Raw genomic sequence first — 131,912 nt, forward strand, 5'->3', positions numbered from 1 at the left:
TACAGCTATATACACAATTATATATATATATATATATATATACAAAAAAAAAAAAAAAAAACTCAGTTAAGAAAATCCATATTTTTAATACTTCTCCTCAAATTGGTGAATAGATATTATCCATTCTTAGCTTACTTATCATTGCTTGAAATATTATACTTGCTAGACCCTTAGTTAAAACATCAACAAGTTTTCTTTGTAATGACACAAATAGAATGCAAATCAAACTACTTTCTAACTTTTCCTTTAAGAAGTGTTTATCAACCTCAACATACTTTATTCGATCATGTTGTACCAAATTATGAGCAATGTTTATGGGAATAAATATTATCCATTCTCAGCTTGATTATCATTGCTTGAAATATTGTGCTCGTTTGACCCTTAGTTAAAACATCTGCAAGTTTTCTTTCCATTGACACAAATAGAATGCAAATCAATCCGCTTTCTAATTAATTTTTCTCTACGAAGTGTCTATCCACCTCAACATGCTTTATTCGATCATATTGTAGCAAATTATGAGCAATGTTTATGGTTGACTTATTACTATAGTACAATCTCATTGGTCCTTCCTATTTAATTCATAGGCCCTTAAGAATAATTTAAAGTCATAATAGCTTATGAATTCTTGTCCCTAGCTCGAAACTCCGCCTCCACACTAGACCTTACAACAACTTATTGTGTTTTACTCCTCTAGGTCACTAAGTTTCCTCCAAGAAAAGTGTAGTAATTTTATGTTGATCTCCTATCTACCACTGATCCAATATAGTCACCATTCATGTAAGCTTTAAGGAACAAATTTGTCTATTTTCTGAAGAGAATTCCCATTCTTGAGCTTTCTATAAAATATTGTAAAATTCAAGGGATAATTTGTAAGCGGACCTCCTTTAGATTGTGTGTAACAACCCAAAATTAACTATAAGGGTAAAATAGTAAATTATAAAGTAATTAATTAATTAAACTTATTAAATGTAAAAAAAAAAGTCCTTTTACAATTGATAATCTTATGTATAAATTATATTTTCCTGTTGCCTTCTTTATTTAGAAAACCCTATTAACCAAATTAAATAATTGGAGATCGTAGGGCAGAAGGTTTAAAGGTTCAGAGTTTGAAGTTTAATTTTTTCCAGGTAAGATTCTAACATTAAATTAATATATTATATTTTTTAGTTAGTTCTAAACATGCTAGATATTCTTTGAAAGTTTTTAAATTTAGATTAGGATTAGTTTATTTTTAATTTTTTTTTTAAGATCAAAATATTGGAAACTTAAGATCATGGGTTGATTTATTGTTGGAAATTGGGAAATTCTGGAAATTAGGAAATGTGAAAATTTTAAGTTTTTAGATAAAAAAAAAAAAACAAAAAAGAATCGTGACTTTTATATGCTGGAAATATGTTATAATTTATATGCATATAAAGTTTTGATGCATTCTAGATTGTGGCAATTTTGGAGAAAAAAAAAAGATGTGTGTGCAATGGAGGAAGGCATTGGAAAATATATATATCTACATAATATGTAGGTATGACGTTGAGCATGTGGGGAAGAATGAGTATATGGGAACAAATAATTATAATAAATATAATAGTAATATTAAAAATAATATTAATAATAAATAAAGATATGTACGGAGTGTGTATTTGGTGGTTAATGTATATATAATTATATTAACAATGATGGAGAGGAGTTGTGTATAATATATAAAATAAAAGGCATTGGTGGTTATGTTTGGTGAAAAAAAAATGAAAGTGAGATAATATAATATATAAATAAAAGGGAGTGAAGTAAAGTTTTTGGTATTATAATTATATTAATGATGGATATAAGTTAATATATAGTATAGAATTTAATTAGTGAAATAAAATGTAATTTAATTAAAATATGTTGTGTCCCAAGAAATAAATTGAAAATAAAATATAAGTTTTATATGAATTAAAAATTTATTAAATTTTCTAAAATAGGAATAGATTAAATTATCTTTCATAATTAAAAATATTAATTTGAATACCTAAAATTTTTAGGATTGTTAAACCTATCATTTTAGATAAATAATAATAGTTATTTTTCTTATGTTATGTTAGGTGAAGAGTAGACTTTTCATAATTACTTTTCTCCAAAGATTTTGAAAACTTTATTTGAGATAAGGGAAATTAATACAGATTTTGCAAAAGGAAATAATTTTTTATATATGTTATTTGAAATGTGTAATTGATATTTTTGTTTTTAAGCATGAATCAAATATATTTTTCTATGGAAAAATGTGTTACAACATTTATTTTGTTTATAACGAAACACTTAGAGATATTATGCTTTTGTAAATTGGAATAAATAAAATAAAGAATTCGACTCTAGTTTGTTTAGCCCTTGTTAACGGGATATAATAGTTGACTTTTCGGCCATTGTCAACGGGATATAATAGTTGACTTTTACATTTCATGGTAGGAAATGTAATTGATTTGGACCCTAGGTTCTAGGGGTTTGGTTAGAGTTTACTAGTACTAGTAGTGTTTGGTTTCGTCCACCTTAAAAGGAATAATGGAGATTAATCACCTATTTGTAAAGTCTCACTTAAATAGACACTATTTGTTATTTGATAACCATAGTTGAAATAATTGAAATGTATTTTATTTGAAATGGATATGAAATGATTTTGATATATATGAAAATGTTTGGTTCAACAATTCAAATGTATTATCATATTTAACTCAAAAGTTTTATAAATAGAGTATGTGTTATATCTTTTATTTGTAAGTATAATTGAAAATATTTGTTCCATAAAACTGTGTTAATGTTCCTTATTGGGCTTTGACCTCATCTTTCTTTGTTAATAATTTTTCTAGGTACCCTCAGTTCGGGCAAAGAGTAACGGTTAGAAAGGGAATTTGGCTTGTTAGGACTTTTGTCAAAACTCTCTTTATTTTGGATATTGTTTAGTTGCTAAAATTTATTTCCCATTTGAATTATTTGAGTTTGGAGTTATTTGAACAATAGCACCTGATTTGATGTGTTAGTTTAAAAATTGTTATATGAAGATTTTAGAATTTATTTATTTTACTACTCTGAATAGCAATTTGGTAATTGGAAAATTCCAATTACAAGATTAAAATTTATTTATTTTACTTCAGGCTCGAGGTGTAAAATGATCATTATGCCCTTGGAGTAAGTTTTGGGCCGTGACATTGTGCATAAACTAGCTCACTATACTCACAAAATAGGCAATATTCGGTCTTGTGTGCAACAAGTAATCAATCATCTCACTAATCTTTAATACATACCTTGATCATCTCATCGATCCACTCCTTTGTCTTCCAATGTTTCGTCAAGCTTATGATAGTCTCTACAAATTTATATCCAAGCTTTCCTATCTCCTTGAGCAAGTCAAGAACATGTTTGTGTTGTTATACAAAAATGCCCTATTTTGATTGTACCACTTTCATTCCTTAAAAAGTACTTTAATATGTTTGAATCCTTTATTTTCACTCTTTTGGAAGACATTATTAAGGTAATTTTTTTTTTCTTTTCTTTTGGATCATTCTTGATTACAATTATGTCATCAATATACACCAATAATGTTGTAACTCCCACTAAATCAAAATGTTTAATAAATAAAATGTGATTTCCATAACTTTGTCTAAATTTTATATCTAACAGAACCTTTATAAATCTTTTATGACACCCCAAGCCAAATTTAAGGAATAAAACCATAATTTTTTTAAAATTAAATTAAATTAATTTAATAAGGATAAACATGTCTTTTCATATTTAAAATCTCTAAGTATAAAGTAGATTTTTCTCACCTTCTTTATTCAAAAAAACTCTTTTATACGGAGATTAGAGAACGTAGGGAGTAGGACTAAAGAATTGGAGATTTAGAGTTTGAAAATCAATTTTCCAAATAAGATTTTAATCCTTAAATTAGTATTTTATATTTGTTAATTAGCTTTAAATACTTTAAAGACCTCAACCTAGATTAGGGTTTGTTTATTTAACTTTTAAATCAAAAAGTTTGGAAATTTACGAATATAGGTTGATTTATTGATAAAGATAGGAATTTTGAAATTTTCAATTGAATATAAAATGAATAAACAAATCAATCATTTTGTAGGCATTAAAAAAAAAAAATCAATTTGCTTTCCGTGTGAGGCTATAGGGTTGTTTGCAAGTTAGAGGGTGAAAATAATAATAACAATAGTAAAAATTGCATGATATCTAGATGCTTGTAAAGAAAATATACATATGCGTGTAAGGGTTTGAGTGACGTACAATAAGGATGTTAGGGTGTTGCTGGTATTGAAAGCAAACTAATAATAATAATAATAATAATAATAATAATAATAATAATACATTAATAGAATATTGGGAATAGATTTTGAAAATAAGTCAACTTTTATAAGAATTTAGAAACTCATGTATTAAATTGTTATTGATTAGCAAGTTGAAAATAATATAGGTAAGATAACATAGAAAATTATTAGGTATTCTCATGACTATAAATTTTAGATAAATGGTTAATGGTAATAGTTTTTTTTTTGTTAGTTTGAAATAGGTTCTTTGGGGTGAAATTCTTCAAGGTTTTTAAGTGCTTTTTTGAGATAAGGGAAATTAATACAAATTTTGTGAAAAAAAAATATTTCTTTTTATATGTTATTTTCAATTATAAATTTTTATTTATTTATATGCATAGATCAAATATATATTTTGTATGAAAAATACACTTGAGCTTCTTTTTTTTTTTTGTTTATAAAAAAATGAAAATTATGGAGATATGATATTTTGTTTTGTAAGTTTGAATTAATGAAGTAAAGTGTTTGACTTTGGTTTATATTGTCCTAATCAACGGGTTATAATTGTTGATATTTTTTGTCTTAGTCAACGAGTTATAATTATTGACATTTTTTTGCTCTAATCAATAAGTTATAATAGTTGACTTTATGATAGGTTATAATTGTTGACCTTTGGTTTTGTCTATCTTAAAAGAAACAAATTTGAGGTTAGCTACTCATTTGTGAAGTCCCACTTAACTGGACTTCATTTGTTATTCGATAACTAGAGTAAATATATTTTGAATGTATTTGATTTGGTTTTGATATGAAATTGTTTTACATAAATATGAAAATGTTTGGTTGAAAAGTTTTGGATGTATTAGTATGTTGAACTCAAAAGTTTTTATGAAAAATAATTATTCGTTATATCTTATGTTTCTAATTGTAATTGAAAATGTTTAATCCATAAAACTATATTGATATTCTTTATTGGCCTTTGAGTTGATTCTTTTTTATTGATAATTTTTTCAGGTACTCCCAGTTTGGGCAAGAAGTGTTGGCTAGGCTAGGGATTTATTATTATTATTATTATTAGGATTTTGGTTTAAACTTTATTTTGGACATTGTTTAGATGTTAGAATTTATTTCCTGTTTAAATTATTTAAGTTTTGAGTTATATGGACAATAACACTTTGGTTGGTGTGTTAGTTTTAAAGTTGAGAATTGAGAATTATAAAATTTATTTATTTTATTACTCTAAACAAGAATTTGGTAATTGAAAACCATTCAGTTACAAAATGAATGTTTGTGTCGTTTCTACTTTGAGGCTTCAAGCTTGAAATGTGAAATGATCGTCATGCCCTTTGAGTGGGTTTTGGGTCATGACACATGCTCTAAGAAATTGTTTCAATTTATGTAACACCTTTTTTTATCCTACACATCTTATTATTGACTAAACTTACTCTAAAACCATAAGAAACTTTCGTCTAGATTTCTTCGTCAATTTCAACATGGAGAAAAGCATTCTTTAAATCAATTTGTTTTATTCATCTTTACTACCCATGCAAAAGTTTCTTAATAGTCAACTCCATATATTTGTATGTATCCCCTTGAGATCAACCTTGCTTTATATTATTCAAGGAATTCATTAGCCTTGTAGTTAGTTGTAAATACCACTACTTTCCTAAATTTTGTAACTTAATAATTTCCCAACTTTCATTCTTCTATAATGCTTTCATCTCGACTTTCATAGCTTGTTTTCATTTCTTATTGCCAAGTGCCTCAATTAAGGTTTGTGGAATGGATATAGAATTTATTTGGCTAAGAAAAGTTTTATGAGATGATGAGAATTTTTCAAATGGCACAAAATTGGACATGGGTATTATATGCATTTACATGTACCTTTCCTACTGGCAATGAGAAGTTTAATATTTTTAACATTGTCATGTAAGTCAAGAGGAGCAATAGAATTGTAAACCTCATTTTCTAGAGTTGGTTAAGATGTTTGGACTTGCACGAGTCTAGGTTCAATCACTCACCTTCTTAATTAAACTTGTAGTGGCTATATAGCAATAGGTTCCAACTCTTTTTCTTTTGTTCTAACATCTAAGATAGTGCAAGTTTTAGCTATTTATGAGACTGTTATAGCCACTTGAGGTGTGCAAGAACTATCTGAACCTTTTTCATGACTTTCAGACCCTTTTTGGGTTCCATTTTGTAATGACCAAAATTTAACTAAGAGTTAATTTAAGTTTACTTAATCTCTTAATAAAGATTAATGACTTGGTTAGTGAATTGATTGGTTATAAATTTAAAAAAGTTGGTTAGTTTGATAGTAAGCTTGTTAATCTAATTGAAAGATAATTAAGAGGAACTAGTATGTCTCTACAAATTTTTCTTGTGGATAGAAAATTGGTAGCTTAGTAGCTGCTTGATTGAGTGAATGGCTAAAAGTTCAACAAATTTTATTAATTTACTTGGTTCTAGTTGAAGGCATTTGATATCTTAAAATTGAATTCAAAAAGGGGTAAAACTAGTGTGAAAAATCGGTCAATTACGAGATAGTTAGAGTGTTTCAAAATTGAACATCTAATAACAACTTTTAAGGATAATTGGCTATTAGTTTTAATCTCTTTATTTTTAGAGAAAAAAATGAAACATATATACCAAAGATTATTTTGAGAAAAATAAAGACTCAATTGTAGGGAAACTAAGGGAAAAAACTAAAAGTTAAAGATAGTCAAGTTGTTATAATAAGTAGGGAAGTTTTATTTGAAAACTTGTTTTAATTCTTTATACACAGCTTGAGTAAACCTATTTGTTATACATAATGTTTAAAATAAATTGATGTGTGAAGTTATGGGAATTATGGTTATGTATGACACTTGAATATGATAAATTCTTATTAGGACTTGTTGCTTATGATTGAGATATCCTATCTTATAATGATATATACTTTGTTTTGTTAGGACTAACTTGTTGATGGAACATGAGAAACATGGAGAGTAATGAAAGGACTAGTAAATCTAATTGTAAGGTACCAAGATGGGTGGCCTAAAAGATAGGTAAAAGGCACTACAAGAGAAAGACGCTTGGGTAAGAGTCCCTAAAGAAATAATGGTAAATTACCCTAAGGTAAAAGACCTTAAACATTTTTTAGAAGATCCATGTTTGGATTAATAAGGAGCATGGATGCATGTCCTTAAGTGAGAACCTCATAATACTTTATGTATTGTTATAACTGTTATAGGTTGTGGAAACAAGTTCGAGAAAGGTATATGATGTGATATCTATTGTTGGATTGGATAAAATTGTGCATATGAAGTGAAAATCTATGATTTATATGAATTATTGTTATAAGTTCTGCAAAATATGTTTTGAGTTGTAGCTCACCCCTTATATGTAAAATTATTTTTTACAAACCAAACTAAAGAGGAACAAGAAGGAAAAATGAATTGAGTTATGCTATTACAACTAAAGCATTTAGGATACTATGTTTTTGTAATATAGGTGTTTTGGTGTTAGAAATTTTGTAATAATATTAAAAAGAGAGAACTATAGTGTATGTAATAGTTATATAGGTATATAAGTAACTTCAATAACAGGTAAATGACCTTAATGGAATAAATAAAATATATATTAAATATTATGAATTGAGATGGTTTTCTATTGTTTAAGTTTGTTTATCAATTGATTATTGTTTGATGATTTTTACCGTAGAGACTTTCTAAGGTGTTTAAGGTCCTTCAATTGATGGAAAAGATAACCTATAAAACTTGGTTAAGTTTAGGAAAATATAAAATTAAAAATAGAAGAAGAAAAATTGCACATGTGGCCTATGGTGCTAGTGCACAAATCTAATATAAAAGAGAAAAGACACAATTGGGGGTATGTAAAGTGTTTAAATTGGAGAGGTGCATAGTTGTGGCGTACGAGTTAAGTTAAAAGAGAAAATGTTGGGATTGAGCCTCTAAAAGTAAGACATGATTATAGACCCCAAAATTTATCATAATTTTATTTTTACATTAATTTTGAGCTCAACTTTATCAATAAATTTCAAACCCGATTACATTTGATTTTATTAGCCCACTTATACATTTTAAATCTTAATTCTTATTATTATTATTATTATTTTATTTTATTTTATTTTTCATTTTTCCCAATTTTCTTCATATTCTCCACTTTCTATCTCTTCTCTCCTCCACCTACCCTCACCTACCCCCTCCCCATTCCCCCACGTCGAAGACCATACCCCTCCATCCCCTCTCATTTCCCCTTTCCCCTCCCTTTTCCTTCCCCATTTTCTTCATTTTTTTCCCACTCACCACACCCACAGAGACACCAGCCAGGCAGATTTTTTTCCTTCTCTTTCCCCATTTTTCTCCCATTTTCCTCTCATTTCTCCATTTAATTTTTCTTTTCTTTTCCCAAAAAAACCCATCCATCCTCACCACCGCTGACAGGACCACCAACCTCATTCCCATCTCCCACTTTTCTCTCATTTTCTTTCTTTCCCACAACACTCAAACCGGCTCCAAAACATGAGTTAAAATTTTTATTTTATTTTATTATTATTATTATTATTATTATTATTATTATTATTATTATTATTGTTGTTGTTGTTGTTGTTGCATTATATTTATTATTGTTTGATTTATGCAGTAGTGGTTTGGATATTTTGAGTTTTCTTAATTTATTTAGTTATTTAGTTATTAAATTATGTTTGATTTTAGTTGTAAATTGGGATTAGCACAAATCAGACTTTATTTTGGTTGTGGATTTAAGTTTGCATATTAAATTAAGTTGGAATTATGGGATATTAAGTTTAGGCCTAATGAAATTTATTTTAATTTATCATGTTTTGGGTTTGATTAATTAAGCTTATATTTTGGTTATTAATTTAAAATTTTTGGATTTAGGCCTATGGCATGTGAGATGTTTTGTTGGATTATATTTGCTAATTTGAGCCCATTTTGATTGACGAAATTTGTTGAACTAATTTGAAGTTTGGATATCTACTGTGAACTTTATACATTTTTAAATATTTACATTTGAACTATTTTTGTTTTTACATAAACCCATTCTATAATTTTGTTGGTTAAGTATGAATTTATGGCACATTGAGTATGGAATTTCATGGGAGAAAGTGAGACTCAAAAAGTTATAAATTGAGCATTGAACTTGTTGTAAGCTTGTTTGTGTACATATTTGATTTTCTACTTTTATTTTATTTTATTTCTATTAGTTCTTATAAATATTCGTTTGTATATATTATTGAATGTGTAAAAAATTGAATGTTGAACAAACCAAAAAAAAAAATTTAAATAAGAGAAACAATTCAATAAATATGTTTTAATAAAATAATAGTTTTAAAATATTCTTCTTAATAAAAGAATTTTTTTATTAATAAAAATTTAGAAAAATCCAAAAAAAATTGTTTTTGATAAAATTAAAAAAAGAAATTGTTTTTAATAATAATTGTCCAAAAATTGTTTTGTAAATGAAGTTGTCCCAAAAATTAATTTTTAATAAAATTGTCCAATTTTTTTTAATAAATTATTTTTCCTTAATTAAAATGGGATTCAAAGTAATTTTTAGAAATAGAGGATTTAATTTTTTTTCTTTTTAATTAAAAATTCTTTTGCAAATAAAGTCATATTGTTTTTTAATAATTTGTATAAGTCATTTTTTTAAATGAAAATAAATCAAAATACTTTTTTTAAAATAAAATTGTAAAAATTCATTCATTTTTAGTAAAAGTATGTAAAAATAATTTTGTGGCCAAATTAAAATTTTCTAATAAATTCTTTTAATACAATAAGTGTAAATAATTTTTTTGAAAATGGAATACAAATGAAATAAAATAAAATCATTTCTTGAAAATAAATTGAAATCTTTTTTGTAAATAAATAAATTGAAATCATTAATTCAAAATTGTTTTTAATAAAATTCTTTGAAATTTCTTGAAAACTAATTCTTTTAAAATATATATTTAGTTCAATAAATCATTTAGCATAATTTTCTTGTCACTTATCTTGCATATTCTTATAATTTGATTTCATCCGTATTTTTGTGTCTATTGATTTGTGACATTCTTTTGCTTGATATCCATGACTAATTAATTGCCACAATTCCTTTAATTTGTTTAGTAGAGACTATATGTATATGGGCTTAGAGGGATGTTACGACTTACCATCGTACCTTTCTAATAGGTAACCTGACTCTCAAATTCAAACTTGGTTTTTGTAGACATGTCTTTTCCAAATAAGGACTCACACAAGGTTTTCTTTCTTATTTTGTTTTCCTTTTAAAAAAAAACTAAAATAAGTGGCGACTCAAAGTCTTTTTCAAAAAATCAAATTTCACTAAATAAAAAGCGAGTCTCGCCATCAAGTAGGAATGCATGTGAAAAACGTGAGTCATTAATGACGTAACAAAGTCAAACTTGATTATCCCCTTGTTATCCTTTTTATGCATTGAAATCAATTTGATCATTCAACCTATATCTCCTACATTGTACATGATTGAGTGCATTAGGAGTTGTACAAAGGATACAAGTCATGAATTCCTTGTAAGTAGATAAGTTGTCTATAGTCAGTTTGTGGATCTAGGTAATTCAATAGAGACTGTAGTATACTACCTTCTAATTGGAAAGATGACTTGTTTTGGCCATTGGGATGAGTTTACCATAGTGAGTGCACTAGTATATGTGATACACACTAGACAGGACCTATGGTGAATCATGACATAAGGCTATTAATTGTCATAATTCATCAAACTACCACATTGCATAGATTTTCAACCTTGAGAGGATATCGAGTCTGTGCTAAAATCAATAGGAAACTTTGACCTATGGGTGAGACCCTAAAATGGTCATATATCCTTATGGATTGAATCATTGTTGATGGAGGCTGGTGGCAACAAGTATTCTCAAAAGAGACATCATAATATCTCCTAGGATTAAGACAGTAAGTTCTCTTAGGTGATCCAAAAGACATGTGATCATGAAATATGTGGTCACAATAATTCCTTTAGTGAAATTTAACATATTTTCCTTGGAGCTAAAGTATGTCAGTTGATCACATAATAAGTTAGATTTGTACTAAAGGGTTTAAGAGGTAATCTTGATAGGTGATGACACTGCCTTGTTAGATTATGGACACCGATTCATGAGAAGTTTGCATGTACTGGATTAGATCACAGACCAGAGCTTCGTCTCGTTGTTATTTACATAAGGTATTAGAGTGTAGTTGATTCTTCATAGTGAAATGTTAAATCAACTTTAGAATTGGATTATGAGCGAGATAACACTCTTATGGGTCCCAATGGTCCCTGTACTAAGCTCATATATCATGATGGCACAATTTATATATGAGGGTTGAATTGGTTTTAGGTTCATTATTGTGTATAAAGGTGTTTTAGTAATTACGCAAGGTTGCACAAGGTATAATGAACAAGGTCTCTGGTTTAGATTAATTGATTAATTAGATAACCCTATGTGGTTAATTAATTAATTATAACCTGTTTTGGGTTAGATTAAGTGACTCAAACCTTGATAAGCTTAAGTGACTTAAGCCAATAGGCAACCTTATAAATACCCTTTTGTGGGTTAGGGTTTCCTAATGATTTTTGGCAAGAGTTGTCTTCCACTTCTAGAGAAAGAAAGAGAGAGAAAGAGGGTATCATAGCTTTCTTATTTCCAAAGCCCATACTTTAGATTGTCAAGATCGTGGTTTGAGTCATCAGGTGGAAGATCTTAAGTGTATGAGACTTCATTGGATGAAGGGTGTTAGCCCAAGGGTTCTCCTAATCAGGTTTTGATGATAACAAACCATGGTTAGGTTACTAATTGGTTTAAATTATAAAAATTTCAGGTATTCATTTGGAAATTCATCAAATGACCTAATAGATGCAAGATCAAGACCTTTGGAAGACCTTTAATCATAGGAAACAAATCTAAGATAAATGCATGAGTGCACTTAGGTTTTACATATTGCTTCATGCATCTTTCAAAAACTCGGTTTATTCGTTAAAGTAACAGTTTCATTTAAACCCGAGTTTTTATCAAATGTACCTTAGACAAAACATTTCAAAATTGGCATATAACTTTACTTAAAGACCTTGCCTAAGTGTTAGAAGAGAAAATACTAGAAAAAGATAGGTTTTCTGGCCAAAAATAGTGAATCGATTAAGGCATTGGCCAACCGGCTCAACCAGCTACGATACCGGTCGACCGGTTTCCTCTTCCTGGTCAAGGTTTGGTCGAGGAGTGGAAAAAACACTCTCTCTCTTCCAGTAGCCTTTCCTTCCCGATTGACTTCCGATCGAGGTCTGGTCAAAGCAACGGTAACCTGCTAAAGCATTAAATACTCAAACGGCTAGTGAACTAGTCGACCCCAAACTTGACCGGTTGAGACTGCTTTTTGATTTTCTTGGCTCCCGAGGTTAGAAGCCTATAAATAGAGAGCTCCACTTCATTTATGAGCAAGAGAAAATATGCATTTATTTGTTTACCCACTTATTCTTACCTTAAAAGCTCTCATTTATTTCTTGGTGCATTAAATCTTCACTTGCATATCTTTTAGTGCACCTTTGTGATTCATCCTAGTTTTGAGTTGTATTTGAGCTATTATTGAGCTAGGTTGAGAAAAGTTCATTCTTGTTAATTGAGTCTTAAAGCCTTCAACTGAGTTAAATCTTGAAGAGATTGTGTAAGAGCCCATTGGAGCCGAAATCCAAGTGTAAAGAAGATTAGAAACTTGGTTGAAGCTTCAAGTTAGTGGAACCCTCACTCGGTTAGGAGTTTGAGGAAAGTGGACATAGGCAAGGAAGTGTTGAACCACTATAAAATATGAGTTTGATTTCTCTAACTCTATCTTTTTTTTTTTTATTTGCTTCTCTTGTGCTTGAATTTGTTGTGTTTAAAAAGAATTTTTTTTAAAAAAAAAAACCCAATTCACCCCCCTCTTGGGTGTTTTTCTCATTTAATATTAGCTTTTATAATCTCAAAGGGTTACAACACTTGGACGTTCACAGGCCGCATGCACGAGAAGCACATGAGACGCGCATAAGCGACGTGCACAGGAATTGCATGGGACGCGCACGTGGGCAACAACATGAGGTTAGAAAGACTATCTAGTTTTTCCAAGCATGTTATTCATCAAATGGATCTTGATTTAGAATATCCAGATCATAGGTATGTGTTTCAAATCTCTAGATCTATAGTTATTAATGGTTTTTAAAATCATATATTTCCATTGCATTAAATCTAAAGATCCCTAAGGATAGATATGTGCATCCTACGAGATCCAAGGCATGGGAATAAAATAGTCCAAAGTTCCCAACAACTAGTATCAAAACCCTAGGGTAGGTTATAACATGTTAGATCCCTTACAGGGTGTGCTAACTTTGTTTTTCAAGGTATTTTTATTTATCTCACGACCTAAAGGATGAAGAATGAAATGGTTTTATTGATTCAATTAAATGGATAAATATATTTGGATTGATTATTGATCATTGTTCTCTAGATTGGGTTGTACACCTCATAAAGGGGTATAAGATTTTTATTTGATTGTAAAAAAAATTTCTTTTCAATAGATGGATTGTAAGCTCCATATAGGAGCATAGGAATTTTTTATTATTGTAAAAATTTGAGTTTTTTTATATCTATTTATGGCGACCCAAGAGAAAAGAAGGAATCTTGAAGTTTTTTTGTAAGATTCTATGGTGACCTAAGAGAACAAGAAGAAATTTTGAAGTTTCTTGGAAGTTCTTGTTTTGAGATCTATGGCAGCACAATGATGTCCACTTTAACTCAAAATCTAGACTATCTCCTAGATGTTTCTTGGGGAAAACTACATATGGTTTTTAAGCTTAGGAAGTTAAGAATCCAATTCTTCAAACGGATCGTAATTTGGAATTGAAGTGAGGGAGATATGGCTATTTCAAACAAGGTTGTGCAAAATGCATAATTGCATAGTGACGTCAAATTTGAGTTAAAACCAAGACCACTTTAAGTGAGTTTCTTAGGGAAATCACATACAATTTTAAGCGTAGAAATTCAAGAATCCAACGCTTCAAACAAATCATAATTTGGAGTTGAAACAATGGAAATATGACCAATTGAAGCAATGTTGTGCAAATAGCATGCTAATATGGGATTGTACATGGGTTCAATCCCTTTTGTCATATTCTTCGATGTTTTGGCTTGCTTTTTAGGCTATCTTTGACTCTAAAAGAGATTTCTTCAATATTTCAGCTTTTTAGCTCGAATCGTTAGCTTTCCGCAATATTTTAAACTATCTTTGATTCTAGGGATATTTGTTTTAATACTTTAATTTTTCAATTTTAATATTTTAGCTTTCTTGACTTGAACATTGCTTGCTACTTTTTAGGTTATTTTTGCTTCTCTGGAAATTTAAAATAAATTAAGACTATGTCTCATTATTAGAAAGCTTGGAGGAAAAACATGAAGAAAAAAATATAAAGAAGAAAAATAAAAATAAATAAAATAAAAATGAATTGAGGTTATATGTGATTATCGAAAAGTATTTAAAAAAATTAAAAGAATTGATTTTCTTATGTAGTTATTGATGGACAAAAATAAATCTAAACATGCTATAACAATCCTTTAAATAGCAATTAGATCATAAGCGGAATTGAAAACAGATTGAAAACGTACCTCCCGCCATTGTCATTCTTATAGGTTAAAAATGTGTTTTTCAATTTTCAGGTTTCAGGTGCTTCTAAACCTTTCTCAACCTCCACTTAGATGGTGTTTTTTGAGATTGAAAGAGATTGAAGGCTTAGGGAACCCTACCCTTTAATGCTCTGTCCCTTTTTAAAGACTCTCTCCATCAGCGAGTTTGCTTCGAGCGTGCACAGAACATGGGGTAGGGATGTGAACGTGGTACTGAACGTTAATCCTCGTTCCTAAATTGATGGAATAAATGTGGACCACATTCTGAATCAAGTTTTTGGTTTATTATCGAAGATCCAAGAGAAATAAAATCCCAACATTCTCCCACTTGGTCCATATATTCCATCATTCACCATAGCAAGAAACAAAACACATGAATCATGGCAATAAGTCCTCTAAAATCGAGTATTATCTTCCATGTATCACAATGCATCATGTCTCTTAAACGCTAGCCCATATAACTTAATGAATAAACCCTATGTTTATTCTAGGTCCAGACATTAATGATATTTCTCAATAAATGAATAAAAGTGTACACAAAGAAAATCAAATATGAGAAAACATCACAAATAGAGTTTCATTGAAAATAGCATTCGTTCTTACAATGAAAATCACACAAAGGAACCATGTCCCGATCTATCTACATAATCCTTAAATTTCAACAGTGCATGTCGTTAGTCAAAAGATCAACAATCATCAATTCAGTGCTAACATGTTCAATAACCATTGTTTTCTCTTTAACACGTTCTCTTATAGCTAAATACTTGATGTTGATGTGCTTGTTTCGACTGCTACTTTTGTTGTTTTTAGCCATAAAAACTGTAGTTGAATTGTCACAATATATTTTCAATGGCCTAGAAATTGAATCAACAACTCTAAGTCCATAAATGAAACCCTTTAACCATACACCATGCGATGTAGCCTCAAAACAAGACGCAAACTCAGCCTCCATAGTGGAAGTTGTAGTCAAAGTCTGTTTTGCGCTTCTCCAAGAAACAGCTCCACCGGCTAGCATAAAGACATATCCTAAAGTTGATTTTCGTAAATCAATACAGCCAGCATAGTTTGAATCAGAGTAGCCAATCACTTCCAAATTATCAGTCCGTCTATACATAAGCACGTAGTTTTTGGTCCCCTGAAGGTACCTCATCACCTTCTTTGCAGCTTTTCAGTGGTCTATACCTGGATTACTTTGATATCTTCCTAACATCCCAACAACAAATGTAATGTCAGGTCTTGTACAAACCTAAGCATACATCAAGCTTCCAACAGCAGAAGCGTAATGAATGTTCTTCATTTGTTCCTACTCACGATCATTCTTCGGGCACTGGTCCAAATTGAACCTATCACCCTTTACAATGAGAGCTATACTTGGTGAACAATCCTTCATCTGAAATCTCTCTAAAACCTTGTTGATATAGGTATCTTGAAATAGACCCACAAGGCCTCGAAATTCGTCTCTATGTATCTTAATGCCAATGAGATAAGTCGCATCACCCATATCTTTTATGTCAAAGTTTTTAGAGATGAATATTTTCACCTCATGAAGTAAGATGCCATCCACGTATAAAACAAGAAAACAGACTTTACTCTCACTGACCTTAAGGTATATGCATTGATCCATAACATTTTCTACAAAACCAAATGAAGAAATTACGTTATGGAATTTTAAATACCATTGGCGAGATGCTTGTTTTAAACCGTATATGGATTTCTTAAGCTTGCAAACCAATTGTTCACTATCACTAGAGGGGAATCCTTCAGGTTGTTTCATGTAAACCTCATTCTCTAGCTCTCTATTAGGAAATGCAGTTTTCACATCCATTTGTTGCAACTCCAAATCAAAGTGGGCAACTAATGCCAATATAATGCATAAGGAATCTTTCTTAGATACAGGAGAGAAGGTCTCCGTGTAATCGATTCCTTCTTTCTAAGTGAACCCCTTTGCAACAAGTCTAGCCTTGTAGCTCTCAATGTTGCCTAGTGAGTCTTTTTCTGTCTTAAAGACCCATTTACAACCAATAGCTTTTGTACTATTGGGCAACTCAACAAGGCTCCAAACATCGTTGCGCTTCATGGGACTCATCTCATCCTTCATGGCATTGTACCACAATTATCATTCTTTGTAACTCATGGCTTGTGAAAAAAATTTGAGATCATTTTTTGCTCCAATGTCATAGTCCGATTCTTGCAGATACACAACATAATCACTAGGTATTGTTATTTTTCTTGCTCTGGTAGATCTTCTTAATGTTGTATCAACATTTTCCTGAGGATTACATTGTTCAATTGGTTGTTCATCAATTTCTAGCGAATCTTGAACAACTTGATCTATTAGATTGTCATTAGCAATTTGTGGAACTTCAATGATTGGTTGTCTATCACCCGTTTGAACTTGAGGAGCATAGTGAATGACAATCAGTCTATCACTTGAAGTGGATGGTTAAGCATCAATATGATTTTTTTCAGAAACAATGTCCTGAAATCGATCGCTCCCACTAATCAAGTCATTCTCAAGAAAGTTAGCATTTCTTAACTCCACAATCTTAGTGTTGTGAGATGGACAGTAGAATCTATACCCTTTAGACCTTTCAACATATCCAATGAAATACCCACTAATGGTCCTTAGGTTCAATTTTTTCTCTTGTGGGTTGTAAACTCTTACTTCAGATAGGCATCCTCAAATGCATATATGTCGCAAACTCAATTTCTAACTTTTCCATAATTTAAATGGCATCTTAGGGACAACCTTTGTTGGAACTCAGTTCAATATATACACTGCTGTTTTAAGAGCTTCAGTCCACAAGGATTCAAGAAACTTGGAGTTGCTACACATACTCCTAACCATGTCCATTAATGTTTAGTTTCTTCTTTCAACCACACCATTCTGGTCTGGGGAACCGAGCATGGTGTATTAAGCAACCATCCTATGCTCTTGAAGAAACTTCGCAAAGGAACCAGGTGTTTGTCCATCCTCGGTGTATCTACCATAATATTCTCCACCTCTATCTGTTCTCACAATCTTTATTTGTTTTCCACATTGTTTCTCTACTTCAACCTTAAAAACTTTAAAGGCACCCAATGTTTCATTATTGTTATGAAGCAAGTAGATATACATGTATCGTGAGTAATCATCTATGAAGGAGATGAATTATTTTAAACCATACGCGTCCATGTCTATGCTTCTTTTGGCACCCTTCTTAGACTTGTTGGTCTGCTTTCTCTTAATGCAGTCCACATAAGTGTGAAAATCAATAAAATCTAAAGTACTAAGTACTCCATCATTTAATAATCTCTTAATTCTCTGTATGGAGATATGTCCCAATCTCCAGTGCCACAACATAGAGGAATCTTCATTCATAACACATTGTTTTGTACCAGTATGAACATGCATAGTGTTATTAGTGGTATCTGTGGACCCCGCATTTTTAATGATGCGTTCCCACTTGATCGGCGAGACTCCCTTTTCGTTTATTTGGGTGAAAAATATGATTTTTAGAAAAGACTTGGAGTCGCCACTTACTTTTATTTATTTTTAAAGGGGAAAACAAGTAAGAATAAAACCCCTAAATGGACTCCTGATTTTTTTGGAAAAGCTGTCTGCGAAAAACCAGAGTCTGGGTTCGGGGATCAGGTTACTTATTGGGAAGGTACGGTAAAGACCGTAGCACCCCTCTAAGCCCCTAAAAAAATGGGTCTCTACTAAATAAGGTGAACCAGACATGGCAATTAACTAGAAGATTAATAGATACCAAAATGATCATAATTCAAAAATAAATCATGATGAGAAAATGATAAACGAAGTGGGAGTGAGAGTGTACCTTAGTAGTAGGTAATAAAGCGCTGTCATGAAAATAAGATTAGTGTACAATGACAAGTGTAAAAAAAATCTCATACAAAACCAAATCAAAATCAAACAAAATGGAGAGCACAACTTACTTGAATTATTTTCGAAAAAAATGTTATGAATGTCGGGCCCCCACCAAAGCCCAATTAATTTTTGCTATGAATTAATTCTCATAAATTCCATCATTTTGGAATTATGAAAGCTTATTCACTTTTATATAAAAAAAAAAAAATTGAAAAGAGGAATTTTGAAAATTAAATTTGAAATTTCGGAAGTGTGGAATTTTATTTTTAAAAAAATGAGTTTGAAAATTTTGGAAATCTCTTAGAGAATGGTATTTCAAAATAAATAAATAAATAAATCATTTAAAATAAAATTAAATAATAAAAATAAATAAATAAATAAATAAATTTTGAATTTTGGAAAATGGGAATTTTGAGAATGAAATTTTGAAAAATTAAATTAAAAAATTGAAAATTTGGAAGGATTATTTTTGAAAAATGAAATTTCGGAAAATTAAATTTTAAAAATTGTAAATTTGGAAAATTGGGACTTCGAGAATGGAATTTCAGAAAATTAAACTAAAAAAAATGAAAATTTGGAAAATTATTTCGAAAATATAAATTTTTGGAAAATTGGAATTTTTGAAAATCGAAACGTGAAGATCAAAGTTTTGAAAATTATATTTTTTGATGTATGAGAATAAAAATAAAAATAATAAATAAACAGATGGTATGTAGTCGGTGGGAATGGGGGCCAATCTTCACTATTTTCCGATAGCCTTCGAAAATTGAATTTGACAAAGGATGACCAAAGTGATAAACCGAAACCTTAGATCTTACAAGCACTGAAACTTTAACAACATTTAATCTTAAGATAAACTTAGTCAAACATTAAATATTACGTGACCTTTAAAATAGTACAAACGATACGTATCAACTAATATTGACGATTTGGAGTCATAAATTTAATCGACTAACTAAACAAATGAATAATAAATAAATAAAAAACAAACACATAAAATAAATAAAAATTAATCAAAAACTAAAATGAACTATTTTTTAAGCACAAAATGACAACATGGGGATAGATTAAACTAATAGCCTACAATTTGAAAGCATAGAATTAATAGAAAAATGGAATTAAAAAATCTTAACATAAACTAAACAATATGAAACCAATCGAATTAATTAAAACTCTAAAGAATATCAACAAAAGCAGGATCAATCAAAACTAAAATAATTCTTTTTCTTTATTTATTTTAAAACATGAATATATCAACGCGAAATGGAATAAATTAACCAACTTAAATTCTAAAATTAATAAACTAAAAGAATGAATCATGAATTAAATTTAACAACCTTTAGATATGAAAAGATGTGACATGGAATCAATTGAACTAATAAACTGAATTTTAATAACATATAAACTAAAAGATAAATTAAAACTAAACTAAAAGAAATTATGAATTTCCTAATTGAGAACCAAATAGTGCCAATCAAAATTCTAAATTTTTAACCATTATCACAAATTATCCAGACTCTAAAAAATTCTAACTTTTCCATTATCAACAAAATTGCCCAAACCAATACTTGGAAATATAATAATAATAATAATAAGTAAATAAATAAAAAAAAATCTAATTTGTCGAACTAAGAAAATAAATTGTAACTACATTAAACATAAATCATAATTTTCAAGCAAGAATGATAAATCACTAATAATTAATTTAGTTAGTTAAGAAAAATTAAAAATTAACATCTAAGCTAAATATGAATTTACAATAAAATAAAATTTTAAAATGCATAGGCCGAATGGGAATAATACAAAACTAACTTTAACAAATTAAAAACATGAATACATTAACATTGGGAATGAGTACCTAAATATATAAAATTCTGAAATAATTATGAAGGCATTGAATAGTCATGAATCAAAATTCAAACATGAATAATTAATTTACCTTTCTCAAAGACGCGTGGGCTACTCTCCAACAAAAGTGACATTACGATTTTTTTATTTTTTTATTTTTTTTTTAAAAGTCAATTCTATGATGCATGTTGTGATAGTTATGGATCAATCAAGACTAAAAAAAAAACTAATAGTTTAAGGAACAAAATAAATTAATATGGATATTCAAAGTTAATAACAAATAATTTTATGAAGTGCACACACCGGGTAATCTAAATTAATAATAATAATAAAATAAAATAAAATAAAATAAAATAAAAACCTCAAAAATCTTAAATTAAACAAAAATTAATAGAAACAAATTTAATGGCTTGCCAACATACATATATTCACATAAGATTAATTAAACTAGAAAATAAAAAATAAAAAGAACTTAAAATACATAACGGGAATAATACAAAACCAAATTTAACAAATTAAAAATATGAATATATTGGTATTGGAAATAAATAACTAAATAAATAAAATTCTGAAATAAATTGAGTTGAATAGTCATGAATCCAAATGAAAATAGGAAAAATCAATTTACCTTGGTCAAAGACGAGTGGGCTACTTTTGTTAGTGACAGTATGATTTTTAAAATCAATTCCACCTGGTGTGGTGGATACCATGCACTCTTTAGAATCAACAAGAGAAATTGGGTGTGTGATGCTCTCAAGAGTCTGGTGCGTGCGTTCCTCTTTCAGAAATGATGATGGTGCTCCTTCCAATACCGAAAATGCAAGATGGAGAGGATTCTTCTCCCTTTCTTGGAGAACGGTGCAACCGGCCGATGGTTCGTCTCTTAAAGACGTGAATTTCCCTTGGATTATGTTGTAGATGGTGTGGCCTGCGTATGTGTTCACTTGCAGGTGTGGCTACGACTTTCGGACGCCCCATAATGATGCGGCTGCACCTTCCTCAATCCAGTGATCCGAAAAATCTCCCCCTCCCACAGCAGCCCGCTTCCCCCTTTTTCTTTTTTTTTTTCTTTTTTTTTTTTTTTTCATTTTTCTGTTCTCTCTATTTTCCTCCAAACCTCTCCCACTTCCTTCTCCTTCTCAAACTCCTAAGTCCCCTTTTTTATCCTCTCTTGAGAAACTCTTCCTTCCCTCTAGAAAATGACCCCTGCCTCTTTTCCATGCAGACTCCTCGAAAACCTCCTTTTGCAGCCGATCCTTTTCTTCCTCTTCAAGACTTCCCTTCTCAGCATTTTCCCGTGCCCAAACTCTTCGAAACTCCCCCTAACATTTTTTCCAAGCTCCTCTTCATTCCATGCAGCCTGCTGACCCTTCAATTTTCTTTTCAAACCCTACTCCACCATTTTATTTTATTTTTTTTATGTGGCTGCCCAACTCCCATACCTTTCCCTTTGCTTATTATTATTATTATTATTATTATTTCTTTTTTTTTTTAGTTAATAAAATAAGAAAATAAAAATAAAGATAAAGATAAATAAATATAAAAAAAATGAAGCTAAAATAAGTTGAATAACATAATGATAAAAAGAACATACAATAAATGAATACTAATAATAATAATAATGATAATGATAATGATACTAACAATAATAATAATACTAATAATAACAATAATAATACTAATAATACTAGTAATAATAATAATAATAATAATAATAATATAAGATCCCCAATCACCTGAATTTTTTTTTTTTTTTTTTTGAGAATAAATAAGTAGATGGATAAGTGAATAAAGCAAGAAAAATAAATAAGTGGCCAATGCACGTAACAATAATCTAAACATTAAACTATAACACAGATAAAAATAGAAAATAAAAATAGACAAGATATCAAATTGACATAATCAAAATAATTGAAAATTCATCTCAAGCAATCTAAAAAATATAAAAAATAAAAATCAAGCCAAATACTCGTCTAATCTTAAAAATAAATCAATCAAGAAATTAGTCTTAAAGAATTAAGCCTAAAGAAAACATCTAAGTGACCCAGGTAACCTAAGTGGAAAGTGTCAAGGTGAATTAGGTTGAAATTAAATTAAGGAGGTGTCTAAGTGATTAAAAAAAAAAAAAAAAAGTGCTAAGTGACCTAGGAGTGTACCTAATGGGCCAAGTGCATCTAAATGGGCCTAGGGTGCAAAAGTGGGGCCTAAGGTGGTGCCCAATGGGTCTTCAGAGAATTATTATAAAGTATCAAACGGACACGTAATAGAACATGTGCTAGTAGGACAAAATAGAGGGTCTACAGTATCATTTTGCAAATTGGTATAGAAAAGACCATTAAACAATGTACCATTTCCAACAAGATTAGATTTATAAAACAAATTGAAAGATGTCTCATAAAAACTAAAGGAATAACCCAAATGTACAACTCTTGAAACTGAAATCAAATTCCTAGAGAAACTTGGAACATAAAATGTCTTTTCTAGATTCAAAATAAAACCACCACTTAAAACTAAACTGCATGTTTCAACAGCCTCCATATGTGAACGCATCTTGTTTCCTGAATAAATGCATTGCTCACTTGGCATTAGCTTCCTTAGGTTTTGTATACCTTGCAAGATAGTTGAAACATGGATTGTAGAACTAGAATCAATCCACCATATATTATAAATAACATCAACCATATTAGATTCATGACAAACAAATGAGATTGGTTTACCTTTCTTCTCAAGTCATTTCTAGAATTTGGTGTAACCCCTTTTCATGTGCTCCTTCTTCTTGCAGAAGAAGCACCTATTGACCTTCTTGATTCCTCCTTAGGGTGGTATTTTACCTTTCCCTTTCTTTTTAGCCTGATTCTGATCATTTCCTTCCATTTCCATTAATGCACTCTCACCTAATTCCATTTTCAGCCTTCCCTCATCTTGAACACACATGGTCAGAAGCTCATTAATTGACCACTTATCATTGTGTGTGTTGTAGGAGATTTTGAAGGGTCCATATTGTTGTGGAGGAGTATTCAAAATAAAGTGCACAAAGAAGAAGTTAGACATTTCAACCTCAAGTGTCTTCAATTGTGTTGCAATATCCCTCTTCTGCATTATGTGCTCTCGCACACCACTCACATCGGTGAACCTTAAGGATGAAAACCTCATTATTAGAGTGCTAGCAAGTGCCTTATCTGAAGTCACAAATTGCTCATCAATAGCCTTCAGTAATACCTTGACATTGTCCTACTGATCGACAAAACCACGAATACCATCAAAGATTTTGGTCTTAATGAACATCATACTAAGGCAATATGATCGCTCCCATTGTTCATAAAGAGCCTTATCAACTGTAGTACTGGTGTTAGTAATAGTTGGCTAATCGTTCTTGATAGAATAATCAATGTCCATGAACCCTAAATGAAGGAGAATTCTCTCATTTCAAATCTTATAGTTATCACATTTCAATTCGAAAATGTCACATTTTATATTACAGAAATTCGCAGGTTGCATGACTGCACAAAAATTAAACATACATGTTTATAATTCAAAATTGAGACTAGTAACCATATATCATGTTTTACCAATGTAGCTCATGTTCCAAAATTATGAATCTAGTGACATAAAACTTGTTTGTGGGCTAAAGTTCTAATTCAATTAGATCCATGTAAAAACTTATGATAAAATTATCAAATTATGCTCAATTTCCTAATTCCTGTGGGTAATTAAGAAATATAATTTGATATTCCATCCTAATAATTATACAAATATAATAAAAAATTCCTGTGGGATTAGATTTTATTATATCAAATACAATTAATTACTCATAATATCAATTTCCTATATGTGATCCTAAAACACTTGATATATAATTTTGCATAATTAAAGATGTTGTGGCTACTCCTTAATTAATTAAAATTATATGGATCACTTGACATTTAATTAATTCACAAGAAAAACTTATATAAATGGCATGAAACCATAAGTAATATGTACACAAAATTCAATGTCATTGTACTAATATTATTCAACTCAATATTGCATGTATAATAAAACAATATATCATACACACAAAATTATGAAATAAATATTATAAGCACATAAATATCTAAAATTAAATCCATAAAGAGCCTTTAAGAATAAATTTAATGTGCAAAATTATTTAATTTAATGTTGCATGCATAATAAACCATAAAAATATACATTCAATCAACTAACAAAAATATATAATATGGCACATAAAATATAAAGAAACCCATAATAAAAAAAATTTAAAGGTTGTTGTTGGGATGAGTCGAGCCTAGGCAATGGTTGAAGAAAAGCAAGGTTGAGACCAACTAGGCTACTACTCTTTTTTTTTTTTGTGGTTCACTTATTTATTTATTTATTATTTATAGTCAAAACGATAAGCCCATGTCGTCTTCTCTCTTCAACCGGGTTTGTTTGACCCATTTGCGACCCGAAATGAAACCCGACGGTTTCCAGGTATTCCAAGACATCAGATTGACGATTTAAAACACTAAAATGTTAAAAATCTCATCTCCTAATGATTTCTAACCATATTTTTCATCAAAAACTTCTAAAACCAAAAACTCCAAAATACCAAAAACTCACTGTATTTTTTTATTGAAGAACACAGATTGTAAAACGAACAAGGCAAAGGCATAAAGGCTCTGATACCAACTTATGGACAAAAATAAATCTAAACATGCTATAACAATACTTTAAATAACAATTAGATCATAAGCGGAATTGAAAACAGATCGAAAACATACATCCCGCCATTGAAGGCTTAGGGAACCCTACCCTTTAGTGCTCTACCCCTTTTTAAAGATTCTTTCCATCACCGAGTTTGCTTCAAGCGTGCATAGAACATGGGGTAGTGATGCGAACGTGGTACCAAACGTTAATCCTTGTTCCTATATTGATGGAATAAATGTGGACCACATTCTTAATAACATCTTCGGTTTATTATCGAAGATCAGGAGAAATAAAATCCCAACAATTATACTATAAGAATATATATATATATATATATATATATATATATATATATAAATCAAATATAATAAAAATTAATAATATTGAAGAATAAAAATAAGTGAAATAAGTTTGAAACATCATATAAAAATAATTTATTAATTTTTTTAAAAAATAATTTTTTAAAATAAAATTATGATTGATTTTAATTTTAACTTTCAATTAAGGTGGTTGCAATTTAAGTGAGTTAATTAAGTTGATAACAAACTTAAACCCAACTAGAATTAAGAAACAGTCAATTTCAGCTCAATCTAATCTGAATTTTAATAAGAAGTATTCAACCCAAATTCAATCCAACCTTATTTAAGTTCAAGTTGAATTTGAGTTATTCAAATTAGAATCAAGTTGATCGAGTTGTGTTCAAGTTGATTAGATCGTGTAATTCAAAATCCATTTATAATATTTTTAAAAAAAAACTTTTTCTATACTTTATATGAAATTTAAATGGTAAATAAAAAAAAGTTTTAAAAAATAAATATAAATCTATATATTTTTAAAAATATATATATAATATAATATAATATTTTTTCTTTAATATATATATATATATATATATATATATATGATAATATACATTATAAATATTATAATAATATTAAATCTGCTTGTGTTAAATTCACTCAAATCCAATCCAAATTGAATCTAAGTTAAAAAAATCTACCTCAAATTCAATCTGAAATTATAATAAATTAGAGTATGGTCGCAGTGTTGGCACTTGGCGCTTCCTTTAACAGGAGATCTGCTTTTTGGATTTGCAAGCTTGCTGAAAGTCTACGGATCTAAGTTGCTTCATGAGATTCCTTTCTCTCTGACCTCCTGTTCTTGAACCCTTACTGCTTCTCAATATTATTATGAAACCCTCCACGTCATTCGTTTCTGACACCCTTCCATTAATTCCCGCTTTCATTGAAGTCTGTCTTCGGTTTTCACACAGTGGTCCCAGACGATTGGACGACACTTTTGACGGCTAGCCTCAAATTTGCCCTTGAATTTAGGCTTTTTAGATCTTTAATTTTTTTTTTAAAGATAAAGAAAAAATTAGTTGGAATAAAATATTGGTTTTATACGGTCTTGAAATTATTGTTTAAATCAATCATTTATTTTAAAAAATATTAATTTAAAATTATATATTTTTATAAAAATTCATCAAATACTTCCCTTATTTTAAAAAATTAGTTAAAAAAAAAAAATAATCCTCATATTTGTAAAATTAATTCCTTTCATATTTTTATTTGAAGAGTAACTCTTTTTTTACACAAATATCTTTAACTATTTCAGGTATTTATGTATATATTTTTTAAAAAATAATTATTTTTATAAAATAAAAATGGTACTTTTATCAATGCCCTTTTAATCAAATAACCCTATTTTGAATTAGAAATAAAATGAGTGAAAATATTAAATAAAAAATATATGAAATATATATGTTTGATGAAATTTCAAATTAATGAAATTAAGTGTATTTAACCAAAACCTTGGAAGAGGTCAATGAAATTAACCTTTATAAAAATTAAAAATTACAACTTCATGATTTGTAAATATATATTAAAATAACAATTTCAAGAAAATTTAAATATATATATAAAAGATAGGATCCATACTCTTAACACTTTTTCTTTGTATAACTTTCCACCTCAAAATTTTGAGTATCCAAGTGCAATTGAATTAATTAAAACATAAGGATCCCCTTATCAAAGAAATGTCAACTTCAATATGATCATGCACCTCTTTTTGAGTGAGAGATGAGGTGAATGAAAATGATAGAGGGAGGTATTTAATGAAATTTTAAGTAAGAGTTAGATATATTTAACTGAACATAAAAAATAAAAATAAAAAAGTGAATAAAATTAACCCTTATGAATGTAATAGATGATAGTTCTCTACAAGTAAATTGTGATGATAAAATAAATTTCAATTTTTATAATACATCATAGATATGATTATGATAGCGAAAGTCCTTGTAATAAGACATGCAAGTCTCAAACAATTGGTGTGGGATCTCATGGATTTCATCACCACCCCGACAACTAAAATATAACATCACCATATCATGAAAGGGGGATCCTTATGTTTTAATTAATTCAATTGCACTTAGACACTCAAAATTTTGAGGTGGAAAGTTATACAAAGAAAAAAAGAAAAAGTGTTGAGTTTGGATCCTATCTCAGATAGGATCTTTTTCTTTGTATAACTTTTGATGAGGGTTATGTTTTAATTAATTCAATTTATTTTTTTATTTAATTCATATTATAACTAATCAATTCTCACTTATTAATGTTTGTAAAATATTAAATTTTCTAATTTGGCATGATAGAATCCATGATTTTAAGATTTCCAAAACATTATCTAATGACTGAGGAGTTGTTTGTTTTTAAATTTTTTTTGTTGAAAATAACTTGCTTTTAGATTTTACATAATTTGTTATTTTACTTTTTATTACAATATTACTTATTATTATTTTTTTTTAATTGAAAAGAAAAGTAAAAATATTTTACATTTTTTTAATATTAAAAGTAAGTTATTAATTTTTCTTTTCTTCTTAATGCTTAATAAAAATAAAATATTTAAAAATAAACAACTTAATACTTAACACTATTAAATACTATTTAATTTTAAATTTTATTTAAAATTAAGTTAAAAAAAAATACCACCTAAGTTTTTTCAATCCATGGAAGAGCTTAAAACGTTAGTTTTGTGAAATACATGGAGGTTTGACAGTCTTTCTTTTTACGTTAACAAGAAAATATCTAATCAACCTACAATTGTGGCTTATTAATGAACTGAGCTTCTTTTGTAGGGCAGTGGAATAGAAGAACCTATCTTAAAGTTTATTGGTCCACCAATAAAGACTAATATATATGTGCAAGTATTTTATTTTATTAGTTAAATATACTTTACTTCCTCAACTTTTGACATTTTAAACACTTCATCTTTTTATTTTCAGAACTCAACACTTTGCTCTTTAAACTTGTTAAAAAGCAACACTTTATCTCCACTTACAAACTTTTCATAAAATTATAAAAAAGATTTTTTTTTTTTTTACTCTAATTTGAACATTTGTTTAAACTTAGTCAGAACCAACTTTGAATTAATAACTTTAAAGTGAAATTTTCCAAATGCTTAAATACGATAGCCACTACTTTTGATTTTTTTTTTCTTTTTTAGATAGATCTTCCTAAGATTATTCATGATTTTCACATCCACATGTGAAGCATAACAACTTCAAATTTAAACAGAAGTTTTTATTTACACTTCAACCTTATTTCTTCACTTAACAAGTTATGCATTGGCTTTTTAACAAGATTTAGGGGAAGAAGTATTATAAAAGAGTATTATAAAACTAACTAATATAATTTATATGTATGCATTTTTTTTATATATAAAATTAGCTAATGCAATAATCATTTACTAGATGTAACTTTTTTTGAAACAATTCTACCATATATCTTCAAATGTAAACATAGAATTGGTGAAAATTGGTAATCTTCTTACTTAATCATTAATTTTATTATTTTGATCATAATTTCATAAATTATGCTTTAAAATATATTACTTTATATTTTTCATAAATTATTCTTAAATCAAGGTTTGATTAATTTTGGTTTTAATAATTACAAAACAAGGTTTGGAACTCATGGTTTTACTGTAAATGTGATTAAGTAAAAAGATTTTTAAAGATTCAAATTAAGACTGATATATAAAGGCCAAAGGAAATTAGGAATAAGAAGACTTCAAAGAAATGATATTCTAAGTGTTTTTAGATCTCTTTGTAAGAGTATTACTACACTAGGTTCATATTGTGTTACATTTTTATTCAAGTATCTAAAAGCATTCAAGCATGGCTACATCAATTTTATTTTTTTTATAATTAAATTGGATGAAAAATTATTGGAAATGAAAATCACCTTTGATTAGTGTTATTTATGATTAAAACGTTTTCAAAATGATGAGTTTATCTCATCAGGTTTGCCTAAGGATTTTGCACTAAGGATACAAAAGTTGTAAAGCCTATAAACTCATTTATGCAAATTTTTAGTGATTTTTGGGAAAAAAAAAATATGAGATTGATTATTTTAAGAATAAAAAGTCATGTTTTGATATTCATTTCATCATTAAAAAGAGTTTTCAACCGTTTTCATATTGAACAATTTAAGCAGTTGAAGGTCATTTATGTATCAACTTCTCATATTTGTTGTATATTTCACCAATAGTTGACCAAAATAATCATTTGATTAGCTCAAACGATGACCAATTGAGGAAAATTTTCGTAAAACAATTTGATGAAGCGTGTTTCAATCAGTTAAGATGGAACCTTGACCGCTCAAGTACCATTCAAATCGGTTGCTCAATCGAACAAGCTTCTAAGACCTAATGGTCACCTGCAATTCTCCAATGGTTAGTTGGTCTATTGGTGTTATTGATTGGTCGGTCGATCAACTTTAAATTATACCTAATGACTACTTTGAGCTTTCAATTTCTATTTAAAAGTTTCGGATTCCATGTATTACAAGGGAGAGGGTTTCAAAATTATTGTTGAATTTTATTTGAGCCTTAAAAGAAGAGTTTTTTTAGTGCATTTTGTTCCAAAATTTGTATTTCATCTTAATACACATTAATCATAGTTTTTAATTGTATCCATTTGAGCAAATATTTTTGTAGAGAATGCCTTGAAACCTTAATTGAACAAAGGGATTAGAGTCTTAAATCCAAGAGAGTTAATTGGAATCATAATCCAATTATATGCCTAGAGGCTTATATTGGAAATCTTGTTCGAGAAACCCTCAACTTGGTTTGAAGCTTGAGGAGAGTGAATATAGGTTAAGTTACGTCAAACCACTATAAAATCTTAAATTTATATTTTTCTCTTCCCTACATTAATTATTTATTTATTTATAATTATTCTTATATTATTACTTATTAATTATGTCATGCATTCATAGTTATCAAATTTGCAAAAAATGATCATTATCAAATTCACCTCCCCTATTGGATGATTACTTGCATAATTACCTTAAGTTGATTAGCACTTAAAAGCTAACAATTATTTTTTAAAATTTTTACTCAAGAATTAAAATTAAATTTGCATAAAATATTTTATTATTTAACAATCCACAATGGTCATCTCATCGTGGCTCTAATTGAAAAGTCTATCTCCATACATGTACTGACATAGGTTTTGGAACATTTACAATACTTCTTCCACCCGTGTGACTAAGAAAGTGTTTAGTATATAAACTTAATAACTTAATATGACTTAATTACTTAATTTAAGTTATTAAGTAATTAAAGAGATTAAATGTCTTAGATAAAATAACTTAATACTACAACTTAAAATTACTTTAAGTAATCAAAATAATTAATTTATTTTTAAAATCAAATCTTTTTTATCTCATTTGCCCACACTAGTAAAAATATATTTTAAAATTTTGATTTTACATCCATAACTTATTTTTTATAATAAATTTTTTATGGTTATCTTTTATATATATATATATATATATATATCAAATTAATAAAAATAAATATGAGCTAAAATCAATGAGATAAATATTAGTTAAAATTAACAAGGTAAATATATTAATTTGATAATTTAGAATAAATTTTAAATTAACTTTATTAAGCAACCTTAAAACTTAAAGTTAAAAATAAATAATAAGTGTAGGAGGATGTTCGATAAAACTTAATACTTATTATTTAATGACTTAAGTTTACTTTAAGTTAAATTATACTTAAACTGTTGATTTAAAAATTATTACTTAATTCTTATTTTAAGTATTAAGGTTATTTGATAAAATTAACTTAAAATTTATCATAAATTATCAAATTAATATATTTATTCTCATAAATTATAATTAGCGTAAAGGAGATAAAGTAACAATAAAAGTTATGAAGTAGCAAAAGAGATCGTGAAGATAATAAAGCAAATAGAGGTAAAAAAAAAAGAGTAAAATAAATATATAAATTTAATAATAAATTAATTATTTTTGTTTTTTATTTAAAGTTGTTTTGACTTTAAATTATACCATTGAATTATTTTACCAAACATACTTAATTTAATTAATGACTTAAATTAAGTTATTAAATCACTTTAAATTATTTAAGTTGATCTACCAAACACCGAATATACTAACAAAAATTTAACTTAAAATAAACTTAAATCATTAAATAATAAACAATAAATTTAAGCAAACACCCACTAAATTTATTCCTTTTTCTTCCATCCACAGCATGAGCGAAAAGGTTACGAATTTTTCCTTTTTTGTTTTTTTTTTTTGTTTTTTTTCCTATCAAACAGCATCCGATGAGAACGGATAGGATCTACTGTCTCTGCATAGGACATTTGCTTTAGATCCAGCTCTATCCAAGCTTTTCCCACTCGTCCCATTGCTAGCTGGAGTGCATTTGTCTATAAAAGCCACCACCCGTCTCCCTCCCCCATCACTCCATTTACACTCATTCCACAACATGAAGTCATTTAAGAATCATTTGATCATCTGGGTCTCCGTTTCAATCTCTCTCTGGTTGATTCTCACCTCCACAATTCTTGTGGCAGGTGCTAGGGTTCATAGTAGCTCCAAGGACTCTGCTTTTGTGGAACAAGCCATAGTCCCATCTTCCGCTCCTTCTTCCTGCACTCATATCGGCGGCGGCAAGGGAGGTGACTATCCCCCATGCCCCCCACCCACTCATCAATGATGCCGATGCCCATGCCGACACGCTTCTGCTATAGCATTACCATTCTCCAGTCTTCTGTGTTTGTGATAATATATATGATATTAGGGGTTGTTTAAGCTAGCTTTCAAAAACAACGCTACTTTAAATTCTATGCAAATCATATGATAAGATTGTGGACTTGTTTCAATATCAATGATTTTGTTTTGAACTTTTTTCCCATTTGATGTATATGTTGGACGTGGAACCATGTGATATTAAAAAATTGTGCATGCGTGTGGGTGTGTATATATACTGTTTGGCTGTAATGAATGGCGACTCCATCATCGTGGGTTGGAGCTTTTTCTTGGGAAATGAAGAAGGGAAAGAGATGAGCTATGGCTTGCACCCTCTGACTTCTAAGATGGTTAGTGTTTCTTTCTTTTGGAAGCGATCATCAAATTGTTGTTCACAGTTGAATTTCTTCAGAAAAAAAAAAAAAAAAAAAAAGGTAGTGCAGAAATGGTGGATGGACGAAGGCTTATAAAATCAGATGTTGATTGATCTGTACAGCTTGTGTACAAATATTTCTTGGTTTTCTCTCCTTTGTTTAACTCTGTGTTTTGGAGCTTCAGGTTTTACTTTCTTTCTTTTTCAGAAAGTAGAGAAAAACTGAGAAATATCGGCATCGGCTCCGTCCCAAGAACTGAGAGGGTTGGGCTTCATATTTCAGTTGTAATTTGACCCCTTTTTGAGGGGAAAGAAAGGTGTAGAATGGTGGGTTGAACGAGCCAAAAAAGTAGCAGAGCATTGAAGGTAATGACATTTCAGTCGCGCGTTAGCGGGGCAACCTAGATGGGAGTTTTAAGTCTTCCTGACCCATTTCAACCCTTTTTAATGAGAAAATTCCTGCATCCCATGAAAATATTGCATTCCAAAGGGTTTCTCTTTTTCTTTACTTTTTCAATCTTAATCTTTGCTTGCTTTACAATTTTGCACTCCCATTCACAACTCAACACTTTACTTTCTAAATTTATTAAAATACAACATTTTACCTCTAAACTTATCCAAAAGTTGATAAATAATTTGTTAAGTAAAAAATAATGCTAAATTATAAAGAAAAATAATTGAAATATAAAGAAAAACCTATATACCCAAGTTCAAAATTATCACATCTTACAACTACATGTGAAAATTACTAATAGATATGCAAATATCTCTCTAAAACAAAAATCGATAGTTATTATATTTTGAAGTCATTTGAGAAATTTTACTTTAGCGTTGTTAATTCAAAGTTGGTTTTATCGAATTTTTATACTAGTACTCAAACCAAATTACGAAAAAGATCAATCTTTTTTGTAATTTCTTGAAGGGTTTGTCATTGGAGGTAAAGTAATTTCTTGAAGGGTTTGTCATTGGAAGTAAAGTACTAGTATTTAATAAGTTTATGGATAAAACGTCAAATTTTAAATATAAAGGGTCAAAGTATAAAATACACCAAAAATGGAGAAGGTAAAATGTATTTAACCCTTAATTTTAATATATGAATAACATATAACTATGTTTTTAATATCTTTTTTAAAACTCAGAAACAGAATAATTAATAGTGCTTTTATAATTTATAAAAATAAAAATAAAAGTGTCACTAGTGGCTGGTTTATTATGAATTTTTTTAATAAATATTTTAACTAAATTTTAAAATGATTTAATAAAATAAAATTATTTTAAAATTAGAAAGAGATAAATGTACTTTTAATAAGATTTAAAATTATTAATAATAAAATAAATTAAAATAAAAATTATAAAAGAATAAAGGAATTATTTTATAAAATGATGATATAATAATTTGAATAATAAATTTATGATGAAATTAATTGCTCGTTAAAATGTTCTCATTCCAATTTTCAACACCTCTCATGCAACTTCATTAAAAAAAACAAAATATATATAATTGATATTTTTTTATATCAAAATCACTTAATTTTTAGTAATTTATGTGCTTTATTTTTCTCTATTTAATCAATATATTTTTGAAATTATTCTTTTGTTTTTGTTTGATGATTTTCAATTTTTTATTTATTTGATTATTATATTAAAAAATTAAATCAACTCTTGGGTTAAGAAAAAGGGCAATTTTACCCTTTTCAATATAATTTAAAAAAAATTGATGGATGTATAGAGACGTGTGTAGATGTGATTAATAATGTTAATTTTTACTATTACTTTAGATGAGGATTCTTTTTATCAAGCTATTTAAGGGTTTCAAAAACTTTGAGGAAAAACTTAGAAAAGAAATTAGAGCAAAGAATAAGGGAAAAAAAATTAAAATTAATAAATTATTTTTACATCGTTACTTTAAAGTCAATTTTTTTTAACTCTTTTATATAAAGATTAAATAATTAAAAATATGAATAAGTTTATAACTAAATTTTAATCATATTTGATATTTTTTATATTTTTCATAGTAGTCTACCAAATATAAAAAGTAAAAAAAATAAAAAAAGTAATTAATTTTTTTTCTTAATATTTTCATGTAACCAAACATAATACCGTGGGGATTGATCCCTTTCAAACTTATGAAATGTATAAAAGATTGCCAGTGTTTAACTTATACTAAACATATATATGAAGTTAAAATATCCAAGTAATTGCTTTGATCAAATCTTTTCTTCGTATAGACAATGGACAAATATTCTTCACAAAAATTTGTTTGTGAGCTATGAAGCTCTCATGTATAATGTATACTCTGACTGTTTGGGCATGTTCTTCTTCCAAAGGCTAATACTATATTTGGTTCTTAAAAAATATTGAGGAAATAAAAAAAAAAAAGAATATTATAAAATAATTTTCTCATATTTGATTTTATATAAAAAAAAAAGTGAACTATAATTAAAATTAATAAGAAATTTATATATTTTTAAATTATTTAATCTTTGTATAAAAGAGTTAAATAATTAAAATAAGTTTGAAATATAATATAAAAATAACGTATTAACTTTTAATCTATTTTTTATTTTTCTTCTTTTTTTTCTTTATTTCAATTTTTTTCTCTCTTTTCTCTATCAATTACATTTTTCATCTCTATAATCTATCCATTACATTTTTTTTCAAATTTTTCGAAAACAAAACATAACAGTGAATGAAAATGCCAAGTATATTACTTCTTTTGGCTAATAAAAGAGAATATTTGAATAATGTCACGGCATATAAGGGCACGACAATGTGCACACGACGTACACAATAACCAATAAACTATCTTCAATTAATCATCTAATCAAGATTTTGAGATCAATTCTATGTATCAAACAAGCAAAGATTAATTTTTGGGTTGTGCTCTATATGGTATGCCAGCTATAATCTTCATGCTTAGCCATTCTTGCTAATGTCCATCCTCCATGATGTGGCATTCATCTAATTTCACTGCTTGATATGCTTTTAACTTAGTTCATTGATTCTTGTAGATACAATCAATAGTTAAGCAGAAGCCCAAACCCAATTTTTTTTCATTGGTTAATAGTTCATGTTAAAAGAATGGGGAATCAATATTTGCATTCAAACAGTTTGGTGACAAATTCTAGTTAAGTCAAGGATCACATGTAGTAAGTAATGACCAAGTCTTTCCCCGCCATATGGGGATTCTCTGCTTTGAGCCTAAAGGTTCTCATGACTTTAAAACACATATAAATAATTAAGAGGAATAAATACTTATTTAGTATTATAAACTTTTTCCCTTAATCAGTATAGGATATCATAATCAGCCTAAAGTCTCGTACAAACATGACTTTCTTGTTATACAAAAAACAACTTTCATAATGAAGTTAAAGGTTGACTTTGATATTATTTTTAATAATCCACTCCCTCTCGTATAGATACGATGTGTTTTGAGTTTAAGAGGTCTTGTGACTTTAAAACACATTTATATAGTTAAGATGAGTCTATATATATCAAAGTTAATAAATATTATCTAAATCATTTTTCTTCATAAAATGGTAAAACATTAAATACCCATTTGTCCATGTGTTAAGGACTTGTCATTCAAATTTTTGGAGTTGCCAGTGAATTTAGATTGTTTAAAACACAAATGTTGAACTCAATTTAATTATTGATAAGTAAAATAAACTAAAATTATAAAAGAATAATCCGTAAAATTTATTTTTACAATAATTAATCAAGTAAATACTTATCATACAAAACAAAACTCGTATGTTATAATATATATGTATAATTACATGATTATTCTATCTATATCACAGTGACGCTATTGAGTTAACCTTTACTAGTGCACCCACCCAATGGTACTATAATTAGGTTAGATCATGAGCAAACAATACTACTTCATTATTTTGCCCTTCAATATAACTTAAAATTACAAAAAAAAAAAAAAAAACAAAAAAATTGTTAATTCTTTGTAGGGTAACGTCACACCAATCACTATTGCTTAGTCTTAAATCTTAGTAATATATAGGCTTTCAAACAAATTTAGGAGGATGTTCTCTTTGCCAAATCCAATGCGAACTTGGCTTTGAATTCATTCCAATGGCTAGTTAGATGGTGATATGCAAAGTGGACTAATTCATTAGATGAAGGGTTGTTATTCGAGTTGGAAGTAACCCATAATTGGATAGTTGGTTATTATTTAAGATGAGGGTTTTTGTCCCAAAATGATGCTTTTTGGCCAATGAAAACCATCAATGAGGATGAGCAAAACATAAATATTTCTCAACCACACCTCTGATACTCACTTTGGATAAGATGGTTGCACCAACTTTTTTTATTTTTATTTATTTATTTATATTTACGTAATAGAAATGCAAGTGTATTTTTATAAATTATGTTAAAACTTAAATTTTATTTTCATTTTTTCAAAAAAACATCCGTTGGCCGTATTTGTATTTTTTGATGTCAAGTGAAAATGCAATACAAAGTTTCCTACCTTTTTTAAATGGAAGAAGTATTGAGTAATTATAAAAGTGACCTTTTTTAAATGGAAGAAGTATTGAGTAATTATAAAAGTGGGATATTATAGTATGAAAAAGTATTATTGAAATATTACCCTTATATCTATTATATTTTATTCATTTTTTTTTCTTACTTGACCATGTTATTTATAATTAGTCACATTTTTTATATTCTAGTGTTACTACTATTTTTTATCAGATCTTTCTCGAGCATTAGTTCATTAAACTCTTTGTACTTCGTCATATTCTTATATAAGATGTTAGATGTAGGTATTAAATACGTTACCAAAGATTTATGTGATACTTAGATGTTTTTATTTCTAATAATCATTTTGCCATTGAAACTCATAATTTTGAAAATAATTAATAATAAAGTTAAATTTGGATAGTCTTTTAGCAGTGACTTGCTTTCATTCTTCAAAATTTATTTTATTGTAATATGTTGTTTATATTGGAAAAAGTAATTCTTTTCCCTTCTTAATTTTTTATTTTTAACTAGAAAGAGTTTCTCTATGCTGTTTGTAACTAATTAAAATTGGCAATATGAATTTATAAGTATTATTTTTTTGCACCATAGTGATAATCTAATTTCTCATAATCAGGTAACATTTATTTATCTACGTTAGCTCAATTTGTTACTACTTGAGGCCCATTTCATTGAATCCTTGTACAACAAATTTAGTCATACATTTTAAAAACTCAATTTGGAATTTCAATATGGTACCAAGGAGATACCATGGTCTATTTGACAATATGTTCAAAAACTATTTTAAAAACTCAATTTTTGATAACTATTATTCAAAATAACTTTTAAATATTTTTAGAATAAAATTCTTTTTAGAAACTCAAATATCAAAAATAGTTTTTGTAGTAAACTAAATTATGTAATTTAAGTTGATAATTTTATTTTAAACATTACTGGATATACTCTAAATACTTCTTAGGATTTATATTGACCTTTGAAGACTTGAGATTGTTAACCAAATCACACACACATGAGCAATTTTTATTTTTATTTTTTAAAAAAGACAAGATTTTTAACATGGTTCAAAAATCAATGTGATCTCTACATCCATGAAATGCACCAACAGTCAACAGTCCACTAATTAGAACGAAAAAGAAAAGTTGTAATGCTGAAACTCATGAAAAATCTCTTAATTGTAGTTGCATTCTCCAAAAAAATAACAAAACCCTAAATATAAGGGTTAAATATATAATAGGGGCAAATTCATCAATTGACACATAAAAAAATTTTCTTTAGGGGGCATTGCCCCCTTCAACCTTTGTGAGTTGATCGGGTAGCTCAATCCTCATGAGCTCATTAGGGAGCTCAACCCCTACGAGCTAACTGGGCAGCTCGACCCTTGACATTTTGAGCGAAGTGTAACAAAATTGATTCAAGATTCACAATCCAACATAGATCATTATTAGTTTTGGATTAGGGTCATTTAGGTAAGTATGGTTGAGTATTTTTGAGTAAATAATAACATTACAAAGGTGTATATCAATTTTATATTGATATATTTATAGAATTTATGGGTAGAAAAAAACTAAGTTTTATGAAAAGCACTCTAGCACCCTAGATGCTCAAAATGCTTCTTGTGAGCACTCGTACTTGAGGCTATTTTCACTATTTTTTATTTTTTCATTTCATGTCCATGGTTTTATCATATTCAACCTACTAGAGTTTTTTTCCATACGAATACACCTTATTTTATTGAAACATTGTCGTGCCCTAAATTATTACTAACATTATCCTCTTATGCATTCCTAATATTCTTAAAAGTTCAATAAGGGACACAAGGTGTTACATCATAGAGATGAAGTATATGTGCTAGCTAGTGTAAGACCTGTAGGAGAAGATTGCATCTGATATACGTAAACGTACATACTTGTTCTTTCAAATGGATTTGTTTTACGATCGATTGGACCTGTAGTTTTTATATGTGCAAAGTTTCTAGTAGAATTTGTAGGTGGTTTATATATATATATGTACATCACATGTCCATTATGTAATTGGATTTTATTAATATCTCATTATCATGTAATGATTAAATAAATTTATAATTGAGAAAAAAAAAATTATGTTTAAAACTTTAGAGCTATTCACCCTTGCTTCTCTAGGTAGTTTTATGAATCAAAATAAGAATTTTTAATTGATATGAGGTTCAATTAAATATAAAAATTAATTTTTATTATTATTTAATCTTCATTTATGGAACCACAATGAATGAGATTATTCATAAACAATATTCCATAGTACTTTAGTGGAAATTATCATCCTTATTGGAAAGTTTGTATAAATTTTTTCTTGAAAATACAAGGTGAATGGGTTTGGAATTCTGTTGAAATTGATTAAAGTTGGATGGAATTGGTAAATCCACTAAGAACTTTAGCCCATTAACGATAAGTGGAATAAATTCGATAACAAAGCAATGAAGTAAATGCTAAGCCCTTATATAGCATATTTAATAATGTGAGTTTTGATGAGTTTCGTAGAATAGCAATATGTAAACAAGCTAAAAAGCTTGGGACATTTTATGTATGACTCATGAGAACACTTCTACTATAAAATATCCAAATTTCAAATACTAACTACCAAATTTGAGAGCAATAGAATGCAATAAGATGAAACCTCTAATTCATATGCTAAGTTGAGTGACATAATTAACTCTACCTTCAATCTAAGGGAGAAAATTCATGAGTCTAAGATAAAAAATCTTTATATCTCCCCCTTGGAGTTTTAGACATAAGGTAATAGTTATAAAGGAAAGACAAGGTTATTGATTTTGTAAGAGTTGATGATGAACTTGTAAGATCTCTTCAAATCTTTGAGTCATCCCTAATTATTTCTAACAAACCTAAAGGTGAAACCCTAAAAGCTACTACATAAGGTAATGGGTTTGAAGAACCAAATGATCCCATTTAAATTTTGTTGAATTGGCTCCTTTTACTAAAAAGCTTAAGAAATAAAACACAAGCTCATAAAAAATCTCTTGCAAAATTAAACTCAAAAAAAGGGAAAAAACTTGAAACTAAGTAGAAGGAAAGAGATATTGGATCATCTAAAAACAACAAAATAGATCACTTCAACTATTAGGGAATAAGACACATGCATGGCTGCTTACTGTTGTAGCCCTAAAATAGCAAGAAATCATTGTAAATGGCTTGGGATAATATGGAGTCCAATGAGTGTGAGTTAGATGAAAAGAATCTTATTACTTTTGTTGCATTTATGGCTAATTCTAATTATCATCCTCTTCTTGAATTGAATCAAAATAATAAGAGTAAATTTGGTTTTGATGATCTACATGTTCTGTATAATGTATTGTATAAGGAAAGTATAAAGATAAGAGCTAAAAATGTTAAAATGAGAAGAAAGACATTAAAAGTTAAAGACCTCTATGATCCTTTGAAAGTTGAAAATGTCAATCCACTTGATAATTTAAATATCTTAAAAACTAAAAAAGATGATCTTTTTTATAAGGAGAAGTTTCTCAAGACCAAACATAATGCAATAACTAATAAAAATAAAGCTTTTACGACTTGAAACTTGATAAAATGAGAAAGGATATGACCGGTATTAACAGCCTCTGAAAAGGCTAAGGAGGGTGTTCCTTCTATAGAAGCGTCCTTTAGTTCTTCTTTTTGCTTTATATGCAATAAGTTTGGATATAACTAAACTGGTTGATATAGCAAATTATTTAAGAGGTTACCATTTCATGTAAATCAACTAGTAGATGAGTCTAACTTCCTTACAAACAAAATCCTAAAAAATTCTTAATACTTGCAACTTGCACACACTAAAACAATAATGAATACCGGTAAAATGTAGCATATGGAAAAAATATAATCATATCACATGAAAGAACATCACTATCTAAAATCTTAGCAATAAGACACAATTTATCCCAGAGATATAACCAACCAACTATCCATAATTTGCTAACTATTCACTCATGATATCAATCAAATATATCAAACCATAGTTCATATATTCTCTCCTTTTTGTAAGAAAAAATGGCAAAGTAATCAAGTTGAGGTGAAATCATTATAACGCCAATAAGAGACTAAAAGATGATATATATATATATATATATATATATATATATGAGAAAACATCAACAAAAGAACACGTCAAAACATACTACAAATGCCTAAAATACATCAAAATATGAATGTCATAAACCAAAATATAAATGAGATATAAAATATATTAAAATTGAAAATCATGAAATCCTATGTTAATCAACTTGAATTGTCAGAGGAAGGGAATGAGGTGGAGCTTGGACTAGTTTGCATTAACATTCGGGACTCGACAACAACTAATCTCCTATCCATATGATGACTTGATCATACAACTTGTCAAAATGAGTGTCTAAATGAGCTCTTAGCCGATCGTGAAAAGAGTCCACCAACCTCTCCAAAAGCTAAAGATGATAGGACCCATAGCTTCTAGTGATGTAGCAACAGTTAGTCGAGAACTACTTGCTTATCCACGACTAACCTTACCTGTGGTGCACGGTACTCCTTTAGGCTTGTCACCACCCTGCTCTATCTTTAATATCTCTGCCTCCTCTATTGCATGGGCAAGATCAACAAGACTTCCATGTGTATGGATTGTGCTTAGACTAGGAACCCTTACAATGAGAGCTATCTTATTAAGCATTGGAAGATCATGCTAGTAGTAAGTTTCAAAAATAGTGTCAAGTATTTTTGGGTCTTTGGTAGTTAGTGTTATATCCTTAGGAATACTGAAAATGTATGAAAAATTGATTCAAAATATGATTTGAGGACATTTCTAGGTTATTCATCCAAGTGCAAGTTTATAGAGTGTATAATTTGAACTCTAAAGCTTTTTAGAAATCCATAAATATTGTTATTGATGATTTAGGACTTATTTAGAAGAACCAAATCTAAATGAATGAACCTTAGGAACTTCTTAAAGAAGAAAAATAAAACATTCTTGCATAATAGAGTGAGCCTATAAAAAAATTGGATGATGACCGAAGATAAAGAAGTAGAAATAAAAAAGAATAAATTTAGAGTACCTAAAAAATCACTCATCTCAAACATAATTGAAGATCTATCAAAATTTATGATTACTAAGAAACAATCTAAACTAAAAGATATGAGATTTATTTCTTACACCTCCTAATTGGAGCCTAAAAATATAAAGAAGACTTTAAGAGATGAATCTTGCATTACCGCACCAGGAATGGTGTATGATACTTAGTCCCCAAACCTACATATCAAAATGTGATTGGCACCAAATGGATATTCAAAAACAAATTGGACGAGAATTGAATGATAGTTTGGAACAAGACTAGATTAGTGGCTTGAGGTTTACTTCAATTCAAGGGATAACTTATAAAGAAATATTTGCTATTTTGTGACAAAAAAGGAAAAAAAAAAAAGGGCTATAATTATTGTTTGCTTGATACATTTTGATAGATATCATGGATGGATGATTATTAAATTGCGGATGATTAGTCATGTCTCTTTGGGATGAATTATGACTTGATGTCATGATATAGTTAAATTAAATTCAGTAGTTAAGTTAAGATAATATCAAATATTTTTTGTTTTTACGATGCAACATTCATAAGTTTAATACTTATAATTTAATACTAAAACATTTTAGAGTATGTTTAGTAATAATTTTAGAAAGTGTTTATGATATTTTTAATATTTTTAAGATAAATTTTTTTAAGTGTTAGAAAGATTAAAAAGTTTTTACTAGAATTATTACTGAATGAACTTTTAATTTTATTAAACACCATCTTAATACAAAAAATCATTTAAAAAATATTAAACTTAGGAGGTATTTAGTAAAACTTAATGCTTATTACTTAAAGATTTAAATTGACTTTACGTTAAATTATACTTAAATTGTTAACTGTTTTCGTAGGGTTTTTTTAAAATTTATTATTTAATTCTTACTTTAAGTATTAAGGTTATTTGATAAAACTAACTTAAAACATATTTTAAATTATCAAATTAACATATTTATTCTCATAAATTATAATTGGTGTAAAAAAATGTTAAGTAATAATGAAGGTCGAGAATGGTAAAAAGATTGTAGAGGTAATTACAGCAAATTGAATAAAAAGATAAAACGAAAATGTGAACTTAAAAATAAGTTAATTATTTTTATTTATTATTTAAAATTATTTTTTTATTTTAAATCATATTATTAAATTATTTTATTAAATATATTTAATTTATTTAATAATTTAAATTAAGTTGTTAAGTTAATTTAAATTATTAAGGTGGGTTATCAAACCCCACCTATTTTTTTAAATTATTATATGACGATATTATTTATAAAATGTCTAGACCGTTCCTATTTTCATTTTTGAAAACGCGACTTTTCACCTAAACAAGAGAAGAATAAAAGGGAAAATTTCGGATACAAATCATCCCAGTTCGGATTCACTCAACACCCCCTCCCCCATCTTTCTCTTTCTCTCTCATCCTTTTTGCCAAATCGGAGTCATCTCTCTCCCAACTGGAGTTTCGCTCCAAGGTATGAACAGTCTTCAACAATGGCGGATTCACTTCGTTTCCTTTTCATTTCAGTCTTTTTTGACTTCCTCTGCAATTTCTACAATTCCTTTTGCATTTTTCAACTGTTGCTTCACGGATCCGCTTCCTGAATTTCGCATTATCGATTTCAATTGGTTGTCTTTTGTCGATTTTGGTGGCAGCTGTCTTGAATGCAAGATCTTACTGTGTTTTTTACTGTACGACACTGTTTGGTTCCAGAGAAAACTGAGGGGAAGGGGCGGAAATTGAAATTTTGGATCTTTGTCGTGTTGTTGATTGAGAAGCTCATTCTTTTCTCGGTAAAAGATTGTGAAGGATCTGACATTTATTCTGAGTGAGAGGAAAAGAAAAAAAAAGACAGAGCTTGACTTTAAAAGCTTGTCGGCTTGGTTTAGTGTTTCTCTTTTTTCTTCTTTGTCCCTAGGAAAGTTTTTGGCCAACCAAGTAATTGAATTGGATTCTTGGGTTTCTCTCTTTTTCTGCTGTTTCTTGGCAACCAAACTGGGCAGTTTTGAAAATTTTCGTGCTTTGGCTCTTCTAAGTGCATGACAAATTTGCTTTATTTAAAGCCTTCTAGTAGATTCTAATTTTATTTTTCAGGAACAGGATCTAACTGTTCTGTAAAATGACTCTATAGAATAATGTGTTGTAAATGGATGATGAAACAACACAGTGAATTTTTGTAATACCTGTGATTTCTTCAACCAAATGAACTGGGATTTTACATTATGATTATCAGGTGCATCATCTATCATAACTGTGGGCCATTGAAGTTTGTGGAGTTTGATTGGACCTTTAACTGTTGCACGCTGTGCCATGGAGGAGTAAGTGTCCTATAATTGGGTTCCTCATTCAAATTTGATACCCAGAAGACTGTTCATTTTATTTTATTTTTTAAAAATTATTTGGTAAAAACTAATGATGAATTTAGGGAAAATGCGGTGGAGCTCCTACAACGATACCGGCGGGATAGGCGTGTACTTCTTGATTACATACTTTCTGGTAGCTTAATTAAGAAAGTTCTAATGCCTCCTGGTGCGGTGTCATTAGATGATGTGGATTTAGATCAAGTCAGTGTTGATTATATTCTCAGCTGCTCCAAAAAAGGTGGTGAAACATGTTTCATTTGCTTTTGGGCTTGCCATATATTTTTTTAGAATTTTCCTCTAATCACTCTTCTTATTATAGGTGCAATGGTTGAACTCTCAGAAGCTATCAGAGAATACCATGATAGCACTGAGTTCCCAAATATGGTAAGCAGGAGCTTGCTTTGCATTTCTTGACCTTTTTTTACTAATCTAGTGAATAACCTCCGTGATGATTGGCCCATTTTTCCATTAGCTTATGTTTGTATATGTAATGTGCTTATTCTATTTGTAACCTAACTTGTTTTTCCCTTTCAGAACAATACAGGTTCAGCAAATGAGTTCTTTTTGGTTACAAATCCTGAATCCTCGGGTTCACCACCAAAAAGGGCACCACCACCTATTCCTGCTTCGGCACCATCACCTATTCCTATTCTGACACCATCACCTGCTCCTGTTTTGGCATCATCACCAATTTCTGATTTGGAAACATCACCTATTCCCCCTTTGGCAGCTTCATCCATTATGTCGAGCGTATCAAAATCAGTGTCCCTCAACTCCACGCGTGACCGAGAAATATCAATAGATGATATAGATATAGATGATTTGGAGGAAGATGATGATGTAGATGAAGTTGATAGTCTCAGGATGTCAAGGCGGAAGCCAAATGATGCTGCTGATCTTGTTCTGGGATTGCCTTCTTTTGCAACAGGTAATTATAGGAGATTGCATTAAAATAATAATGTTATACAATGACAATGTAACCTCGAAAGGGATTAGAAGTTTTCTTGTCCTCTCATGCATTTCAAGGGCAATTTGTCTGTGGAGTTTTCTCCAGAAAAAAGTATAAAATCAACAGTTAAGAGTTTGTGTGCTTGACAGGTCTCTATTACTTTATTGTTTTAATATGTCTACAAACTTTATCTACTAGAGTGAGAAGAAAGATTTCCTCACAGCTTCTTTGAAATCTTCTCATTTTTATTTCATGCTCATGCTTTGTTTAAGATGGAATTTAGTTGTTTTGCACGTGTACTATTTTTCAGGCATTATAGAGGATGACCTTCGTGAGACTGCATATGAAGTTCTCTTGGCTTCTGCTGGGGCTTCTGGGTAGGTTTTCTACTTTCTGGCTTGGTTTGGAGATATTCTTCTTATGTTGTTATATAAGTGACTTGCAGTGGTCATTCCTGTACCTGTTGCCACTTGTCTTCTCCTTCTGTGTCTCCACTTGTATTTTCTCTATTTTTCTATTTTTATATTTTTGTAATCATTGTGTAAATAGGGGACTGATTGTACCATCAAAGGAAAAAAAGAAAGATAGAAAGTCCAAATTGATGAGGAAGCTTGGACGAAGTAAGAGTGAGCATGTTAAAGCGCAGTCTCAACGTGCACCTGGATTGGTTGGCTTGTTAGAAGCAATGCGTGTCCAAATGGAGGTAATTTGATGTTGTTTTTGTTTATTCCAAAGCATTTTTCCTTTCATTTTTTGTTGTAGACCAACTAAGTTGTAGACCGGTTAGCCAAAGAAGGAGGTAATCTTTTGTCCTTCTTTGTTGGAGATTTTCTTTGCCCTTGAGTGTGCAATATTTCTCTTCGGTGTACCTTGGTTTTTCCTTTGTGAGGATGGGCATGTTTTTGTGGGGCTTGACACTTGGTTACATTCTAACCATTTTTTTTACAGGATTGCTTGTCCTTGTCTTTATCTTTAAATATGAATAAACATGTTTGTTTCTGTTTAAAAAAAAAAGAAAAAAGAAAAAGTGTTATAGCACCAGGCTCATACTACCTAGTACTTAGATATTAACTATCCAAAGTTATCCTCATATATTTTGATAGAAAAAAAGATTACCCTCATATTGTCCATACTATGACTAAAACATTTTCTTGTGTATATTTTTCATCCCCAACAATTTGTATATATTTATTTATTTTTGAGATCCTAGACTAAAGTTTAACTTTAAAATAAAACAAACTAAAAAATATTGAACAATTTTTAAATATTTAATAGTTTCAGTGGTGAGTTTGAAAGCCTAACTGAACCTAAGTTGCTTAAATATGGGCCAGTTAGCTAAAAGCTGCCCTTTAGGGCAAGCTTCCAATCCAAGCCCATTTACTGCAGAGAGGCTATTTTGGTCAGGGCAAAAATTGCCGGCAAAGTTTAACTTATTTTCTGTTCAAAATAAAGATATTGGTCAAATGGAAAAAATGCTAAATATCAAAGACAATCCTGGCCCCCTCTTTTTGATGAGCAGTGGAGTTTTATTAATATAAACTTTTCTAATGCAAATAAGACAAGTATGATCTTTCTTATTGGCTAAAATTTAAAGGGTAATTATATAAAAGCACCACAATTCTAAATCTCTCATTCACTCTGTCTATTTTCACATTTTCAAACCTCTTTTCAATTTTTGTGCCTCTCTATGTGTGTGGATAGGCTTAAAAACATGCAACCATGTTAGAATGTTGTATCATTGACCATGGTTAATAGTGCAAACCAATTTTATATGCACCATTGTTAGAAGGAACCCAGGCCTATAATTAATAGTTATATTAGTGGAAATTAGATATTTCTAAGGCATACACATTTATTAGAAATATTTGGTAGGGAGTAATGTCCCAAATACGCCACATTGACATGCTAACTTTTGGAAGATTTTGGATCTTACTAGAACTTTGAAATTCTCCTTGTTGTGATTGCAAAGGTGGAACAACACTCTTGATGCAGAATTGCTAGGCCTTCTTTCAAGCTTTCAAGTAGGGTCGTCATCTCTTCTTTAAGTTCCAAATGAAATATCAATTGATTTAGTGAAAACTCTAACAACCCTGTTCCTACAATTTCCTACAATTTATGGAGAAACAATTGCCCATCTGTCATGGGCTACCCCAAAGAATTACAATGATATAATAATTTAATGGATTTTTCAATCATATTTCCACAGATCTTTTCCTTTTGGGAATGCATGGAACAACAATTATGGAGTCACCCCCCATTCAAAGGTGAAGGATTCAAAAGTTTTGCTTGAAGTAAAACCTCTAAAAAGGCTTTAATCTCTGTGTCAATAGCTATGCTCTATCCAATTGGTTCAAAAAAATGCGTAACACTCTACCACAGTGATCTCTTTAGACTCATCCAATCTCAAGCTATTCTGAGTTGCCCAATAAAAGTCTATCAAAATTTAACTCTATTGAGACTTTCAGATGCAGAAACCACTTGGGCTGAGTTCCCCTGCCTAATCTCTTGGATGTACTCATGTGCCTCAAATCTACCATGCATAAATCGACACAATTTTCTCCACCAAATTTTCCTCTTAAACCTTGAAAAACAATAACCAACATACCATAACATCGTTAGAGGGAACCCATGAGCCATCTAAGATTGGCCAAATAGAAAGACCTTTGAAAAAAGTCTTAAGGCAGTGGCATATTTGAGAAAAAGATTGTCTATTATCTTGCCACTGGGCACAAAATATAATGCTCACTGTTGATGGTCTTTCCAGTCTTCTTATCTTCATCAAGTCATTGGTGTGAAGGTTCTGATTTTGGAAGGAGTTTTAGATGTCTAAATAAAATTGGCTTGAAGAGAAAAAGGTAACATTGTTACTTTTAGGAAGGGTACAAAAGAAGGATTTTGAGGTGAAAAGGCCAAAGGGATCCAATCAAGTCTGATCAAGAAAGGATGGAGAGATTTAAGTGGTTTCTAGAGAAAGCAAAAGGAAGCAAAGCTATCAATTTCTTGATCATTCTGAGTTTCACCAAAAAGTCAAGCTCCTAGGAGTGGAGTCTGAGGAGGGCAATGTTAGCAATGAGCATCTTTAGACCTAAAAATGAGGTAGAGATGTGGGGCAAGGAAAAAAAGAGTCATATCATAATAAAACTTCCTAGAATGAAATGTTCCATCCATACTAACTTGAACCTGATGTGTTACAACAAATTCATTATTTGCTTCAGGAGTTGCTTCCCAATGACAGATGGTATCCTGACCACAGAGTTGGCAGCTCACCTATTAATGTTCAATTTGAAAATGCTTTGACTAGCATTATGCTATAATGTTTTACGCTCCTTGGGAAACTTTTGGCAACTACTTGCCTATGAGAGCTCCATGTAGATCCCCAAAATCCAAATACCTCCTATGTTTATGCACATACACCTTACTTCATCAGATCAAAAGGTTTCTCTTCCATCTGTAATATCAAACTGCAAGAAGTCTCTCCAAAATCCTTTTAATTTAGTGGCTATGTGTGGGTAAAACTGAAATAGTATAATCAGGACAAGCAAGTTTTCTTTCATGATTCAAGTCTCTCTAAATCTGTTTAATTTAGAGGCTAACCTGATAAGGATTTAAACATGGGGTGGTAATTCATGGGAATATGTGTGAGGCGGCACAGAATTAAGGGAATCAGGACAAAGAAGCCATATTTCTGTCATTAATCCTTCTATAGATGTTTTCTGCAATAGGTCTAAAAGATAAGATGTGAATTACCAGCTATGATGACCTCATGCCATTTTTATTTCTTTTCTTTCTCTTTGCATGGTTCCTAAGGGAACTGTAGGACTCTTAGAAGAGCCTTATCACACTTAATTCTTAAGAAGGCCAAACAGCACCCCAGTCCAAGTTCAGTATGGCTAATGGTGTTTTCCGGCTTTCCTGTCCATTCTTCAATCAATCATAGCATGGCCAATGTGAGTTTCCACTTGGTCAAATTTGTGCCCATTTTGTGGCCTTAGGGGTCCCCTATAGAGTGGAAAAAATTTGTGAAAAACCTTTATGGATCTGTCAGGGTGCTTGTTTGAAGTTTGATTGTTGAAATAGCTCCTTCAGTTATGCAAAAGTCACCAATGATTGATCTAATCTTTTCTATTCAAAATTTGAGTATTTATGTAAGCCAGAAGCAAGCTAAACACTGTTGGGAATGTAAATTGGGGGGAATAAAAAAAAGTGAAGGTCATATGGGTTTCTTGACATTGCACTTTTGAAGATGATTAATCATTAGCTAGGTCTGGTTTTCTTTCTACAATGCCTATATGAAACTGTTTTGTGGTAAGCTTTATGTTATGTTGTATGCATCTATCTAGAGCATAATAATTTGTGATTATAAAATAGTACAAATTCATGTGGTATTATTGTGATGTATAGTTGTCCTCTTATTCCTAATGGAGAAGTTTTCTCTGTTTTTTCTTTTGATCAGCTTTGTGTATTTTGGAGGGATTTCTTGTTGTTCATTTGCACCTAAAAATTCATATCAATGAATTGGTTTGTTTCAAAAATAAATAATTAAATAAATAAAACAGTACAAAGCTAGGGATGTGATTTGGGTAAACCAGGTTAGTTGGTATCAAAAGGGTGATTGTAGGCCACAATGGCATGGTGATGAGCTCTTTCAAAACCAACAGGAGATGTTTTAGCAGTTGAGGTGGGGATTTTATCCATTTCTGAGGGCTTGCTACAGACCAGGGCTCTTTGCCTTTCTTACATGTGGGGGATTATGCTATTTTGATATCTTGGCTGTCTAAATCATAGAGCGGACCTTGGAGGTTTGATGGGTGGCTCTGCCAAGTTCTACATGTTGCTAGTGACTTGGGTTCTTCTTTCTCTTAGTCTCCTTGTTTTAGCTAATAATGTCGCTGATCTTTGAGCGTAAAAGGGAGCCAAGCATCTGGTTTCTTTTGTAGGAGATTTTTTTTACCCCATTGAGGATTGTAGAGATGCTCTACCTTATATAGGTTCATGTGGTATTCTTGTGCTGTCTGTTCCTACTAGAGGAGTTATCTCTATTTATTCTTTTGATAAAGCTGCATGTTTTGGAAGGATCTCGTGTCTCTTTTGGATAACAAAAGTATAAAACAGTAAAAATTTGTTACTGGGCCGATTATGCCCCCTTTCCATTTGGTAAGTTGCATTTTTTTATCTGGTGATACTTTTTACTTGGGTAACAAAAGCTAGTGAGGAAATTATATTTCCAAGTAGTAGATTTTCTTAAATCTATGTTGGTTCCTTCTATACCATTACATATACGATCATTATGCAGTTGCTCCAATAATCTATTAATTTGGGATTGCAAATTGGCAAGTAATTATGTTTTCCTTTTGTCCCTTCTTGCATTTGAAAACAGGTTTCTGAGGCAATGGATATAAGATCAAGACAGGGGCTGCTTAATGCTCTTGTGGGAAAAGTGGGGAAAAGAATGGATACTCTTTTGATTCCTCTGGAGTTGTTATGTTGTATTTCACGCACTGAATTTTCTGACAAGAAAGCATATATACGGTGGCAAAAAAGGCAGGTAAGTGCTGTCTCCTTTCTGGTTTTTTTTTGTTTTGGCTTTGGACTGCAGGCAATATCTGCCAATTATCCTTTTTAAATGTTTTCAGTTGTGTCAGGACAGTTGAACATGTTGGAGGAGGGCCTTATAAATCACCCTGCTGTTGGATTTGGGGAATCTGGGCGCAAGGCAAGTGAATTGCGGATTCTTCTAGCAAAAATTGAAGAATCTGAGGTATGTGTTTTATTGGTCTGCATGATCTACTGTGATGTTTTACCGTTACCTTCTCCACTGTCCCAGCCTGTACATTGCTGTTGTGGTCCTTTTTGATTTGATTGTTGAAACTATTCCTCCATATATAATTGTGTTGGATTCTGGATTTGCTGTTGTCTTTATTGTTCAAACTAGATGTCCCATATTTCTTATGAGATGTTGTTTGTCTTACTTCCACCCTTCTTGAGGGTGGTTTGGCTGTGAATGGTTTCCATTGTTTTGATGATTATTGGGTAAAAGAAAAAAAATCATGATGGAAGGAAGGAGAAGAGACTTCTAAGCTTAACCCTATTCACATGAAGGGAAATGACATTTGCAATATGATCCAACATCTAACAACTATATACTAAAGTAGTACTCAAAGCGCCTTCTATGTGTATGAAGTGGCAATGCCTTAACCATCCTCTTCTCTTTCTCTTTCTCACTCTCTCATTTCTTTATAGGATATGATTTTCATTGAATGAGTTTACCATATTCACTTCTTTTTTTTCCTGCCCAATCCCTTTATTTTTTCTTATTATATACGCGTAAAGGTGCTACTGTCCCTCTAGGAGTTTCCCTTTTCTCAGAGGTTTGCAAAATGATGCATTATTAAGAAAACCCTAATATTTAAGCCCCTTCCCTTTTATAAACTTATTTGTGTCAATTAACTTTTTTTTTTTTTTAAATAGAATAATAGAGAGTGCTTTTGTCTCTCTTACAGACTCACCATTATGGAAAAACTGGAAGAGATATTTGAAAAAGTCCTCTTTTCAGCTTTAAGGCTTTTACTATGAGTTTTTTGAAATCCAGGAGGATTTTTTCTAATAAATAGAGCTAAAGGTTTGCCAAATGTCGATCTCTATTTTACTCAATGATGGGGTTATGCCTTGAAACTCGCACCTCTAGTGCTAAGGGGTGTGATTGTCGCTGCACACAGTCAAGCTTAGCTCAACACAGACAACTGAGCCTATCAACAAAATAACTTACATAATGGAAATGATAAATCAGAGTGATGGATCATTCTTAAGGTCCATAACTAGATATGAATAATCTAGACCAACATCCCAAAATAACCAACCATGGTAATTTAAAATCCATACATCAAAGCCATATGACAAAAGTACTAATAAGATCAATGCTATTTGAACTGCCTCCAAGTCCTATTCCATTCCATGGAGCCTATTTGACCATTAATTGATCCCAACAACTTTTCTTCAAACTAGCCCTCACATGAAATATGGTAAAAAAGGGATGAGTGCTCACAGATAGTAAGTGAATAGCAGTATAAAATGTTTAACAATTCACATAAGAATGTTCAAAACAGAGTTATTGCTCAAAACCCTAGTCTTCAAAATATATTTTTAGTTCATATTTCTTATAAATATTATTTAAAGTATTCAACTTTCATAACATAGTTGTAATGTAGAAACATAGATTTTAGTAATCCACATTTTCAAGATGGTTCATATAGTTGCTTAAATTGGGGAATGCAATCCTTTATTTCCAAAGCTGCTAGTTAAAAAAATCTCAGGTCAAGGACCCAATGTGGGTCCGAGCACAATGTGTTGGTTCCAATGGAATCGAGGGCTACAACTTATCCCCAACTAGCCTAGAGATTTACACAATTTATTAACATTTGAAGGTCATTAGTTATGATTATTTGGCATAATCTTCCTTATATCCTGTTATTTCTTGTTCTTTTTCAAAGAGAATTCTAATTCTATCCTAATGAAAAAGGAAAATCTACATCTATCTTAACATATTTGATGTGTTGTTATGGTGGTGTTAATCGTCCAATTAGCAACTGATATTATATATTGATGACTTTTTATTTTTACTGTTGCCCTTTAAAAATGTAGTTGTTTCTATTCAAACATATTAATTATCAAAGTGATTTTTTGGGATGTTTTCCCCTTCTCATTTGTAACAGAAAATCAAGAAAACCTTTTTGATATTGGAAGTGCAACTGGGACCTCCCTTTCTTGTGTTCCTTTTTCTCTTTCTCATTTATTCTATTGAATTAGTTCTTGCACCACCATTATATATCCCTAGTATTTGGTATGATATACTCTATGTTTTTATCCTAATATAAGTGGAGAATTTTTAAGTGACTTTTATGCTTCTTGAGGCTGATCCTCTATAACTTAAATTGTGTGTCATTTTGTAGATCTCTATTCTTTTTGTTCATTTGGTATGCCAAATTTTAGATTTTGGATACTGTAAGACCCTTTTTATCACTCTTCCTCTTACCCACATCAGTATGTTGTATTAATTGCTTTGTAGTGTAGTAGTTTGGTTAATTTTTAATTAATTTAATATTGGATTATACCCTGTATGCTTACATCTCATGCTTTTGTATGTTTGCCATGCTTTGAGCTAGTTGCACTCTCTTATTGTCTTGGTCTAACTTTTTATTTATTTATTTATTTATATATATATATATATTTCTTCTGTTGTAGTCTCTTCCGCCTTCCACTGGTGAACTCCAACGGACGGAATGCTTAAGATCTCTTAGAGAGATTGCCATTCCACTTGCTGAGAGGCCAGCTCGTGGTGACCTAACTGGTGAAGTATGCCACTGGGCAGATGGTTATCACCTAAATGTTAGACTATATGAGAAACTGCTTCTTAGTGTCTTTGACATTTTAGATGAGGGAAAGCTTACAGAGGTTAGTATTTTTTTTCTCTTCTCTTGATGAAGTTCATTAGAGCATTTGAGGATGTTCTAACAAAATTCGAAGTTTTAGGGTTCCTTGTCATTTTTCGAGTCATTTTGTGCTTGAATAGTTTCATTAAAGCCTTGTGGTCTATTTGTTCATTTGAAATCTCTTACAATATCAGTTCTTTTCAGGTGAAAAAAAATCTCTTATGATATCATCGAAGGAAGAACTGAGATTTGAACTTTTAATTTTTTTTGTTTCACTTTTAACTAGGGATACAAATTAGTACTGAAGACAAGAACTTTTATTTTATTTTATTTTTGTAAAACATAATATGTAATGATTTCTTTCTCTACATTTTTTTTTTTCAATTTTTTCAATAACTACAGCTCATCATTATATCCAGGAAGTGGAAGAAATTCTTGAGCTTCTGAAGTCAACCTGGCGTGTTTTAGGAATTAATGAGACCATCCATTACACCTGCTATGCATGGGTATTATTTCGTCAGGTACTGTGGCATTATAAGTTTCTTTATAATTGCAAAGATCAATACTGGTATTCAATTAGTGTTGATCTCTTCATAGAAAATCATTCATACTTCAGGATTTGTTAAATGGATAACTTAGCTTGAGATGAACCAAGTCTCATATTGGCATCCACAAGTTGCTAAAAATTATGTTATGCAAATGCATACAGAATGCAGTATCCTGTATATTGTTGCTGAATAATTTGGTGACATATTTGTGGTGGTTGACAGATTTTCAAAAATGGCTCATTTCATTTGTTGCAAGAAGACAATGGATTCATTAAACACATCAAGTTTGTACTTTCGAGAGATTATGTGATTGCATGGGGAATCAATCACATCAGATTGAGACTCCAAGTTCTCTCATTTTTAGAGAAATTTATGGAAGAAGTTTGGAACTAGGTTATGGTACAATACTTCTTATCATCTTCAAACGGATGCACAAATTGAGGTTGTCAATAGAAGTTTGGGAGATTTATTGATGTGCTTAGTTGGAGAAAATCCTAAGCAATGGGAAGCTGTGGTTACACAAGCAGAATTTGCCTATAATTATTTCAGGAATCCAACTACAAGCAAAAAGCCCTTTTGAAATCATTTATGGGAGGCAGCCAATGCATCTTTATTATTTAGCTCCTTTACCAGAAATAGGACGAAATAACTTAAAGGGTGAAAATTTGGTTGACTTAATGAAATAACTGCATGAAGAAATCAAGTTGAAGATTGAGGAGTTGAATGCAAAGTATAAAAAATATATATATTAGAAGAGGCACAACCAAAGCTTCCAAGGTGACATGGTCATGGTGTACGTAGACAAGGAAAGATTTCTAGTTGACTATTATTCCAACTAAGCAAAAGAAAGATAGGACCCTACAGAATTATCAAGAAGACTGTGGAGACTGCTTATGTGGTTAATCTTCAAAAACATATGGGAATAGATTCAACATTCAATATTTTAGATTTATTTTCACACATTGGTGAGAAAGTCAAATAAGTCTCCAGCAGCACCAAACTAGAGGACAAGCTTCTTTTAAGGATGAGAGAATGACGTAATCATTAATAGGGAATCAATAGCAAGTTTGAATAGTCAAAGGTTTGCATGGGAAAAGTTTATTATTAAATTATAAGTCGAAATGGCAGTCTTTTTTTTTTTTTTGTTTTACTAGAACTATGGTAAATGGATATATAAAGGCTACTAATTATATATTGGAAATCATAAGAAAGTACTTGAGGCCTAGCATTATAAAAGGGAAGAACCTATTCATTGTAAGGACTTCTATTTTTATTCCAAAAGAAATATACTAAATGATTGTCAAGAACTTTCTGGTTTCAATTCATGCAAATGGTTTTTTCCCAAATTTCTCCTTTAAGAAATCTTGGCTCTGGCAGTGTTTGGACTAACTTGGTTGTAATGTACTTGGAGAGCAACTACATTAATTTTTTAGTTTCATCATCTTTGCATTATAATTACTTGTTTTTCCATCCATATAACTATGGACTTAGGTAGTTTTGTTTGTTTTCTTAAAGAAAAAAATTCATTAGTATAAATTTGTTAGTGGCCTATCAACATCTGGTAAGAAAAGCGTCTAATATGGAACATGCTAGGATGTACTTCCATTGAAATTTGACTTGGAACTTTAGCAAAGTATTTTACATGTGATATAAGCTTTTGGATGATATTTACTATGTTCGCTAGAAACTAGATGTTTTGTGCAGAAAGTTGACATTTCTTGTCCTCAATTAAGTCCATTTATTTGTTTTCCCAGGATTATTTCTAATGTGTGGCATAATATCAGTGCTGAAATTCTTATGGCATTCTGCAATTAGTTATTCAATTTTGCTGATACATTATTATGACAGCTCTGTGTTAGACTACTTTTGTTTACCTTTGTCATTGTTGTCATCAAGACCATTCATCCTAATCCATGTCTCCCTCATTGTCATCATTCATATCATGAGAATATATTATTTGATTCTGTGTGGTTGCAGTTTGTTATCACAAGTGAGCATGGAATGTTGCGACATGCCATTGAGCAGTTGAAAAAGATACCATTGAAAGAACAACGAGGCCCACAAGAGAGGTTACACTTGAAAAGCTTACAGTCTAAAATTGAAGGTGAAAATGGATTTCGAGATATCAATTTCTTACATTCTTTCTTATCACCCATCAAGAAATGGGCTGATAAGAAGCTGGGAGACTACCATCTGCACTTTGCACAGGTTTGATAAGAGCATTACAACTGTTTACATTCAGTTTTCTCATTCTGCAGCTGATGCTTGGTTACATGAATTCATAGGTTGGCTTTATGCATGATATGACTTTCATGCACTAAAAACTAGCATATGTGGAAGTTATCTTTTCATTTGCATGTTCTGCTTTTGGTGTAGTTTGTGCTGGTATGTACATAGGAAAATTTGCATGTGTGAAACTGGTCTTTATTGTTTGCCTGTTGTGCTTTTGCCGTAGTTTAGACTCGTATATGCATGAGAAAACACTGTGCATGTGCTCACAGACATGCTGTGCATCTATTTTAAAGTTAAGGTGTGATTGGCAGTTTGTTTTTAGTTGTGTTTTTTCAGTCAGTTGTGTCTATCCATTACCAGAAGGTGTGATGCAGAGAGATATACTCTTTCAATTGGGTGGGATGATGTCTTGGGTGATTATCCCTTCCAAACTGCCACTAGATCAGATATCTAATGCTTTCACTCAAGGAGGCATTTTTATCTCCAAGAACGGAACTCTCCCACAAATGTCTCTTATACATAATGGTTTGAGATCTCTATCTAGATGTGTTATGTACATACATGCATGAATTGCATCATTGTTGTTATTTTGAGTAGAGAGATTGGGTTATACTTTAGACATAAAGAGGTCATATGACTATATTTTTATTCTTTGGTTTTTTTGATGGGCAAATTAGTGTTCATAAATAATTATAAAAAAATGGCAAACAAAAAATGAGGTTCAACCCAAGTATGTGGGAAGTATAAAAGGTGATCTATGCTAATAGGATAAAAAGAAAAGCATAAATTATCTGGTTCAATGAAACATTAAATTGTGTACAAAATCAATAATATTGATGTCTACATCAATCACTAAACTTTAGATCAAGGTTTAAAGTATTGGTTGAGTCTAGTATGATTGGGCTGATTCATATTGCCTCGACCAAGTTCAAGGCAATTCCAATACCCAAGTTATGATTTTGTAACACTTGGGTGTTGACTTGGCTTGAATCAGTTGACTTGACTAATTTCTTGAAATGACTCGCTTGACTCAGTTGAGTTTTAGGGATGAATCTGAGTTAGGGCACAAAATCCTTCTTTTCTTCTTCTTCATTGCCCATTGTCTATGCTTTCATAATGATTGAAACTTGAGAGGTAGTGGTCCAGTGCTGGCCACGACTATCCCTTCCTCGAAGCATTAGATTTCCCTATTATCAGCAACATCTCTGATAATGGCTTGGGTTTTTTCTTTGTGGCTATATTTTCGATTGTAGTTAGCTTTCCTTGCAGTGACATCCTCAATGATGCTTAAAGCTAAGTGACGACGTCTCTAGTGATGATTTGTTGATTGCTGTTGGTGGGCATTGTGTACCAAGTCTTAAGAAGAGAGGATTAACCATTTAGGTATATAAGAAAGTATATAGAGATTTTGGTATGGTATATATGATTTGAGGAGAGGATTGACATATTTTGCATATTGCCTACTATTGATGCAAGGTACTGAGATCGATGTGCCTCAATGCCTTCCAAGTCATGATTGATGCCACAACTTTGAACCATGCTTTAAATCACAAAAATATGGTGTTAAGGATAGCTACCCACAAGGGTAGCCCAGTTGGTTTGGGCGAACATTCAGAAGCGTTGTCCTAGTAAGTGGCATATGGTCCTCGGTTCGAATCTTGCCACTGATGATATCCTGAATTTACCTAGTGCTGGTTGTTGTGTAGTGGTCAGCACCCCGAGGTTTGGGTTTCCATGGAAAGTCCTAAGGACTTGGCCATGGAAGGTTCCCTGGTTATCCAAAAAAAGGAAGAAAAAGGATAGCTAAAATTAATTACTTTGAACTGTGGAAGGATCTTCGATTCCTCTCTATTCATAATGATCCAAAACATGCACAAATATATACATAGATATTTGTCTTCTGAACATGAACAAATATTGCGTCTATTTTCCTTAAGAGTGTCTTCTAAACCTGATAAAACATCTCTTTCTATCCTATGAAGTGCAAAAGAAATCCAAATATGTGATGAACTACATATTGGAAATTAGAAGACCATCCATAATCAATAAGAATATGGTTTGTAGTTTCCTCATTTGTTTTGTAGAAATAATATCTACTAAAGATATTCTAGTTGTCTTATAGTTAATCAACCATTAGATTTTTCTTCTACATTATCTCCCATGGAAAGAAGCTAACTTTTGATGACACTTTGGAATCAAATCTCCTTGCATGGAAAAGAGAAGGTTGTACTTAAAGCTACAATCTTGTGGTAGGATCTAACTGTGAATAATGCTCTTCTTGGACACTTTCTATTCCAATCTATTTACAGTATTGCATATGAGCATTACTTCTAAAAGTAGCAAAAAGGATATGATAAGTCCCAAGTTCCAATAAGAGAAGCTCCTCTTGAAAATGAGGTCATTCTAACTACTTGAAAACCCAAGTCCTTTAACTTAACCATCTATTAAGTTTGAAATATATGCAATTATTTCATATTCTTAGATATATAAGTTTCATTTGATTACCAAGCTCTAATGGAATTTGAGCCTTGTGTTAGGACCTATTGGCCAAGAGAAAGTCTCAGGTAGACAGTTAAAGGCTGACCAGTTGCTTTCTCTTTTATTAATTTGTAATGTTAAGGTATTCAAGTGTACCTTGATTCAAAAGTTTTCTATATTAACTTGAGATAGTTGGGGATTATCTTTGTATATAGTTTTCTATAGAGGGGTATATTCTTACTTTGATCAGATTTTGTATTTTGAGGGAAGGACCTCTCATCCTTCTCTTGTATCTTTACTGCTATTAATACAGTATTCTTTGTTTCTGATAATTAAAAAAAAAAAGTGTACCTTGATTTAGGAAAAGATGTGGGTAGGATATTTCTTTTGAAACTTGAAGTTTGAACTAGGATAAATTATTTCATATTCTTAGATATCTATAAGTTTCATTTGATTCCCAAGCTTTTGAGAAATTCTAACTTCGTATCAGGACCTACAATTCAAGGGACAGTCTCATGTTCATAGTTAAAGTTTCTTTCTTTTAATTAAATGTTGAATATAATATTTTTGAAATTTATTATCTTTACCTTCTGAACTATTGATTTGTCTTTTAGGCTTCTATTTTTTCAACTCAGTGATGCAATACTTTCCATATACTTCACAGGGGTCAGTGATGATGGAGGAGATAGTAGCAGTAGCAATGATTTCTCGGAGACTTCTTTTGGAAGAACCAGTAGGGGTATGTATAACCTTGTTTTTTGTTCCTCCTTGTGGGCACATATCATAAATTTTTAAATTTTGTGAGTTGTTAATCATCCTTGTCCTTTATCCAAAAGAATATCCTGTTTTCCCTTTTGGGGAAGCAAATATTTGGCAAAATTACACATTTTGCTTCCCAGTTCGCATTTTCGTTTAGTTGAAACTGTATGCACATTGTTTTATTGTTTAAAGCATAAAATGATGAAAGTTAATCTCAATCTTTCTTGCAGGCAATTGAATCGACGTTGGTTACAGATCAGGAGCAGATAGAAGCATATGTGTCATCATCCACTAAGCATGCATTTGCAAGGGTAGGTGATTTTATGGCTGAGAGTGGTAGATTTTGTGGCTGATACAACATATTATATTCTTATTTTGGTGAACAGTTACTAAGGTGATAACTGAGGCTTAAGAAGAAATTTATGTATAAAATGAAAATATTGTATTTTCATTGTGAGAAATTGAAAAACTCACATGGATTTGATTCCTTATATGCCCATATTAATGATTTATTTGCATACAAAAACTATTTTTTTACTAAACAAACTGAGCAGTTGCTGTTTTATCTGGGCTCAGTTCATCTAATTATTGTTAGGGGAGATGAGAAGAGAAGAGAGTTTTAATTTTCCTTCATTTGGTCCATGCAAGAGGATGATTATTGTTTGTTAGAGGACAGGAGAAGAGAAGAGAGAGTTTTACTTTTCCTTCATTTGGTTCATGCCAGAGGGTGGGGAGATGAAAAAAGAGAGGATTTTGTGGGAGGGAGGGGAAGTTTAGAAACTTTCTTTCCACACTCACACAGATTTTTACCTTAAAAGGAGGAGAATACTTGGGTAGAAGTTAAAATGGAAGTTGTCATACACATTTTAGAAACAAGTAACTGGTACTTTTCTCCTCAATTGTTTACACCATCTTTAGGATGTAACCATGCACTCTTATTTTAGTGCCAGTGCTTGTGCTTTGGTTTTGAAGAAAGTATAAATGAGAAAACAAGACATAAAGAAAACAAAGAAGAAAGAAATAGGAATGGAATTGACGTAATTAAATGATATTGGGCCTACCTGAATTACATAGTACACTATAGAGGAGGAGAGAGGTCATACTAATTTATATTTTATGTTTTTGTATAATACTTGGAATTTATTTTTCCCCATCAAGTTGAAGAATCAATATTGATTATGCCCTTGTAATTTTGCTTCTCGCATCAATTTTTTTTTTTTTTGAAGGGTTGTCAACTTGATTTTCTGTTGTAGATTGGGTAAGGGAAATGACTTGTAATGTTCCTTTTATTTGTACAGATTTTGCAGGTTGTTGAAACATTAGACACAACACATGAACATCCTTTGGCATTGCTTGCAGAAGAGACCAAGAAACTTTTAAATAAAGCTACAGCCCTATACATGCCAGTTTTATCTCGCAGAAATCCACAAGCAACTTTTGTTGCAGCATCTCTTCTGCACAGGCTTTATGGGAACAAATTGGTAAGTTTCTACTAGGTTGTTATTTGGAATACGCCCTTGTTAATGCATTTTGGTATGCTTCTATTTGAGTACTTGAACCTAATTAAGCATCTTATCTCCAGAAACCTTTTCTTGATGGTGCTGAACATCTGACGGAGGATGTTGTATCCGTATTTCCGGCAGCTGATAGTCTTGAGCAGTGTATAATAGCAGTTATCACAACTTCCTGCGAAGAGGGGACTGCAGATGCCTACTGCAGAAAATTAACACAATACCAGGTCAGAGTTGTCTTCGGATTGCCTATAGCATTTTTTTTTTTTTTTCCTTTTTTATTTTATAGTGAAGTAATTTTGTTTCTAAATTATTGAAGGAGAAAGCTCTGCAAAGAGAACCTTGAATCTTCAAGGTTGAAACTAATGACACATCAAAATTGTTAATGCAACTTATTAAGCTGTAGTAGTAAAGATTAACAATGTCATCCCAATTGGTTTAAAATATAAAATCTCACTTGTTCTAAAATCCTCAAAGATATTGACTGACATGGACCGAAACTTGGTCCAACATTTGACAGATCCTTTCTTACTGGTTTTTTGTTCTTTTATTTCTCTTTTTCTGTTCTTTCAATTCTTGATGGATTTTTTTCACTCTCATTTCTGCTTGCCTCTCCTTTCTGAAGGCAGCAGCATTTCCAATCTTTAGCTCAGCTCATTTTGCAGGAATTGTATTGCTCAAATAGAGGCCAATTGCATACATGTAAAGCATGTGATCATTAAGATGCTTTTTAACTGCTTGATTGTGTAGCACCTTCCTGACACGTGAATTGTATTTATTAATCTATGTTCTGCACAATGCATACATCTGTGTTTCATTACTGATATGGGTGATTGTATTTGCCTAAGCGGCCAACCTTATCTGTTTATAAGAAAAATGTTTTTGCTATATGTGGATGGATAAAAATTTGTTCCTTAATGGCACCTCATTCCATGGAAGTTTCAATTGCATGGGTTTTCTGGTTCCTCACACATCAGCCACATTCCAGTGCATTGGTTCAAACTGGGTTCACACCGTTGTTTCATGATGCACTCTAAACTTCAATTCTTAGATTGTCTTTTATCTTAGTAACCTTGCTTGTTATTTAAACTAATACAATTTAATAAACATGCTAGCTAAATCTGGCTCAGTGAAATTGCCATTGATTGTATGCATGTTCTTTTACCAGCAGACATTCCTTTTTCCTTGTTGTGTTGCCTGCATATCCATATATCTGTTTGTAAATGTACAGATGATTGAAGATCTCATTCTTAGATGTGTTTCTTGGATGTACAATGTTCGAATGACCAGCTTTTCCTTTTTCTTTCATGATTACAACATGTGTTCATCATTTTGTTGTCCTTTTATTGACCCTCATATTAGATTTATCTGGTACATCTTTTCACAGTTTTGCTTTTGTGTTTTAGATTGAAACAATATCTGGAACTTTGGTGATGCGTTGGGTCAATGCACAACTTGCAAGAGTTTTAGGTTGGGTTGAACGGGCTATTCAACAGGAGGTAGTTACTCTAGTTTTCATTTTACATGTGCATGAAGCTACATCTTGTGGTATTATTCGTATGCTATTTTTTTTTTTTCCTCTTTTTGCTTTTTCTTTTTAGAATGATGGGAAGAGTGGTTTTTATGAAATGTCAATTGGATTTAAATATGATATAATCTCAATTCAGGTATGGAAAAATTGGTCATGTTTTGTTACATGATTGAACCTGTCTTATACACATTAATTTTTAATAGCAAGTTATGAACTTTTCATTTAACATAAAAAAATTAGTACTTTTTAGGAGAAAGAAGTCAAAAAAAAAAAAAAAAATCCTAGTTGTTTAGGAGAGTTAGTTTTTCACCGTTACCATTGCCCTTATAGAGTGATAGATAGTTGATCCATTCTTGAAACAATGGGCATATAAAATTTGAACAATCAATATATGACAAGGGAAGAGTCATGGACGGTGGAATTACCACTCAAGATTGACAAGTCTTGTGCCCTGATTTTTGATAAAAAGGAAAAAAGATTCAATTGTAATAAGCTATATTCAACAAAAAGGATATGATTTTTATGTTCCAATATATGTTAAAAAAATGATTGGGGTGGGGGAAAGAGGAGGTGGTATACAAGAAACACTTGGGAATAAATGATAGAGAATATCCAACAAATCCAAAAAGAGAAATTTCCCACCTTGAGAGAAACCATGGACCATTGAAACAATGTCCTAAGAAAGAAGCTTTCAGCTTTAAAACAGACTCTAGTTCTTTAGAGATCCTTAGTATGCTCCTTCAAAAGTTCCCTAGGTTATGCTCCTTCCATATGCACTAAAGCAGACAAGGGGGAGGCGAAGCCACATCTAACAAACAAGGGAGTCCTTCATTCAATAAGGCAAAGTTGATTGCATCGAAAAGAGAGAAAACCATGAATTTGTCGTCATGCATTCTCACCAAATTAATGAGATATGGCTAGTGCATCAATCATTTTGGAAAGTTAACAATAAATCCAAACCAATTCTCAAGTCAACCCATTAGATCAAGTTGCCTATATACTGGTCCTTACTCCATTTCCTAAATCTTGAGATGGAGAGAAGCCTCCATTAACAATCTTTGCATTCTCTCAAATGATTCCCATTCTTGAAACTTTTATTTTTTAAAACCCTAATGACTAAGAGATGAAAAAGCTTTTTTTTTCCCCTTTTATTAGACAATATTCAATTATCCGATTCCACCCTTAAGGAGAGATATTGGTTTTTTAGAAGAGTCAATTTGCCTTCGAATCTTTTTTTTAGTTTTCTTTAATAACAAGCATCTTCCTTTATTCATCCCACCTAAAGTAATCTAGAAATCTAATGTTTGGCTCAAAGTTAAAGTCCATTGTTTGGTTGGCAGATAGGAAGAAGGTCAATATTTTTTTGATAAAAAAAAAAAAAGATGTGTTAATCAAGTGTAAAAGGTTTATGAGAAGGATAAGGAATCCTACCCATTGATACAAAAACTTATCAAAATATAACTGAACTCCCTCACTATACAAGGAGATGTATACAAAGTGAATTTGACCACATAAGATTTTATATAACCGATCTCCTTGTATAACTGAAGCTATTGAGAGCCTTGCCTAGGCCTGCGAAGGTGCTTCTATGGACTTGGGCCAACGTCCAGTTGCAAGGGCCCATTCGGGCTTGGCCTGTGCTAAGGCTTTCAAGCTTGGGCTAGAGAAGGCCCTTGTCTCCGCTAAGTTTGGGCCTCCTTTTAAGCCTAACGCCCCTGCCCCCTCCAACGATTTAGGGCAAGGAAGCCCTAAGTGCCCGTTGTGTTTGAGGAAAAAAGCCTTCGCACCGACTCCTTGCACCGTTGGGACTCCTCGAATGGAAGCGACGACGTTGCCTGTAGCGAGATTTCTTTCCCCACCAAAACCCACAACACTCAAGGTAAGCCATCTTTTCCATCAAACTCTTCGAGAGGGGAACACTCTTCTTCTTCTACTCCTTTCTGGGCTCTGGGGATTGAGAGGGAAGGGGGATCCTTCTCCGGTCTTGTGGAATCGTCGCCATGGGAGGCTGAAGCATCGCTAAATCCTCTGTCCATGATGCTCAGAGATGGGTCGACGGTGGTATTGACTGATGCCCCGGGTCCTGTTTTGGAAAATGAGGCGTTGGTTTTGGTGGATTGTGATGTGGTGAAGCAGGGGCAATTGTCAGCAGAACTTCCTTGCGAAGAAGGGTGGTCAGAAGAGGAGTTTTCCAAACTAACCCACTTTCGCAAAGTCTTGGGAATGCCTGTCGAAGGGCATGAAGTTGAAATTCTGGCTGTTGAGAGAGAGAAAGAAGAAAGACCTTAATTCTCATTAATGTAATTAATCTACTTACAATTGAGAAATATATATATATATACAAGGCTAGGAGTCCTAACTACCATACATGTATCCTATATTAACAAGGAAAGGTTATATACTATAAATACATTATATTCAACACTCCCCCTCAAGCTGGAGCATATACGTCATATGCACCAAGCTTGTTACAAATATATTTAATCCTAGGACCTCTGAGAGATTTAGTGAAGATGTCAGCTAGTTGATCATTTGAATTAACAAAACTTGTAGCAACACATCCTGATGCGATCTTCTCTCTAATGAAATGACAGTCAACTTCAATATGTTTGGTCCTTTCATGAAAGACTGGATTGGATGCAATATGTAATGCGGCCTGGTTATCACATATGAGTTTCATCTGTTCATCCTTTCCAAATCTCAACTCTAGAAGAAGATGTCTCAACCATATGAGTTCACATGTTGCCAAAGCCATAGCTCGATACTCGGCTTCAGCGCTAGATCTGGCCACTACATCTTGTTTCTTACTCTTCCAAGATATTAGATTACCTCCAATAAAAACACAGTACCCTGAAGTGGAACGTCTATCTGTGGGTGAGCCAGCCCAATCTGCATCTGTGTAACCAACAACCTGAGTATGACCTCTGTTCTCGTACAACACACCTTGGCCTGGTGTACTTTTGATATATCGAAGAATGCGGATTACAGCATCCCAATGGCTATCACATGGTGACTGTAGGAATTGACTAACAACACTCACAGGAAAAGAAATGTCTGGACGAGTAATGGTGAGATAGTTCAATTTACCTACGAGTCGTCGATATCTCCCGGGGTCTCCTAAAGGCTCCCCTGTCCTGGTACAAGTTTGACATTCGGATCCATAGGTGTGTCTACCGGTTTACAGTCTAACATACCAGTTTCTTCCAGGATGTCTAAAGCATACTTCCTTTGGGAAAGGACCACAGCAGAACTGGATTGAGCTATCTCAATTCCCAAGAAATACTTGAGTTTCCCCAAGTCTTTGGTCTGAAAGTGGGTAAAAAGGTGTTGCTTTAGTTTCTGAATACCATCCTGATCACTGCCTGTAATGACGATGTCGTCCACATAAACAACCAGATAAATACACTGCCCCAAAGAGTTATGATGATAGAAAACTGAATGGTCTGCTGTACTGCGAAGCATGCCAAACTCTTGAACAACAGAACTAAAACGGCTAAACCATGCTCGAGGAGATTGTTTCAAGCCATATAGAGAACGGCGTAACCTGCATACTAAACCAGACTCCCCCTGAGCAACAAAACCAGGAGGTTGCTCCATATAAACTTCCTCGGCAAGATCACCATGAAGGAAGGCATTTTTAATATCCAATTGATAAAGAGGCCAAGAACACATGGCAGCCATGGAGAGAAGCAGACGGACAGAAGCAATCTTGGCAACCGGAGAGAATGTGTCACCATAATCAGAACCATAAACCTGAGTATAGCCTTTAGCAACTAAGCGGGCCTTAAGGCGATCAACCTGACCATCAGGACCAACCTTAACTGCGTAAACCCAACGACAGCCAACGGTAGATTTACCCGAGGGTAAAACAACAAGATCCCAAGTGCCATTAGAGTGCAGAGCAGCCATTTCATCCACCATTGCCTGTCGCCAGCCTGGATGGGAAAGAGCTTCATGGGTGCTCTTTGGAAGAGAAACAGAGGATATAGCAGAAACAAAAGCAGAATAGGGTGAAGATAATCGATGATAACTCAAAAAATTGTAAATAGGATGAGGATTACGAGTAGAGCGAGTACCTTTCCGAACAGCAATGGGTAAGTCATTAGGAGAAGGCAGAGCCGGGGTAGGTGAAGCCGAAGGGATAGGAAGTGAGTCAGCAGGTGCCTCAGCAAAAGGGAGAGGAGCAACGACACGAGGGCGACGATGATAAACCTGAAGTGGTCGAGGAGGCATAACATCAGGTGGGGAGACAATGGGAATAGGCAAGACTTCAGAAACAGGAAGAGACTCAGAAGTGGTGGAAAGAATGGTGAGTCCTCAAAGAAGGTGACATCAGCGGAGATAAAGTATCGATGAGTCTCAAGGGAATAACAACGATAACCCTTCTGAAGTCTGGAGTATCCCAAGAAGAGACACTTCATGGCTTTGGCGGAAAGCTTGTCCTGTCCAGGAGTGAGAATATGAACAAAGCAAGTACAACCAAAGACACGAGGAGGAAGGAAATAAAGTGGTTGGTCAGGGAAGAGAAGGGAGTGAGGAATCTGATCATGTAAGACAGAGGAGGGCATACGATTAATCAAATAACAAGCGGTAAGAACAGCGTCCCCCAAAAACGAAAAGGAACATTGCTATGGAGGAGGAGAGTACGAGCTGTCTCAACAAGATGTCGATTCTTGCGTTCAGCTACCCCATTTTGTTGAGGAGTATGAGCACAAGAAGATTGATGAAGAATCCATGATGAGACATAAACGAAGTAAATGGGGCTGAAAAATATTCCCTGGCATTGTCACTGCGTAACACACGAATAGAAACATTGAATTGGGTTTGGATTTCAGCATAAAATTTCTGGAAAATAGAGAATAACTCAGCTCGATTTTTCATTAAAAATAACCAAGTACATCGAGAATAATCATCAATGAAAGTGACAAAATACTGAAATCCTAAAGTAGATGCAATCCGACAAGGACCCCAAACATCAGTGTGGACAAGCTCAAAAGGAGACTTTGCCCGATTATTCAAACGCTTTGGGAACGAGACACGAGTATGTTTCCCAAGCTGACATGACTCACACGGAAGCGACGATAAAGTGGAAAAACGAGGGACCATCTTCTGGAACTTGGAGAGACTAGGGTGGCCCAGACGATTGTGAATGAGGAGAGGAGCATCAGTGGAAATGCAAACTGCAGGAGATGAATCCGAGGTGAGGTGATAGAGGCCTTGAGACTCACGTCCTATGCCAATCGTCTTCCCCGTACTCCGGTCCTGCAAGGTCACAAATTTATCAGAAAAGGTAATAGAGCAATTAAGAGTACGAGTGATTTTGCTGATGGAAATAAGATTAAAAGGACATTCAGGAGTATAAAGGACAGAAGTGAGAGGTAGAGAAGGCAGAGGAAGGGCCAAACCAATACCTTTAGCCACAGTTTGAGAACCATTAGCTAAGGTAACAGTAGGTAAAGCAGAGGTAGTAGTAATAGAGGAGAAAAGATCCTTATTACCAGATAAGTGATCAGAAGCTCCAGAATCTAGAATCCAGGGTCCAAGAGAAGATGTGTGGGTAAGGCAGGCAGAGGCATTACCAGGCTGGGCAACAGAGGCAACAGAAGCCTGAGATGCGGAAGAGCTCGGAGCTTGAGGCAGCGGAGAATCAGAGGACTGGGCCACATGGGCAGTGCGAGGAGGTCGTCCATGTAACTGATAGCAACGATCGCGAGTGTGGCCAAGTTTATTGCAATAGGTGCAATGAGGACGTTGACCTCTACCTCGGGTACCACTACGGCCTCCTCGAGAGTTAGTTTGAGAAACTAACACAGAAGAATCTGAAGTGCTATCAAATGGCAAAGTCTGAGTGGAGGAGATACGGAGGAGGCGAGCAAACACATCATCCAAGGACGGAACTGATGAACTACCAAGAATCTGATCGCGGACAGGCTCAAGATCCGGACGGAGGCCAATAAGAGTAAGAACCATGAAGAACTTGTCAAGCTGTGTTTGTTGAGCCCCAACATCAGGAGTAAGAGGCATCACAGTCAAGAACTCCTCCTTAAGAGAGGCAATCTGGCCAATATAAGTAGATAGATCCAAGTCCTGTTGGCTGAGATGGACAATAGCAGAAGCCACCTTATAAAGACGCTGGATATCATTCGTATATAATCCTTTGGCCTGAGTCCAAAATTTAAAACAAGTTTTGTAGGCCCGAAGATGAAGAAGAATCTTGGGATCAACCGATTGCCATAATACACTACATAACTGTGCATCTATCTTCCTCCACTGTACGCGGTCAACCTCAGGGATATCTGCCTCCTGTGTAATCAAGTGATCCTCATATCCTTGACCCATAAACCAAAGTTCAACAGAGGCAGACCAGGAAAGATAATTGTCACTGCCAACCAATTTCTCCGAAGTAATCATAGGAGATCCAGATATAACAGCGGAAAAAATGGAATTTTTAGTAGTCATATCTACTTATCTGGAGAATGAAGTATGTTTGGATTGAAGAGAGCCCTAATACGGCTTCAGATTGCGGCGTGGCACCACCGAAAAAGGGAGACGGCCTCAGATCGCGGCGTGGTACCACCAGAAAGGTAGAAGAACACTTCCCAAGGCACGTGCAGGGATTGAAGTAGAGAAAAAGTAGTCGGAGCTTCGTCGGAAAGACTGTTTGGAGGGCCGACGGAGACAAAATCCCCAAAAGAGGTACGTGCAGGGCTCGAATGGGAGAACCAGGGAGGTAGAGAGGCTGGTCGGCGTCAGGCGAGGCTGCTGGAGGAGGCGCGTCGCCGGAAAATCCCTCACGCGCCCTCACGCGCCGGCGCGTGAGACGCAGCCGCCGGACGGAAATGTGCGCGTGGGCGGCGCGTGGATGCTTTGTTGGTGCCGGTGCCTTCACAAAAGTTGTAGATCTCCTCCAGGCGCTCCTTCTGGTATGGTCGGTGTCGGAAAAATACGTCGCCGGAAAAGTTCGCCGGAAAATTTTGCCGGTGGTGAGTTGTTTCTGTCGACGATCCGAATGACCGGAAAGTATTGGGAGATGGGAAGGTGACCGGAATGAAACACGGTCACCGGAAGGTTTCCCAGAGTTGATGACACGGGAAACAGGAAAGAATTAGGTGTTCTTCCTTGGCTCTGATACCATGTTGAGAGAGAGAAAGAAGAAAGACCTTAATTCTCATTAATGTAATTAATCTACTTACAATTGAGAAATATATATATATATACAAGGCTAGGAGTCCTAACTACCATACATGTATCCTATATTAACAAGGAAAGGTTATATATTATAAATACATTATATTCAACACTGGCCTTGCTAAAGAAACTGAAGTTGAGGACTAGCAGTAGTACCCTTTGCAAGAGACGTAAGACGAAAAAATCATGCTCTACCCGTTTTGAAAGAGAGTTAAAAAGATTGGAATGCTCAGTTAGTTATGCGAGGACATTAGGGCTAGCTAAAAGAACTGGCCAAAGCTCCTGGGAGTTGATTCCAGTTGATTAATTAGAATTAAAACCCTTTGTTGGAATGTTCGGGGGCTTAATGATACTGAGAAAAGAAAGCTGATCAAGGGTGTGGTGAGGAACCAGAAACTAGATTTAGTTTGCCTAATGGAGATGAAGGTGAAAGAAATGTTAGTGCAAATGGTAAACTGTGTGGGTGTAGGAAGATTTCTTAATTGGGCATCAGTGGATGCTAGGGGTGCGGCAGGAGGCCTTCTTCTATTTTGGGATAATAGAGTCTTGGAGAAGTTGGTGGTGGAAAGTGGATGGTACTCCATCTCTGTTCGTTTCAGAAACTGTGCTGATGGTTTTACTTGGATTTTCTCTGGAGTGTACGGGCCAATGATTGGTAGTGAGAAGAAAGATTTTTGGGAAGAGCTAGAGTCCCTATATCCTAAAATTTAAAAGTGTGAAAAATCATACTTCTAGACACATACCAACAACTGAATCCATGCAGCATAACTTCTATGGAAGTTCTTATGCTTTTGTTTGAGGACTTGGTTATGCCATGTAAAGTGTTATATTTTCTCTTTTGACAGGTACTTAGAAATTGTAGTGGCCCTTGACATTACCTATTGAATAATCCAAATTAGACCGAATTTTTAGCTATTCACAATGTTCATGTAGAATCATTCAACAATAGGAATATACCTTTCCTTGAGTCCATGCTCAACACCCTTTTTAGAATTTTTAGATAATTTAGGGTGGCCTATTTTTTTTCTTTGGCCTTTGTATTAGCCTTTTCTCTTTGTTGGCCTGTTCTTGGGTGGTGGTTACTTTCCCAATTTACAAGATAATGTGTAAGGATATAAATATAGAACACTTAAAAGAGAAGAAATAAAAAAGAGAATACAAACAATGTGATATAAGGTGGTTCGGCACATTCCCATATATGTCGACCACCTCAACCTCCAATTTAAGCCTTGAGGAACTCTGTTATGCTTAGGATCCTTCAATGCAAGGAGTCCTTGCATATACCATTGATTTAAGGTGCTACCAGTGAACATTTACAATGCCCTCAAGCGATTGTCCCTCACTTAGAAGCACTCCCTCATAGAGTACAAATGGATGGTGATTTGATGAAGTACAAGAACTAGCTTAGGGAATGAATACAAGTAGAAGGATAGCTACTCTTAAAGGTGCAATTAATGGGAATATGCAAATAAGAAGTAAATGCAATATGAGCAAACTTAACAGCCCAAGATTGAATCACTTAATGGGAGGCAGGTGGTAGGCGGTTCATAGATGGCATTTTGGAGCTTTAAATATGGAGTTTCTGCACAAATTAACCGTTAGACACAATTTCTCGCTCTACCAGTTGATTGCCTGGTTTACCATTTTACTAGCTGCTAGTATTAAATGCAAGCTGCAGGTGACTGCTGAGCAGAACTACTCAACCAGTACCTTATCTTGTATGCACTGCCAAAGGCCAACCATGGAGGGGTGCTATACCAAGGGGACTCATTGATCATCTGACCTAACATCCTGGCCAGACCATTGGCCATGCAACACTTACTGATATGTACAGCTTTAGATTTTCTTAAATGTTATCTTTGAGCTGAAAAACATCTTATAAAAGCATGCTAGAATACTGTTTTTAACCTTGAATGAGATTTTAAGTAATTTTGAAAATGATAATTCAATTTCCTATTTTGTTGTCAATTTTGAAAAACATTTAATGGATGAATTTATATTAAGATCTAAGGTTTCTTTTAAAGGTCAAGAAGAAAACTACCATTTAATTGCACCTTGTAAAGCCTTACATTTTGAAAAAATTCTAGCCCTCTGAATGCTTGGGTTTCTTGCTTGAAAGGATCTTGATCCCTTGAATGTATGTCTTCTTCTTGAAAACTTAAATTTGATGATGATTGGTTACCAGATCATCACTTCAAGTAAAGGATTAAATATTGATCCTTTTTGTTATCATCAAAATTGGTTTTGTGAAACCTTGGGCTACACTGTGCACCATGGTGGCACCTCACTTAAATGCTCACTTTCAAGTTTATGAGTGCAATGTTTTCTTTTCTTAACTTTTTATTTTAATGAGAACATGTCTCAAAAGTTAAACTTTTCTTTTCTCTCTAACAATGAGGTTTTTTGGAAAATTTCTCTCCAGCTTCAGGTCAAATCTAATTAGATAGAAACTCATGCTCACATTCAAGTTCATGAGTGCCAGATTTTCTTTTCATTCCTTTTATTTTAATGAGAACATGTCTCAAAAGTCAAAGTTTTCTTTTCTCTCTAACAATGAGGTTTTTAGGAAAATCTATCTAGCTTCAGGTAATTGGGAAAAATTCTGATTGAATTCAATTTAGAAACTGCAGTTCTTGGCATCTGGATTGTTAATGTAGGTCTTGATGAGCATTGCAATGTCAATAAATAAGAAACTGCATCTTTGATCTATTGGTTAAACTGTACTTTTTATGATTGGTGCAAATTTTCAATGAAGCAAACTATGGTAGTTTCTCTTCTTTCACCAATTTAAGAAGCAGCAGCATAACTTCATAAGGTTCCAAGCTGAAGTCCACTTAGGTTATATGGATCTCTGATCTCTAGGTCACATATCATTCCTGAAAGTGTCTTGACAACATTGAAGATCTTAAATGTTGTCCAACATGGGGCTTTGCATTTGCAACTTTTCAGATGTGATGCAACCCTGGTGTCTATAGACAATTCCAAAGGTCTTCAATGTTGTGCAAGATGTAGTTTTGTCTTTGCAACTTGTCAGATGCAATGCAGCCCTAATCGAATTCTTGCAACAGAATTCCAATATAAAGCATAACATTCTATTTCTAATTCATAATATCTATGTTTGTCTCTGAAATAAATGCCTTGTGGCACAATAGAATGCAGGTATATCCAGGGAAATGTTGGGTTTTCCCTCATTTATTATGCTTCATGGTAAGAGGGGGACCAGGAACTTGCTTTCCTTTTTTCTCTTTCAACATATAAATAATTCTGAAGTAGATTGTCTTCAGCTGGTGTCTTTGTTGGGGACTTTTACCCTCCTTGAGGTTGTGGGTTGGGTATGTGATCCACTGGTTTGTATGGCTGTTAAGTGTTTGTATTTTGGTTTCCTTTGAAAGATATCTCATCTTTCCACATGTTTGTTATATCTAAAATACTATGTCTTGTTTCCTATACTAAAAAAACTCGTTTACAGCGGTGGGATCCAATATCACCTCAGCAACGGCATGCGAATTCAATTGTTGAAGTCTACAGGATTGTGGAGGAGGTATGAGTGTGTGTGTGTGTGTGTAAATATGCACATATATTCTTTTTGATGAGAAACTATACTTGTATTATATAAGATGAAAGGAAATTTTTGTACAAGAAAAATGCAGGAGAAAACAATGTCCCTATTTAATTTTTATATTGAGCATTTTATGGTTGGTATGTTTGTTGCAAGATGTGGAATTATGGATGAACCAAACAATAGTTTTATGCTTACTGACATCCTTGGTGGGAGCATACATATTTTTCAAATTAAGTGCTGAGAAATTAATATTTAGGTCCCTTAAAAATATAACAGTAGCAGTGGAAATCAAACCAACAGGACTGACAAATGGATGGACAAACCACATCTGATAAAAGTTTCAAACACCCAGAATTGCTTGACTTGGCCTGGCTTTTTGCAACCTGTTCGGTTGGGTCTAAGTTATAGAGCTGAGGCAGGTTAACTTCCTTGTTACTTTTGTCATTTTATTTTTTTTTCATTAAGTAATTAAGTACGATGTTATTGTGATCTCTATTACAAGGCTTTACATATAAAATATTAGCACAATCAGTATGTGTATTTTCTTTAAAATAAACTTCTCTTAGTTTGTTGAATGATGTATAAAAAAAGTGTACTCATTGATAGATTAGGGAAAAGACGCCAAAATTCAGCTAAGAAACCCTTTGTTCCAACTATTTGGAGAAATTACTTCAATCCCCATTCACCATTCTACTGTCTCTTGGACAATATATTCTGTTAGATTAGAAGCTATCATGTCTTCTTTCCGTACTTCAACCTATGTCATTTTTTAGCAGTCCCCTTGTCCTTCTTTAGCACCTTGAACCTCGATTATGTCACTCTTTCTCGCTCACACAGTTACTGGCAATTGTTAGACATGCCCAAGTCTTCCTAATCAAATTATCTTCTATTGGATTTACCTCCTACTTTTCAAAGTCACTTATCCATCTCAAGATCCAACTGTCAAGGTTTGTACCTAATTTGATTCCATTGACTGTTTTAGCAAAGACCTTTAATCATACATTTCCATACTCTTTATATTTTTATTTTTCAATTATAAAAGGAAATACATGGAATAGGACCAACTTCTATTAATTTCTCGACATATTTTATTTTAATTCTTATTGTATATTCATTAAAAGTATATACCTTATCAAGGTTTAGGATTTTTGTCTAAATATATTACGTAGAAAGGACTAAAATGCTATCTATAAAATGCTCATTAAGCCCATCTCTGATCATAGTAAAATAATGGTGGAACCTAACTTATCTAGTGCTGTGGCAAGGTCCCTTTTTGCTTCCAATATGTGGATCCTCCATCTGGGTTTGTTTGTAAGCTTTTATGTGTGGTTCTGAAATAACCTGGTATTTCTTGTCACCTGGATGGTTAGAAGATAAAAAAAGGATTGGTTCGATAATGCAGCAGTTCAACCACTATCTTGGAGGCCTCTTATCTGTTTATGTCATTGATAGCTAGGTAGCTTGGCAATGTTGGATGGAATTTTTTTGTAATTTACATCCTTGTTCAATACATATTGTCTCACTTAGGGCTGGGTTTTGGAAGTTCATTGAGCATTGGAAACAATTTATTAGAATCTGTCTCCATATCATTTCTGTACATTTGCCCCCACACATTTATCTGCTTAAGGAGACTTATGTTTTCTATTATAAATGTGCTTTTATTGCAGACTGTGGACCAGTTTTTTGCTCTTAAGGTTCCAATGAGGTCTGCAGAACTGAGTAGCTTGTTCCGTGGCATTGATAATGCATTTCAAGTGTATGCAAGTCATGTTGTTGACAAGTTGGGTGAGTAGAACTTTAGACAGTCCATCTTCTATTCTTACTTAAAGGACTCTACATTTTTTTAATTTAACATTTTTTAATAGGAACAGAATTTTATTGGTCAGAGGAAAGGAGATAAAATACAATGTGAGAGATCCTCTAAAACAATCAAAAGAAGTAAGAGACCATCCAAATAACAGAATCTCCTCTGGAAACTCCAGTGATGGTGCTGTATATAGATTCAACAAAATAACCATGCCCCCCTGGCCAAGCTATCAGCTTCCTGATTTTTTTTATCAATACCTCTGTCTAAAGGAACCATTTGTGGGATCCTCAATTTATTGAATCTTTCTTCTTGGGTGATTTTACTGCCAAGGAACTCTACTCTTGGAGGCAATGTTGATGCTGTAGCTCCTAATAGACCGGAAATCATATCATACTAGCAATGTATGCTTCTTAGGGCCCTTCTTGGTTTTTTTGACTTCACCAGAGATATCAATATTATGAAATTGATAACCTCTCTAGTCTAGGAGGGGCATATTCACCTTTATATCATTTCAGTTTTTCTTCAGGAATGTAGCACTTCCATGTTCCTTCAAGCCAACTTAATCACATGCTTCAAAACTGATTTTAAAAAATAATTAGCCTAAACAAAAACTGATGCCTTACCACTTCACTATGCTCTGTATGGTCTGGTAGCATGGTCTCTTATTGGCTAGGCCAAAACCACTATGTTGCTCATCTTTGAATTTCAGTACCATCTAGAACATAGACACAAGCCACATCCTGACATGGAGATGGTGTGCTCGATTTTCCAGAACTCCCTAAAATCTACTTATAGGGGCACTGATATATATGTCTTATTTTGGAGTTAATTATATTGGACATACATATGTCTCTATGTGTGGATAGTGTAATAACTTTACAGTGAGTCCCATTACTAAAGGTAAAACACACATGTTCTTTTGCATACTTTCTAAGCAAATTTACATGTTCTATCTTTCTATGTGGGCGTGTGAGTGTGTGGGCATGTGTGGAAGAACACAAAAGTTCAAAATAATGTATTAACTTTATCATAAATCCCATTAGAAAACGCATAACATTCTTCTTATCCTTTTGCATATTTTCTAAGTAAATACAAGTTTGCATTTCTGAAACGATGTAACACCAACAAGTCTTAGCTCTTCAGCATAGGGATTCTTTGTCTTTGTGTGCATGTGTTTATGTCTGTGTCTGTAATATGTAAGGATAATAAAGATTGAAATAATGTAGTGACTTATGATAAATCATAACTTCATGGTAAATCCCATTGCAATAAGCATAACACACTTGTTCTTTTGCATATTTTCTAGGTAAATATAAGGTAGCCTTTCTGGAACACAGTAACACCGAGAAGGATTAGGACTTGAACACGGGATTGTTTGCCTGGCCAAAGATGCTCTTTGTGCAGTCACACTATTCTTTCCACTAGCTTTCCTGGATGCTCTTCAGTTTTGGATTACTTATCATGCATTCAATAATACCATATTTAGTTTTCTTTGTGAATCCTAATGTAGCTTTGCTCTGTAAAATTGTTTTTATTGCTCTTTTTCACTTTCTGGAATTCCTCTATGTCAGTAAAGTTTAGGAAATCCTTATTGTCTGCAATTTTATCAGTTATCCTCTAAGTTGTCAAACTTACACATTATTATTATTGATAGGTATTTTTTTATAATAATAGTAATAATAATAATATTATTAATATTATTATTATTATTATTGATAAGTATCTATTAAAAACATATATATAATTATTGATAGCTAGGTTTTTTTTTTTTCCCCTTTTTCCTTTTTCCTTTTTTTGTCCCCATTGGGACTTGAATCTGAAACCTCCCATAAACCCACCCCCAACCCTTTACCGCTTGACCCAAGCCTTGATAGATGGGTTTTTTTTTTTTTTTTTTCTCTTTTCCCCTTTTGTCCCCATTGGGTCTTGAATCTGGAACCTCCCATAAACTTGCCCCCAATCCTTTACTGCTTGACCCAAGGCTTAGGGGCATTGTCAAACTTACACATTACATATGTATCTGCTTGATACTTTTTTTCAGCCTTTTATTTTCTTTTCCCTTTGACATCTTGAAATATTCTCAGAAGTGTGCTTTTGGCCATGCAGCTAGCAAAGAAGATTTAATTCCACCTGTGCCAATTCTTACACGATATAAGAAGGAAGCAGGAATTAAGGCTTTTGTAAAGAAGGAATTAATGGATCCTAGGTTGCCTGACGAGAGAAGATCTAGTGAGATCAATGTTCAGACAACACCAACACTTTGTGTTCAATTAAATACTCTATATGTGAGTACAAGGCTTTAAACTTCACCTTCTCTTTGTTTCTATTGTAGTTATATTTTTTCTTTGTCAGGATAATCCATCCCATTTGGTATTCAAAAACTCATCATTTCATTGTTTTGTATCAGGTACATTACCATTCTAAAATTTGTTGTGATACATAACCTAGGCCTTTATACATTGGAGAATAATAGTTCTTTCTTTAACTACAAGAATGTGCACAACTTTATGCATGTTACCTAATTTTCTTATTTATCCTTTTCTGTCCAAAATAAATGTGTCAATTACTCACTGCAAAGGTGCAGATATACCATTAAATTTTACTGAAGCACTTTTGTAATCATTGTTTTTTTCGGTCATTGCCACATTCTTTTTTTCCTGTGCTCTTGTTGTTTTGGCACCTTTAATATAAACCAAATAATTCATGTATCAGTGCACTTATTAATCTTAGCACCTGGCAGATCCTTCTTGGATGATTTTTCCTTAGCTAGGGCCACATGTAACTTTCGATTGATAAATTTATTTCTTATTCTTTTACTTTTTTCTTGTAATGTTACTTTTACTAAACTGTTTGGTCAATTACCCATAATCTATGTTGCATGTGTTTAGGTCAGGCTATTGGGTGCAAATACATTAAGTTTCTAATCCTTCACACCCTCAAATTTTTGGATGCAGAGACTTGGTTGAAAAGGATCTCAATAGGTAGTTGCGTGTGATATAATAAAAGAGGAAAAAATAAAGAAAAATCAATCATAGATCAATCAGAAGCATACATGTCCTTCATAAAAACTTCCCATCTTATCCTATCTTTTCTCTTTTATCTTTAAGTCTCTAATAAGCATTCGCTGTCCAACCAACCACTCTCTTTGACATAACTATTTGAAAATCAAAAAGGAAATTAATAACAGTCAAGATTTATGTTCAAAACAAAATACACTTATTTTAAAGTTTGAGAGTGTTCTCTGTTTTTAGTTTTCTAAAGTTGGGTGTTTTCTCTTTTGCTCAGTTTTGTTTTGTGGGAAGGAGCTCTCATCCTTCTCTTGTTTCTTCTCTTTTTCTTGTATCTCTTCTTTCTCTTGTATCTTTTCTTCTTTTAATATAATTTTCCTCGTTTCTGATAAAAAAAAAAAAAAAACAAAAACAAAATAGACTTATTCAACTAAGATCCCATACCTGCACCCATTTTATTTTGTGTCAACATGGGCATTCTTAATGAAGTTGAAGAGTCTGAATCTCCCAGCATGTATTGCAATTATCATTATCCAAGTTCTTGCTACTTTTCTTTATCCTTGATGGTGAAGTTGAAGAGTCTAAATATCACAATTGTAGAGCAATTAGAATGACTTATATCCCTCCTAATGGTTTTCTTTATCCTAGCAAGTTTATTTACATACTTTCCATCCCTTTTACATAACTTATGCTTCTAATATGTGCATTAAATTTAGCCTCATATACTGACATGTGCAACTTCAATTGCTCAACCAAAAAATTGAACCAAGAACCAACTTGGCCTTAGTCAGTTGGTTTTGTTTGATTAATAGTGCTTCGGTCTGATCCTTGTTCTACTATGTGAAGAAGTGATCAGGCTTGGTTCAGTTCCGGTTGACACTAAGCATCTAACCATGTTAGAAATACACACAAGGTTAGTTTTTATATGCATCAAAAGTTGTAGTGTGGAAATCTGGTATAATTTTGAATGATGATTTATAGGATATTAGGGAAAGATTGAGGCCCCAATTGTGGGTAATTTGTGTAATTTTAATTTTTTCCATGTTTGTATTTTTTTCTTTTTTTGTTTGCTCTCTGTGTATTTGTTAAATAGAGATTCGTTTATGTAAAAATTATAGTTTTGAATGAATTTTAATAGTATTCTCAGTTTCTACATGGTATCAGAGCGGTGTTTTGCTCTAAAACCCTAATCTGTCCATGGATGCCCAACGAGGAAACACCCATGAGTCCAGTCAGTCGGCAACCCATGAAAGAGTGTTAGAGATACACTCCTCAATGGGCCCCGTCGGTGCATTCAATAACTCCCCACTCCATCTTACCATTGCAAAATTGAACGGTAAGAATTATAGAGAGTGGGCGCAAACAATCAAGCTCGTTATTGACGGAAAGGGAAAGTTAGGGCTTCTTACTGGCGAGACTCGGCGACCACCCCCGACCGATGTAGCAGCATCCCAGAAATGGCTGTCCGAAAACTCCTTTATCACCTCATACTTGATTAACTCCATGAAGCTAGCCATTGGCAAGACTTACATGTTCCTCCTGACGGCAAAGGATGTGTGGGATGCGATATGGAAACGTATTTCGATGTCGAGAATGCTTCCCAAATCTTTGAAATCAAGACGCGGCTCTAGCAGATGAAGTAAGGAGATCAGGAAGTCACGGAATACTACACTGAGATGCTGGGTTTGTGGCAAGATCTCGATCTCAATTGCGAAGAGGAGTGGGAGTGCACGGGTGACAATGTGCGCTTCAAGAAGAAGATGGAGAACGAGAGGGTCTTTAAGTTCCTAGCGGGGCTAAACCACGAGCTTTACGACATCAGGAGCAGGGTTCTCAGTCGTCGGTCGTTGCCCTCCATCCAAGAGGTCTTCTCTGAGGTGCGGCGAGAAGAAAGCAGAAGAAGAGTGATGTTGGATCTCTCATTTGGGCCTGATACTTTAGCTCTTTTAAGTCGTGGGCCTCATGGGCCTCATGCTGCTGCTGGATGTGGGCCTCATGCTGGACCTAGTGGGCCAAGCCCAGGACAGTCCAAGAGGACTTATTGTGAGCATTATAAGAAGTTGGGCCACACAAAAGACACTTGCTGGATTTTACATGGCAATCTCACAGATTGGAAGCCCAGACAGCCCAATAAAGCCCATAGTCATCAGGCCTCCACCGAAACCTAGGCAAACAAAACATCCACAAAAATTTGTCAGTCAACTTCTAGTGTGGGATTTAATTCTGACCAGCTTGCGAAATTATATGAACTTTTTTCTAATTTCCAAGCCTCTGGTTCTTTGGCCCAAAAAGGTACCTTTCTGATAGCACTTAGCACCATGTCTCAAATGACTCCCTGGATTATTGACTTTGGTGCATCTGATCATATGACTGATGCTCATCATTTATTTTCTACATACTCTCCCTGTGTCGGTAATTTAAAAGTAAAAATTGCAGATGGTACTTTATCACCAGTTGCTAACAAAGGGAGTATTCGTATTTCTGAGTCTATTACTCTTAACCCTGTCCTACATGTACCTAATTTATCTTGCAATTTGCTATCTATTAGCCAGGCAACCAAAAGGTCTAATTGCTCAGCTAAATTCCTCCCATCTCATTGTATTTTTCAGGACCTATCATCGGGGAAGACGATTGGCAATGCTACGGAACGTGAGGGTTTATATTACTTCGACGAAACTAATTTGTTTGGACAGTGTCCTCCTACTATTTGTAATTCTGCATCTTATCCTAAGGACAGTGAACTTTTGTTATGGCACAAAAGGATGGGTCATCCTAGTTTTCAGTACTTAAAACATTATTCCCTTCACTATGTGAAGAATTTCTGAATTCCTTTATTGATTTTTTCGGTGCACACCATACACATATATATACATAAATGACTGAATAAGAAAATATCAATCTGGCTTGATTCTCTCCTAAAAATAGGAAACTGTACGCAACTTGCTTGAGAGACTTGGTTTGAGAATTGGCCACATGGGAGGAGGTAGAGCTCGGAACACAGTTCAGCACTGCCAATCATCTTCCCCGATTTCAAGTCCTGAAAAACACACGAGTTTGGATAAAATTTAGTAACACATTGGAGATCACGGGCCAATTTGCTAATGGACAAAAGATTACAATCCAAGTTTGGAACATGGAGAATAGAGTCAAGAAACAAGTCTTTAGTAAGTTTTATGGAACCTGTTGTAGGGAATTAAACCGAATTCCCAACCCGTGAGAAACAAAAAATTAGAGAAAACACACGCCAAAGAAAAACAATCACACGCACAAGACAGTATTTATGTGATTCGGCAATTTGCCTACATCCACAGAGTTGCAGGGATATCACTATTATCAGGGAAGAATACAGAGTACATGACTTAGCGGCTACAATATTCTCTCTATATATATAACACGGCAACCCCACCACACTAAAAAACCCTAATTACAAAAGGTGGTTCCACAATGAGCTAAACGGCCCAACAGGCCTCAATAAATCTCCCATTAAGAAGCCATGCAATATTATTCGGGTTGGGTCGTCAAATTGGATCAAACAAAACTAGGCTCCACAAAGCCCAACAAATCTCCCAGTTGGAGACTAGTCCAATCACCAACATCAAACCGCTATCCTCCAAGAAACAATCCCTCATCCCTACAACTCATCCTCCTGTCCTCAAGCTAGAAGACCAATTGAAGTTGCGCACAGCTTCAACTTCTCAATAGTGACACCCTTAGTCAACATGTCTACAGGGTTCTTAGATCCACAAATCTTCTCAAGTATTACCAGTTTATCCTCAACAAGATAACGGATAAAGTGGTATTTTGTTTGTATATGTTTCGACTTTGAATGAAAAGCCGAATTTTTGGCAAGAAAAATTGCACTCTGACTGTCACTGTGTAGAATGTCCATCTCCTGCTTCTTACCCAATTCATCTAAGAAACCGTGTAGCCAAATCATCTCCTTTCCAGCTTCAGTTGCTGCAACATACTCAGCTTCTGTAGTAGACAAAGTAACAATCTTTTGTAGATTTGAAGTCCATGATATAGCTGTACCACCTAGAGTAAAAACAAACCCAGTAGTACTCTTTCTACTATCAATATCACCAGCAAAATCAGCATCTACATAACCCTGCAGTTTCAAACTAGCACCTGTGAAGCAAAGACATGTATCTAATGAACCCTTTAGATATCTTAAAATCCACTTGACTGCCTCCCAATGCTGCTTTCTAGGCCTACTCATGAATCTGCTCACAACTCCCACTGCATGTGCAATGTCTGGCCTTGTACACACCATAGCATACATCAAGCTGCCAATAGCTGAGGCATAGGGCACCTTGCTCATATGGTCCCTTTCTTCTTCTGTCTTCGGTGACTGTTCTTTGCTTAGTTTGAAATGACTACCCAAGGGTGTGCTCATTGGTTTAGCTTTATTCATGTTGAACCTATTGAGAACTTTCTTCACATACTCTGACTGTGAAAGTTTCAATGTACCATTAGCCTTGTCTCTAATGATTCTCATACCAAGGATTTGCTTTACAACTCCCAAATCCTTCATTGCAAACTGTTTGGACAATTGCTTTTTCAGATTATTAATCTTCTCAATGTCAGACCCTGTAATAAGCATATCATCCACATACAACAGTAATATGATGTAAGAATTGTCAAAGGACTTAACATAGCAACAGTGATCAGCTTCACATCTCTTGAACCCAATTCTATGCATAAAATTGTCAAACTTCTTGTACCACTGTCTAGGAGCTTGTTTAAGGCCATACAAGCTCTTTCTCAGTTTGCAGACTAGATTCTCTTGTCCCTGAACAATGAACCCTTCTGGCTGAATCATGTAAAGGTCTTCCTCCAAGTCACCATGAATTCTCATCTTGCTTGAATTCTCATCTTGCAAGGCTTCATCATAACACTCTGGCTCACCACCATCAGTCAACAGGAGATAATTTAAAACAGGTGAATAACGCCGCGGAGGTCTAATGTTCCTGGAAGATCTGCGAACTTCAACTACAGGTGTACTCAGATCTACCTGTGAATTTACATTCTCCTTATCTTCTTCACCCCCCTTCTGGACAATATTTTCAGTCAATTCATCTAAGTTGACAAACTCAAATTTCTTTTGATCTATCTCTGTAACATCTGACACTACAGTTGACCTGTCCTTGTACATAACCTGTTCATTAAATATCACATTTTTACTTCTGATGATTTTCCTGTTTTGTTCATCCCAAAACCTATAGCCAAATTTCTCATCACCATAGCCAATGAAAAAACATATTTTTGACTTTGCATCAAGTTTACTATGAGCATCAGAATCAATATGAACATAAGATACACAACCAAAAACTTTTAAATGTGAAAACTTCACCTCTTTACCGCTCCAAACCTCCTCAGGAAGTCTGAACTCCATGGGAACTGATGGTCCTCGGTTTATCAGGTAAGCTGCAATGCTAACAGCATCAGCCCAAAAAGTTTTTGGTAGTCTAGCATGCAACCTCATACTTCTAGCACGCTCATTGAGAGTTCTATTCATGCGCTCAGCCACACCATTCTGCTGTGGTGTCCCAGGAATGGTTTTCTCCATCCTAATTCCCTGTGCAGCACAATACTCACTGAACCCTCCATCTATGTACTCTCCTCCATTATCTGACCTCAAACATTTTACTTTCAAACCTGTTTCTGTCTCAACCATGGCCTTCCATTTCTTAAAAGTTTCAAATACATCAGATTTATTTTTCAGAAAATAAACTCATACCTTTCTACTTGAGTCATCAATAAAAGTGATGTAGTACCTTGAACCTCCTAGGGATGCAACCGGAGAAGGCCCCCACAAATCAGTGTGTACTAGTTCCAATTTTTCAGCCTTCGGTGTCCTGCCAGTTTTCAAGAAGCTCACATTTTTTTGCTTTCCTAAGATGCAATTTTCACACATGTCAAAATCAATGGACTTCAATTCTGGTAGTTTTCCTTTTGACAGCAACATCTTCATCCCTTTCTCACTCATGTGACCAAGTCTGCGGTGTCATAGGCTTGTATCAGTACTTGCATCAGCAACTGCAATTGTGTCTCTTGGACATGAGGTCATATACAGAGTACCAGCCTTCTTTCCACGAGCCAATACCCTAGCTCCCTTTGTAACCTTCCAAGTACCACCAACAAATAGTATTGCATGTCCTTCATCATCAAGTTGTCCAACAGAAATCATATTCCTCCTTAGGTCAGGAATATGTCGAACCTTCTCCAGTAACCAAACAGACTCATTGGGCAACGATCCGGACGTCTCCCAGACCCACAACATCCAAGGCTGAACCATCAGCCAAATACACCTTACCAAAATCACTTGTAACATAATTCTGTATGATTTCTCGGTGTGGAGTGGTATGAAACGAAGCTCCTGAATCCAAAACCCAATCATCAAGTGGACTGTCTACTGTAAGAAGTAATGCATCCTGTACCTCTTCTATTACAGCATTAGCAGAATCATCTTCATTCTTCTTCTTAGGGCTTTTGCATTGCCTTTTAAAGTGACCTGTTTTCCCACAATTCCAGCATTGTACTTGTTGACCTGATCTCGATTTGCTTCTGTTCCGATTAGAATTTCTGGAATTTGATCTACCCCGATTTGAATTTCTGTCATTACCTTTGCCTCTTGTCTCAAGGTTTAGGGCAGAACCAGATCTTGAGGTTTCACCTGCATCTCTTCGGCGAATCTCCTCAGCCAGAATTAACTCTCGTATATCATTGTACTTGAGCTTTTCCTTTCCCGTAGAATTGCTTACTGCCATCCTCATTGCCTCCCAACTGTTTGGCAAAGAAGCCAAGACGATCAGAGTACGAATCTCATCATCAAAATCAATTTCTACAGACGACAATTGATTTGTGATTGTATTAAATTCATTCAGATGTTGTGCTACTAATGCATTCTCTGCCATCTTCAAATTGAACTATTTCTTCATCAGATGCACCTTATTGTTTGCCGACGGCTTTTCATACATACCAGACAAAGCCTTCATCAAATCTGCTGTGGTCTTCTCCTTTACAACATTATGTGCAATAGACCTAGACAGAGTTAACCTAATAACTCCTAGAACCTGTCTGTCAAGAAGCGCCCATTCCTCAGCCTTCATACTCTCAGGTTTTGTCCCTAAAAGAGGCAGATGCAATTTCCACCCATAGAGATAATCTTCAATCTGCATCCTCCAATACGCAAAGTCTGTGCCATCAAACTTTTCTATTCTAGACGCCTTTCCTACTTCCTCTGCCATTGCTTCCACTCAAACCTAACCCTAGTGTCACGGACTTAGTCGTTCACTAAGCTCGTGCGGCACTTAGACAAGCCAAGACGCTTGATCTTGCTAAGTCAGCCTTGCTCCCTCAATGCCTAGCTCGCTCGGCTAAGACACTCACGACTCGAAAGCTTAAGAAGCTTGGTAGGCAACTCTTGAAAGAATGGAAGCTTTCACTAACTCAAGAAAACCTTTACAAGTGCTTGGATGCTCACTTGCTTGGTGCCTTAGCCAAATGAGGCCCTCACCTATTTATAGGCACCAATGGAACTCTCTGGAACCTTGGAGGGTTCCTTACAACTCAAGACTATTCTAGAATGTCCTACACCATTCTAGTTACAAGCCTATATACAAGTATGTACAAGAGTCTTCTAGATTTCTCTAGAAAGCCCCGGAGTCCTCTCGTGCCTTCCACCATGGTGTAGAATTGTGTGGATTCTTCTAGGCTTCTCTAGAACCTTCCACACTCTTCCCACTTCTAGGAGTCTCCAGAAGCTTCCTGGCTCTATATAAGGCCATGGGGAGGCTCATTTGAATAAGCTTGTGACACTAGGCTCTGATACCAGTTGTAGGGAATTAAACCGAATTCCCAACCTGTGAGAAACAAAAAATTAGAGAAAACACACGCCAAAGAAAAACAATCACACGCACAAGACAGTATTTACGTGATTCGGCAATTTGCCTACATCCATGGAGTTGTAGGGATATCACTATTATCAGGGAAGAATACAGAGTACATGACTTAGCGGCTACAATATTCTCTCTCTATATATAACACAGCAACCCCACCACACTAAAAAACCCTAATTACAAAATGTGGTTCCACAATGGGCTAAACGGCCCAACAGGCCTCAATAAATCTCCCATTAAAAAGCCATGCAATATTATTCGGGTTGGGTCGTCAAATTGGATCAAACAAAACTAGGCTCCACAAAGCCCAACACCTGTCCCGGCAATTTTTGACTTTGAACCATCAGCAATAAGGACGGATGAATGACCATTACTTGGCTTGTAATTTTGAAGAATGGAAGCATCTCCTGTCATATGATCAGAAGCACCTGTGTCCACTATACACGACTTCATTCCTCCTCGATTAGCAGTGAGAGAGATGGTCGGATTGAGACCGGAAGTGATGGCCGGAATGAGAGATGGCCAGAGAGAGAGATGGTCGGATTGAGAGATGGCTAGAGAGACTTGGTCGGAATGAATAATGGCCTGAATAAGAGGCGGCCAGAAGGGATTAGGGTTTCAAAAAACTGGCTCTGATACCATGAAGAATTTCTGAATTCCTTTATTGATTTTTTCGGTACACACCATACACATATATATACACAAATGACTGAATAAGAAAATATCAATCTGGCTTGATTCTCTCCTAAAAATAGGAAACTGAATCCTAAGGAAATATCCTAAATGATCTCTCCTTTTTTATTCCTAAAATACTTTCCTAAATTAAAATCCTAACTTTGAATGTCAAATTTCAACACTATGTTCAAATAAAACTTTATTGGATTTTCAGTGTGAAGTGTGTGAACTTGCCAAACATCATCGGGCGTCTTTTCCTAAATTTAAGTATAAACCATGCATACCATTTACTCTAATTCATAGTGATCTATGGGAACCCTCACATACCCCTAATAGGACCCATAAAAAATGGTTTATTACTTTTATTGATGATCATACTCACCTGTGTTAGGTATATTTGTTGACTGATAAAACTGAGGTTCAATCAGTCTTCATGAACTTTCACTTTATGATACAAACTTAGTCTCACACCAAAATTCAAATTCTTCGTATTGATAATGGTACTGAGTATTTCAATCACTCCTTGAGCACTTATCTTCAAGAAAATGGTATTATACATCAAAGTTCTTGCGTTGACACCCCTCAGCAAAACGGGGTTGCAGAACGGAAAAATAGACATATTCTTGAAGTTGCTCGTGCTTTGTTGTTTACATTTCACATGCCCTCACAATTTTGGGGTGACTCCATTTTGACAGCCACATATCATATTAACCGAATGCCTAGTCGGGTCTTATCTTTTGTCACATCCCTCCAAAAATTCCAAGAGTTTTTTCCTCATTCTAGACTCGATGCACATCTTCCACTTCGTGTCTTTGGGTCCACTGTGTTTGTCCACACTCACGGACCTAAGCGGAACAAATTTGATCCCAGATCGCTTAAATGTGTCTTTATTAGCTACTCTTCCACACAAAAGGGCTACAAATGCTATGACCCAATTTCGCAAAAGCTATATGTTAGCCTAGATGTCACATTTTTGGAGCATACTCCCTACTACTCGCTTCAGGGGGAGTCCATGAGTGAAACTAGACCACCCTTAACCTTTGACTATCTCGATGTTGTAGTGTTTGAATCCACTTTGTGCCTTATATCTACCCCTTCGCCTAACACAGAAGGACACTTAAACTCAGGGGGAGATACGGAATTACAGACAAATAGGGAAACACTTGTCTACTCAAGGAGGCCAAAATCGAAGTTCAATGAGACACTCATCTCCGAAGCACTAAAAGAGTCAGAACCGGTGATAGTTCCAACCCCTCGGGAGTATGGCTCCAATTCTGATCAGGTAACAAATGACTTACCCATTGTTCTTAGGAAATAACCTCATTCATGTACTCTTCATCCTATCTCAAAATTTGTGTCTTATAATGCTCTTTCTGCAAAGTGTCGTGCTTTTACAACTAACCTTGATAGAATCCAGATTCCTAAAAACATTCAAGAAGCCTTGGAGATTCCAGAATGGAAAGAGGCAATGATGGAAGAAATAAGGGCATTGGAAAAAAATGAGACTTGGGAAGTGATGAATTTGCCAAGAGGGAAGAAACTAATGGGTTGTAAATGGGTATTCACAGTGAAGTATAAGGTGGATGGCACAGTAGAACGATATAAAGCCCACCTGGTTGCAAAGGGGTTCACTCAGACCTATGGCATCAACTATACCGAGACATTTGCACCAGTAGCAAAGCTAAACACTATATGAGTTCTTTTATCCTTGGCAGCAAACCTCGATTGGCCACTCCATCAGTTTGATATCAAGAATGCCTTTCTGAATGGTGAATTGGAAGAAAAAGTGTTTATGATGCTACCACTAGGGTTCTGTAAGGAAGAAAAAGAAACCAGGGTATGCAAATTGAAGAAATCTCTTTATGGTCTCAAGCAATCACCCAGAGTATGGTTTGATAGATTTGCAAAAGTGATTAAGAACCAAGGATACCAACAGGGACAGTCGGATCATACTATGTTCTTCAAACAGTCCAACGATGGAAGGATGACCATTCTAATCGTGTATGTCGATGACATCATTCTCACCGGAGATGACACAGGAGAAGTGGAAAGGTTGAAGAAAGTCTTAGCCACAGAATTTGAGGTAAAAGATCTGGGTTAAATACGGTATTTCCTAGGAATGGAGGTCGCTAAATCAAGGAAGGGAATTAGTATTTCCTAAAGAAAGTATGTACTTGACTTGTTGACTGAGACTGGCATGCTGGGATGCAAGCCAAGCGATACCCTTATCAAGGCAAGAAACAGAATGGAAAGTAACGGAAAACCCGTGGATAGAGAGAGATATCAACGACTAGTAGGTAGATTGATCTACCTTTCTCACACTAGACCTGACATTGCTTTCGCCGTAAGCGTGGTTAGCCAGTACATGCATTCACCAAAGGAAAGTCACCTGGAAGCAGTATATAAGATCCTCAGATACCTAAAGGGTTCTCCAGGGAGAGGACTATTCTTTAAGAAGAGTGATAGTAAGAAGGTAGAGATCCCATACAGATGCAGATTGGGCGGGATCAACAAATGACAGAAAGTCTACTACAAGCTACTGTACCTATGTCTGGGGGAATTTAGTAACATGGAGAAGTAAGAAACAGAGTGTAATAGCCAGAAGCAATGCCGAAGCTGAATTCAGAGCAATTGCACAAGGTATGTGTGAAGGACTATGGTTGCAGAAACTGTTGAAAGAACTACGCATTACAATAGAGCTCCCCATTAAACTCTATTGTGACAACAAAACTACCATTAGTATTTCTCATAATCCTGTTCAGCACAACAAGACCAAACATATAGAAGTGGACAGACACTTTATAAAGGAAAAAAATTGAGAAAGGGATTATTTGCATGACTTATATCCCTACAAGGGAACAATTGGCCGATATTTTCACCAAGGGGTTACAGAAATCAAGCTTTGAAGATTTTATTTGCAAGTTGGACATGATTAATATCTATGATCCAACTTGAGGGGGAGTGTGGAAATCTGGTATAATTTTGAATGATGATTTGTAGGATATTAGGGAAAGATTGAGGCCCCAATTGTGGGTAATTTGTGTAATTTTAATTTTTTCCATGTTTGTATTTTTTTTCCTTTTTTGTTTGCTCTTTATGTATTTGTTAAATAGGGATTTGTTTATGTAAAAAATATAGTTTTGAATGAATTTTAAAAGTATTCTCAGTTTCTACATATAGTGCCTCAAGTTATCAGAGTAGGCCTTTCTTACTTTGGAAAACTAGCATAACACTCATCTACTGGATCTAAGAGACTAATCGATATATGGATTTTTGTTTGTATGACTATGTGTTTCTATTTATTTATCTATGTATTCATGTTCAAAGTAGTTTGCTAGTGGCCTAATCACTCTTTAATAGTTTATACCATTCAAGCTGTCATTAGTTACTATTTGGATATTGTAAAGCTATTTTTTATAAAATAAGGTGGGTCATTGTAGTTAACTTGGTAAAGTACAATACTATGAGACATCACAAATGCAAGAAGAACAAACCACACATCTTATAAAGGAAACCAAAACAAAGTACAACCCAAGACAATCTGTTCATTGCAAGGGGTAAAAAGTCCTTGTCAAAGGAGTCTCTCAGCTTGCCTAGCTGGTTAGGGCAAATGCTAGGATGTGTGATAGACGCACACAGTCCTAGGTTTGATTCCTATTGCTTGTTAAATGCCCCGGATTATCTGGTGCTGGTTGTGGTGGATGTGGTTAGCACCTCAATGTTTGGGTCCCAATGTGGAGGTTCCTCAGTTAACCACTTTGAAAATCTCAAAGCTTTGGCTTATAATAAGTCCTATAAAAGAGCTTGAATCTTTTACTCAATAGGATTACCTTCTTTCTCTAGTTTTGGAAAATGCTATAAGTCATGTATACCATGATTTCTAAACACTCCTCTAATGCTAAGCCATCCCGGGTTAATCGAGGATGTAAAACTCTATAGAGCCCGCTAGAGGCATAAACTACCCTTGTTGAGTCTTCTTGCCTCACTTCTTGGACCTACAAATTTGTTTTTAATTCATCATTAACTAGCTGAAACATGTACCAACCAGATATATACAGTAGACTATGTTGCATGGATTTTAGAGTGGATGTTAGGTGTAGGTATGTGTCTAGGTTTTTGGTCCTTCACTCATTCAAATTTTAGGATATGAGGACTTAATTAAGAAAAAAAAAATCTCAATAATGAATACAAGCACTTGGACACAACATAATAAAAGAAAAAGAAAGTAGTTAAAATCAATTAAAAGCAAAATATCCTTGACGAAAACTCTTTATCCCTCTTTTACTCTCATCCTTTTTTTTTTTCTTATTTATAAATATTATTATAAAAGTTCAACCCATCATGGTGCTCAATTAGGGTAGATGTTGGGATGTGTGGTGGAGGCACGTGGTCTTGGGTTCAATTCCTGCCACTAGTTGAATGTCTCAATTACCTAGTGCTGGTTCTGGCAGGTATGGTTAGCAACCCGAGGTTTAGGTTCCCATGAAGAGTCTAAAGGGCTCATCCATAGAAGATTCCCTGGTTATCAAAAAAAGAATTACAAAAGCTCACTTTCTAATAAACTCTTTGTTTGTTATGTGTAACTATTTGGTAATAAAGTTGAAAGTAAAAAAGAGAAATCAACTAACATTGAATAGCCATATCCATGGATGTATCTTACAAGGATCCTACACCTACAACCGGATCATGTTGTGTTCATACTAGCAGGTTGGGATAAGTTAATAGTCTAGGTGTTATAGGTAGCAAAGGTCTAAAGAAGTGTAGAAGCAAACTGTAAGTCTAAAGCCCCATAGATCTCCATTTGTCCTAATGAGGTCCTAATATTTCTCTCACCAAATAGTCCAATTCATAACACAACTAGCCTTATGCCACAGAACCTAGCCTCTCAAAAAGTGCTCAATAACCTTTGAAGGAACTAACAATTATCTCTATCACACTTGGTTGGGGAGGGGTGGGAAGGGAAGTCAATCCTATGGAGTCTATATGACTTATGCCAGAGTTCCAAAGTTAATGGCAAGTATAAGAAAAGATCATTGTTTCCCTACTATCCAAGCATCTAACACAACGATGAGGACAAAGGCCTTCCTCCTCTATGTCACATCATTGGTCTATAAAGCTTAAGAGGGGCCATGAACCATACAAAGGCCATAACATTAAGAGGGGCTTTTGAGTTCCAAATGAAACTGGCTAGAAGGAAAGGGATGAAATTAATAGAAGCAGACAAAGCCTTGAAAAAGGAACCAAATGAGAAATGCTTGAGTAGGGCAAAGACTGAACTCTCACATCTGGAAAATAGGCAAAAAATACACATAGACTAGTGAGGATGTGAACACATGCTGGCTCCTCAAATTCCCGATCATAAAGGTTGCATTGAAAATTGAAATTCCAAGGAGAGGAAAAGGAAAAGTCTAAAATAGAATAAATAAAGGAGTCTTTAGTTCTCACAACCCTGAAGATATTAGAACTTAAACACTGAGAGGTTGCTTGCTCCACCAACTTTCTTCCCAAAAACGGATGTTTGAGCCATCCCTGCTGGATCTTGTAAAGCCACTAGCTTTGTCAGACTCCAGGGGGAGAATCACTTAGTCATTTATTTATCCATTGTTCTATTGGTAATGAGCTCTAGCAGAAATTTTCCTACCTAATATTCATCAGTGAGCTAGTAGGGTACTAAGAATAGGATGGTCTTTTGCCTTTGATGGCTTTGATAGAAGGGACAGAAGCAGGGTTCTGTCAAAATGTGTGCTGCTCACTGCAGTTTGTGTAACTTTTTTGGGACAAAATATTGGGACTTTCAAAGGAAAACAAGGAAATATTAAACATATGTGAAATTAATTTCTTAACATCTTGATAGGTTTTGGTGACTGAGGAATTTGATGTCATTCCCTTCAGCCTTGTTCCCTCAGATTGCAGGTTGTTGGTTCTGGGAACTGGTGTCGTTTTGTTATCTTAGCTTTTTCCCTGTGTAAGATATGGCTTTGTTTTCTTTTTCATGTTTAGGAAAGAAATCTCTTGTACTTCTGATTTTTATTTTTAATTTTTGTTTCTATATGAAAACATATCTGAATATTCCATTCCAGCTATAGGAACAAAATCTCAAAGGAATATGAAAAATACTTGAAATTGATACCATGATGAAAAATAAGTTTGCAACTCTTAAATGGAAGGCTACTGTTTTAGAATACTCAATAACATTGAACATTGATCTATGTAACTAGATGGTGAGAAACTATGCATTGATCTAAAATTTATGGAGATCTATATATTCTTCCACCTAGACATATTCTTCAGTAGGAAGATAGTCCAGTGAATGGTGATGTGGTGATTTAACCCATCAGCCCTCCAGCATATACGATGCATATTTGACACATGTAATAATGAAAGTGAACAGTTTGCGACCACTGTTTCTAGTGATAAAAAAGATCCGAAGGAAACAAGCATTACCCTTGGAACACTTTTTTTTTTTTTTTGATAGAAACACTTTGAAAACTTGTCTTCCATTTTTCAACACGTGAACTTAGTTAGGGGCAGAATCCTTGAGATCTCTAATTAAGGCATCATTATACTTTAAAGTATTTCTTGATGGCTTGAGGTATGTTTCTTCATAAAACATGAGCACTTATGAGCATGTCTTAAATTTTATTTATTAATTATGTTGCTCGTTTATAAAAGCATCATGCCCTGTACCGTATGTGGATACTGGATACTCACTGGCTTGTGTCTGATGCATGCTCTGTTTTTAATACAGTATGCAATTAGTCAACTGAATAAGTTGGAAGATAGCATTTGGGAGCGATGGACAAGGAAAAAGCCTCAGGAAAGATCTATCAGTATGTATCTAAACACACACACACACACACACACACATTTATATATATATATCCTTTTTAATGCTTTGTAGTTATGTGAGATTAGCTTAGATTGTGAATAATATTAATTAACATAAAACTTTTCCAACTGGAATGACCCACAACAGCTATTGTTTTTCATCACCCAACAGAGTGAAATAAATAAATTTGAAAAAGTTCTTGTGATGGGTATAAATGGTTTCAAGATATGGAGTTCAATACCTGCTACTGTAAAATTAGCAAACTATGATCCCAACTTGTGAACCCTCTTGAAAGTAGACTAGAAATGGACCATCCATTTGACAATCAGGTCAAATTTAGAAAATATATCCCAACTTTCTAAAGCTTGTGCACTAAAAACTCCCTATATGTCAAGCAATCTCCTCGAGCTTGGTTTGATCGTTTCACCAAGACTGTAAAGAGGTTTAGTTACTCCCAGTGTCAGTCTGACCACACTCTATTTATGAAACATATTGTTGAAAGAACTATCATTATCATTGTTTATGTGGATGACATAATCTCGATTGGAAATCATGATTAAGAAATAGGCAAACTCAAGACTTTTGTTGCCCATGAGTTCAAAATTTAAGACCTAGGGAATCTTAAATATTTTCTTGGGATGGAAATTACTAGATCAAAAACGGGTATTGCAATCTCCCAATGTAGGTATGTCCTAGACGTGCTAAAGGAGATTGGGATGCTTGGTTGTAAACCTGTAGACACACCTATGAACTACACTACTAAACTAGGAACAGTCAAAAGAAATGCTCTAGTGGATAAAGAGAGATATCAAAGACTTATGGGGCAACTCATCTATCTCTCTCATAGAAGACTAGCCAAAACCTTTAGATTCTCCACCCTTCCTACCAGTAGAATCTCACTTTTATCCAAATTAATTTTCAACCCTGAGATAGCTTCAAACCACATTAACAATCAACTCAGATAAGCCATCTGATCCTGAGAAGCCTCACAAAATACAAGCGTGTCGTTAGGGAACAACAAATGCGAAATTTGGACCCCATCACCTCCCCCCCTTCCCCCCTTCACCCTACAACATGACAAAAAGCCCCCTCTCACCACTCTATTGATGAGGCTACTTAGCGCCTCCATCCTAATCACAAAGAAATAGGGTGAAAGAGGGTCCCCTTGCCTCAAACCCCTAGAGTTGTGGAAGAAACCTGATGGAGTGCCATTTATCAAAACAGAAAATCTCACTGTAGAAATGCACCACCAAATCCAATCTGTCCATTTTTCACCAAAGCCCATTTTTTGCATCACCAAAATAAAAAAACTTCTAGTTTACGTGATCATATGCCTTCTCTATGTCAAGCTTACATAGCACCCCACATTCGTTGCCTCTTAGTAGAGTCATTAGCCTCATTAGCCATTAAAGTCACATCAAGAATTTGTTTTCCCTTTACGAAAGCATTTTGGGCGAAGACACCACCTTACCCACCACCTTCTTAAGTCTATTAGCTAGAACTTTTGCCAACAGCTTGTATAAGCCTCCCACTAAGCTAATAGGTGCGAAGTCTTTTAGATCATCTGCCCCCCCTTTCTTTGGAAATAACACCAGGAAAGTAGTATTCAAACTCCTTGCAAATCTTCCTTGCTCATGGAATTCTCTAAAGAAGCCCATAACCTCTTATTTCACAAAATCTCAACTAAACTACCAGAACACTAAGGAAAAACCATCTGGACTAGGTGCTTTGTCCCTACTCAGCTCAGAAAGGGCAGAAAAAACCTCTTCCACAGAGAAAGCCTCCTCCAGCCTCGCAACTTCTTCTTCCTCTCCCTCTAAACTTTCAAACATCAGTCCATTAAAACACGATCTCCAATCAGTAGGTCCCGACAACAGATTCTAGAACGCACTAACCACGCCACCCTGAATCTCCTGCTGCTCTAGAAACTAGGTCCCATTGATTTTGATCTTGGAAAGGCAACTACTCCTTCTATGAGAATTTATCATCCTATGGAAAAAGCATGTGTTCCTGTCTCCTTCCCACAGTCGAACTTCTCTAGATTTTTGTCTCCAAAAGATTTCCCCCATAAGGGCCCATTTCTTGAATTCCTCATTGGCCTCCTTTCTAGCCTCCACTTCCTCTAGCAATAAAACTCTCGAATTATCGTATTCATCCTAGAACGACACTTTTAGCAGAGCCAAATTCTTATTAACCCTAACCTTCCCAAACACTTCTTTGTTCCAAGTTTTTAAATTGGACTTTAGAGCCTTCAACTTTTCTGCCAAAATAAAGTTGAAAGAACCGCTGAAATTAAAACTCTGCCACCAGCTTTTTACCCCTCCTCCTTCAGCCACATGTTCTCAAAACAAAATGACACTAGACCACTCCTCACCCCTCCCCCATCTAACAAAATGGGAAAGTGATCAGAAACAAGTCTAGATACAGTGGACTGCACAACCTCACTAAAATGGCCCTCCCAATCATTTGCCACCAGAAAACGATCCAGCCTGGGCTTGGATTGACCATTTAAACCACCACTCCAAATAACCAGGCCTCCTAGCAAGGGAAGGCCTCTCAAGACTAACTCATCAATCACCCCTAAGAACCTTCTCATGGCTGACGACACCCTTCCTCTCTACTCCGCTCACTAGGGAATTTGATCACATTAAATCTTCTCTTAACCTCTTCAAGGTAGGACCATATACTCCTATGAAAATCCAAACAAAACCATCCTCACAATTTTTAAAGCGACAAGAGATTGAGAACTGGCCCTTAAGTGGGATTTTTTCGGAAAAAAAAAAAAAAAAAATGGCCCTTAATTGGTCATAGTTTTGGTATTGGGAGCAAAGGTAATTTTAGAGGTGTCTGACATTTTTCCAAAGAATGATGTGGACAAGATTATGAAGAAGTTGAGTGAATAGGGCTAGGGGAAAAACAAAAATCAGAGAAGAGTTTCAAACCTATTCTGATACCATGTGCTGAAAACTAATTTTTATTAATAATGAATAATTGAAATTACATAGGGATGTACACATAGTGGGTAGTATATTCTAGGAAACTCTATATTCTGTCTAGGCATAATTCAAGGGTTAATTACAGCATATATATTTACAAGATCACCACCATTTAGGATAAAATAAATAAAAGAAAAGATACAAAATCATGGAAAATGAGATTTCCTAAGATTAGGGAGGTTTCCTAAGATATTAGGAATTCCATATGGCAGAATTTCGACAAATGTGTTGAGTCTATCTAATTTTATTTGTTTTATTAAATATTTTCATTATTCTTTTTGAATTTTTTGAACTTTTTAACTAGTATATCATCCATATTGCTTGATATTGACCAAGGATGTTGTGATTGATCTATCTTGGGACCTATCAAGTAGGTGACTAATACCATGTTGTTGAATAATGAATTTTAAGAGTACCCTTTTGAATTACAACATCGTTGCCCTTGGAAGGCCATTGCATAGGTCTTTCAGGAATTTACTAGATATACTCAGTTTGTAGTGGGAGATGGGGCGAGAATTTGTTTTTAGGAAGACTTGTGGTGAGAGGATCAACCTTTGTGTTCTCATTTTCTAGGTCTATTTAGAATTATCACAGTTAAAAACCTTACTATTGCATCAATCCTCGAGTCCGCTTATCCCTTCTTTTGGAACTTTAGTTTTCGTCATAACCTTTCTGATTTTGAGATAGAAGATCTCAAAAGACTTATGTTCTTTCTTACTTGTTTGCATTTATCTCCATCCATTCCAGATGCGAGAGTATGGTCTTTATCTTCTTCTAGTTTATTTACAGTAAAGTCATTCTATTTAGCCTTATCCAATCATGCTAATCTAGCTCCATTGTTTTGTACTAATTTCGTGTGGAAATCCCAAGTCTCTTTTAAGGTCAAGTCCTTTGCTTGGTTAGTGGCACATAAGAACGTAAACACTAATGACATGCTACAATTAAGAAGATCCTATAAAGCTCTCGGCCTAATGTTTGTTGGTTGTGTATGGAGAATAGTGAAATGGTAGATCATCTTTTCTTACATTGTCCGTTGACTTTGGGGCTATGACACAAATTATTCAAATTGGCTAATTTGGGTTGGGTTCCTCCGAGGAGAATTTGTGATATGATGACCATTTCATATAAAGAGGTTAGGAAACTTCATGAGAGGCAAGGTTCTATGGCAAACCTCTTGTCTTGCTAGGATTTTTTAGGACAAGGTGAGAACCTCAGTGGTTTGTTGGGATATCATCCATTTCTTTGCATCCTTTTAAGCTTCTTGTACCATAACTTTTAAGGGCATTCCCCTTAATGTGGTTCAACTTGATTGGATTTCGGTTTGTAGGTCCAAAGGCATTGGTTAGTAAGTAATGTTTGTTATTTGTATTTTCTCATATGGGTGGTGATTATTCATTGTTGGTTAGGTTTGCTTTGTATTTTGGAGGTTACTACTGACCTTTTGTTTAGTTTTTCTGGAGGATTCCTCATCCTTCTTTGTACCTTTTGATTCTAAACATAATTTATAACATTGTTGTTTCTCATAAAAAAATAAAAAAATAAAAAGGTAAAAGAGCACCCTTTTGAGTGTTCTATAATTTGATTGGGATAAGATGTCTAGGCCAAAAGAGGTTAGAATCATTTGCTTTTAGTATGGATTCTGACTTCAGTGGCTTTGATTAATTTAAACTTTAAGGGGTGTTCTCTAGGCAACTCAGGTCATTTGGGAATTAGATGTTGGATAAGGGATTATCATGGTTTAGTGTTGAGTGTTTTATGAAAACTGGTAGGAGAGGATTTGACCTCTAAGGCAAAGATTTTAGCATTTTAGAAGGGTAATTTTAGGCAGTCTATCCTACTCAGAGGTTGAAGAAGATTATGCTCTCGTGGTCTTGTAGCTGTCTAAGTCAAAGAGAGTTCCTTGGAAGCACTAGTAATTTTGCCAAATTTTTAGATATGGATGGTAATTTGTGTTGTTTTTTTCTTAGTCCTCGTGTTAAACTAACCATGCTGCAAGTCAATTAGTAAAACATGGAACCAAGCAGAGGGTCTCTTTCAGAGGGGATTTTTGCACCCCTTACACTTGAAATGCTTCTCCATCTTGTACATGATGTTTTATCCTTTAGCCAGCTTGTTGTTTTTGTTAGGTATTTTTTCCATTTTGCTCCAACATTACCATCCTTTGTATTTTTAGAAGGATTCCTCATTCTTCATTTGTACGTCAAAATTCATATTCATGTATTATTTGTTTTTTTATTTTTTAAAAGATGTATGAAGGGTGATGCTAAAATTTGTGCATTGTATGACCTTGGCTTTAACTGGGACACACCTTTCCAAGTTGATTTCTATAATTTTTTGGCCCTCTACTCTCATATTATTATGATCCATATTTTATCTATTCTTCAAGAATGGAAATATCCAATTTCAAGGCTACTAGACCATGTGAACATGTCTTCTTTTTTTTTTTCCCCTGATGCTATTTATAAATATTCCTTATCATCTAACTAATTATTTTGTGGATTTCTATAGTCATTATTCTCCTGGAAAAAGACCTACTCTGGAATGCTTCCCTCCAAACAGTAACCTTTTTCTAATCCTTGTTTTGCTGACCTTTGTCCATAGAGAGGTCCACGGATGAGAAATCAAGAAGTTCCATGCAAAAGGACACATTTGATGGAAGTAGGAAAGATATAAATGCAGCTATAGACCGAATCTGTGAGTACACAGGTAAGAATTATTGTACTTTCTTGCATTTGTTGACATAAAATGAAATTTGACTGCTGATCAGCTTACTTCCATGTTATTCTGTAGGAACTAAAGTTATTTTCTGGGATTTAAGAGAGCCTTTTATTGACAACCTGTATAAGCCCAATGTTACTCACTCTAGGTTGGAAGCAATTGTTGAACCACTTGATATGGTAAGTTTTCTTATTGTGAAACTACGTTTTGTGTATTGTGTTTGTTAAGCTATCAATTTTGATGTAAAAACTTAAGCTATAAAGTAACATTTTGCCAATAATGTATATCAATTTTATTTGAGTTACAACCCTAATACTACACCCCATGGGTTGCCTTTTGTCAGGCTTGCATGGCTCAATAAATAAGAAAAACAAAAAAACAGTGAAGTTCAAACTCATAACCTCCTTAAAATGAAGGCTCTAAGACCATGCTAAGCTATTAATTTGACCCAAAAAACTTGAGCTATTAGCTAATGGTGAGTCACAGTGTAAATTAAGCTGATTTGGGCTACAGCCCTGACAGTATTTGATGCTTAAGTGAAAAAAGTTCAACAAGTCTGGAATTAGTCACCAAGTCTGTGGCAAAGATTGTTGAAAGTAATGTATTTAGTTCCACTTGTGCATCTTAAGTCACATGTACAGGTAACTTATTTGTTCATTTTACTTTTCTCAGATATAATTTCTGGGTTAACTTGGCAACTTAGGTTTTGTCTATGATATCACATTCATACTTCTAAGGTGAACACCTTCACATTTTACTGCTATATGCCTGGTGAGAGTGCCAACAATCTAAATCTTTGGGGAGCTTGGGTCTGTACAGGCTATAGAAGAAATTGTTTGATGCAGAGAAAACTTCAATGCATTAAAGTAAAATCATATATGAAGTTTTCTTGCTTCAGCAACTGTTTCTCTGCTGTTTGGTAATAGACCTGGACAGAAATCCATCTATTTAACATACAGAAATCTGAATCTGATTTGTATCTGTAAATGGAGGAACTTTGTTTGGTATAATTGTGCTGACTTTTTTCAAATTTGTATTTTCTGTACTGTGTTTTCTGTGAATTTCTGCAGGTACTAAATCAATTATGTGATATCATCGTGGAGCCACTCAGAGATCGCATCGTGACAGGTCTCCTTCAAGCAGCACTGGTTTGTGCTTTAACCCCATTTGTTTTGAATACATCTATTATAAATCTGAATTTTTAGTTTTATCCAAGTGTTATTTTCTGCCAGGATGGCCTACTCCGTGTCATATTAGATGGAGGCCCATCACGTGTTTTCTTCCCCAGTGATGCTAAACTATTAGAAGAAGACTTAGAGGTCTTAAAGGTATTTGCACAGTGACACTTTACTAACGTAAACAACTTTGTGCCTATCAAAACATGAAAGTTTAAAAATCTTTTAGCCATTGTTTTTGGACACTATATGTGTGTGAAAGGAGAATCCTCACTTAGATAAGGTGTTGAAAAGTTGTCCAGTGTGAAAGGAAGGCATCAGTAATTCAATTTTACCCTGGATAACTTTTTGCAACATTAGGGCATCCAATATGTTAAGTGTGATGGATTTCATATGTCTTGGCCAGAAACTTCAATCCTCTTACATGATTTGGGTGACGTGTAGGAATTCTTTATTTCTGGAGGAGATGGGCTTCCTCGAGGAGTGGTTGAAAATCAAGTAGCACGTGTTCGACATAAGATAAAGTTGCACAGCTATGAGGTTAGTTCTTGTGGTCATATTCTTGATGAACTGTGGGCATCTGAAACCGATGAGATCCCCTGGTTTAGAGGGATTTTCAAGTATGCCATGCCAACTTCTATTGGTGGTAGTCTAATTTAGGATTGACCTCCAAAAATACATTATAATATTCTCCTATTGTCATTTTGTCTAACAGTTAAGCATACAGACAATTTGCCTATAGTAGTTGATATGAAGATACTGTTTTAATTCACTCTTAAGGAAGTCGGGAAGAAGCAATATATGCTGAAAGTACCAGCTGTTGGAAATTTAACTTGGCAACTTACTTTGGTGAACTTGTTCTCCATGTGTTAACTTCCTGTTGGAGTTCTTCATGTCCCTTTGGACTCATCCAATGATGAGGCAAATTTCACAACTAAGAGGTCAAGTTGTTCCTCGGTGAAAGGAGGCTTTTCTAATGTTGATGCAGTGTTCACCTTTTCCTCAGTAGCTCCTTTTATCCCTATCACTGCGGTGCCCTGAAATGCTTTATTGCTATTCCCCTTTTGTCCATTCTAAGGTTTTCCATGCTACTTCAAGCACTTATCTCTTGTGTGCCTTGGTTTCTTACAATAGTCACACCATAAATCATCTTTATCTCCACTCCCTCTTAGTGCAGGCTTGACTGAACTATTTGGAGTACTATCATGGACATTCAAAAAATAATCCCTTAAATCAAGCTGTATAATCCCCTAAATCAAGCTGCAATATTCCAACACTGTCATCTTGGTCCTCTTGTTTTCCAGAAGATCAAAGTACTCAAAGATTCTCTGACTTCATTTAACCAGTCTCGAACTTCCTCTTGTTCTGCTGTTAGACTCTTCCACCTAATTTTCTATAGGAGCTTGCCACTGCCTAAATATTTCTAAGAGGCTGGCCTTTTCAATTTCCATGTGTCACCCATTTTCTCCTTGTGGTCAGTTCAGGAGGACAAAATTCCAAAATTGCTCTAACCTAGCACATGGCTAAGAAATCTGCTGTTGAGTTTGTCGACTGTTCTGTCATAGCCATGTTTGCTATCTGAGGTGCCTCTAGATTCTCCTGATTTCATTTTGAGTTGCTTTGCACCCAGCCATAGATCAGCAATACCAACAGGTCTGAAGAAGCTGTCTCTGGTTCCTCTTAAAGCAAAATAGAGAACAATCTACTTATAGTAGTAAAAAAAAATAAAAAATACTGTTACTACTCCTATCTACTAGTAGAGAAGATCTCTAAAGGAGGGCCTAGGAAAAGCTCCATGCTAAAAGAAAGAGGGATCTAGCAAGGAAGTTTATTAAGACACCAATATTTTCTTACTGACCAAAAAAACAGGGGGTTCTGCTGACTAAAGCCCCATTTGCTGCCACATTTGGGCTATCACTTTTTGAGTGTTAAAAGTAGTTTACACTGTTTGGTTGCACATTAAAGCAATTTAAAATAGAAGAGAATTAGGGCTTAAGAGCTATTTTCAAGCAATGGAGGCTAGGTGCTTTTTGAGAACAGCAAAGACCAGGTTTCAATTGGTTGTCCCTTTTGTAATGTCTTTGTTTAGATCTCACAGTTATATCTATTAATGAACTTTTTCTTTTCTGACACCTAGTATTCTACAGCCTTCACTCCAGAGGAAGGGGGAAAAAGAAAAACGAAAAAAAAGACTATTCAGAAAACCTAGTCTTTCACTCACATTTAGTCACAATGACTCTTTAGTTTCCTGGGGTCCATAAGATCTAAAACTAAAGAATCCCGTTTGGGCTAATTAAGAAAATATTCTGGTGTTATATATTTTTAATACATGTACAAGAATACATTATATAGATTACAAAAGAATAGATAAGGAAAAAATAGATAGGAAAAAATCTCTACAGCTATACATATATTTACAGCAAGAAAATATCTCTACAGCTATACAAATATTTACAGCCAACACCTAGGATAACAGCTCCTAGGATCTCCTGAGATTTCCATCAAAAACTGTTGTCAAATGCTGAATAGTTTGCATCAAACACATTCTCAGTTTGAGCAAGATATATTTGGCAATGCGTGGAATCTTGGCATATACATGCACAACCCTTTAGCCAGGATATTGAGATCTACTAAAAAAAAAAAATGATTCTTGTTGTAACAAGCGCACTCACAAAGGAAAGAAACGAAAAGAAAGCATTTAAACCATGCACAATGATCCAGGATTGTTTTGGTGGCTGAAGAACAAATGGTTTACTGTTTAGCATTCTTCCTATATATGCATTTTTCTGATAGGATATGAATGACATATGACTGTTTAATTGGTTGCAGACTCGAGAATTGATCGAAGACTTGAAATCTGCAAGTGGGTCAGAAATGCAGGGTGGCAGAAGCAATCTGGGTGCTGATACCAATACCCTATTGAGAATTTTATGTCACAGGAGTGATTCAGAGGCTTCTCATTTCCTCAAGAAACAATTCAAGATACCCAGATCTGCTGCTTAGGCAGAATATGTATTGGTAGGCACTCGTTTATGTTAATATAATTCATTGATTTTAAGGGAAATAATGAGATTAGAGTCTTGTTATATTATTCTTTTCGCATTTGTTGTATCTTTGTATCTTTTCCTTAACGTTTAAGAACTTCTTGTGTAGACATCTTGGCACCTGAATTTATAGTGTTCTCTTTATTGAAAACCTCTCCCTTTCAAAAACTGATTGTTTCTCTTGTACCCCAAAACTAAATCTTTGATTTTTCATGTTGTGTTGTTTGGCTGCTGAGAATATGCAGAAAAAGAATGCTCTGTTTGTTTGATTCAATGTTGAAATGTAAAGGGATGATTTCATTTCCACCTTACCTTCAAGATCGCCCTTATTAAGGAAAAACCCCATGGAGAGGGAGTAGATGGGATAATCAGAAGAAGAAAAGGAAAAGAAGAATAATTTTTTGTAGTTTTGAATAATTTTTATTATATTTTTTTTTAATTTTTTTTTAAGTTAATGGCTTTTTTTATATGAAATGATATTATCTCAATACTCTACTATATAGCTCAACCCAAACTTAACATAAATAATGATCGTATCAAAAACATAAATTCAAATACTACCTAATTATTAAACAGATAATACATCGTGTAATTTATTTAACTAGTTTAATAATCAAGTCCTCTTATTTAATAATTAGTTTAAGTTAAGGTTGTTTATATGATTGATATCTCAACCAAATATGTTTATGATTCAATTTACTTATTTTTTAAAAAACAAATTTAAAATAAATCAAATATGAGTTAAATAGTTTAAAGATATAATTAAGTTAATAGTGAAGTTATTAGATGAGTCAATTTAGATTAAATTTGTATTATGCAGATTGACTCAAAATTTATCCATTTAATAAATGGTTATGCAGAATTATATGAATTTGACCTAAATCCATTTATATTCAACCTAAATTTACGAAAAGTGTGTTAGGTATGTGTTGTGTTGCCAACCCTACTTGATATGCCAAAATAGTCGATGTTTAAAGTAAATAAAAAAAATGTTAAGAAAATGATTTTTTTTTATGCTTTTATTATAAAAAAAGTTGAAAGAAAACTAATTAAAGTTTTATATATTTTTAAATTATTTAATCTTAATCTAAAAATAATTTATTGATTTTAAATCCATTTTTTTAATTCTCTTACCTTTTTCATTACCCCTATTTTTCATCTTTATTTAATCCTATAATTCAAGTTATACTCATTGCGGGCTTTATGTCTAAATTTCATTACTTTGATACTAATTTTTGGATCGAGTTTTATCCATTTTATCTAAAAACTAATTGAGCTCCATTTTTATTTTTCGTTCTCACATTGTGGATGAGACATGGAAATGTATATTTTGACTTTCATCAAACACTTGTGTTGCTTTAGTTTCACTTAGTGAATTACAAATGTAGAAAAATAATTACGTAATGAGAGAAAAAAGGTTTTAAATTAATTTATATTTGAAATTGATTCCATTATATATGGATTAGGGTTATGGTGTTTATGGGTTAATGTAGCTTTGGATGGATAGTTAAAAGGTTGAAGAAGTGGATAGTTTTATCTTGTATACCTATAATTTATTTACAAAAAGGAAGAAAAAAATGGATACTAGAAGGATTTAAACCTATGTGTTCAACAATTTTCTTTGAAATTTTATTTTTTTAATTTTTTATTTGTGAGGAAAAAAATTGAATCATGATCTTGATGCATGTAGATACAAATCAAGGAAACAAGAATTTTTAGGAACATTTGATAGAAAGGTAAATGATTAAATTCTTTTAAAATAAGAATTAAAGTTTCTTGTAAAATTTGCTATAAAAATGGTAGGAGTAGCAATTTGGTTTTCTTATTAGCAAAAAAAAATGGGCATAACAATAATAATAAACAAAAAGAATACAATTTTCTTAAAAAAAAAAAACAGTTTTATTTTATTTTTTAACATAAATAATGGTCAATATTTTGACTATTTATATATAAGCTTTAAAAGAAAAATATTGTTTTAAAAAGAAAAAAGTAAGGACGTTTTTATCTAAATGAGTATTTTTTTAATTGAGAAAATATCAAAAAAGCTTGTTGGATCGTCTAACTCTTTAAAAAAATTTAATACTCATCAGTCATTATTCTTTGAAAATAATTTTTAAAAACAAAAAAAAATTAAAGATTTTTTAGAGAATAAATATAAGTTGTTTTTATCCGTTTTTTAAAATAAAAGAAAATTATAAGTTTGTTTGGTCTAATTCTCTAAAACTTGTTTTTAAAAATTGTTTTTAAGTTAAAAAATAAAAAATAATTTTTAAAAATAAGTTACAAAAAAATATGGTATTAAAGGTAATAGTTTCAAAATATCACTCCCCGGCCGTTTTTTTAATAATAAAAAAATATTTAATTAAAATAGATGAAATAATCCTAAAGCTAATCTTCTCATGTTTGTTTTTTTTTAAAATAACCTATTTTTGATATAAATATATTTTATCGTTGAAGTATTTATATTTATATCTTCAAATAAAATATTATTTTTACAAGAAAAAAATAAAGGTATTTTTACAAGAAAAAAATATGATAGAGAATTAAATTAAATAAAAAAAATTACAATGTATGTGAAATAAAAAGAAATGGAAATTTAAAACCTATTTAGAACTTAGAAGAAGAGTCGAGCGTCGGAGGCAGTCAAAAGCAGAGTGAGAGCAGAGAAAAAGAAAAAGAGAAGGTGAGAGGTGGGTTGAGATGGCGTCGGGAGCAGGCAATGCAGGGGTGGAGTGGCACCAGAGGCCTCCAAACCCTAAAAACCCCATCGTCTTCTTCGACATCACCATCGGCACCATCCCCGCCGGTCGCATCAAGATGGAGCTCTTCTCCGACATCGCCCCCAAAACCGCTGAAAATTTCAGACAGTTCTGCACTGGCGAGTACAGGTTTTTATTCTTTTCTAACTTCACTCATTTTCTTATTTTCAGAATGATTTCCTTTTCTTTTTCTTTCTTCTTTTTTGATGAAAACAATAATGATTTTGCAGAAAAGCTGGGTTACCTGTTGGTTACAAGGGATGCCAGTTCCACAGGGTCATCAAAGATTTCATGATTCAGGCTGGTGATTTTGTCAAGGTTCCTCCAAACTCCCTACTTCTTTCTCTTCATAAATTAACCGCTTTTTATTATTCTTTTCTAGTTGTCTCATTTTCTTCTCTCCCTTTCCAGGGTGATGGTAGTGGATGCGTTTCCATCTATGGAAGCAAGTTCGAGGATGAAAATTTTATTGCTAAACACACTGGCCCTGGTCTCTTGTCAATGGTATTCATTTTTCCTTCCTCATGTTGCTTCTTTGTTGTTACTTTTTCTTCAAATAAATTTCAGCAATTAGATTCCTGATTTATTTCATGATTTAACTATTGATTATGTTGATATCTTGGATGGGTTCCATTAATTTTTGGGTTTTCCTTTGATTTATTGTTTTGATATGTTTGCACATCTGAATGAAAATTAAGTGCCTGAGGGCTGGAAGTTTCTCCCCTCCTGCCTAAATCTCAATCTTTACTGAAACTCAAAAAAATCTCAGACATTTTGAGTGAGACCCTAAGTAACTGGAGATTATTAGTATTAGACCAAGAGCTTCTTTTTGGATACCTCTACAGTCTCAATGCCTGTAATGCTCCTTGGCTAATTGACTTATAATCACGGATGGTATTGGATACCTCTACAACTAGTATTGGATAAGTTGTATCATCATTTATCCTATTTCATATTTGGTTGAATATAACATAGGATAAGTGATAAAATAACTTGTTATATCTCATCCCAACAAACATAGGATTGGGTATGTTATTTCATCTCTGACCCATCTCTTATTATATCCAGCAAACCAAACATGACCTAAGTGGAAACATCATTGGGAAGCATAGTGTTATATTTCCTTGAATTCTTGGTCTAATGTATGGGGAAAATAAACACAGGCATAAGCAACTTTGCACAATTAGTTTGTCTTGCTTGTGCATGTTTACTTTTTTCTTGTGGTTTGAACTTTCCTGGATGCTTGTCTATGACATCTAGTATGTTAAAAGGTTATGACGTTGGTTTTTGATAAATTTACTTCCTAATCCCCATACAAAGTAATAGGAAAAAAAAAAATGTGATATTACTTAGCAATTCATCATTTAAATACTGCAGAAAAGGTTATCATTGGAAACATGGTGTCAAAGTTTGGAATAGAATTAACCTCTTAAGCCCTGATCACTATCATAACCGTGAACCAACTACCAAGTCCTGCCAACTCACTGGTTTCTTGCAGTTTTACTTGGGAATTCATGTTCCTGGAGTCTGTTCACATAGCTTCTTGGTACTTCTGCATTAGAGGTTGTGAGGTTGTTTGATTGGAAATGAAAATTTTCACATTTTTTTTTCCAAGAGGCAGGGGACTAGGATTTTGCTGTTATGATCCTCCATTTAGGTTGTTGGGGAGCAAAGGAATTTTCCTGTGGCACTTGGACAGGCTGGCCACCTCATCCTCATACGGTCTAACATGTTCTGTAGTGCTATATAATCTTTCATGTTATATGTACAAGAGGAATTTGAGTATTATGTATTCAGTTCTATCAGATTTGAGGATTCTTTAGTGCAAATTTTATCAGGATGGTGATATTTTGGGTAATGTGAAGTGATTATTTCCATGTCATGATTGGTTCAAAATTTATAGGTTACCAGTGTTTTCCTTTCATCCATAAGAGCCTCTTTTGAACTGATTGGACCTTTCTCCTGCTACTTGATTCATACAAATAAAAGCAATTCCTCAAATTCCTTATTTTGTGGAGTTGGTGCTTTATCTAAACTCACAATCAGATTCATAGCACCCTTGAGGCCCACTCAAGTGGCAAGGGGTAGGGCTGGGGATGTGGGAGGTTCCATGTTCATTTGTAGGACTCCTAACAGGGACCAAAAGAAAATGTGACCAAAAGGAAATCTTGCCAAACAATCAGATCCTTAGTGTTTGCATTATCAAACCAGCTGATTTTGGAGAATCTTGAATGAAGAACCATTCCTTTGTTGGGAGGTCTAGAGAAGCGAAGAGCATAGGCTTGTTGGATCTTCAGCTGGAATTGGATGATGCATAGATTGTTTCAAAGTACTTGGGATATTTCATTAAATGATGAAAAATTTGATCTATTGACAGTTATAGCTTTACTTTTATTCCTTGATTAGCAAACATACAGGTCGGTTTCTTGGCAAAGGGGGCACTAACAAGAAGCAGTTACGGAAAAACATTCTGTTTTAGCTTTTGTATCTCCTTTATATGTACTGTTTGCTTGTTTAAATCACATTTTTTTTCTTTGTATTGATGCTGGTGCCCTGCTTTCCATTTGAAAAGATCTCTCATTTTCATTGTATTTTTCTTCTGTTTCAATAAAATGTAGCTTCACCATAAAACATTATCATAATCAAATTTAAAATCAGTGCTGAAATTGTATGATAAAAATTCTGGATGCTCCAAGCCTTCAAAAGTTCTAAAATTCTGCTGTGTCCATATGCACCCAAACAGACATAAAGTACCATTCTCTGCTCAATCCTACGATCCTTACCTACTAAACTGCCATGTACTAGAGAACTTTATGTACTTTTTCCCTTTGATTGGATGGTATTTGTTATTTTCATTTCAAAGGCATGCAAAAAGTACACTCTTGTGATGTGAAATTGGTTGCTTCCCAATAGAACAAGTCTAGTTGAAATAATTAACTTTTAATCATAGACTTCAAAATTAGGCTAATTATGGTTTTCCATAAGGATGCGGACCAACTGCCTGTCTGATTTTTTTGATTTTTTATTTTATCAATCTTGATGTTCTTTCTGAACTTCACTCGTGGTATAAAACCTTGCTCCAAATTTGTGCATGACAGTGAGATTCCATTTCCATTACTGAAGAGATTTATTGTTCTCCTTTTGCAGGCAAATAGTGGGCCAGGTACCAATGGTTGTCAGGTAATTCATCAGATATAGTTTTTCTTTTTCTTGATTATCAATTTCAAACACGCTAGCATTCTTAAGTATGATCTACAGTACTCTTCATCTTGGAGTTCAGAAACTGTTGGATGTTGCAATTTGTTGAAGCACCCAATATTGTTTTTATGAAGCAAGATTTTAAAGCCTTTCTATTTGTACCTGAATTGAGGATCATGCTTTTGGTAGACAATGTTTCAATTCAACAAGCTTGGAAATTGTTGAGGGTATACATGCCCTTAATACACCAGTACTGCAGGTTCCCACCTTGTCAATCACACACACACAACATACTTGTGATGAGGGCAAACCCCATCATACACAACATACATACATACATACATACATATGTATGTATGTATGTATGTATGTATGTTATGTATGATGGGGTTTGCCTTCATCATCAGTATTGGGGCTCAACCTTTTATACATCAATTAGCAGCCTTCTATGTCCATCAGAACTGCTTCTATAGTTGTTTAATCATTAAAATGAATAAATCTGAGTTAGAAGTCCTACAAGGCCCTAAACAGAACCTTGTTCTTGTGTTATACGCTTGAGATTGAGTTTAAAGCAATGCCTTTTTCTTTTTCCATGGTTCTTGAATGTATTGGTAGATTTGATCATTGTACCTTAAAAAGATTTTAATGTTTTTGACTTGGTTATAAATTTGTTTACCATATTCATTTGAAGCTACTTTTGCTGCAGTTCTTTATCACATGCTCGAAATGTGACTGGCTTGACAACAAGCATGTGGTATTCGGGGTATGTTCTCTAATCTCTTGCCCTCTGGGTTCTTTGTAATGCCTTTCAATATGCTGAAACCAAAAATATTATGTCTTTACAAGACCAACGTCTCTGCTTGCGACTAAGATCAGGTTGGGTTGGTTTCACATCAAACATAAAGTGAACCGAAGGACTAGGCATCATCAACCCATAAAAGAATCCAACCTGAGAAACTAAACCAATTAACAACCCAAGGACTGAGCAGGCCCTACCCACCCGATATTCTGATTTACACTCAAGTCAGGTCAATGATCCTTTGTTGGATGAAATTTAATTGGTGTTTTGATATATATATATATATAAAGATATATGAACCCTATTTGAGGTGAGGTGTGGTTGGATTAGGTATGGGCTTTTCCCTGTTAATTCCTTTGGCAAAGGCCAAAAATGTTTGGTTGTCTTTATTTTTTTGGATAAGTGGTGATCTCTGAAATGATACTCATATATCTAATTCTGCAGAGAGTTCTTGGAGAAGGCCTTTTGGTTGTGAGAAAGATCGAGAACGTAGCCACTGGACCAAACAACCGGCCTAAACTGGCATGTGTGATTGCTGAATGTGGAGAAATGTAGAAGAGGTCAGTTTTTAGTAGTCCTGTATACAGAGTCAAAACCTGATTATGTTTCTCTCTTCTCAAATCTAAATAACATTATAAATGCAAGAGCCTCTGGCTAATGGATTGAAGCCTAATCAAAATATTGCCCTGCTTTTGGATGGATGGTTTGAACATTTGAAGATGTAGTACTCTCCCTCTCTCCCCCTTTTCTTTTAGTGGTAATAAACATTCATATGCACTGAATACTACTGTCCTGCGAGGACAAGTTTACGCCATGCAAAACCATCCTTCTCGTTGTGTCCCATGAGATTGTAATGTCACCTAGAATCCCATATAGGGGCTGAATATAGCTCAAATACTAATTGTAAGGATTTACTCCCTCGATTATAGATATCATATGTTTTGAGCTTAATGAGCTTTCATGACTTAAAAACATGTTTTCCGAACTCAAAATTAAATTTGGTCATATCCCTATAAAAATGAATTACTTTAAATAAGTTTACACAATATGCATTGCAGTGATTCAAACAAATTCATTCAATATGATATAATTACAAAAATACAAGTATTAGAGTATATATTTGGATCGGTTTCCATTGGCTAGGAAATACGAAAGCCAAAAAGACTAAGAGCCTGATTAAAAAACAGTTTTTTGTTTTTTAAAATAAAAAATTGTTTTTAACAAAAAAAACTGTTTTTAAAAATTCATAATACAATTTGGTTGTTCTTTATTTTTAATTTTTTAAAAATAAAGTGAAATAGAGAACAATTTTTAAAGAATAAGTAGAAGTTTTTATTAATTTTTAAAAACAAAAAAAAAATTGAGAAATTTTTAAAAACTATAAGCAAATAAAATTAAATTGATATCATTCTTCTTGGATTTTTAGGACCAAATATCGATGTCAAAAATCCTCACATATAATCTTTTTTAAAATTACATGTACTTTTCTTAATTTCTTTTAATTTCTCTAATTTTTTTCATTAAACAAATAAATTCAAAATCAAATTATATTCCACACATAAAATTTATTAATTTTTAAAAATAATTTAAAACTTAAAAACCGATTTAATTAGTATTAAAAGGTTATAGAACTCAATAACATTGCAAATTTATAATCCAAAATATATTTTAAATAACTTTATTAGTTTCTTCTTTACATATATCAAATTTTTACAATTTTTTTATTAGACAAATAAACTTCAAATTGAGTAAGATTTGATATATTAGATTTATTAACAAGTCTAATAATTTTTAAGAATAATTAAAAACTCAAATAGTGATCTAATTAATACCAAAAATTTGTCTAGCATGACTATATTGGATTTATTAATAAGCTTAGTAATTTTTAAAAATAATTTGAAATTCAAATAGAAAATCTATCCATTCCAAAATTTTATGAATAAAAATTTATTGACAATGACTCTATTATTTATTTTTTTACATATGATTATATTTTTATAATTTTTTTTTATCAGATAAATGAACTTCAATTCAGACGTTTTTATTGAATTTATTAATGAGTTTACTCACCAAAATAGATTTAATTATTATAAAAATAATAAATCAAAATTGATATATTACAAGGAATGACTTTATTGTTTCTTCTTTATATAGAACAATTTTTTATTTTTTAAAATTTTCTTACTAGGTAAAGAGATTCTAAATTAAGAGAGACATAGTTAATAATTTTTTTTTTATTTTTATGAATAATTTGAAATTCAAAAAATTGATCCGATTAATTGCATATTAAATCAAAATATTCTAGAATATTGTGTTCATAATTGAGTATCAAATATGTGTAAGGAATGAAAAATTTGACTCATTTACATATTAAAAAAATTAAACTTTATTCATTATTCATAAATAAAATATTACTAACAATTATTTTTTATTATTATTAATATTCATTTTTAACCAAAAAAAACACAATTATGCTTTTACCAATGTGTTAATATCTATATTTTTCTTAGGAATACTAAAATAGTAGTTTTTTTTTTTACAAAAAATATAATTTATAATTTTATTATAATGCTACTATTCATGTTTTATTTTTAAATTGAATTAAATTAAATTAATATTATATAAATTGAATTTACAATGTTTTTTATGAAATCAAAATAGAAAATTTATTTTTAAAAAGAATCCAATCCGAATAAGTTTTTTATTGTTTGTTTTTAAAAACAATTTTCTAAACATCCTTATTTTTATAAAATAAAATAAAATAAATTATTTTTTGTTCATTAACTTAAAAATAATTTTAAAAAACAAACGTAACATGGTGAAATGGGCTTAAGTTTGTTTCCACAAATTTCAAACTAAATTGAACTTCTTAATTCTCAAAAATTGAAAACACTTGATCAATTTGATAATATTTGTTTTGGGCTTTCTTCAATGGTGGCCGACCGGTGACTAATGAGGGTCAACATTTAATAGCCACAAAAAATGTCACAAAGAATTTACATGTACTTTAAAATTATGGCATGTTTTATGAACCAAAAGTTAAAAATGTTCTATTGTTACATATAAAATTAGATTCTAAGCCAAGTTAAAAAATAATCAACTTAGTCCAACTCAACCCGTTCTCTAAATTTGAGGTATTCAACCCAAGTTTAATTCAATATTATTTCTTTAGGCTCAAATTAAGTTCAATATTGGTCCGATTGCATAATTCAAAATTCATTTATAATAGTATTTAAAAAAAACTTTATATATAAATTTATATATCTTTCTAGAAAATGAAAAATGAAAAGTATATGATATATGATATAATTTTATATTTTTTCTTAAAAATCTAAAAAGAAAATAAATATTATTAAGCATAATAAGATATATGATAAATATTATAAAATGATTCAGGTTAGAATTGGGTTGTCCTTGTTCAAACCTTAACCCGAGCCTAACCCAAATTGAATTCAAATTAAGCAAACCTTAACTTAAATCATAACTCGAATGTTGAAAATGATTGCTTAACTCCATTCAAATGTCAAGTTAGTTTGGGGTTGGAGTCGTTGGATGTATCAAAAGTCTACGCCATTAGACTTAATCATTTCTCAATTTAATGATTGTGCATCTTTGTGTTGCTTGCAGATATGTCAAACTCCAAATCCGTTTTCTTAGTAAGGGTTTATTAAGAACCCTAAAATTATCGATGCTTAATTTACAAAATGAAATTTGGTATTTTATTTTCCAATTTCATTAACCTCTAAACCTTTAAAATTGCTTTTACATAGTAAGGACTCATATTGAAGTCCCTTGGCAAATATAAAGAGTTCTAGTCCAACAAAAATGAGAGCTTGGAATCTCCATATGGTGAAATATGAAAATAAATAAATAAAGAGCGAAATTTCAAAATTACGTATATATTGGTAATTTGATTTGTGTTACAAAATTTTTATTAAATAGGCTAATATAATAATAGATGAAATCAAAGAAATAATTAAAAAAAATTAATAAAAATAAGAGCCTAGTAAAGAAATCAAGAAATTGGTAATAATAATATTATTTCAAGGAAAATTTATAGGTTTTTCAAGATTGAAAATGATCGATTTTGTGTTTGATTGATATTAAAATTTTATAGAAGAAAAAAATAAATATTTTTTAAAACTTACAAATATATTAAAAAAATTTTAAATAATGAAAAAAACAAAACGACGTCGTTTTAGATAGAAGATTCTATATAGCTAAATTTCAGAGGAACTTGCAAATGGTTGAAGAGCAGTGAGGAAAAATGGCGTCGGTGATGCTGAAGAACGTTAGGGTTCCAGCGAACTCAGCGAGTCTGGAAGAGGCTCGGAGTCGGACCTTCGATTTCTTCAAGATGGTTTGCAGATCCATACCAAAAATCATGGATATCTACAATCTCGACGACGTCGTTACCGTCTCCCAGCTTCGCTCCATCATCGCCTCTGAGTTCCGCAAGAACTCCCACGTCACTAACACTAAGGTACTGCCCCTCTGCTTTTCTTGTCCCTTTTCCCCTCTAAAGCGGCGTCGTTTTTTCTGGTATGTAATCTGGTTGCAAGCCTGGCCTGTTTGGTTGTTCTGAAAAGGTGGGAAAAATGGAAAATCATAATCAAAATCAAAATTTTTTCATGCATTTGGATCGAAGGCGTGACAGCGTGAGGCCTGTTCAAAATTTTATTTATTTTGTTCCTTTTTGTTTCGTCTCAATTACCTCGGAAACCAAATGGAGGGTAAGGGCGTGTTTGGATGAATTGGGGAAATTGGTGGTCCCATTGTGATTTACGTGTATTTGAATTTAACAATCACTACATTTGATTCATTGTTGGTTTTGATTCATGTATTCTCTACGTATTTCAATTCTTGCGAAACCCATCTTTTTGGATTATGAATTTTGGTTGTTTGGTGCGTAATGTGTGCTCTTAGTTGGCTAGTTTTTGTGATATGGAGAATCTTTCATCTTAATAATCCTTTTTAATTCTTATGTAAATGTTTCAATTAGTTGGGGAATTCGAATTAGAATTGGTTTTCCACATTGAATTATTTATGTTAAAAACGCAAGAAAATCCATTTTCAAATTTATAAGCCTCGCCCATTAGGATTTATGATTTCGTCTCCATGTTAAAAAATTAAATAGTTGCTTATTGAATTTGAAAATTCCTATTAGTTTAGGACATGCTGCGTATCATATTCCTATACAAATTTTGCTTGACTAGTTTGATGTTCTTTATCATTGAAGTTCTTTTGTGCTTCTTGAGGTATCTTTATTATTGAACAAGGTGTGTTTTGAGAAAAATTTAGATGGAGAATCTACATTACTTAAATGGAGTCTCACTCATTAGAATGCATCAAATTTAGTAGAGATAAGCACTGTAATGTCAGGAACTTGTATCCGATTGTGGTAAACTCAACATAAAACTCAATGTTATAAATTTAAACGAGCTTTTTAGTTTAAAAGTTTTGACCATGTGTCCTCAATCTCAAAGATTATTGGATCATTGGGAATCTCATGAGAACAATGATATCATTACTGTTATTTTTTTATTATTCTAGTTATTTCTTTTAAATTTTTTACTCTTTTCTATTTTCAATATCATTGAAATATTCTTTAAGAATTTTTGTGGCTGAACTGTATCACTACAGCATTTCATAACTTGATGAAAGACTTGCCAAAGGAATTGGTACTTTGGGGCAGGCTTTATAATCTATGGATGAAAGTGGTGGCGAGATACAAGTTTCAAAACAATGCTGGGAAATTATAATTGTATTGGGATCTTATTAGCTGGTTGAAAAAGTGAGAAGAGGGGAGGTTTTTTGGTGTTGAGTTGGGGGTTATTGGTGTTGGGTTTGGGGTAGGGTGAGGTGGGGTTGGCAGGTTTTAGTCTTGTGTGGATTATTTGCAAGCTTCTTTTTCTAATAATGGTTCAAGAATTTTTGTGGCTGACAGTTCAATTCCTCAATGCATCTTTTTGCTTCGTTGTATTGCCTTTGTGGCCAGTTGATTGAGCACAGTCTGAGGAGTTAGTCGTGTTGCTCCAGAGTAGTGTCCTTGGTCAAGTCATTTTATAAGTCTCATTGAAGCCATAATGCAGTCTTTTTGGAAGAAGTGAATGCTAAGATTTTCACACGAGGGGGAATAGCTCATCTGAGGTCCTTGGTAGGTGAATTGTCATAATGAATGTTTTCAAGTGTTCTGTTTCTGTGTAATGGACATTTCTAGTACGGTTTCTCTGAGTCTCTTATTTGGTCTTAGTTGGCATTCCTTGCTCTGTTATTCCATTCTTGTTCTCTAGATGGATCTTTCTCATCCATAGTGATAGTTTTTCTTTAAAGACTCATTATTGTGAAGAAAGTAGATATATCTAATATGAAAAGACAAGGGATGTGTGGAAGTTATTCTTTACTTTGTTTGGAGTGTCTTGGGTGTTTCCTTCCTCCGTTAGGGAAACCCTCTTGGGGTGGAAGGGGTCTTTTGTAGGTAAAAAGCACAGGACAGTTTGGGAAGTATGCTTGTTTTGGTCAGTTTGGAAGGTAAAGAATAGAGTTGCCTTTGAAGAGTATGTGCTATCCATCCAAAGGATGAAAACTTCTTTTGTATATTTACTTTAGTCGGAGACTAAATTGTTTATAAAATATGGTCCTTCGACGTTAATAGATTTCATTGATTAGGTGGGTTTCCGATGAGGAGGGGTTGTTTTTTTCTGTATATCTTGTTGGACAGTTTTTTGTTTCAGTTGTAAGGGGGTCTCTTTCCTATACATCTTGGGCCGCTATTTTAGCGCCTCTTTGTAATACAATACTTTTACTTATCAAAAAAAAAAATCTAATATGAGCAGCTAACACAAAATTATTGATTAAGGCTTAGTTGAGATTAGTACACAGTAGAACAGAGAAACAATTTTGGGTAACTTGGACACATGATGAAATACAACCTATTCAAATAGGTGACTTGATGCTATATGTTAGGTTTAAAAATAATCCTTTTAACCTTTATATATATATATATATATACACTTTAATGACCTGACCTAACGACTTTCTTGCTCAATTGACTTGGTGGAATGAGGTAAATATAAGATATATGACTAACATAATATGCATAATTTGGAAACTTAATCTTGTGCCTCCCATCTTGTTTGAGGTGCTTTTGGTAACTGCCTTGTTGAGTTGAGGAGTGCTTGTTTGCTTTAACTAATCGGGTTTACTTCAAAGTAGGAGCAATCAAATACCACCATTGGCTTCACATCATGGTGTGCCTACAGAGCAAGCCTTTTTATTATTTAGTAGGAATTGGGAAAATTCAAATATGCTTTCAATTAATTAACTAATTCTTTTAATATTGGCATGGCAAAAAATCAAAGGGGACCCAGTAGAACATACAGGCACACATACATCCTGGTATTTTATTTATATATCTCTTGATTTACATTTATTCTCAACTAACATCTTGAGGTTCAATTTGTCATTCAAGTATTTTACTGTTGTGGCAAGGTTGAACTTGTGAAAATCCTTGACAGTGAAGGTAGCTTAACTTATGAGCTTTCTTTTTTGGGTGAAAATATGAGGAAAGAAATGTGGGGACACCGTCAAATTATTAGTGGAATAGTGGAAGGAAGTAACTAATGTTCCTCTTTATCTTTACAATTTCCTTTTCCTTCCTTTGAATGCTAGTCTTAATTGTCTTGTTGAAGAAAGGGCTAGTTTGGTTGTTTGATTCTTGCCTTTTTCCTTCCCCCCCTAACCACCAGGTTTGGAAAACCCTTTTCTGTCACTTAGAAGTCTGATTTTCCATGAAAGTTTAGTTTGCCTTTGCAATCTTCTTTTGATTCAATGCTTTGTGGACTGGAGTAGGACACCTACATAAATGCGATGTATTCCAATCTAGTCAGGCCAATTCTATCAGTGACATTTGTTTGATGTTAGTGTGAGGATCACCTGTTGAAGGATTGTTTTATGATGTTGTTTGGTATTGCTTCCCATAGAACCACTTGGTTGGAATGAGCAACCTTCAATTGGTGTTCTCTATCTTGGTATTTCTTGGGTGCTTCCTCCTGTGAAAGGACTTACTGCTTGGTGCATGTGAGTTTTGTTAGGAGGTTTAAGATCTTTTGGAGGCTGGCCCTTTCTCTATCGCTTTGCTGTATCTAGAAAGAGCAGAAAATTTTTGTATTTCTTAAGAAATTTCTTTTCGATCCCTAAGGGCATCAGTTTGCTCCACTTTTTTTTTCAGCTACTGGCATTGTCTTTTTACAGCCTGTATACAAGGGATGCTCCCCCATTTTTTCTAGGTGCTTGTTTAATGTATTTTCCTATCAATAATAATAATAATTAAACTAATATAAAAAAAAGGAAAGAAAGAAGCTTTGCTTGCCCAAAAGTGTTGCCCAGAAGCTTTTTGCTTTCTGAGAGGTTTAATGTTAAAGTTGTAACCTTGATTGCCTATTACTTTATCTTTATAGTTGGGACTTTTTTCTTCAATTGCCTGTAACAAGTCCTATGCTTTCAAAAGGCCAATATATGAAGCCAAGCATGAGTTGATGGAACAAAGGATAGCATAGCAAATGAGCTCTTATTTTACGCCTGAGATTGGCTTGGCTAGACCCAAAAAAACTATGGTCTAGTTTTCATGTTGGTGTTTATCAGAGATTTAGTTGCTGCCTCATGCCTGAAGAAATTGTTGAAACTCATTGCTTATTTGCCTAATGGTGACATATTTTTCTGATATTGGCTCAGAAGAGCAACCACATATGTCAACGAATATGTTGTCAGTCGAAATTTGTAATGATTGTGGTTCTCCGGCATCTTCTTGATGAATTTGAGAAAAAACTTGCAGGTGATTGACATGCTTCTTTTCAAGGGCATGGAAGAGTTCAGGAATGTTGTAGAGCATTCAAAGCAACGTCACCACATCATTGGGCAATATGTGCTGGCTAGGGAACATCTTGTGCAGGATGCGGGCGCCAAGGACCAGGGCATGTCTGAATTCCTAAAGAATTTCTATAGCAGCAACTACTTTTGAAGCCTTTCCAGTCTGTTATGAATTCACCTCATGTGGGGTTTTGCTTTTGGATGTAGACTCCAAATAAATATGATCTCCAATTTGTATTGTAACTTACTGTTGGATAATGATCAGTTATTATTTGTCTCAGGGCATTTGAAGACCTTGATGTTGTCCAAAACAGGCTCTTTTGCAGAAAATGAAATGAGGAAATTGTGTTTTATGATATCATTATTGTCCCTTTTGCATAAGGGGATCATTTGTCTGATTACCAAAAAGTTTAAAAGCTTATATTATTTGGTTGCCTTGAGGGAGGTCCATTTGAATGGAATCACCTAGTTTGCTTTCATATGCATCTATTTCAATTTGCCTCCATCAGAGTCTTGTGCTTGTGAGATGTCTTATATGGCTCTGAAAATGTCTTGAGAGCCAATTCCTGGTCCTATTTTTCTAAGAATGATGGAAGTACAAATTAGGGGGAAAAGAAATCACCTTGTGTTCTTAAGAACACTTCTCCAAGTTTTAATAGTTGGAGAAAATGAAATTTTCTTATTTTCTCTAATTTTTATAATTTTAAAAAGTATTTTTAAATATATGAGGTATTTATTTACTTTTTATATAAGATTCATATTTTATATAAGAAATTCCCTTTTATAAAAAATAAAGCATAAAAAGTGTATTGAAACATTACCATTGTTGGCCAGCTTTGTGAAAAACAAGTAACCTCAATCATGTAGATATTATTTAATATAAGCCCAAAAGACCATAATGGCTTTAAAACACATTTATAAGGTTAAAAAAAGTCTATACATATATAACCATTAAAACTCTTTCTTTTATCTAATGTGAGGTATCACACTTGCTACCAAGAATATAATCTTTAAATGTATGAGGATCATAATTCAAATTATACAATTGTTGTGAAGCTTGAATCGGCTTTATTATGCTATGTAAAGGATGTCTAGTCGAGTTCCTTGTTGAGCTCCCGATGCTTGAGTTGTTTAGGCTCATAGGGTTGAAGGGGCAACATCCCTTGGAGATATTTTTTTTATTTGTTGAATGATGAGCCCCGCTGGTATTTAACCCTTTTATGATTTAGGGTTTAGTTAAAGAGTGAAAGAAAATAGCGTGTGACCCCGATTGAGAGGAGAAGAAGAGCTTTCACCATTTTAACATTTTCTACCTTTGGTGGATAAATGAATTATTGAGTGTTAGTGTGTTCCATGGAGAGAAATCACATTAATTATCAAACCACCTCAAAATCTCTTATTTTTTATTTTTATTTTTGTATTTTTGCTTATGTGTGTATGGTTATGTTAAATATAGTAATTGATCTCATAAATTATTGGAGTGTTTCAAGTTTCTTATAGATTCTTTTTGGTAGAAAAAATATTATATTGAGTATTACATATGGATATTTCTACATGGATATATGTTTTTTTTTTTTTTTTAAGTTATAGCTATGAATAATTTTAAATTATTAGAGGGAAATATTATAATATTAGGTTGAGATTGAAAAAATTATGAGATAGGTAGAACAATAAGAGAGAACGTGAAACACCTAAAGGAGCATCGCTCGACATAGGATATGACTTAAAATTCAAGGAGATATTAGAAACAAAGAACCATGAAGGGCCTGTTTGGGAATAAAATCTTAGATATGAAAATTGTTTTTAAAATATATTTAAAATATTAAAAACATTTTAGGTTTCAAAACAAATTTTTGTTTTACAAAAATCAAATAATAATTTTCAAAAAATGTTCTTCAGAATTATTTTCAAAAACCAAATAATAATTTTCAAAAACTATTTTTCAGAATTTATTTTCAAAAACTAATTTTCAAAATTATTTTCAAAATAGCTACCAAACAACCCCAAACTTATTTCAAAGTTTGAAAGTAGTATATGATTCCACTTAAATATAGATATGATTACAGATTTATAAATATAGTCATAATTAGTCAAATCGTGTTAAAATTTTTGTGTAATTTTGTATGTGATTTTTTTTTCTTTATATCATTCTATTAATACATAAAATTGAAACTTATGTATTTTCTAGAAATACTGCAATTGGTTAAAGATCATTTTTAAAAAAAGTTTAGATTATTATATTTTGTTTCTTTATTAATTTAAACCTCTTAGGCTTTCTTATCTATACAATACCTGCACTGTTTGTAGACTTTTTTCACAATATTTCTTTAACCTTTAAGTTCAGTGAAATCTCACTATTTTGATATCATCTTCTCGAAAAAATTGAAAAAAGAAATACAAAGAAAAAAAAGTAAAAATAAAAAACAGATTAAAAATTATTAAATTACTTTTATTTATTACTTATTTTATTTCACTTATATAAAGATTAAATAATCTAAAAATACATACAAATTTATTCATATTTGATTTTCTTTTATACTTTTCAAAGAAAAACAAAATTATTTATCTTTTACATTTTTATTTTATTTTCTTAGTATTTCCCTAAAACCAAACATAACCTTAAAATAATAAGATTCATCTTTGCAAAACCTCAAAATCACACATAAATATCATGAAATGTAATTTTTTAATCTTTCTTTCATTTTCCATCACCATGCCACCATCTTAGTATGTTTGTCAACTCATTCTCATGCCCATTCTACTATGTATTATAATAATAGTCTACTTTCACATCATTAAATACATCAACATACATGTTGTGTTGCTCAACCATCAATCTCACAAACATATCATCCAACTTCAAAATAATTTTCTGTGAAGATTGAATCCCAAATTTGAGTTTTCTATTCAATCAAACAATTTTCCAGAGAACCAAACACAACCTAAAATTTCAACGTACAATCAAGAAATGATTAAAAACAAAAAAAAAACCACAAATCAAACGAAAAGAAACATCTGATGAAGGATATATTGAAAAATCAATACAAGACGGGAAAGAAATAGAGGGTGAAGAGGAAAAGCATCGGAGTCATGGAAGTATGATTGATCAACGTCACGAGCTTCTCAGTTTCCAAAATTCTCGTCATTTGCTTTACCATCTCCCGACACCCACTCGGATTTGGATTATAATATACAAACAAACAAATATAATATCAAAATAATAAACAGGAGGAACAGAGAAAAGGGATTATAAAATTGATTTTCACTCGGGGAAGCTCCAGAGAAGAGAAGAGATGGCAAGTGGCTGCGGCAGTGTTTACTTACCTCTTTATATACATGGAAGTAGAAGCAGCAGAACCCTAGGGTTAGATTCCTGGACCATGAGTTAGGTTTTAACCCTTGGGTTTGGGTGTGGTTTGGTTAAGTTCAACCGTTACTACCCAACAATTCCCCTTTATATTCCCCCACAAGCTTTTCTATTTAAATAATGCAAATTAAAAAAATAGGATTTTGAAGAAAAAAATCAAATAGGTTTTATAGGAATTTAGGGAGAAAAAAGGAAATTTATAATATGTTCAATGAAAAGATTGAAGAGTGGATAGCGTGGGCCTCTCTATCTTCCCTTCAACCCAAATATTAAATAAAGAATTGAACTTTATAAAGGTGATTATATTTTTACTCTCTTTCGATGTGGGATAAAAAATATCTATACTTATATCATTTAAAACAAAATTAAATGAGATTTTTTATCTTTTATGTATTAAAAAGACAAAAAAAAATTCCTAAAATTATTGTCCAATGCATTCTAAGTAGCTATCAAAACTCAACAAATATATTAATTATTATTATTATTATTATTAAACAAAATTAAGTATTATTAGTGAAACTAATCATATTTGATTTATATTAAGAATGTGTTTGATAGTGATTTTAAAAAGTGTTTCTAATAATTCTTATAAAAAAATTTATCTTTTATGTATTAGAAAGACAAAAAACATTTCCTAAAATCATTGTCAAATGCATTCTAAGTAGTTATCAAAACTCAACAAATATATTAATTATTATAATTATTATCATTTTAACACCATCACCCTAATATTAGAGAAGGTAATAAATAAGTAAATTCTTCAATTTTCTCTCATAACCTTTTCCCTCATTACAGATAAATAATATTTATAAAAATATTTCTAATAACTTTCTTTATTTTATAAAAAAATCTAATATTAAAATGATATGAATAAAAAGAATATTCTCCCTAAAAAGAGAAACTTTACTAATTAGAAATTTGGAACAAATAAAAGTAGTTATAATAATAAAAGTAGTTTTGTTGAGAATTTTTTTATTTTGATTTTTAAAAAAAACATTTAAGAGAAAAAATGAAGGTTGGTTTTATTTTTAATACCAAACAGGGCCATATAGTTTTTTTTCTTTCTTTTTAAATAAATTGGAGAAAAACAAGTGCGTTTTAGTGGAAGAAGATTCCACCTAAATTAAGTAGAATTTACATTTTGTTGAATAGTTGAAGAATGGAGGAAAAATCTTCTCTAACCATACTCCACTAAAATTATTTCTAATAACAAATTGGAAAAAAAAAAAAAATCAGAATTAGTGTGAAAGATTGTGGTTTTAACCCATCTTAAACAAATAATATTATCTTTTTATAATTGAAAGAGTTCAACAAGAAGTGGAAAAACGTTACCTTGTTGAGATTTGGAAACAAATGAAGAAAGAAAAATAAAATAAAATATAGGAACCTATTTACATAAAAATTAAAATAAATTTAAACAGGTTGAATTCAAGTACAAGAGGAATATTATTTTCAACCATGAACAAGAAGAAAAATAACTCTATAATTTTCATATATAATTGATAAAATAAAAATAAACATTACATTAACATCAAAGGCTGAACCTAGAGTCACTTCATAGGTTGCCTACATATCCAACACAAAATATTAGGATCAAACCGCACGTCGCCAAAACCTGTTGCAATTGTATACAAGTTTTTTATGAACTTTTTTTATTCTTTTGTTCGGTGAAATTGTATCTTTTTTCATTGTTGAAGATGAGACCTTCTTCATGGTTGAAGTTGTAACTTTCTTCTTAGTCAAAGATGTAACCTTCTTGATGATTACATCTTTTTGCTCCTCCTTCTCTTCATCATTGAATTGCTCTACTCTTGAGATCTTGGGAGTAGTTTCTATGATTTCCAATAACCTTCCTTTGTAAAGTACCTTCATCTTAATCTTTCTTTGCATAGCCATGGAGAAAAAGTAAATAGTCGCTTAATCAAGAAAGACAATAATAAAGAAATATAAAATCAAGATAGAATATTTATAAGTGAATATTTATAAGTCCAACTTAGATTCAATTTGTCTTTAGAATTTTTTTCTTTATAAGTTCAAGTTATTGGTATATTTAGTTAGAATTATATATTTATTTAATTAGTTATCCTAAATTTTCAAAATATTTAAATAAATTTCTATTTTTCTTTCTCAAAATCCTAAAATTCTTATTTGATTTAATTTCTTTTATTTTTCTTTAAAATTCTAAAATTTTTAAAAAAATTGTACTTTAATGAATTTTTAAGTAATATAATATATATTTTCCTAAAAATAAAAAAAAAATCATTTTTTTATTAAATATTTGAATTGAAGAAAAAACGTGGAGCTATTTGAAATAATTAACATTTTCACTCTTCAATCTTTCTTTAGTCCTAATTTGATCAATTTCCGTAATTCAAGTCCCAAAATTCTAAAATACTACAATATACCAACTTCAAAATAAAAATAAATAAATAAAAGTTTTAAAAAATAATTAATTTTATACTACATATACCAATAACCAACTTGAAAATATATGACCCACGCGTTTTTCAATTCGGTTGCTCTACACTTGCTAGTTTTAGATAATGCAAACAAAAACTTTCTAATGTCAACAAAATGAGAAAAATATGAGAATTTAGCCATGGAAGATCCTATACAAATTTGTTGGAATTAATATTTTGTTGAATTATTGTGGGGTAGAGGAAAATTTATTATTGTTTAATAAACATTTTCCTTAAAAAGTCTTTTTTTTTTCAAAACAATTATTATTAATAATAAATTTGACCATTTTTTATTTGAGTTATTAAGGTTATATTTGATTGGTGATAAGATAAGATAAAATATCTCATCACTTATCCTATCATATATACTACTAAATATAAGATGAGATAAGTGGTGAGATATACTATCCACCTTTTATTTTTTTTTTTCTATCCCTTTCATATAGAATATGTTAATATCATAATAAGATATGAGATATATATCTCATGTATCAAAAATTTATTTTTTATCATTTTTAAAATTTTTTTAATATACTTATTATATAATATAATATTTTTATAAATTAAATTTATGATTAAAAAAGAAAAACTAAAAAATATTTATAAAATAATATTAATATATGATATATAAATTATTTTTATATATTAAATAACATAATATAAAAAAACTATTTATAAAGTTCAAATAATCTAAACATAATAAAATTTTCATTTTTTAAAATAGAAAATATTTGAATATGATATAATTTTTATTTTAAATATTAAAAATAATATATATTTCATATTATTTTTCATTCATTTTATAAATTAAATATAAATATAATATTATATATCTGATTATATATATTACCTTAAAATACATATCATATCCTATCCTATCCGACCAACCAAACGTAGTCTAAAGTTCGTTTAACCTTATAACTTGGTTTGTTGGATATAACATGAGATATGAAAATAGAGGTGATATCATATCTTATTTCATATTTGATTGGTGATAGGATATGATTATTTATTTCATCCTTTATCTTATCTCATATTTAACCAAACATGGGATATGATTAGTGATAAAATATATTATCCATATATTTAATTGTCATAAGATAAGATTAATTGTCTCATCACTAAATTTTCAAAATCTTAGAATAAATTTCTATTTTTCTTTTTCAAAGTTCTAAAATTCTTATTTGTTTTAATTTCTTTTATTTTTCTTCAAAATTCTAAAATTTTAAAATGTTTTTGTAATTTAAGGAATTTCTTTTCTCCTTTTTTAAAAATCCTAAAATTTTAATTCAATCATATACACCTACAACCAAAGGAGAAAAAGAAAATCTCTATTTTTAAGTAATATATAAATATATATATTCCTAAAAATATATAAAAAAAATTATATAATTTAATTTCTTATTAAATATCTGAATTAAAGAAAATACGTGGAGCTATTTGAGGAATTCTTAACTTTTTCATTCTTTAATCTTTTTTCAGTCCTAATTTTATCAATTTCCGTAATTCAAGCATTATACTTTTTTCCACAAAATTCTAAAGTAGTACATTATACCCATTTCAAAAAAAAAAATTTGAAAAAATAATTAATTTTATGCAACATATACAAATAACCAATTGGAAAATATACTAATCACACGTGATTGCTCAACATTTATTAGTTTTAGATAACGCAAATTAAAAATTTTTAATATCAACAAAGGTCATGTTTGATTCGCCGGTATGGAATAGGATAAGAGATGTGATATTATATTTTATCTCATATTTGATTAGTGATGGGATATGATAAGTTATCTCATGACTTATTTATCTTATATTTAGCCAAATATGAAATATGATAAGTAATGGGATATGTTATTCATCATTTTTTTTATTTTTTATTTCATATGGAATATACATATCCCATGTATCAAAAAAAAAAAATTTTCAATTTTTTATTTTTTTAATATACTCATTTTACAGAATAAATTTTTTTATTATAAATTAAATGTATGATTAAAAAAGAAAAACTAAAAAAATATTTATAAAATAATATTAATATATGATATATAAATTATATTTATATATAAAATAACATAATATAAAAAAATTTATTTTAAAATTCAAATATTTTAATCATGAATATTATTAAATATTACAATTTTTTTAAAAATAGAAAATATTTGAATGTGATATAAATTTTATTTTAAATATTAAAAATAATATATATTTCATATTATTTTTTATTCATTTCATAAATTAAATATAAATATAATACATTATATCTCATTTGATATCCTACTTTAAAATATTATGCCTATGAAATATGTACTTCAATGATATATATCATATCCTATCTTATCCCACCAAATATAAGATTTTAACGGTAGAAGATGCTATATAAATTTGGTGGAATTAATATTTTGTTAAATTATTGTGGGCTTGAAGAAAATTTAATAAACATCTTCCCTGACCACCTTTAAAAGCCTCTTTTTTTTTTTCTCAAAATAATTATTAAATAATAATAAATTTAACTATTTTCAATTTGAGTTATTAAGAGTTTGTTTGGTTTAATATAACATAAGATAGGATAAGAGAGGAGATATCATATCTAATCTCATGTTTGATTACTTTTTTTTTCTTATATTTATCATAAGATTACTGATGAAATACATTATTCATCTTTTTCTTATATATATATATATTGAATAACATAATAAAAATATTTAATATTTTAATTATAAATATTGTTAAACATAAAGAGAAATTTCATATTTTTTAAATAGAAAATATTATAATTCAATATAATTTTATATTATCAAAATAATATATATTTTATTTATTTTATTCATTGAAAATCATATTTTAAGATATACATATTATATCCTAAGATGTATGAACTTATTCCGCTAATCAAACATAGCCTTAAGATTTGAATCAAATATTTTTTTTTTATTTTAAATAAAATAGAAGATGAGCGAAAATAAATATTTTTGGTATTATTACAATATATTATAATAATTCAATATACAATCCAGTTAAATATTTAAATCGCTTTGGTACATAAGTAATTATTTTTCAATGTTTAAGATCTCCTGATGCATTGCATCAAGGTATCTCTTTCTTCTTAATTGTGGAAGAGAGAGAAGGATTATAAAAAACAGAAGAACACAAATGATCAGGTTGAACTACAGATCAAACAAAAAAAAAAAAATATTAAAATTAATACAAGACTGGAAAGAATAGAGGGAGAATAATAGAAGAGGGCGAAAGGAAAAAAGCATCGGAGTCATGGAAGTATTTATCTTTTTATAATTGAAACAGTTCAACAAGAGGTGGAAAAACGTTACCTTATTCAGATTTGGAAACAAATGAAAAAATAAATAAATTATTTACATAAAATTAAAATTTTTATTGCTCATAAATCTAAACAAGTTGAGATCAAGTACAGGGAAAAGAAAAGAAAAGAAAAGAACTCTAATTTTCAATATATGATTGGTACAATAAAAATACAAATTTGATTAATATAGAAGCAGCTGAACCTAGAGTTACTTCCTAGGTTGCCTACGTACCCAACACAAAATATTAGGATCAAGCCGCACGTAGTTCTTATTCTTACAATATGCTACAACAATTGTATGTTACTTAGTTACATATCTTGATCGTTTTCAAGTATAAATAATTCCTTTTCTCCGCCAAGATCTGTTGCGCTCCTTAAGTTTTGTTGAACTTTTTCTATTCTTTTATGCGATGAAATTGTATTCTTCTTCATTGTTGATGATGAAACCTTCTTCATGGTTGAAGTTGTAACTTTCTTCATGGTATAAGATGTAACCTTCTTGATAATTACATCTTGTTGTTCCTCCTCTTCATCATTAAATTGCTTTACCGTTGAGATCCGGTTTGGTTGGTCCTTGGGAGTAGTTTCTATGATTCCCAATAACCTTCCTTTGTAAAGTACCTTCATCTTAATCTTTCTTTGAGTAGCCATGGAGAAAAAAGTAAAGAGTAGTTTAATCAAAAGAGACAACAATAAAAAAATATGATATTAGGATAGACTATTTATATGCCAATATTTTTAAGTCCAAGGTAGATTCAACTTGCCTTTTTTTAGAATTTCTTTCTTTATAAGTCCATATTATTAATATATTTAGTTATAATTATTTTATCCTTAAAATAATACGTTAATTATTTTTAAATTTCAAGATATTCTATGTTTCTTTTAAATCGATTGATATCACAATCTTATCTTTCATCAAATTTTTATTTTTAATGATAAAATAATTAAAAGTAGTCACATTTGAAAATATTTACATTTATATTTTTTTGTTCTTTCTTTGTAATATATACTATTGAATTCAATTTTTTTTTTCTTTTTCTTTGTAGTGTATATAATTAAATTAGAATTATATACATGAATATTATTTTAATCATGAATATTATTAAATATAACAAAACTTTTTTTTAAATAGAAAATATTTGAATGTGATATAAATTTTATTTTAAATATTAAAAATAATATATATTTCATATTATTTTTTATTCATTTCATAAATTAAATGTAAATATAAATATAATACAGTATATATCATTTGATATGCTACTTTAAAATATCATGCCATGAGATATGTACATTCAAGGATATATCCTATCCTATCTTATCCTGCCAACCACTAAAAGGAGAAAAATATAAGATTTTAACCATAGAAAATGCTATACAAATTTGGTGGAATTAATATTTTGTTAAATTATTGTGAGCTTGAGGAAAATTTAATAAACATCTTTCCTAACCACCTTTAAAAGTTTTTTTTTTTCTTATCATATCTAATATCATGTTTGATTACTTATCTTTTCTTATGTTTAACATAAGATTACTGATAAGATATATTAATATTATTCATCTTTTTCTTTTATATATATTGAATAACATAATAAAAAATATTTAAATATTTTAATCATAAATATTGTTAAACATAAAGAGAAATTTCATATTTTTTTAAAATAGAAAATATTATAATTCAATATAATTTTTTATTTTATCAAAAAATAATATATATTTTATTTATTTTATTCATTGAAAATCATATTTTAAGATATACATATTATATCGTAGAATGTACCTACTTATCCCTCTAATCAAACATAGCTTTAAGATTTGAATCAAATATCTTTTTTATTTTAAATCAAATAGAAGATGAGCGAAAATAAATATTTTTGATATTATTACTATAATATATTATAGTAATTCTATGTACAATCTAGTCAACCACTAAAATGAGAAAAATATAAGATTTTAACTGTAGAAGACGGTATACAAATTTGGTGGAATTAATATTTTGTTAAATTATTGTGGACTTAAGGATAATTTAATAAACATCTTCCCTAACCACCTTTAAAACCCTTTTTTTTTTCTTATCATATCTAATATCATGTTTGATTACTTATCTTTTTTTATGTTTAACATAGAATTAGTGATGAGATATTTTATTCATCTTTTTCTTTTATATATATATATTGAATAACATAATAAAAAAATATTTGAATATTTTAATCATAAATATTGTTAAACATAATGAGAAATTTTATATTTTTTTAAATAAAAAATATTATAATTCAATATAATTTTTTATTTTATCAAAAAATAATATTGTAGACCCCGTTTGGGGCTCACTTACATGCAGCTTGGTTTGCCAGGTGTCGCAATCCTAGGGGACCACATGGCATCTTTTAGTTGGCTGCTATGGAATCACAGTGGTGCTTAAGAGAGCCAATGAAAGATGGACACAGGGAGGGGACGTTCAGAGTCTGTCAGAGGGGGAGCGTCTCCTGCAGGTGAGGTGGTGCTTTTCAGAGAAAAAGGAAGAGATATTTTTGAGGGGGGCATGGCTGGACAAGCAAGCCGGACGGAGAGGAGGGGAACCTGAGAGAAGATAGAGCTTCCACAGGAGGTCAAGACAGAGGGGAGGATGGGGATTTGAGGAGGCTGCTGGTGAGAGAGTTACAGAGAGGTAAGCTTGCTGGCTTCATCGGCATTGGAGGAGGACTTAAGGCATTTAGAGCTGAACAGAGCCCCACTGGAAAAGAGTTTACTCAGGTATGGATGCAACTGACTTATTGTTTGATTTGGATTCTTATTATTCCTCTACGTTTCCTATTGATGTTTGAGTGGTTGTTGGTTTGTTTGGGGTGGATAATGAAGGCCACTTATTGTTTGTTGAGATATAACCCTGAATTCATGCTTGATGTTGTTAATCTTAATATGTCTTGCTTCTACTGTGAAATATCCCAAGAATCATGCCAATAGTTGTATTTGATGTGTTTATCTCACCTAACCAGAAGGCTCACTGATGATCTGTGGAGTGAAGCCTTATTTGAGGATGTTTTAGTTTTTTTTTATGCTCTGTTTCTATTGTTTCT

The 131,912-nt window shown here is 32.4% G+C and overlaps 3 protein-coding genes across 5 annotated transcripts; all 3 read left to right on the plus strand.

Annotated features, from left to right (window-relative positions):
- The first annotated feature begins 43,706 nt into the window (after positions 1-43,706).
- On the plus strand, positions 43,707-104,279 carry LOC117928132 (protein unc-13 homolog). Of its 3 annotated transcripts, XM_034847999.1 has the most exons (28): positions 43,707-43,840; positions 44,022-44,159; positions 44,600-44,684; positions 44,792-44,967; positions 45,049-45,113; positions 45,264-45,657; positions 45,989-46,055; positions 46,228-46,381; positions 51,056-51,223; positions 51,326-51,436; positions 53,917-54,126; positions 54,524-54,625; positions 56,630-56,860; positions 60,027-60,101; positions 60,352-60,432; positions 61,420-61,602; positions 61,704-61,859; positions 63,039-63,131; positions 73,821-73,892; positions 75,581-75,698; positions 77,827-78,005; positions 94,053-94,134; positions 99,731-99,835; positions 99,920-100,026; positions 100,918-100,995; positions 101,080-101,175; positions 101,467-101,562; positions 103,852-104,279. In XM_034847999.1, exons 3-28 carry the CDS (start codon positions 44,677-44,679, stop codon positions 104,023-104,025), a joined length of 3,381 nt encoding a protein of 1,126 aa, XP_034703890.1. In that variant the 5' UTR covers positions 43,707-43,840; positions 44,022-44,159; positions 44,600-44,676; the 3' UTR covers positions 104,026-104,279. The 3 variants fall into 3 exon arrangements, with proteins under 3 accessions (XP_034703890.1, XP_034703889.1, XP_034703891.1); XM_034847998.1 differs by lacking the exon at positions 44,022-44,159; XM_034848000.1 differs by lacking the exons at positions 43,707-43,840; positions 44,022-44,159; positions 44,600-44,684 and having other exon boundaries at positions 44,893-44,966; positions 45,047-45,113.
- Positions 104,280-106,710: 2,431 nt separating this feature from the next.
- LOC117927716 (peptidyl-prolyl cis-trans isomerase CYP22) lies at positions 106,711-111,542 on the plus strand. The gene is made up of 6 exons (XM_034847372.1): positions 106,711-106,954; positions 107,056-107,143; positions 107,237-107,329; positions 109,973-110,005; positions 110,730-110,786; positions 111,267-111,542. Exons 1-6 carry the CDS (start codon positions 106,767-106,769, stop codon positions 111,375-111,377), a joined length of 570 nt encoding a protein of 189 aa, XP_034703263.1. The 5' UTR covers positions 106,711-106,766; the 3' UTR covers positions 111,378-111,542.
- Positions 111,543-115,073: 3,531 nt separating this feature from the next.
- On the plus strand, positions 115,074-120,051 carry LOC117927612 (NADH dehydrogenase [ubiquinone] 1 alpha subcomplex subunit 6). The gene is made up of 2 exons (XM_034847221.1): positions 115,074-115,305; positions 119,656-120,051. The coding sequence occupies exons 1-2, from the start codon at positions 115,090-115,092 to the stop codon at positions 119,839-119,841; spliced, it is 402 nt and encodes a 133-aa protein (XP_034703112.1). The 5' UTR covers positions 115,074-115,089; the 3' UTR covers positions 119,842-120,051.
- Positions 120,052-131,912: the final 11,861 nt, after the last annotated feature.

This window comes from Vitis riparia, chromosome 13, assembly GCF_004353265.1.
Source record: "Vitis riparia cultivar Riparia Gloire de Montpellier isolate 1030 chromosome 13, EGFV_Vit.rip_1.0, whole genome shotgun sequence".
NCBI lineage: Eukaryota > Viridiplantae > Streptophyta > Magnoliopsida > Vitales > Vitaceae > Vitis > Vitis riparia.

Bases quoted from the DNA above. Each gene is read 5' to 3' on its own strand.
- LOC117928132 (XM_034847999.1), top strand. The intron at 60,433-61,419 runs GTAGGTGATTTT...TTATTTGTACAG, and splicing joins CTAAGCATGCATTTGCAAGG to ATTTTGCAGGTTGTTGAAAC. The intron at 100,996-101,079 runs GTTTGTGCTTTA...ATTTTCTGCCAG, and splicing joins GTCTCCTTCAAGCAGCACTG to GATGGCCTACTCCGTGTCAT.
- LOC117927716 (XM_034847372.1), top strand. From the start codon at position 106,767: ATGGCGTCGGGAGCAGGCAATGCAGGGGTGGAGTGGCACCAGAGGCCT. The intron at 106,955-107,055 runs GTTTTTATTCTT...ATGATTTTGCAG, and splicing joins TTCTGCACTGGCGAGTACAG to AAAAGCTGGGTTACCTGTTG. The intron at 110,787-111,266 runs GTATGTTCTCTA...CTAATTCTGCAG, and splicing joins ACAAGCATGTGGTATTCGGG to AGAGTTCTTGGAGAAGGCCT.
- LOC117927612 (XM_034847221.1), top strand. From the start codon at position 115,090: ATGGCGTCGGTGATGCTGAAGAACGTTAGGGTTCCAGCGAACTCAGCG. The intron at 115,306-119,655 runs GTACTGCCCCTC...AAAAACTTGCAG, and splicing joins CCCACGTCACTAACACTAAG to GTGATTGACATGCTTCTTTT.